Source organism: Salvia hispanica, chromosome 5 (genome assembly GCF_029641045.1).
Source record: "Salvia hispanica isolate PSC_SH4W2 chromosome 5, Shi_PSC_v1, whole genome shotgun sequence".
Lineage (NCBI taxonomy): Eukaryota > Viridiplantae > Streptophyta > Magnoliopsida > Lamiales > Lamiaceae > Salvia > Salvia hispanica.
Window position 1 is genome coordinate 19737360 of NC_142696.1, and position 141744 is coordinate 19879103.

General features: G+C 35.1%; 14 protein-coding genes, 1 long non-coding RNA gene, 1 other non-coding gene and 1 pseudogene across 19 annotated transcripts in view; 10 read left to right on the plus strand and 7 right to left on the minus strand.

Moving 5' to 3' along the window:
- LOC125186874 (uncharacterized) overlaps positions 1-8685 on the plus strand; it is a 17321-nt gene extending 8636 nt beyond the window's left edge. For both annotated transcript variants that reach the window (XM_048083352.2, XM_048083353.2), the window contains exons 12-18: positions 1-20; positions 457-1082; positions 1189-1385; positions 1627-1849; positions 3565-3684; positions 4002-4778; positions 5227-8685. The exon at positions 1-20 is cut by the window's left edge and continues 94 nt beyond it. In XM_048083352.2, coding sequence (XP_047939309.1) covers positions 1-20; positions 457-1082; positions 1189-1385; positions 1627-1849; positions 3565-3684; positions 4002-4778; positions 5227-8298 — 5035 coding nt within the window. In that variant the 3' untranslated portion in view covers positions 8299-8685. The remainder of the gene's footprint in view (positions 21-456; positions 1083-1188; positions 1386-1626; positions 1850-3564; positions 3685-4001; positions 4779-5226) is intronic.
- An 11382-nt stretch (positions 8686-20067) lies between these two features.
- On the plus strand, positions 20068-20669 carry LOC125188313 (uncharacterized). The gene has a single exon (XM_048085091.2). The coding sequence runs from the start codon at positions 20126-20128 to the stop codon at positions 20588-20590; it is 465 nt and encodes a 154-aa protein (XP_047941048.1). The 5' UTR covers positions 20068-20125; the 3' UTR covers positions 20591-20669.
- Positions 20670-24759: 4090 nt separating this feature from the next.
- GAUT9 (galacturonosyltransferase 9) lies at positions 24760-27623 on the plus strand. Its single transcript, XM_048085090.2, has 3 exons — positions 24760-25187; positions 25599-26837; positions 26938-27623. Exons 1-3 carry the CDS (start codon positions 25029-25031, stop codon positions 27211-27213), a joined length of 1674 nt encoding a protein of 557 aa, XP_047941047.1. The 5' UTR covers positions 24760-25028; the 3' UTR covers positions 27214-27623.
- Positions 27624-27909: 286 nt separating this feature from the next.
- Positions 27910-28433, minus strand: LOC125188314 (uncharacterized). The gene is made up of 2 exons (XM_048085092.2): positions 28263-28433; positions 27910-28199 (listed from the first exon to the last, which is right to left on the minus strand). Exons 1-2 carry the CDS (start codon positions 28386-28388, stop codon positions 28128-28130), a joined length of 198 nt encoding a protein of 65 aa, XP_047941049.1. The 5' UTR covers positions 28389-28433; the 3' UTR covers positions 27910-28127.
- Positions 28434-30358: 1925 nt separating this feature from the next.
- On the minus strand, positions 30359-30862 carry LOC125191329 (uncharacterized). The gene is made up of 2 exons (XM_048088868.2): positions 30700-30862; positions 30359-30623 (listed from the first exon to the last, which is right to left on the minus strand). The coding sequence occupies exons 1-2, from the start codon at positions 30823-30825 to the stop codon at positions 30552-30554; spliced, it is 198 nt and encodes a 65-aa protein (XP_047944825.1). The 5' UTR covers positions 30826-30862; the 3' UTR covers positions 30359-30551.
- A 976-nt stretch (positions 30863-31838) lies between these two features.
- LOC125191328 (uncharacterized) lies at positions 31839-35209 on the plus strand. 2 transcript variants are annotated; one of them, XM_048088867.1, is made up of 6 exons: positions 31839-31973; positions 32349-32685; positions 33085-33230; positions 33411-33687; positions 33799-34071; positions 34451-35209. In XM_048088867.1, the coding sequence occupies exons 2-6, from the start codon at positions 32377-32379 to the stop codon at positions 34925-34927; spliced, it is 1482 nt and encodes a 493-aa protein (XP_047944824.1). In that variant the 5' UTR covers positions 31839-31973; positions 32349-32376; the 3' UTR covers positions 34928-35209. The 2 variants fall into 2 exon arrangements, with proteins under 2 accessions (XP_047944824.1, XP_047944823.1); XM_048088866.2 differs by having other exon boundaries at positions 31846-31973; positions 32341-32685.
- Positions 35210-35774: 565 nt separating this feature from the next.
- On the plus strand, positions 35775-35848 carry TRNAI-AAU (transfer RNA isoleucine (anticodon AAU)). The gene has a single exon. It is a non-coding gene; the product is annotated as a tRNA-Ile (tRNA).
- Positions 35849-36858: 1010 nt separating this feature from the next.
- Positions 36859-38992, plus strand: LOC125189725 (protein trichome birefringence-like 19). The gene is made up of 3 exons (XM_048086967.2): positions 36859-37195; positions 37361-37768; positions 38122-38992. The coding sequence occupies exons 1-3, from the start codon at positions 36899-36901 to the stop codon at positions 38887-38889; spliced, it is 1473 nt and encodes a 490-aa protein (XP_047942924.1). The 5' UTR covers positions 36859-36898; the 3' UTR covers positions 38890-38992.
- A 412-nt stretch (positions 38993-39404) lies between these two features.
- Positions 39405-42392, plus strand: LOC125187421 (protein trichome birefringence-like 19). The gene is made up of 2 exons (XM_048084012.2): positions 39405-39971; positions 41624-42392. The coding sequence occupies exons 1-2, from the start codon at positions 39531-39533 to the stop codon at positions 42371-42373; spliced, it is 1191 nt and encodes a 396-aa protein (XP_047939969.1). The 5' UTR covers positions 39405-39530; the 3' UTR covers positions 42374-42392.
- Positions 42393-43333: 941 nt separating this feature from the next.
- LOC125188424 (protein trichome birefringence-like 19) lies at positions 43334-47232 on the plus strand. The gene is made up of 2 exons (XM_048085256.2): positions 43334-43860; positions 46331-47232. Exons 1-2 carry the CDS (start codon positions 43384-43386, stop codon positions 47114-47116), a joined length of 1263 nt encoding a protein of 420 aa, XP_047941213.1. The 5' UTR covers positions 43334-43383; the 3' UTR covers positions 47117-47232.
- Positions 47233-47318: 86 nt separating this feature from the next.
- Positions 47319-48470, minus strand: LOC148926418 (uncharacterized). Its single transcript, XR_016130720.1, has 3 exons — positions 48352-48470; positions 48178-48217; positions 47319-47716 (listed from the first exon to the last, which is right to left on the minus strand). It is a non-coding gene; the product is annotated as an uncharacterized LOC148926418 (long non-coding RNA).
- Positions 48471-66861: 18391 nt separating this feature from the next.
- Positions 66862-68825, minus strand: LOC125188426 (uncharacterized). The gene is made up of 6 exons (XM_048085257.2): positions 68535-68825; positions 67853-67979; positions 67644-67744; positions 67391-67516; positions 67159-67279; positions 66862-67052 (listed from the first exon to the last, which is right to left on the minus strand). The coding sequence occupies exons 1-6, from the start codon at positions 68712-68714 to the stop codon at positions 66964-66966; spliced, it is 744 nt and encodes a 247-aa protein (XP_047941214.1). The 5' UTR covers positions 68715-68825; the 3' UTR covers positions 66862-66963.
- A 1043-nt stretch (positions 68826-69868) lies between these two features.
- LOC125187475 (transmembrane ascorbate ferrireductase 2-like) lies at positions 69869-71576 on the plus strand (annotated as a pseudogene). The gene is made up of 4 exons (XR_016130455.1): positions 69869-70101; positions 70184-70232; positions 70838-71037; positions 71161-71576. The product of XR_016130455.1 is annotated as a transmembrane ascorbate ferrireductase 2-like (transcript).
- Positions 71577-72261: 685 nt separating this feature from the next.
- Positions 72262-77613, minus strand: LOC125188413 (NagB/RpiA/CoA transferase-like superfamily protein). Its single transcript, XM_048085238.2, has 7 exons — positions 77096-77613; positions 76877-77008; positions 74423-74766; positions 73456-74200; positions 73255-73351; positions 73116-73170; positions 72262-72625 (listed from the first exon to the last, which is right to left on the minus strand). The coding sequence occupies exons 1-7, from the start codon at positions 77556-77558 to the stop codon at positions 72563-72565; spliced, it is 1899 nt and encodes a 632-aa protein (XP_047941195.1). The 5' UTR covers positions 77559-77613; the 3' UTR covers positions 72262-72562.
- A 12529-nt stretch (positions 77614-90142) lies between these two features.
- LOC125186454 (cyclin-B1-2-like) lies at positions 90143-93052 on the minus strand. Its single transcript, XM_048082821.2, has 4 exons — positions 92801-93052; positions 92599-92699; positions 91111-91208; positions 90143-90439 (listed from the first exon to the last, which is right to left on the minus strand). The coding sequence occupies exons 1-4, from the start codon at positions 92918-92920 to the stop codon at positions 90339-90341; spliced, it is 420 nt and encodes a 139-aa protein (XP_047938778.1). The 5' UTR covers positions 92921-93052; the 3' UTR covers positions 90143-90338.
- A 7722-nt stretch (positions 93053-100774) lies between these two features.
- On the minus strand, positions 100775-102051 carry LOC125186174 (transcription factor DICHOTOMA-like). The gene is made up of 2 exons (XM_048082516.2): positions 101046-102051; positions 100775-100970 (listed from the first exon to the last, which is right to left on the minus strand). The coding sequence occupies exons 1-2, from the start codon at positions 101888-101890 to the stop codon at positions 100955-100957; spliced, it is 861 nt and encodes a 286-aa protein (XP_047938473.1). The 5' UTR covers positions 101891-102051; the 3' UTR covers positions 100775-100954.
- Positions 102052-124755: 22704 nt separating this feature from the next.
- LOC125190232 (calcium uniporter protein 3, mitochondrial-like) lies at positions 124756-126964 on the plus strand. Its single transcript, XM_048087477.2, has 2 exons — positions 124756-125413; positions 126254-126964. Exons 1-2 carry the CDS (start codon positions 124844-124846, stop codon positions 126716-126718), a joined length of 1035 nt encoding a protein of 344 aa, XP_047943434.1. The 5' UTR covers positions 124756-124843; the 3' UTR covers positions 126719-126964.
- The last annotated feature ends 14780 nt before the right edge of the window (positions 126965-141744 follow it).

Genomic DNA, 141744 nt, shown 5'->3' on the forward strand with positions numbered 1-141744 from the left:
TTCTTCAAGGACCACGATAGGTATATTCTAAAGCTCTTGCACGTCTTTATGCTTAAAGAAGGGAAATTATCTGGGTATGTTGATCCTCACATCACATGAAGCATTATAAAGTTGACAAATATATTTTTTGCTTTATTGGTATTCGTCATCTAAGCTCAGTGTTTTATATATTCAGAGAGTTTATAAAACACTGAGCTTAGATGACGAATACCAATAAAGCAAAAAATATATTTGTCAACTTTATAATGCTTCATGTGATGTGAGGATAACATACCCAGATAATTTAATGCTCTTAGTATTTGAGCATTATTTCAGAATGTATAATAGTTAATAATATAAAGCCAACCATACATATTTTAGACATTTGAATTAGACCTGTGAAGTGCTTTATATGTTTGCCGAACTGCCTCCTGTATATTGCAACACACCAGCATAAAACTGATAAATAGTTCTCAGATGCTGTCACGAAAGAGAAGTCCCAAGGGTATCTTTTTCGCTCGGTGCTAAAGTGCATACCCTATCTCATCGAGGAAGTCGGAAGAAGTGATAAAATCACGGAAATAATACCTCAGCATGGCATTAGCATTGATCCTGGAGTTCGTGAGGAAGCTGTGCAGGTCCTGAATCGGATTGTGAGATACCTCCCTCATCGCCGCTTTGCAGTTATGAGAGGTATGGCAAATTTCATCCTACGCCTTCCAGATGAGTTCCCCCTTCTTATTCAGACATCATTGGGACGTCTACTTGACCTCATGCGTTTTTGGAGAGCTTGCCTATTGGATGATAAGTTGGAAAATGATGGACTTGATGCAAAACCCTTGCAAAAAAACGAGGGATTAAAGAGGTCATCATTCAAATCTCAGGAGGCACTTGAGTTCCGTGCTTCAGAGATAGATGCAGTTGGTCTTATATTCTTAAGTTCTGTAGATAGTCAGATCAGGCATACTGCTTTGGAGTTGCTGCGTTGTGTCCGTGCTCTACGACATGATATTCGAGAACTTTGCTTGCAAGAACGTCCAGATCATATCTTGAAAAGTGAAGCTGAACCAATATTCATAATCGACGTTCTAGAAGAGAATGGGGTAAGTAACTGATTCTGGCTCCAGCTAGTTCTGTTGTTTAGAGTCTTTATTTTTCAATAGTGAATGTTTCATACCATGTTTAAAGTAGGAGTGCAATTTATTTCAGGATGATATTGTTCAGAGCTGCTACTGGGATTCTGGTCGTCCTTTTGACCTGAAACGTGAGTCGGATGCTGTACCTCCTGATGTAACTCTTCAGTCTATAATGTTTGAGAGTCCTGATAAATATAGATGGGCTCGATGTCTAAGTGAGATTGTCAAGTATGCCGCTGAACTCTGTCCTAGTTCTGTTCGGGAGGCAAAGTAAGTAATATCTTTATGATCAACTCTCCCAGATATGCTATCTAAGGTTTTCTCAGATTATATATGAGGACTTCCTATGAAGCAGCAAACTTAACGAATCATTACCCTAACAATACAATAAGGCCTGGAACTAAAGAATAAACAAAGCTTTGGTGGTCTATATTGCAGATAAAATGATGTAATCAATTATTCAGGTTCTCTGTGACTGTATTTAAACAGTTAGGTTTAACTTCTATTGCAGATTAGATATTATTCAGCGTCTTGCTCATATCACACCAACGGAATTGGGGGGAAAGGCTTATCAATCGCAGGACACTGACAATAAGCTGGATCAATGGCTCATGTATGCAATGTTTGCATGCTCATGCCCAATTGATAGTCGAGAAGATGGGGGTTCAGCAGCGACAAAAGAACTATTCCATCTGATTTTTCCTTCCCTCAAATCTGGCTCTGAACTACATGTAGTAAGTAATTGCTACTGCCAACAATCTTTTGAAATGTTCTTTGGATCTCAGTTCTGATATAATTTCTTCCTTCCAGTCCAGTTTATGAATATGGTGAAGCCAGTTGTAGGAAATTTGTCTTATAAATCATGGATTAGTTTCTATAACAATTTATTAATTTATTGCCAATGAAACTGACATCAGTTAGAAAAGGACACTCTGAAGTCTGAACTTTATGTGGCAATCTTCCACTCAAGGGAAAACTTGTAGTAGGATTTAAGACAACAGAAAATTTTGAATATAATTAATTTAATGCTAAGCAGATTGAGAGTGGAGAATATCAACCGTGATGTGTTCTCTTCTTATAGCTGATTAAAAAGGTCCCTGTAAGAGTCAACTTGAATGTCAAGATATATTCTGAATTTACAGCATTCCACTACGTTTTAGGGTGGGGGAAGGATGTGTGCGAGTTACAAAACTAGCATTTCATGTTGTACTCCCTCCGTTCCATGGTAGTGGAGTCATTTTGCCATTTTGGTACGTTCCATAGTAGTGGAGTCATTTCACTTTTTAGTAAAAATCAACTCATTTCTTCTCACTTACTTTTCCCTCTCTTTTACTTTATTCTCTCTACTTGTTCATCTCTCCTACTTTATTATCTTTTTATTTAATACATTACACATCTTTTTCTTAATTTCCGTGCCCGCGTGCCGGAAAGAAATGCCTCCACTACTATGGAACGGAGGGAGTATAAATTAAGGTAAAAGATAATGTTATTACATTTTGGATTGATATTTTAACACTTTTAAAGGATGTGTCGTAAAGTTGAAAACACATTTTAGAAAATTCTTTGAATTGGCGTAGATATCTTGCTTCACAAGATCTTAATGTGTGAAAAGCAAACCCACATCTAATGATAATTCTGCTGACTTGTCTAGAGCACAAGAGGCTACGGTTACTATGTGAATTTCCAAAAATCATAAAGACTTGCTTCGGTACAAGGGGAAATGTTAAATTGATAGCAGTTTCTGGATCATAATACCTCTGCTAGTACGATACCTATTCTATCTTCATACGTCTGGGGATTCTTAGGGTGATGCAAACTGCCTATTCTTTGTATTGTGAGTTATTCCACTTAATCAAGAGAAAGCCAGTACTTTTACACTAAGTTTGCTAAATTTTGCTTCCTTTGGTGTTAACTTGGCGTTTCAATGCATAGCACGATTTATTTCCTTATCTGGGTTGTCTTAGCTAGTTAACAGTTTCAAACACACTGATTTGTACCGTTGCATCCATTATGAAATAGAGGTGGTTTCTTCTACTATTTTGGCATTGTGCATGGACATGGCATCATATTAGAATAGCAAAGCATGCTGAATATTGCTAAAATAATGACTTTTGCCCTGGTTTGCAAATTTGACTTGACTTTTAAAACACATCAAATACCACTTTCTGTTCACTGTATAGCAGATTCAATATCTCTAATATTTTCAGTGATAAAATGATGCAATTTAATTTGCAAATCAACATCATTTCAAGGAAAAGTTAAATTGAATAAGTTGGGGTGTTGAATTTGCTGAAAATCAAAGTTAGTGGTATTGTTGAGCGTTGTAAAAATCATGTCAAATTTGCAAGAGAGGATAAAAGTCATGATTTTTTTAGCAACCATCGCTTAGTTAAAAGGCATGTGTAAACAATTGTATGTTAATTCATATTTACTCTCTCCGCATTTGCAGCATGGAGCCACCATGGCACTTGGTCACTCACATCTGGATATTTGCGAGATAATGTTCAGTGAGCTTGCATCATTTATAGATGAGGTGTCTATGGAAACAGAGGGAAAACCAAAGTGGAAGGTACATTTCACAATGGAACACCTAGGATTTCCCAGCCTTTTGCTCTGTGTGTGTGTGTTCTCCCTTCTCTTTATTTTAAAGTATGTGCTATGTATGCCTTGCTGCAATCTTTCTCTGTAACCAACCACTCATTTTCTAAAGAGTGTATAGTGATTACTGGTCTATTACATGAATGTTTCAAAGTAGATCTTTTTGACATTTTTGAAAGTCTTTCCTCAAACTGTCAGCAAAATCCATCAAATTCAGACACACTCTTTCTCTCTTGTCAAATATAGCACATACGTGGTTGATTTAATTTGTAATTGGTATTTATGCAGAGTCAAAAGTCTCGCCGAGAAGAACTTCGTATCCATATCTCAAACATTTATCGCACAGTTGCTGAAAAAGTATGGCCTGGCATGTTAGGCCGCAAACCTGTTTTTCGCCTTCATTACTTGAAGTTCCTTGAAGAAATAACTAGGCAGATTTTGACATCGCCTCCTGAGAATTTTCAAGAGATACAACCCCTCCGATATGCGCTTGCTTCTGTTCTGAGATTTTTGGCTCCTGAATTTGTTGATTCAAAGTCAGAAAAATTTGATATTAGGACTAGAAAGAGACTTTTTGATCTCCTCATTACCTGGGGTGATGACACAGGCAGTACCTGGAATCAGGATGGTGTTGGTGATTATCGACGTGAAGTTGAACGTTACAAGTCCAGTCAGCATTCTAGGTCAAAGGACTCAATTGACAAACTTTCATTTGATAAAGAGCTGGGTGAACAAGTTGAAGCAATACAATGGGCCTCGATGAATGCAATGGCTTCTCTGTTGTATGGACCATGCTTTGATGATAGTGCACGCAAGATGAGTGGCCGTGTTATTTCTTGGATCAATAGCCTCTTTATTGAGCCTGCACCCAGAGCGCCATTTGGATTTTCACCAGCTGATCCAAGAACTCCATCATCTTATACAAAACATACTGGAGATGTTGGGCGGGCAGCAACCGGCCGTGATAGGCATAGAGGTGCTCACCATCGGGTGTCTCTGGCGAAATTGGCCCTGAAGAACCTTCTCCTCACTAATTTAGACTTATTTCCTGCCTGCATTGATCAGGTAAACCATGAAGTCCAGTACTGCTCTAAACTATCAGTGTGCATGTTTTCCATGGGCATCCTCAAAGGAGGCTAATTTGTTTAACCATATTGTTGACAATGCAAATAGATTTGTGTTATTAAGTTGCATAACAAATGTTCCCTCTTGAACATAATGCTTGAATTACTTATGCTTATAATCATTGTATCTTCTGTGAGTTTTACTTGATGTCCATATCTTGCTCTTACTGTTAGTTAGAAGTGGCTGCCTAAATGCATCTCATATCATCATTGTAGTAGTAAGTTGACGTGGCAAAGACTTCTTCATTAGGAATATTTGAAACACATAGCACTTTCTGTATTCATGTGTCTCAGGTTGTATGCTTCCCAGATTGCGATTTCTTTCACCATTCCCAATACCTAAATTAATTTTATCTGGAAGTACTGATTAGATTGGCTATTTGGTGTAGTGTTACTATTCTGATGCTGCAATAGCTGACGGCTACTTCAGTGTCTTGGCTGAAGTCTACATGCGTCAAGAGATTCCTAAATGTGAAATTCAGAGGCTATTAAGCTTGATTCTTTACAAAGTAGTGGATCCATCTAGGCAAATTCGTGATGATGCTCTTCAAATGCTTGAAACACTCTCTGTTCGTGAATGGGCTGAGGATGGTCTTGAGGGTGCAGGTAGCTATCGAGCTGCTGTTGTCGGCAACCTTCCTGACTCTTATCAACAGTTCCAATACAAACTCTCCTGTAAACTTGCTAAAGATCATCCAGAATTGAGCCAACTTCTTTGTGAAGAGATAATGCAGAGGCAACTTGATGCAGTGGACATAATTGCACAACATCAAGTTTTGACGTGCATGGCCCCGTGGATTGAGAACCTCAATTTTTGGAAATTGAAGGACTCTGGTTGGAGCGATAGATTGCTAAAGAGTCTTTATTATGTAACATGGCGACATGGGGATCAGTTCCCTGATGAAATTGAGAAGCTATGGAGAACGATAGCTAGTAAACCTAGGAATATAAGTCCTGTTTTGGATTTCTTGATCACAAAAGGGATCGAGGATTGTGATTCAAACGCATCAGCTGAAATAAGTGGAGCATTTGCCACTTATTTCTCAGTTGCTAAGAGAGTTAGTTTATACTTAGCTCGAATTTGCCCCCAGCGCACCATTGATCACTTGGTTTACCAGTTGGCACAGAGGATGCTTGAAGATACTGTGGAGCCTCTGAGACTTGGTGCTAATAAAGGTGATGCTGGGGGAGGAATTGTCCTAGAGTTCTCTCGGGCACCTGCCTTGGCCCAAATAACCTCCACTGTGGACAGCCAGCCTCACATGTCACCTTTACTTGTCCGTGGATCTCTTGACGGACCACTAAGGAACACTAGCGGAAGCTTGAGCTGGCGAACAGCAGCTGTTGGTGGCAGAAGTGCTTCAGGTCCATTGACTCCTATGCCCCCAGAACTTGGTGTTGTTCCTGTAACTGCTGGTCGCTCTGGGCAACTTCTACCCGCATTGGTCAACATGTCTGGACCACTAATTGGGGTGCGCAGTTCAACAGGAAGTTTACGAAGTCGCCATATGTCTCGAGACAGTGGAGATTACCTCATTGATACCCCAAATTCTGGGGAAGATGGATTGCACCCAGGAATTGGAGCTCATGGTGTAAATGCTAAAGAACTTCTGTCAGCATTGCAAGGTCACCAGCAACATACATTGACACAGGCGGACATCGCATTGATTCTTTTAGCTGAAATTGCCTATGAGAATGATGAGGATTTTCGAGAGCATTTGCCACTTCTCTTTCATGTGACATTCGTCTCAATGGACAGTTCAGAGGATATTGTGTTGGAGCATTGTCAACATCTCCTTGTTAATCTGCTGTATTCACTCGCTGGTCGGCACTTAGAACTGTATGACGTTGAGCATAATGAAGGAGAGAACAAGCAACAGGTTGTCAGCCTGATCAAATATGTCCAATCAAAGAGAGGTAGCATGATGTGGGAGAATGAGGACCCCACACTTACCAGGACTGAGCTGCCAAGTGCAGCACTCTTATCTGCTCTTGTGCAGAGTATGGTGGATGCAATTTTTTTTCAAGGAGATCTTCGAGAAACATGGGGCGCAGAAGCACTTAAATGGACTATGGAATGTACATCAAGGCACCTTGCTTGCCGGTCCCACCAAATATACCGTGCATTACGACCACGCGTCACAAATGATGCATGTGTTTCTCTCCTTCGCTGCTTGCACAGATGCCTGGGAAATCCAGTACCATCAGTTTTGGGATTTGTTATGGAAATTTTGTTAACTTTGCAGGTGATGGTGGAAAATATGGAACCTGAAAAAGTAATATTGTATCCACAACTTTTCTGGGGCTGTGTTGCCATGATGCACACAGACTTCATTCATGTATATTGCCAGGTGCTAGAGCTTTTCTCTCGGGTAATTTATCGTCTGTCATTCAGGGACACAACAACAGAAAATGTGCTGCTCTCGAGCATGCCACGTGATGAGCTTGACACATCCATTTCAGATGGTCCTGAATTTCAGCGTATGGAGTCCAGGATTGTATCAGAAGTATCACCATCAAGTTCAAAGGTTCCTGCATTTGAAGGAGTGCAGCCTCTTGTGCTCAAAGGACTGATGTCCACTGTCAGCCATGGTGTTTCCATTGAAGTTCTCTCTCAAATAACAGTGCCTTCCTGTGACTCAATATTTGGTGATGCAGAAACCCGCCTCTTGATGCATATTACAGGCTTACTTCCATGGCTCTGCTTACAGCTGAGTCAGGGTGCTGCAGAACCAGCTTCACCATTGCAACAGCACTATCATAAGGCTTGCACTGTTGCAACGAACGTTGCAATATGGTGCCAGGCCAAATCATTGGATGAGTTAGCAACTGTGTTCATGGCTTACGCTTCTGGAGAGATTAAGGGTACAGAAAATCTCCTTGCCTGTGTCTCACCATTACTGTGCAATGAGTGGTTCCCTAAACACTCTGCTTTGGCTTTTGGGCATCTCCTCCGGCTTCTGGAGAAAGGACCGGTCGAGTATCAACGTGTTATACTTCTTTTGCTGAAGGCTCTGCTCCAACATACTCCTGTAGATGCGGCACAGAGTCCTCACATGTATGCGATTGTGTCCCAGCTGGTCGAGAGTACACTGTGCTGGGAAGCTCTTAGTGTTCTCGAAGCGCTCTTACAAAGCTGTAGCTCTTTACCAGGTTCCCATCCACACGATCCGGGTTCTTTTGAGAATGGATTTATGGGAATGGATGAGAAGATCCTCGCCCCTCAGACATCTTTTAAAGCTCGAAGTGGGCCTTTGCAGTTTGCTGGTGGACTAGGATTCGGAACAGGCTTGACTCCGTCTGGACAAGCCAATGCCATTGAGTCTAATACATCACAAAAAGAATTAGCATTGCAGAATACCCGTTTGATGCTAGGGCGAGTCCTTGATAGTTGCGCGCTTGGTAGGCGGAGGGATTATAGAAGGCTGGTCCCCTTCGTAACCACAATCGGGAACGTGTAGATCATTCTGCACCACACTTCCTCGGCCTGCATGTGGTTTATTGCAGTCCACTGGGGATGCTTGGGAAGGGTGAATGTAAATAGTTAATAAATTAACTATAGTTGTTGTTCCATGATGTGAGGTTGATATGTATTGTTCATAGGTAGGACTTAGGAGGTAATAAAATCTCTTGCATAAGTTTTGTGAAACTTTGTTAGTTTATGAATTCTGTGGTCTCAATTGTTGGTACATACATTCAGGTCTCAGGAATGAGATGTACATATAGATATTTGTCATGGATTATTAGGTAGCTAAGTTAGATATCATCTTAGTTTTCAATCAGTTTTTTAGTACAATTTTATCTTCCACATTATTTATAGCTGAATGTAAATTCAAATTTTGGTGTTATTTCTTGTGGTGTTTGGCTGAATTATTGGATTTTGTTTTGGGAAATTGGTCTCTAAAATCATGAACTTTGTCTAAAATTTGGTATTTCCCATGAACTTTGAAATTAGTATATAATATCACGAACTTTGCATTTTGTTTGGTATTTCCCACGGCATGTCTATTACTATATTTGACTAACTTACGAGGCTTTTTCATCATACTTCACACAATTAAATCAACGTGATTTTCAACGTAACTTTTTATCCTACATGTTATGAACTTAAAAAGTGGTTCAAAATATTATAAAACATATCACGGTTGCCTACGTTAAATAAGATTTTGATGAAAATATCTTATTTGAGTGAGTTTGGGAAATACCAAACAAAATGCAAAGTTCGTGATATTATATACCAATTTCAAAGTTTATGGGAAATATCAAATTTTAGGTAAAGTTCATGATTTTAGAGACCAATTTCCCTTTTGTTTTATAGAGTTTGCTTTTCTTCTATGACTTGATCTCTTCTCTTACGCAGCTTTGACTATTTCCCATGACCATAGAGGATTTGCTCATGTGCTCACGAGTTGTTTTCCAAGAAGAAAATCGATAGTGAAACTCATGTGATAAACATTTCTTTTAAATCTAGTATACTATATACTTGCTGTATAATTAATTACATTCAATTTGATAGTGTTTCTATGGACTAATCAACTAGTAGTAAGATTCATAATTATCAACACAAATGTTCATCAAATTTCACGGTAGTGACCAATAGCACTATCCATCATATGCAATTTGCACATTGCATTTTGTTATCTCTAGATTTATGTCTCTGTGTTTTTTTCACGTGAGATATTGTAAAAATGTTTTAAATGTTTAACTGCTATTATAGGTACACAAAAGATATCAACCTAAAGTATTGCAGATGACTTTCCAATTAAAAAAAACACTACACCTATACTAGTTAATGAGATGTTTATGTGCTCACGCTTAAAATGGATATATATTATAGTAATTTTTTCGCACCCCACCTCTGTTCTTTATTGTCTTTTAATCTTTCCCATCTTCAACCCTTTTATTGTTTTCACGAAGCAATGAAAAAAAAAATGATTGTTCCACCACATCAGTTTAATATTAGGTGAAAACCGAATTCATTCGTTCAACAAAACCTAAAAATCAACCTTGATTTACCCTTAAAAATCAAAACTGAGTGCAAACTTCATTAATAAAGTACACCAACTATCATTTTAATATCCATTCAAAATTAATTTGATAAATATATGGCACTAAGTTGTATGAATGAAAATTGAAAGGTAGGCAGTAACTAGGGCGTAAGTAGTAGGAGGTGATATGCACCCTTTTTCTTGGACATTTCTAATCTTATGATGTCTTTCCTGTTTGTTTTCACATTTGTTTTTTTCTCATGATTCTTAGGCATGTCAATTGATCATTATTTTTGGGCAAATATTTTCTTGACGCGATAAGAATAAAATCGTTTTAAGCCACGAGCTATTATGAGAAATATCTTTGGAAAGAGACATCATCTAATATTTTGAGGTTTGTACTAATTTTCAGCATACGATTTTGGAATCTCGTGTGTTCATTAATCGATTTCAGAGAAGATCAATTCCAAAATTGAGAAATATATAAACCAAATTTGTTTATACATTTGAAGAAACTCACCTCGGACTTTACTTATTAAGAAAATATTTTAGTTTCCATTTTTAGATATTTTTAAAGAAATTTTGTTTATATGCTTCCAAATTCAACACAATTGACTTAACAAAACATGCAAGCCCTGGGGTAAGTTTCTGCCAAATCCTTATCCCTAGCTAATATCTTAGTCTTAATTATCTTCTTCTAATTTAAAATCGATATAGTTTAATGATCGATCAAATTTTTTTACACAGGAACATTTAACAAACACGTCAACATTAATTTGAAAAAAAAATAAAAATTTGGGAAAAATCAACTTAAAGTTTATGTATTTAGATTAAAACAATATTCAAGAAATTAACTAGAAAATGTCATACATTCGTGTAAAGAAAAAGAATAACCATTTGTTATGCCCATTTTCTTAGGAAATAAATATAGTAGATGCCATTGATGGGTGGTGCAATTGTATTATTGCAATAATAATTTTTTACTCATTTGTACTAGCTTTCATGTCTTGGTCCACTAACAATGTCGGCTCAAAGTTGCTTGGTTTTTTAGAGAAATTGGGCACTACTTTTCTTGAGATAAAATTGGTGTTAACAAAACATTTGTTTTATTTATTTGTTGTTGGTTTGTTCCTGGTGATTGAAGATCATATGATCTGTACGTGATGGTACTGTGCCTTTCGATGCGCTGTCGATTTCTGGGAGGATATTGCAGTTTTTAGTTCTGCAAAGTGGTACTATAAAATCACCAGGAATATTTGTTTGTAATTTTGTTAGAATTGTGAAAGACTTTTATAATTGAGCTTAATAATATTGACATATTCAACCTATCAATTGGAGGTTGGAGGAGAATCATCTTAGTAACTGAGTCCAATTCATATCCCTAATACTACTACTACAACATGTTAGCCTTTCTTTATTTGGTTTTCATTTTATTTTTCTCTTTCACTTCAGAAATTATAGTGAGACTTATCAGATTCCACATACTTTTTTTAGCTAATTTGAAGGAGAAAAAAGAGTTAATAATGTTTATGGTTTATAGTTTTAGTATAGTTTCTGCCTAGTATAAGTGAAATGATAAAACCAAATAAGAAAAATATGAATATATTTAATTTAGCAATATAAAGCAAAATTCTGCCAATAAATTGAGCTTAATATTATTTTGAAAAGCACGCAAATAAATATACTCTTGTAACCAGAAACTTCATAGCTCACCTACATCGACTTTTTAATCCTTTTTATTTAAAACGTTTCAACTTTTCGACATTAATATATCTTGGTCCTTGGATACACATGAGAGATGAGACCCAATTAATTACTCATGCGAAGGATTTAAGATTATCTATAGACTACATGCATACTTCATTGAATATCGGTTTAATATTGAGTACTTTAGAATTTGTGTTATGGAAATATGGAAACCATACTTTTGAAAAAACTCAAATAAAGAAGTCAGTTTATTAAGAATATTTAGAGGTAATATTATGGAGCTGTTAGACTTAGATTATGAATACATGTTACTCGAATTAGAGGAACTACAATTGAAGGAATTGAGCCATGTTCCCAATGAAGCTCAAATCAATGTATCGTTACTGCTTAGACATTCGAGTCATATAATTTGTGTGAATATTAGTATGCATGAATTGTAACCTTAGAACGTTGTTAATCAAGGCATGGGGCCGGTTGGCCTGCTTATTTGGCAGGTTCCAATTTTAACCACCCGATTAACCGATTGTAGATTTTATAAATTCAAGAACCGGTAATACTAACAAAGTTTGAATTATACTAGTATGTTATAAAAATAAAATAAAATACAAGAGTATATAATTATAATTAATATACTATCTGTTGTGGGCAGTTCTTATAAAGAGAGATCTCAGTGGCAAGGGTTTAACGTCTCACATCAACGGTATGCCGAAGCCCCCCTCAAATACAAATTACAACTTTGTACAGTAGGAGAAATGCGATACAAGGGATTTGCTTGTTTTAAAAAACTAGAACGCAAACGTTGTGAACGGAGTGCTACAATACCCGACAACATAGGAGCTATGGTGAAATCGACTCGCTTCAATTTTACGACCTCCATCAGAAAGTACATAACATAAGGCATAATGGTGAATCTACTATGGTGTATATAGAAAAATATGGTTCTAGTTGTTTGTATTCTAAATTCCTTAATTATTTTTCAACATTTATCATAATTTGTTTATTGAATTCAGGAAAAGTGATATAGTACTCCCTCTGTTCCATAGTAGTGGAGGTATTTCTTTTCGGCACCGATTTCCTTTTTTTTTATTTTTTTTATTTTGAATTTATAAATATTCCTCTCATTTTCATCTTCTCTCCACACACATCTTCACACCCATTTCACTTTCTATCCAATTTTTCTATCCCTAAAAATTTGTGGATTTCCATTGCTATTTATGGATGATTTGTGGAATGAAGCATGAGATTCTTTGATTCAAGAGGTGCAGAGGGAAGCCGACGAGGAGGATGAGGCGGCGGCGGCTGAATTGGAGGCGGAATTGGCGGCGGCGGCGATCCCTCGTGAGATTCGTCATCGTCGGACAATCCCACGAGACCATGTTGGAGCGGCTGAGCGGCTTATGGAAGAATACTTTAGTGCTAACCCCTGTTACCTAGCTGAGATTTTCCGTTGGCGTTTCAGAATGTCGCGGCCGCTCTTCACCCATATTGTAACATCCCGGATTTTAGAACCCTAATTTTTTTGAGCCCTAGAATTTATTGTTGATGACATGGCATCGAGAATGCTTTTATTTCATGAGTTGATATGGTCGAGTTGAGTTAGGGTTTGTGTGAAAGTTTGAAAAGTTCAACTAATTCTTTTAATGATGTGGCATGTGATTTAATTATTTGTGAGTCTATGTGGCAATTTAATTGTTTATGGGTGAGTGGGAATATTAGAGAAAATTTCCATAAATACTTGTCACCCTAATTCTCATAATTTTCGAACCCTAGACCCCTTGGAGGAAGAATTTCTATTTTTCCGGAATTTATTTAATCCTTGGGATATTTATCCAAATTAAATTCCAAGAGCCAAATATTTCCTTGTTTAAAGATGGAGAAATCGAGCCCCCTTACTTTTCTAGTGATTTTCGAAAATCACTATATTTGGGAAGGAATGAATTGTTTTATTTTATTTGATTCCTTACTTGATTTCCTTCCATACCTAGAATGTAATTATTCTACCAAATCTTTCCATACTTCAAGAGATCTTGTCTTACTTTATTCTAGTCAATGTTCAAAAATTCATGCCTTATTTAAAAGGCATAGAAATCGGCCCCTACCTTGTTTCATGGAGGATTTTCCTTATTTTTATTTTGCTCCATGATATTTTATTCTATATGGAAAAATACCAAAAATAAAACCATGGCTAATTACCTAGCCTAATTTTTGAAAATTAGGAGATATTGCTATCTTCTATTTTTGTTAATTCTTCTTCCCTACTTCACAATATTATTTTATTTATTTATTTAATTGGGAGAATGAGATCTTACCAAATATTCTATTCTAATTACCTAAAGATCTTGTGGAACTCTATAAATAAGAACCAAAACCCCAACCCTAGCCCCCATATTTTCGGCCCTCTCCCTCACACACTCTCTCTCAATTTTTCTTCCACATTACTCCATTAATCCTTCATCCTTTGAGAAAAAAATTGAAGTTTAATCCAAGAACTTTGAAGAATCAAGGCTAATACTTGTTTTCTACCGATTGTTTTTCGTTAAAGAGGTATTTTTGTTTAAGAGTTATGGTTGTTCTTCTTCTACCTCTTCTTTTCTTCTTCTAACCGATTAATCGGTCTTCTTGAACCCTCATGCATCTTAGTTGAGTGAAAGAGGGATAAAAAGGGATGTGGGAACTTGTATGTGTGTGTGTGTCGTGTGTATGTGTGGTGTGAGTGTGTGTGTGCCGTGTGTGTGTGTTGATGTGTTGTGTAGTGTGTGTTTGATAGTTAAGTAACATGGTGTGATAAACATGACCTTGGTTAATTAGTAATGATGAGATAAATCGTTGGGAAGGGGGAAAAAGTAATGAGACATGCATAAGTAAAAATAGTATCGAACCTAACTTGTGATATGCGCCTATGTGATTAAAAGGTGAAACTTTGGTTGCGAAGCCGGATAACGGAAAAGCGAAACTACTTGAAAACTAAGCAATCGAGGTGGGCTTTACTCTAAAAACTCTCTTTTATTTTATCTAAATGTTGTTGGGAGATATAAGGGTGGTTTAACTGTTATGCCATACCTATGTTTGTTTTTATGTGATATCTGCTCTGCTTATACGAATTTGGGTCTGAGTATGGGCCGCAAGCCCTACCAGGCTTTGTACACGATGGGATCGAGAGCCGTCCTTGCTAGTCGGCCGGTCTCGTGGGCGAAAAGTGTGGCCACACTTTCGTCGCACCATGGAATGATTGTTAATTTATGAGAAAATGGGAGGTTATTTTGACTGGCCAGTCTATGAAAATATATTTTGTGATACTCGTGATATTCTTTTATAACTACTTAAAACTCGAGTTCACTTGGTAAGGGTGGCATAACTTATAAAATGTTTTGGCAACGAGCCCACTGAGTATTTCAAAATACTCAGCCCTGCATGTGTTTTCCCTATGTGCAGGTTGAATGACGACGAGTGGTGGCGGGTGTTGAGCAGCTTAATTAATTAATGAGGATATGTTGAACACTAAGCGTAGTTGTGTCTTCATACATAGCTATACTTTCTCTTGGTCGTTTTCCGCTGAATTTTTTATACTCTTTAGAATAGCTTTTTGGAATATTTGCATCTTGCCTTCGGTTTGAGACCTTAGTCTTTTCTGGTGATTTTGTCGTGGATACTATGTCGTACTCTTAAGGTTTTGATTCTCGTTTATGATATCTTTCTTCCTTTAATCTTCTAGGTTAAGTTGTTGCATTTAATACTCTGATATTCCTTTCATTCTTTTGGTCAATACTACTTTAATGAAACCCTAGCCTATGTTTACTTCTTTGGAGTCGGTTTTGGGTAGCAGCCGCCGCATTTATTGTACCCTAGGAGGGCGGGCTGTTACACATATAGCGACGACATTGGCGGACCGGTACGGTTGCTGCAACCTCCGGAGTGATTGCACTGGCCGGATCAGACTGTCTACTTTTCATAAATGCACCTCTGCTATAAGGCAGCTTGCCTATGCCGGACCGGCTGATATGTTCGACGAATACCTACAGATGGGTGAGACGACTAGTCTAGAGGTGCTCCGGCAGTTTTGCAAGGGCATGCGGGAAGTCTTTGGTCCGGAGTTCCTACGAAAGCCAACCTCTGATGAGTGCCAAAGACTGCTAGATATGCACGGTGCGGTGCACAGTTTCCCAGGGATGATGGGCAGCATTGATTGCATGCATTGGGAGTGGAAAAACTGTCTGGTGGCGTGGAAAGGTCAGTTCACTACTGGTTTCAAAAGCAAACATCCTTCGATGATCCTGGAAGCCGTTGCTGACTACCGTTTGCGAATCCGGCATGCGTATTTCGGTGTTGCAGGTTCGAACAACGACATCAACGTTCTGCAGTCGTCGCCTATCTTCAATGATGAGTGCCGGGGAGAGGGTCCAGAGATCAGTTTCGTAGCAAACGGCACGCAGTATCGCAGGGGATACTATTTGGCAGATGGAATATACCCTCGTTGGCCCGTATTCGTCAAGACACTTCGCCAACCGGCTGGAGCGAGGAGACAATATTTTGCGCGAAAACAAGAGGCCGCTAGGAAAGATGTTGAGCGAGCTTTTGGTGTGCTCCAAGCGCGATGGGCCATTATACGCTGCCCGGCACGAGTTTGGCACGAAGATGATGTCGCGAATATTATGTTAGCATGTATCATATTGCACAATATGATAATAGAAGATGAAGGATTTGCTGCAGAACGTTGGGCACCGGAAGATGGTGCAAGTACAAGTCACGGCGTTGCCTCCGCGCCGATACAGATGGGTGTACCACGTAGTAATGAATATCTGATCCAACGTTTCGCTGATATACGCAGGAGCACAGCACATCTCCAACTCTAGGTCGATTTGATTGAAGAGGTCTGGGCACGTAGGGGAGGCGGCGTAGCGTGAAGAACATGTGTGATTTTCCATAGATTAAATTTTCGTTGTAATTTTCCCCTTACTTTAATCCGACGAAAATTTAGTTTTCAATTTCAATTTGTTTTATTAGCCGTTTTTATCTAATTATTTTTAGTCCGATAATTTTAATTGTAATTGAATTATAATATACAACAAATAAAATAAAGTAAAGTGTGGCTAAAAAAAGTGTCCACTATTGCTGCGGAAACTTTTTTTTGTGGCCGTGAATAAATAAAAAGTGACTATGGACAAAAAACATAAAAGTGTCCAGCCAAAGTGTCCATCCTATTATGGATGCTCTAATTGCCGAAGGAAAGTGACGAATGAGTTGTGAATAATCTAAGTTTGGAACTTTTGTTACTGTATTAGCTTCTTTGTAACTTGTAGGACCTGAAAATATATTACTCCCTTCGATCACTAAAAATAATCTCATAGGTATATGACATGAATTTTAGTAAAAACTTAATAAATTAAGCTAAAAAATAATCTCATAGGTATATGACATGAATTTTAGTAAAAACTTAATAAATTAAGAGAGAATTAGAAAGAGTGGGTAAAATAGGAGAGAGAAATGGAAAAAGTAGTTAAAGTATGAGAGAGAGAAAAAAGTGGATAGATGGTAGATATAAGTTCTAAATAAGTAGGAATAATTTGAAAAAAAAATTCTATTTTTAGATGAGCCTATTGCTTGAGGAAGGACCAAAATGATAAAATGAGACTATTTTTTATAGACGGACATAGTATTTAAGTTGCTAGTTCCTTTTTTTCCTACAAAGTAGTTCCCTTCTCAAGGGCATTTTAGGCATTCATATACTCAATAGGTCTTATAACTCATCTTATAATTAAGAGTGAACTACAAAAATGGTGCATAAACTATTAGTTTACCTCGTTCATAGTCCCTGAACTTTGAAAATATCGCCAGACATCATTGGACTAACAGTTTATTTCTAAATTGATCATTTTGGCTATTTTTGATCCGAAAATGCCCTTTAGAGCATTTGGGCAATTTCGTTTTTTCACATTTTAACTATTTCAATATGATATTATTTCAATAATATACTAAATCTGATATTATTTCAAAATTATCTTCTTCTTCCATTTGCCATCATTCACTTTGTTTTTTTTTTATTTCAATATTAGATTTAATTTTATAAAATTAAATTTAAAATTTGAATTTCTAAATACCAATAAATTATTTTTAATTAAAATTATTAATTTATGCAGTATTTATTATAAAAGAGTTTTGTGTGAGTTGGCTTCATAGTTTGATTTCTATATATATAGCTATAAGACGAGAAAGAATATATAAATTATAATTTTAATTAAAATAATTTATTAATATTTAAAAATTTAAATTTTCAATTTAATTTTATTAAATTAAATCTAATATTGAAATAAATAAAAAACAAAAAGAAGGATGACAAAAGGAAGAAGAAGATAATTTTAAAATAATATCAGATTTAGTACATCATTAAAATAATATCACATTGAAACCGTTAAAAGGTGAAAAGATGAAATTGCCCAAATGCTTAAAAGAACATTTTCGGAACAAAAATAGCTAGAAGGACCAATTTCAAAATAAGTCCTTAATCTAGAGATGTTTGACGATATTTTTAAAGTCCAGAGACTATTAACGAAATGAATCCATAATCCATGAACTATTTTTGCAGTTCACTCTATAATTAATCATACATATAATTAATCATACGTAGTAGCCACTAAACTTAGATTTAATGAATCGCATTTTCTCTGAGTTTTTGTAGCCTAGCATTTACAAGATTCTCATAAATGTTCACAAACAATTGAGATACGATTTCAAGGATAGATAAGATTTGCCGACAAGGTTTGTGTCATATAGGGGTACTAGGTGCAAAATCATTTCGCCAAAGATCAAAATCATGTACATTTTGTAAACTGGTAAATTAAAATTATCTTTGAGGAAATGAAAGAAGAAATAATAGAAGAAAATTAACATAAAGTAGCAATCACCAGAAACCGACTCCATTCTTTTTATCTTTAGGGCTTAAAGAAAAAGGAAATCTTTACGTTCTAATCTATTATTTAATTACAACTTTTGAGTCCATGCAATAATAAAAATATTTATATAAAGTAGTACTCACAAAAAACTAATCAATTGTAGTGGAGTCATCCTTGAAAAATATAGTACTACTAAATAGTTCTCTAACTCAACTTGTTCAACACCCTTCATTCCATTTTACTCTTACACCCTTCATTCCATTTTACTCTTACATGCAAGTTGTATAATTAATTTTAGGTTTTCAATCATCACTTTTATTTTTCACACACTCAGTCGCTGAAAATCAAATGATAGGGTCGATTGTCTAACAACATTGAAATTATAAATATTAATTTATAATAACTTGGTTTACACAATTGATTAAAATTTTGAAATGCAAATGGGGTAGTGTTTCCCTTGCACATTATTTATATAATAAATCTTGCACGAATGGAGAAGACTCATTCGAGAATCCCTTAATTATGGACTAAAAAAGATCAAAAAAGGTGATGGAAATGAAATAAAGTCTACATAGGTAAGGTCCATACACGAAACTAGATATCGTCATTTGGTCAAAAAGATTCAACAAAGGGAGATGAGATTTGTGGGGATTCATCTTTTTTAATTTTGGCTCCTTCTCAACACCCATCAACGGCCTAAATTCACCATATCAAATGCAGTTCTTCAACTTGTATTCCATATATATAATAGCGCAACGTAGTAGAAAACGCCACAAGAAAGGTGTTAGAAATGAATCACTCACTGATCCCATCAAAAGGCCATATAAGGAGAGAAGATTATTGACATGTCTATGAAATAGTTAGAATCAACATTTAGTCGATGTTAAATAAGAAGTGGATGTACATATAATACATTAACCTATTAATTATGTAACACGCGTCAATTGGAATGAAATTACTTAGTATTGTAAAGAAGACCCAAAGTTTGTGTAACAATTTTCATGCAATACATTAATCTATTTATTTGATAACACGCGTCGATTGAAATGAAATTACTTATTATTGTCAAACCAATAGCTTTCTATAGTTGTTTTGTTCTACTTTTAGGAAAAGGGATTTTAGTCATCCTCTCCTCTAAAACTCCTCATTCCTTCACGACTCCAAACATTACTTTGGGTGACAAATAACAAATATTTTCCCCCCAACATTTAATACTTTTTCCATGGACCAATTTGCATTATTCATGCTCCCACTTGTTATAATCTCCACTTTTTTCACAGGCGATGTAAGCATATTAAAGCACCAAATAAGTTATTTCATTAAAGATAGAAATTGATTGAAATCCCATATGATACCAATACAATAATACTAGCCCTATCACGTACGTAATTTTATCATGGTAGTAATTTAGATGACTAAAAAGAGAATTTCTTTTTTTTTAAGACTCATTTTTAATATTCAAGTGTTTTTTTTTTTTTTTGGTTCCTAGAATTTTCTAATAAACCACTTATATATAGTGTGTCTTTGTGCATTTGTAATTATTAAAAATATTTACATTTACTAGTACAGTCAATCTTCATAAATTTTTATATAACGGGCCCAGACGGTCTTTTACTTTATTCCGATCCTATAAATACCCATTCATCCTCGAACTCAACAACCCAACAACTCTATAAACATAGCATTATTTTTAGAGTAAGAGCAAAATGCAAACAAACCAAATGAATGAGCTTCATTATCTCCTACAATCAAACCTATCCCAATTGGTTGACACCAACATGAACCCCCTCTACCAAGTGCAGAAATGGGGGTGTGTGAGCAGCAACTCGACGACCTCGGACGAGGCAGAGGACCAGCAGCAGATGAGCATTATAAACGAGCGGAAGCAGCGTCGGATGATCTCCAACAGGGAGTCCGCGAGGCGTTCGAGGATGCGGAAGCAGCAGCAGCTAGACGAGCTCTGGTCGCAGGTGGTTTGCCTCAGGAATGAGAACCACCAGCTGATCGAGAAGCTCAACCACGCCCTCGACACCAACGATCGCCTCCTTCACGAGAATTCGCAGCTTAAAGAGGACGCATCTGAGCTTCGACAGATGCTCGCTCACATGCACCTTAATTCTCCTCCTCCTCCTCTGCCCTCTGCATCAATATCCACTTCTCACTTTGATTGAATGCTACTATTCTTGTCTTTTTATCTGTACATTAATTATTATTGCTACTGCTTATTGAAATCCCTTCTTGTCTACAAAATAGTGATCCTGACTAAACTCAACCAACAAATTTTAAACATAGCTTCATCAAATTAACAAAGAAACATAACTCTAGTGGATCTAATTTTTAAAATTTTGAGATTCCAAAAAGCCAACTTTCTTATCTTGTTGTACAAAAAATAATTCCACAAAACAATCCAATAATTTAATTATTTCAAAAGGAATATTCAACTTTAACTTGTATAAAAAAAATTATGCTTCATGCGTCATTAATGGTTAGATTATAAAAATTATGGCCAATTTTGTCGTGCGTGAGCAGTGGCAGTCAAAGCTCCACGCGTGGTCGTGGACATGCTTTCTGTCTCGTCACAAATAAGGAATTGCTTGCCACATTTTATTTGCTGTTTTATAAAGTTTAAAAGTAAGGGGAAAAATGAAGAACAAATTGTCAACATCATACTTTGGAGGGAAAAAGTTGCTAATGAAGGAATAATCATTTAGAAAACAAAGGGGTAATCAAATTCATAGTAGTCAACATTTGGTGACAAGAACTTCAATGGAGATTTTAGACATCAACAAAGAGTCAAAGATTTATTGGAGTCTAGAAAGACCGATTAGCGTACGCTAGAGTAGCAATGCGTAGCGAAAAAATGTACATGGTCGTATGTAGGGACTAGACATGCACCTCCGAGAGCCTTACTTAGAATAATAGAGAAAAATCATCAATGCTCTGCTCAACATTCTTCTCATCACAGCTCAATTTGCACATAAAAAATATATGTAGGTGCAAGTGGATGGATACTCAGGTGGATATGTGTCAAAAGATACATACATACTTTGAGATATTGTCAAGTCATCACAATAACATATGCGGGTTTTTTTCTAAAGGCTCGAGTTACTAAATTATTTTGTGAGCTGAACTTCGATTGTGTAGTCTAAGTTTTTTCTGTAATCTATCGTATCTAAACTTTCTCATGCCAAGGGGATGGACATATCCCATAATTACCCTGAACTTCCTCTTGCCGGGAATGTGACCATAGTCCCTAGAAACTTTAACCGGCCAACCTACTTGATTACTCATAGTCCTGGTGACATTAGCTTGAGTAGGATTTGATGTGTTACCGAGAATTTTGGCATAGCCAAATAGATAGACATCACATAAAATAAATATTTATGGCATGGCAATAATCTTGAAAATGGATCCGAGTTGGGTTGGAGAGAAAAACCAATATTTCATAAATATTTAAAAGTATTTAAAACAATATTCACACTTATTGTGTTGGATATAAAGTCCACTTGGGGTGCATTAAATATTATTAACTTTTTAAGTTGCTAACTCTACTTACTCATCAAACGAGGACATTAATAGTCAACACATAGCGTAAAAAAGTATATTGAAATGTCAACAAAATTATGAGTTGACATTTTAATGTCATCGTGTTGATATTTTTAATACACTGCGTTGATGAGTTAACAAAGTTAGCGACTTAAGAAAGTTAACAATGGTCACCCCTCAAGTCCACCTAAGGTGCTTCTAATTCTTCAAATAAAAGTCTCACCCCGGGTCTAGCTTTTCTTCCATGTTCGGCCTTAAGAAAATAAATGGGAAATTAAGTTTACTAAGCTTAGAATAAGGTTCAGATACACATCTTAATTTTATGCCTCACGTGAAAGATTTCTGACATTCCATTATATTAATTAATCAAGAAATTTGATTACTTTTACTATTTCAATCTTGAGATTTTTAATTACTGAGAGATGAATAAAATCAAAAGATTTAATTTGGAAATTTAATTTCATTGGAATTAAAAGATTCTGGTAATGAATAATAAGTACTATGCCCATTGCTTAATTGAAGCCGATCCATAATTAATTTGTTCAACCCAACTAGGCAGTCCAAAGTTCATATCAGATAGGGTCCCAATCTTGAAAATAATTGGGCCAAACAAAACCACTATAAACCCATCCTCCAAACATAATTTAATCGGCCCAATTATCAGACTATTCGGGTTAATTCATAGATGAAGGTTTAAATTGACATCCCTATAGTCGGGTTAATTCATAGATGAAGGTTTAAATTGACATCCCAATTAGGGATGTCATTCCAACCCGAAACTCGTGGCTCGGCTCGAATAGCCCGATAAAATTAGTGGATTAAGGCTATAATTTTATAACTCGAATACAAAACGGGCTAAACGGGTTGGTCCGAATGGGTTGACGGGTTAAACGGGTTGGCCCGAATGGGTTACAACTTTTATATAAAAATATTAAATTTTAAGGGTTTTTTGTATTTTTGAATTTCATGTGGCACAATTATTAGTCTTCTTCATTCTATACTTTTCTACTCGATCACACATTATCACTTTTCAAGTTCTACTTCGACTCATTATTCCATCATCTCATCATCTGCCCTACTATCTTACCACCAATCAAGACAAACTTAAGAACTAACCCATCAAAATCTCAATATATTTATCATTTTAATAATGATTCATGTAAAACATGATTTTTAATCTTTATAAATAATTAATTATGAACAATGCCAAAATAATGATACGAACACAAGCTTTAGTTCAAATTGATTGATTTAATTTTGATTTATCTTTATTTATGTTGTAGTTGAATGAGATGAAAGACTTCTCTCCAATGTTAGAAAACTATGAAAAAAAAATTGAAGATTTTATATGCTTCTAAAACTAAGAAGAGAAAATATCTAAAACTGAAAATCATTTAAGAGGAAAATTTAAATACAAGATACTATTTTCGAAAGTGTTAGGCCTGAATAGCCTAATAGGTTAGCCCGAAATCCGACGGGCTAGGGTTAGTGCTAAAAATTTACGACCCGGAAAATTCATAACCCGAATAGCTCGCACCTAAATAGCCTGGCAACCCGAGTAGGTTGGCCCAAACCTCAATGGATCAGCTCGATTGACATCCCTAATCCCAATATATGTACGTGAAAAACTACAAGAGTGAACTACAAAATTGGCTTCTACGTGTGACAAGTCGAATGCTAGAGGTACCTATGTTTAAAAAAAATGCATTGTAAGCCTTTACGTATGAGTATAATATCATTTCAGACCTTTTTTTCACTATTTTGAGTCTTTTATACCCTTTTCCCCTCACCTTTAACCTAAATGTAATTCCAAGGTTGTTTTAGTCTTTTTCATTTTTATTACTATGTACTATGTTTATTTTATATTAAAATATTATTTTCATTTAATCTATAAATATTATAAATTTAATTAGATTGATAAATTAAAATAATTTATGTTTTTTATTTTAGTTAAACTAAATAGAAGATGGATTGTCGTAATATTAGGATTTATGTTCATATTTTAGTTAAACATCTTCTATTTAATTTTAATATTAACCTAATTGAGAAATTAGGATTTATTTTAGTTTAGCTAAAATATTTTACTTCTTTTTAATAGTTATCGTAAGAATGATTTATGTTTTTTATTTTAGTTTGATAAGTATTTTAATTTATCAATTTAATTAAATTTACAACATTTGTGATTAAATGAAAATAATATTTAATAAAAAATAAACATAGTACATAGTAATAAAAATAAAAAAGACTAAAACATCTTTGAAATTACATTTAAGTTAAAAGTGAGGGAAAGAGAGTATAAAAGACTCAAATAGCAAAAAAAAATATAAAATGATATTATATTCATATAGAGACTTACAATGCATTTTTTTAAATATGACTACCTCTAGCGTTCTTATCATAGCGTTCTTATCATAGAGGCAAATTTTATAGTTCAATCAAACTACAATCATGCGAAAAAGCTATAAATGGAATTGGAGATGAAATAGCTGACAAATATGTGAGGAAACTAATAAAAGCAGCATTCAGAAAAGTACATCGGTCTGATGAATTTTCTGTGGCGTTTAGTTATTTTGTTTAGGATAATTTTTTATTTCGGAGCTTTACCAGGTCTAGATGGTCTTTAGCAACTGCCATTTGTTTGTTGGTATTTTAATGGGTTGGATTAATAGCGAAAGTGTATAGGAAATAGTTATAAGATAAGATTAAATAAAAAATAATAGTATAAAATATAAAAAAAAAATATGTAATCTGATTCTCATATGGTTATATAATTTGGGAAATAGTTGAGAATTTAGATATTAATTCGAATAGAGTAGTCACCGACGCGGTGGTCGAAGCATTAACATTCTCTCTCTTCAAATCCTCACAGCTAACTCTCAGATCGGAAATCTTACTCCTCTCCTCTCTCTCTCTCTCACCCACTCAACAGAACAGCACGCACAACACATATCTGCGTGTATCTATATCCGTTCTCACACTCCAATCCACCACTAACAACTTGTCTACTGTTTCGATAAGCAGCCACCGAGTATAGGATTGGCCGGATTCGCGCACTGATTCGTGATGGCTGTGGCGGTCCGGGGCAGTCGGGTCGGATCGGGCGGCGGATCCGTCCTCCGCAGCTTTTTCAGCTACCGGATCTTCGTTTCCGCCATGTTCACTCTCCTTTTCCTCGCTACTCTCTCCGTCCTCCTCACATCTCACCCCTCACACAACGATTCGGTTAGTATTCACAATTTATGCCCTTTTTCAGTGTTGCAATGCAATAAGTATCAGTATTCTATTATTTCCGGTGTCTCATATCTGTTTTTGGTTTGGGAATTAGAGGAGATTTGTGGCAATTGACATTTATATTTATGGATGTGATGTGATTATTTGCTCGATCGATTTTAGTGTGTGTAATTTTACATATGAGTCAGAATTATTTCAAAATAATCCTACTTTATAATCCAGATGTTGGAATTTGCCGTTTGATTATTGATTGTAGCTGAATGTGTTATGTTGTGTGTTTAGATATATTTACTGCGTATGATGAACATATACCACGCTCAATTAGTTTGTTGGATATGAATCCTGTTTGGTTGAAATTGAACCTAAATCAGATGTTTCTTTGTTGAAAATTGTTGTGAGCAGGTTATGGATGCTACAGGAAATGCACATGTAAGGCGGAGTTTTCTAGCATGGCAGTCCGATCCTGTGAAGACTAGGCTCGATTTGATATATAACCAGGCAAACAATCATGTTGCATTAGTTAATGCATATGCCACCTACGCCAGAAAACTCAAACTGGAGATATCCAAGCAACTTAAGATGTTTGATGATTTGGCTCAGAATTTCTCTGACATCCAACTGAAGCAGGCTTATCGTGCTGCTCTGTTTGAATCTGATGGGCCGGTTGATGAGGATGTTTTGAGGCAGTTTGAGAAGGAGGTAAAAGATAAAGTTAAGATTGCTAGGCTAATGATTGCAGAGAATAAGGAATCATATGACAATCAGTTAAAGATTCAAAAACTGAAGGACACAATATTTGCTGTGAACGAATTGCTTTTGAAGGCCAAGAAAAATGGGGTATTTGCCAGCTTGATTGCGGCCAAATCCACCCCCAAGAGTTTACATTGTTTAGCTATGCGGCTTATGGAGGAGAGAATTGCTCATCCTGAAAAGTATGTGGATGATGAGCCTGGCCCTGAGCTTGAAGATCCTAACTTATACCACTATGCGCTGTTCTCTGACAATGTGATTGCAATCTCTGTGGTGGTAAACTCCACCCTTAAGCATGCAGAGGAGCCATGGAAACATGTATTCCATGTTGTTACTGATAGAATGAATTTTGCTGCTACTAAGGTTTGGTTTAAGATGAGGCCATTACAAGGCGGAGCTCATATTGAGATCAAGGCTGTGGATGATTTCAAGTTCTTAAATCCTTCATACGCACCTGTGCTTAAGCAGCTTCAATCTGCTAAGTTAAGGAAGTATTACTTTGAGACCAGAGCTGAGAACACCTCTACAGATGTAAACAACATGAAGTATAGAAATCCCAAGTATTTATCGATGCTCAATCACCTTCGGTTCTACTTGCCTGAACTCTACCCGAAGCTGCACAAGATTCTATTTCTGGATGATGATGTTGTAGTTCAGAAGGATTTGACTGCCTTGTGGAAAATTGATTTGGATGGGAAGGTTAATGGTGCTGTCAGCACTTGCTTTGGGTCCTTCCACCGTTATTCTGAATATTTAAACTTTTCTCATCCTCTCATCAAGCAGAAGTTTAGTCCAAGGGCTTGTGCTTGGGCTTTTGGCATGAATATTTTCGACCTTGATGCCTGGAGACAGGAGAAATGCACTGAGCAATATCATTATTGGCAGGATTTGGTAAGTTACTGTGTTTTCACCTGTTTACTTAGCTAGGTATTTTGTTGCTAATTTACTTTCCCATTAAATGGTCACTAATCATATGGTTAATGAATGTCAGAATGAGGATCGTTCGTTATGGAAGATGGGGACTCTACCAGCTGGGCTTGTTACTTTTTACTCAACAACCAAGCCTTTGGATAAAGCTTGGCATGTTCTGGGACTCGGTATCAATCCTAGTATCAGTATGGAGGAAATTGAGAAGGCTGCTGTCATCCATTTCAGTGGAGACATGAAGCCGTGGCTGGATATTGCCATGAACCTTTACAAGCATCTGTGGACAAAGTATGTTGATAATACAATGGATTTTGTGCAGATGTGCAATTTTGGCATGTAGAGACGTGCAACTACGGCCAAAGCAAACACAAGATATCAGGCATATATCATAGCTTTTCAGAACGATGATTCTACATATTGCTCTCGCCATGAAAATTTTCTGGTAGCTGCTATTTATCTTAGTTAATGTGGACGGGCCTGAAGGAAACTTGTGTTGGTGTTTTGTATACTCATAAACCTATTCTTTGTAGAGGATGGGCATAATGATTCGGAAATAGAGAAGGCTTAGCATCATTTCACCAAGGTTCTTATGCCAACTTTTAGCTATTCTCTAGTTTGGTACACTGGTGAAAATCTGCTCTTGTCTGAGGTATTGCTTTACTTTGTTACAGACTGGATTGTGATATTTCATCAACACAAGAATCATTATATTTTTGCATTCTAAGATTATAAATCAATTTTATTCTTGGATGCTTGGACTGCACTGCACTTTGCTTATGCGTAAATGGTCATATATTGTGTTTTCATATATGTGCATTTGTAAAATCTACACTCATTTTATACGATTACAACCCTCAATGAGTACATATTCATAAAAATAATCTGATTAGAAAATATTGAAATTGATGTTATAATTTGTAATTATGTAAATGAATAGCATTATATGGAGTAGTATATTCAATCAAAAATGTAACTCTGGTCTATTTACTACACTTTCTTCGTCCTAGCGGAGATTGCTCTTTCGACGACATGCGAATTTGTATAGTATTGTTTTATTTGTCAACAATTTTTTATAGTAACAAAAAATGTACTAGTAGTACTAGTATTATTTAGCTTATCATTGGAAAAACTTCATGCCTGACTCGGTCACATGTAGGACGACCCAAGCAAAGCTAGTATTAGTATTATTTAGCATATATCTAAACAAAAAGCTGAAAATCCCCCCCAAAAAAACAAAAAGTCGAAGAAAGAGGCTCAATTTTTGTTGACAGCGTCCTTGACAGCATCCACAGCACCTTGTGCTTTGGCCTGTGCCTGGCATCCAGCCTGAAACACATAGTATTATTATAAAAATTAACAATTTAATTAATCCCATAAATTAGTACGTACATTCTGAATTGATTCCTTAGCGGATTGAGCAGCGTTGCTGGCCTTGTCGATGAGCTGGTTTCCCTTTTCCTGGGCTTGGCCTTTGGCCTCGCCGGCTCTGTAGCTTGCACTCTCTGTGTTATTCATATTTTGAAATGTATGAGGAAATGAGAAGGTGTTATATATTTAAAAAGTATTTTATTGTTTGGTGGTTTGTTTGAGGGTGGTATTTATAATTTGTGAGATGGGCGCCAAACTTGTGGCACCCCATATTAATATGGCCAATGCAAGATCATTCTAACATCTGTGCTTCAATATGCGAAAATTGTGGAGCAAGGTTTTGGTTGTTTGGAGTTATATGTGATTGTGAAAGTGGGAAAACTTTATAGAATTATCATTATAAACCTATCTCTATAAAATTCGTCATTATGTGTACCGTAATAGAAGTATCATTCTAAACCTATCTCTATTTGAGTTGATCTCAGGATAAGAAAATACTATAGTAGCACTATAATTTTCTCACACGCATTACAAAGACTAAAAATAATCTATTGGATCAAAATTTGGATGACCATCCATCATTATATATTTTTAACTTTAGAAACGTTAAAGGGGAGATTAATAATTGATGTAGTTATTTAGAGAAACTTAAAATTATGGAGGATTAAGAGTTACATATTTTTTCTCTAAAACTATTCATTTTTTCTGTTTTAGTCATTTTAAAGATTCAAAAATATATTTCATCATAACATTAAATTTACCTTTTCATTTGACCTCAAGATAATAATTAAATTTATATTAACCTCAACATAATAATTAAAGGGCAGTAGACAATTGTCATTTGAACCATTAAATACAATTACTTAATCATAAACATTCGATTTTCGTATTCATCTCATTTGGTAATGCCATTTGATTGATATACTTATGCATATTTTTCCATGCATATTTTTCCATGCAAATTTTTTCATACAAAAATTATGCAATTGAATTTTCATAGAATAAAATTACTTTAGTAATTTAAACCGATTGAGATTTTTGGAACTAAATTTTTTATGAGCATTTACTGTCATTGAAAATTATATGTGCATTCACGTAATCGAAAATCTACATCATCATACTTCCTCCGTCCCAAGATAAGTGACTTGTATTCCTTTTTAACGTGTCCCACTATAAGTGACCTATTTCTATTTTTAGCAAAAAGTCATCTCTCTTACTTTATTCTCCATCTACTTTATTCTCTCTTCTCCTCTCTACTTTTCCCTCTCTCATACTTTACTCTCTCCACTCTAACTTATTTAAATACCATTCCTTAAATCCCGTGCCCAAAAAAAGTAAATCACTTATCTTGGGACGGAGGGAGTAACATAATATGATCTTATCATAACATTGCATTTACAAATTGGAAAATTTCTCGTTCTGCTAAATAAGTCAAATCGAAATTAAGTTGCTGCAAGAGTACCACCTAGCATCTCACTCTGCACAACACATTGTATTTTATTTTAAATGCATATAAATATATAATATTAAATTATTATGCATTAAAAATAGAAATTTGAAAAAATGTCAATTTTTAAAAGTAGGATATAATCCAATGCTAAAAAATGAAAGATGATAAAAGTGTGATTAAGTTCCATTAATATTCACATAAAACTTTAACATAAAATTATAAAAACTAATTTATTTCTAATGTGTTCTTCAAAATATTATTGGGAATCTAAGTACTATACTACAAATTAATATAAAAAAATAAAAGTTAAGAAAAACACAACTTGCAATATGATAAATATATGATACTATTAAAATTCATACAAATAATATACACTACATGGGTTGAAAAAATTGATATAAATTTGTAGGCGAAAATATTGGAACAATAAGTAAATACTTGGCTTGTTAACTGCATATATAGAAGTTATAGGTATTAAATTCATTAAAGTCATATTAAATTCGAAAATTGAGTGTCAAATATTAAAACATTTTAAATTAATTTTTATTTATATATTTAAAAAAGTATTAGAATTTTTTTTTACTTTCCGATAATATTTATGTTATTTTTTTTAAAACTCCCTTTTGTATAGATTTTTGAGTTTATGTGTAACACATAAATCGCGTAATAGTTTGTATATTTAAGGGCCAATAGCCCTAATTTATTTAATATATTTATTCGCTCATAATAGAGAGCAACTTCATCGCTGACTATTTATCAATGTCAGAACGAAGCCTACAAATGATTTACTAATTCAAAATCTATCTAGAAAAAAAAAAGATGAAATAAATTGCGAGAAACGCTTGATGATGGAGGCATGGTCAATTTTTGTTGACAGCATCCTTGACAGCATCCACAGCACCTTGTGCCTTGGCTTGTGCCTGACATCCAGCCTGAAACACAATTTTAATTATGATATAATTATGTAATTACAAATGAGAATTGAAGGCAATATAATTTATTTATTACATCCTGAAGGGATTCCTTAGCGGATTGAGCAGCGTTGCCGGCCTTGTCGAGGAGCTGGCTGCCCTTCTCCTGGGCTCGGCCTTTGGCCTCGCCGGCTCTGTAGCTTGCACTCTCTGTGTTATTCATATTTTCTGCTTATTATCAATTACGTACAAATTATTCTTGCTAGTGTGTTATTGTTGGTGGTTTTGTTGAGGTATATTTATAGTCTGTCAAATGTGCGATTCATGCGCCAAATCCAAGAGTCACAACCATGTTTTTCATTTTACTAAGAATGGTGTGTGAAATGTGCGGTTCAATACGCGAAATATAAGGGAGAATGGTTTCGTTATTTTTATAAATCTATATATAGGTCTACGATTGCTATAGAGAGACACCTAGTATAAATGCATCTATATATTCTACTACTATATCACATCATCGTAGACATATAGAGACGATAGCTGGAAAAACAAACTTATTAAATTGATAATTGATCCATGATTCACAAACATGTTAAGAGCAATACAAGATTTGTAGCCAAAATCATGACAAATACATCAAAGATAAATAAAACCAGTAAATCAATCAAGGTAACGTTTATTAATTCTATAGAAATTGGTAGGGGGGGAGATACGCTGAGGATATTTTGTTGATATGGTTGAATGAGCATGTGATCAAATACTAACTAGTTTTAGTAATTAATAATTAATATCAATTTTGTATGTTAAAAATATTAACATAAAATATAAATTTATCAATATTTTTGTGTTGATAAAATTTTATTTTTGTGTTGATATTTAAATTTACATGTTATTGATATAGTTATGTCCTTGTATTGGTAATTTTAATACACAGAATTGAAAGTTATTAATTATTACTATAAAGTAGTTAGCACACTAACGCAATGGTTGAATGAATCTCCAAAATACTCCCCCTGTCTCATTAAAAATGAAATGTTTCTAAAAATGAAAACAATATTCTCTCTATTTTTTCTTCTCTCTTACTTTACTCTCTTTTCATTAACTCACAAAACAACACTATATAAAATCCCGTGCCGAAAAACAAATGTTGCATATTTAATGGGACATAAAGAGTATCAAAATTGGGGTATTTTATGAGGCGTAAAGTAAGAGAATTGAAATTTATGGGGTCATAATGCAAACTAGGAAATTCTCGTTGGAATCGCATACAAACGACGCTACCTCACTCCACTCCTCCACTCCTAGTTTCTCAAATTCATATATGAAAGACTAAATCGTTTTCTGAGTTTCGAGATTTTAGATTCTTCAAAGGTACAAAACGCTATTTGCAATCACGATGATCATCGATTTACTAGTATCTCATTTGATGTAATAGTTATTGTTGTTTGTTAGTGAATTTCCGGGTGAATATGATTCTTAATTGATGTTTTCAATTGGATTTAGTTGCTTCGGTCTCGACCTTGGCACAAGTTCAATAATTTTAAAAAGTAAATTGCTCCTACATACTTGCTTGGCTATTGATTTATTTATTTGTCTTAGGTTTGCAATCTTGCTTCTTTTTCGTGGGTTTCTGTTGTTTATATCTGTAATCAAGTGCATTGCCCTAATTATACGATGATACCAGAAATTTGTATATAAAGATATAAATTTGTTTTTATTCTCCTAATCGATTGCTCAGTTGCATAGGTCGAAAACAGTGTTATAGCTTAAGGAAATGGTTAACTCTAAGGAGCCAAAGAGAAGGGTTGCTTTTATTCTAATTGATGGGGTGGGAGATGTATCACTTCCCAGATTTGGCTATAAGACTCCCTTACAAGTTGCCAATGTCCCTAATTTGGATGCAATAGCATCGGCTGGCATCAACGGTCTTATGGACCCTGTTGAAGTAGGCTTAGGTTGTGGAAGTGATACTGCACATCTTTCTCTATTGGGCTATGATCCTAGGATCTATTATCGAGGCCGAGGTGCGTTCGAGTCCATGGGCGCAGGTTTGGCAATGTCACCTGGAGATATCGCTTTTAAAGTACGTGTGTGCTACTGCTATCTTAAGTTTTTCTTTTACTGTTAACTAATATCCTGCAAAGTTTAGTTTCTTTCTCAAACTTCTGGTAGTTTTGTGTATTTATGCTTAAGTTTTTAGTACTTTTGTTTTTAGATTGGTAAATTGTCATAATTGGGATGTAATTCAAACTCTTCTTATTTCATCTCAAAAGGAAAGATACATTTTCATAGAGAAAAAGTATTTTATTGCTGCGTCTTAACAACAGCCTGCCTTGTACCAACAGTAGCCTCAGTTTCACTGACATGTTCTGTATTGATTCAATAGAATTGTTCTCTACTTACTACTCATTTTCACTTTCCTAATAATTCAGAACCATAAACAATGTAGCTGATTTTCATTGTGCCCGTCTTTTTATCTCAGTCCAACTTTGCAACTCTTGATGAAAGTACTGGTGTAGTTACCAGCAGGAGGGCAGACAGGCATTTTGAGGAAGAAGGTCCCGTTCTTTGTGCAGCGCTGGACGGACTCAAGCTGCCTTCTTTTCCTCAATACGAAGTTAGAGTCAGGTGCATGTTGTTCAAGATTTTACATATTTATGCAAACACACTCACTTTATTGAATAGTAGTAAGCCAATGTTAATGAATTGCATTCAAGTTGTGTTGTGACTTCTAAGAAGTCAGGCTTCTATGCGCTGCTAATGCTACTGTTGCCAATTACAAGTCATGTGATATTATAATCTCTATAGGTATGCCACAGAGCATAGATGTGGGGTGGTTGTTAAAGGACCAAAATTAAGTGGAAACATATCGGGAACAGACCCTTTGAAGGATAATCGCCTGCTTTTACAAGCTCAGCCTCTTGATGATTCTGATGAAGCAAAGAATACGGCTTCAGTTGTTAATGAGTTATCGAAAGAGATATCCCGAATTTTGGTTAATCATCCTGTGAATGCTAGAAGGGTTGCCGAAGGAAAGAATATAGCTAATCTTGTCCTTTTACGAGGTTGTGGGATTCGAATTGAGGTAATCTTTCATAAAAAGTTATCAGCATTCGCGTTTTTTAATCAAAAATCCATTTAGATAACTGTATATTTTACTGGTGAACTGCTTCTTAACCAAAAATGATAAATCCAGGTCCCCTCATTTGAAAAATTGCACGGTTTGTGGCCTTGTATGGTTGCTCCTACTAAAATCATTGCTGGTTTGGGTTTATCCCTTGGTATTGATATTTTAGAAGCTCCGGGAGCAACAGGGGACTACAGAACCCTGTTAACCTCAAAAGCAACTGCAATAGCCGGAGCACTCTCAGCTCCTTCTAACTCATGCCCCAATGTCTTTGTACCTGGGTCAGATGAACATAAACCCGGCAGACCTGATGGCTATGACTTTGGCTTCTTTCATATTAAGGTGGTGACACGACATTACAAATTCCCATCCATTCACTTCATCACTTATATAATTGTGCTTATCATACATGGTTCCCTCTAATATCTGTTATACTTGATTTCTAGGCTTTGATACTATGCTAGTACTGTTTTTTCTTGCATATGATAAACAAGAAAGCATTTTGTTCAGAAAACTTAACTTTTTGTGTGTGGAAAATACGTCAATGTTTTTCCCCCTCAAACTTTTGCAGCCACCTGTTAAAATCTCTGCAAGGATATTGGTTCCAAATTTTTACTTATCTGTCTCAGTTCTGCTCTTTTCTCCTCGCATTGAATCTAAATATCTGAAAGGTTCTGTTTTGTTGTCATCTGAGTATCTTCAAAAATGTTGCTGATTGCAGGCAATAGATGATGCTGGTCATGATAAAGCCAGTGTCTTCAAAGTAAAAGGCTTAGAAGCTGTTGATAAAGCTATAGGCCAACTAGCTAAGCTCCTCTGGCAAGCAGAATCAACAGGGGATTTCCAATATCACATTTGTGTCACTGGAGATCATTCTACTCCTGTTGAATATGGTGATCACAGTTTTGAACCAGTCCCATTTACCCTGTGTCGTTTGAAAGACTTCATTGGTGCTGTGGGTGGGGAATCATATCTTTCTAATATTTCCCTCGATCCCTTTCCTCTTCCAACGGTTGAGCCTGGTGATGATTTAGCACAAGCTGACAGAAGTCAAGAAGAGAAACAGGGCAAACAGGGCCAGGCTTTCAGAGGTGACAAAGTTTTCGAGTTCAATGAGATAGCAGCAGCCAGAGGAATTCTAGGGCGCTTTACTGGTAGTGAAATGATGGGGATCATAAAGGCTTTTCTTAAGCTTTAATAATAGCTCCTGTATCCATTTCTGTGTAAGTATACCTTTAACCTTGTGACAAGACCATTTATGCTAAAAAAACATTTCAGCAGGTAAGCAGTAGTTCTTCTCTAGTTTGTTCCTTGCACTTGACACATGTAATAATGGGTTTCGTTGTTCACTTTGTTTTGAAAGTGAAATAAAACATTCGTTGGAATCCTTCTCAGTGCCTTGTAACAATATCTATTGTAACAGTGCTTAGCATCTGTTTTCCAGTTGATAAATGAAACAGAAAACACCAAATCTTCTATATCTCTGCCTGCCACTCTCTACTAAGGAATTTCTCATGGTATCAGGAAGATATTGTAGAAGTGATTTTGGTCACGAATAGTAAGTAATTGATTTTCAAATAAGGTTTTGCGTGATGGTCAAAACTCAAAAGAATACTAGCACCTTTTCTTGTAACGGTGGGATCTGCCGGCTGAGGCCAAGGCCAGAAACCGTGGCGTCATCCCTAGAAGAGGATACATGGTGCCGTCTCTGTAACACAAGGCATATCAAATCAAACGGTGTGTCCTCCCTACTATTGCAACAGGATGTCGAAACAAAATGAAATAGTAGTACTAAGGCTAATTTGATGAGCAGGAAATGCAGCCTCTTCGAGCATGTCTGATGAGTTCAGAGCTTGCATTCATGAGTGTTTGTGAATATGCAAAAGTAAGTATTTGTTGTAACTTGTATGTCAAAAGTGACCTTTGCTGAGAAGAAGGGATGATGGAACACTTCATGGAACCGATCTTGGGGGTTGCAGTGGCAGGTGAGAGCCGCAGAGCTCCGGCCTTCTACTTTATTTAATTGTTCAAGTATATTTCAACAAGGCCTATTAGCTCAGTTGGTTAGAGCGTCGTGCTAATAACGCGAAGGTCGCAGGTTCGAAACCTGCATGGGCCACTTTCATTTTTGTTTTTTTTTTTTGTGTTGGTTTACTGAACTATACATTTGCATGACGTGGAATGCCACTTGATGGCGTATTATGTATACAAGTTATCTATTCCACTCACAAATGAATTATCATTGTTTTAAATACATAATCGATTTAAAACCTCCCATGTCATAGTTCGATCTTTTAGGACCACTTTCAGAGTTAGTGAGAAATACCTACAATATCCAATCAAAAATTAATACTAACTTTTTAATTGAAAACTTCTATCGGACATGTATTTCACAAACCTTTAGAATTTGCCCAGCAATTTTTTTTTTCAGAATTTTCGATACATGGCAGTTGGATATGGAAAGATCATTCAAGGGTTGTTCATTTTGCAAGATTGTATCCGTGATTAAATTTATAGTATGTTTGGTTCATAAGATTCAATCCAACAACTCAATCCTAGATGGATAATCATTGGATAATTAGTCATAGTTAATCTTCATGACTAAAATAATCTCACAACTCAATCCTAGATTGTATCTTGATATTATTTTATCTTGGAAATCGAATACCACCAACTCAGAATGATATACTATTTGTACGTATTTTAAAAATAAAATAGGCAAATATATTTGGAATCTCATGCTAACAATCATATCCTAATCCAGTCGTCTAGTCACAATATATGTAGTATAAATGACTAATGAGTATTGTGCATCTATAATCTGATCCACATTACCGTATTACCATTCTATAGATCGCGCCACATAATAGTCTACAATGAATAATTATCACATCACATATATCGGCATTAGATGATCTCAATTAAATCATCATCCATACAAATATGTACACAATGAACAACTTACTTAACAACGAAATGATGAATACCAAATATGCGAGTGAATTTTATACAATTGCTTCTTGTACAACCAACTTCAACCTATTTTCCTTGGAACCTTTCTCATTCCTGAAAACTCCCCTTTCTTTTCTCACAAAACATAAAGAGTGATTCTGTTTTTCTCTTATTCAAAATATTAAAATCAATCATCATGTCTAAATCTTAAATTGCAATGAAATTCCAGGCGTCGGAGCTTCCAGTTGGGAAGCCTGAGCCACGAAGAAAAGCATCAAGACTTACTCCATTGATTGCTCTAGTAATTGTTATAACAATTCCATTATATTATCCAGCTTTAAGAGATTCATGGAAACAATTGTACAAAACGACGTCGCCACCGTACGTGGATTCAATCACTCCGATGGAATCCCTTCCAACTGAGAACCCTTGCTCCCCCGTCTGCCACCACGATACGGCCACAGCGGTGGACAACCACCTCGCCCCCATAAGGAAAAACAATGATAAGGATAAGGTGATTGTATTCCTCTTTGAATTTGTTACTCATGCAATGGTTTCTTTAAATAGCATTTCGTTATGTTTGCAATAAAGGGAATGATAGAAAGACTTATACACTGGTTTTATTTCTCTCGATGTGAAATATTGTTAATTATTTTTATTTTCTTTCGTTTGCCAATAGGGGAGAGGAAGAAGGAAGAGAAAGAGAAAGAGAAGGCCGCAAAAGGAGGATAAGGGAGTGCAGTGGAAAAGCGCAAGCGATGATCAGAGTAGGTATCGCGGGGAGATAAGAAGGCGAGTGTCCGATGAGGATCAGTGCGACTTGTTTTCGGGCGAATGGGTGCCGAATGCGTACGGCCCGTATTACACGAACGACACGTGCAATGCAATTCAGGAGCACCAGAATTGTCTCAAGTTCGGGCGGCCCGATAGGGGTTTTTTGAAATGGAGGTGGAAGCCCGATGACTGTGAGCTGCCTCTCTTCGAGCCGCGGCAGTTTTTGCAGCTTGTTAGAGGGAAATCCTTAGCTTTTGTAGGCGATTCTGTCGCCAGGAATCATATGCAGTCTTTGATCTGTCTCTTGTCCAGAGTAAGTACTCCACTCCTTCCGTCCCCCATCAATTGGTACCGTTTGACCTGTCACGAATTTTAAGAAATGAAATAGAAAGTTAGTTAAAGTTAAAGTAAGAGGGGAAAAAAATGAATACGACTCAACTAAGTTGTCACGAATAGAGTATAAAGTAAGGGTGACAACTAATTATGGACGGACTAAAAATGAAATTGGTGACAATTAATTGGGAACTGAGGAGTGTATCTAACTATATCACGTCTGAATTATCATTTGGGACAGTTTGATAGAGTAGATAATTGATCTATTTTTGAAAATGACTTAAAAAAAAGTAAGTTGTTTTATTTATTTATCTTTCCTAAATTATTTATCAGGTTGCAAATCCGGTAGACATGTCGAAACCATTGGACCAAAACCAACGGTACGAATACAGAGAGTATGACTTCAACATCTCCATGTTTTGGTCTCCTTACCTAGTCAAAACCGAAAAAACCGATCTGAACGACGAGCGCCGCCCTTTCAAGCTCTACCTGGACGAGCCCGACCTCCACTGGACCTCCCAGATCGCCCTCTTGGACTACGTGGTCATCTCCGCAGGCCACTGGTTCTTCCGGCCCACCTACTTCCACCTCCGCGGCCGCCTCGCGGGCTGCCTATACTGCCCGGAGCCCAACGCCACCCACCTCAGCGCCTACTTCAGCTACCGCCACGCCTTCCACACAGCCTTCCGAGGCATGAACGAGGGCGGGTTCAGGGGCGTGGCGTTCCTGAGGACGTACGCGCCGTCGCACTTTGAGGGGGCGGCGTGGGACAAGGGCGGAGACTGCGTGCGGAGGCGGCCGTACAGGAGGGGCGAGGTGGAGCTGGAGGATTATGGCCTCCAGCTGTATGTGATACAGCTGGAGGAGCTGAGAGTTGCGCAGGAAGAGGGGAGGAGGAGCGGAGGGACGTTCAAGCTGTTTGATGCGACGGTGGCGATGCTGCTGCGGCCGGATGGGCATCCGAGTAGATATGGGCATTGGCCCGTGGAGAATCAGACGTTTGCGAATGACTGCGTGCATTGGTGCTTGCCTGGACCCATTGATGCTTGGAATGATTTTTTGCATCAGTTATTAAAGAGACAAGTAGATTCTAGATTATAGCACTTTGTTTTTACTTTTTCATCTTAATTGCAACATCCATTAGTACCGTGACATGCCTCAATTTGGTTAAACAATGGAATTTCTTATACCAATAATTCGATCAGTGCTCCTCTCAAAAGTTTTGAGTACATAAAAGATCACATTATCATAAACCAAAAACAACAAAACAAACTAACTCTTAAGAGAGAGAGAAGTGTGACTACCAAATCATTTTCAAGGTTGGCCCTCGAATCTCCCTTGCGCTAATTAATCTGGAAAAAGAAATTACATGTTTGTTTTCCAAGAATTTAAACAATTCAGTTTTTCACCTTTCTACAAAAATAACATTCAATCTGCAAGGTTCAAAATCTTGTATTCGAGCTTAATTTGGAGCTACTTGATTAAAGTCCAAAACATGTAATTTGTTATCCAAATTAATTAGGTGAACTTGTTCTATCACATGCCCTACTAATTATATTAATTGCTAGTACATACTGATACAAAACAAAGCTCTAATTAATTATTAGCCGAAATAGTAGAAAAGGCACTCTCATCTCTCGGTAGAAATGATTCCATTTTCCAAAACACAGCCAAACAAGCAAGGCCATAGTCTATCTATTCTTGCCAAAGACATTACTCAACTAACCCATTAGAAGCTCCAAATGGAATTTCTCCCCATTCGAAAAGCCCGAAATTTGATAAGAAGAAAGATAATTTGGATAGCAACAGCAGCAGCGATAATACTAGTGACCGCAATCTGTGTGAGCAACCCGCAATACGCCTCTCCGCCACCAAAAAGCCCATCAATGGCGCCTCCGGCACAAGAAGCCTGCGATATCTTCAGCGGGGATTGGATCCCCGACCCGGAGGCTCCGTACTACACAAACAAGACATGCTGGGCTATCCATGACCACCAGAACTGCATGAAATACGGACGCCCCGATTCTGACTTCATCAAGTGGCGGTGGAAGCCCGACGGCTGCGAATTGCCATTGTTCAACCCCTATCAGTTCCTCGATATCGTCCGGGGCAAGTCCTTGGCCTTCGTCGGAGATTCTGTTGCGAGGAACCAGATGCAGTCCATCATCTGCCTCTTGTCTCGGGTATCACACTCACATTCATCTCCTTTCTTTTTTCTTTAGTTGTATGAGTAAATATGAATATAAACCGTCCGTGTTGGCATAGTAATAGAGTGGTTCAGATTTGAGGTTAAAGGTCTTGAGTTTGGGTTTGAGTTCACTGTAACCTGATTTTTAAATTGTTGTTTGTTCTTTTTTTGCTTTTTTGAGTTTTAGTTAACCTGTCACTCCATTTGGCAGTTCAAATTTTACAAAAGAGTTAATGGAGTCAGTTTACCCTAAGGCTGACAACCATGATTTTTTGACCCCATGTAATTAAAATGGTCTCTATCATTTGACATTGGTAAATATTGGGAAATTTTTGGCCTTATTATTACAAGTTGCAATCATCCTATATTTAGCCAGCTAAGATCTATAATTTTGATGTACAAAAGTGATGTCTTTTCCAGTGTAAATGTTGCATATATTTTCGAAATAGACAAATATGGATTTTAAAATAATAAAAGGGGAATCCAATCTTGACGACATCTCCAGCTCTGCAATTGGAATTATTTATATATAGGATTCTCTTTGAACCCCATGTTTGTTTTTAAGCGTGTCCTAGCTCGTCCCGGATAATTCGTCTTAATCTTCCATTTCGGTCTGTCCCACATAATTTGTCCCATTTTACTTTTACCATTTTTGGTAGTGGACCTCATATTCCACTAACTCATTCATACTCACATTTTATTATAAAACTAATATATTAAGGTAGGACTCACATTCCACTAATTTTTTCAACTCACTTTTCATTACAATTCTTAAAATCTGTGTCCGGTCAAAGTGACCCGAATTATCCGAGACAGAGGGAGTACTAAATATTACCCTTTTATATTCAGTCCAAACTAACTACTCCTTCCTATCCACATTGAATGTCTCATGTTTGACTTGTGCGGATTTCAAGAAATTATTTGACTTTGTGAAGAAAATTGAGTGATTAAAATTAGTGAAATATGGACCCCACTTTTATATAGTACTCCATCTGTTTCATAGTAGTTGAATCATTTCCTTTTTTTTTTAAAGTTAACACATTTCTTTTCACTTATTCTACTTTTTCTTACTTTATTTTCTCTTTTATCTCTCTACATTCTTCATTTCCTACTTTGTTCTTTATTTATTTAACCCACTTAACACAATTTTTCTTAATCTTCGGGTCGAAAAGAAATGTCTTCACTACTATGAAAACAAATGGAGTATTAGTTTTATAATATAATTGTGAGTAGAATAAGTTAGTAATGTATGATTCATTTACTAAAAAGTAGTTAAAGTGAAATGAGACATTTATTGCAATCTATCCGAATAAAGAAATATGAGATATTTAATAGAGACGGCAGGGAATACTCAACTAAATTGGTGTTTTTTCTTAGTATAAAGATAATGATTCAATCTATACGGCGATTACTCAAATTTATATGTTACTAACTACTAGTAACAGTTACCACACTCCTCATTTCATTAATTTTCTTTATTATGCTTCGGCTTTTCCTTGCAATTTTTTCTAAAGTTAACTATACTCTAAAAATCAATCCAATTTTACTTGCAAATAATCAAATGAATTTACATACATATAGTCACAAAATATAGTATATATCGATATAGCAAGTCGAATATTGACAAACTGATTTTTTGACGACCAGGTTGAGTACCCGATCGACATGTCCCCTCCGACGACCGACAAGCACTGGAAGTACGTGAACTACAACTTCACAATGTCATATTTCTGGTCCCCGTTCCTCGTCCGCTCCGGCGTGAGAGACGACGTCGGGCCGACCAACATAGGCCTCTTCAACCTCTACCTCGACGAGTTGGACGAGTCGTGGACCGATCAAATCCACGGCTTCGACTACCTCATCATCAACGCCGGCCACTGGTTCAACCGCAACACCGTCTACTACGAAAGCCGCCGCGTCGTCGGCTGCCGCTACTGCCTGCTCCCAAACATCACCGACCTCCCAGCAACCTACGCCTACCGCCGGGCCTTCCGGACGGCCTTCCGCGCCCTCGAGAATTTCGCTGGCGTGACGCTCATGCGGACGTTCGCGCCAGCGCATTTCGAAGGTGGGGAGTGGAACGCCGGAGGCGACTGTGTGCGGCGACGGCCGCTGTGGAGCAACGGGACGGTGCTGGACGGGCAAACGTTGGATATGCATGCGGCCCAATTGGAGGAGTTTAGGGCCGCGATGGGGAGAGGGAATAGGGGGGTGAGAGTGATGGATGTGACCAAAATGATGTTGTTGAGGCCCGATGGCCACCCGAGTAGGTACGGGCATTGGGCCCAAGAGAAGGTGGTGTTGTACAATGACTGTGTGCATTGGTGCTTGCCCGGCCCGATTGATTCATGGGCCGATATTTTGCTTCATTTGTTGAACATGGAGGCCCGGAGATAGTATGAAGAGAATGACAAAATGCGGCCATTATCTCATTTTTTTTCCTGACATTTTGTGCATCGATGAGATAATACATCGGTAAACGCCTTTTCCGATGGATATTTGAGGTGAGGTTCACTGATGAAAAAATATGTTAGTAAAGCCTAATTTCTTTATCATGATCGACCTTATAAGATGTCCAAAAGATGATGTGGAAGACCAACAAGTTAGGCACTTAATAATCGAATTTACCCTCACTTAAATAAAATGCACAACGCAAAGGGAGTAACATCTAATTATCTATGCATAATTTGATCTTAACTAAATGCAACAAGACATACAACATCTATTAGTACCGTGACATGCTTGAAACGGAATTTCTTATAGCAATAATTCGGTGAGGGCTCCTCTCAAAAGTTTTGAGTACAAAAAAGATTACACATGATATCGCAAACCAAACAACAAAAATAAAAATAAAAACAAAAACAACAACAACAAAACAAACAAAACTCTTAAAAGAGAGAGAGGTGTGGCTACCAAATCATTTTCAAGGTTGGCCCCTCGAATCTCTCTTGCACAAAATTTACGTGTGTTGAACTAATCTGGAAATTGAAATTACATGTTTGTGCTCCACGAATTTTAACAATTAAAATTTTCTCTTTTCCACAAAAATAACCTTCGTCTATCCCAATTCATTAAAGTCCAAAACATGCAATTTGCTTTCCAATTTAATTAGTTGGACTTGTTCCATCACATGCCCTACTAATTATATTATCACATAATACAAAACTAAGCGCTAATAAATTATTAGCCGAAATAATAGAAAAAATGATGCTAACTAATTAATTATGAAAACGCACACTCATCTACGAACAATGACCTCTCGATATTATTCTATTTTCAAAAACACAACCAAACAATTACCATACTGCCCTCTATCTCACAAGTCACACACAACATATAGTTATAAACAAGGCCATCATCTATCTATCTATCTATTCTTGCCAAAGACATTTCTCAACCAACACCAAATGGATCTTCTCCCCATTCGGAAAGCTCGAAATGTGAAGAGAAGAACAAAGATAATATGGATAGCAACAGCAGCAGCCATAATAATAATACTAGTGGCCGCAATCAGTCAACACTCCTCTCCCTCTCCGCCACAAAAAACCCCATCAACGAACAATATTAATCCTCCGGCGCAAGATATCCAGATAGTCGACAGCCACGAAGAATGCGATATCTTCACCGGGGATTGGATCCCGAATCCCGAGGCTCCGTACTACACCAACAAGACGTGCTGGGCTATCCATGAGCACCAAAACTGCATGAAATACGGACGCCCCGATTCCGACTTCATCAAGTGGCGCTGGAAGCCCGACGCCTGCGATTTGCCCTTGTTCAACCCCTACCAGTTCCTCGATATCGTCCGGGACAAGTCCTTGGCCTTCGTCGGAGATTCCGTTGGGAGGAATCAGATGCAGTCCATGATATGCCTCTTGTCCCGGGTATGCTAACTCCTTTATTTTTTGCTTCAAATATTAATCAATCTTAACATACCAAAATTGTTTCTATCATTTCCCTTCCCTACACATGCACATCACTCAACACTTGTATAATTGAATAAATGAATATAGATTGTGCGTGAGTTGGTCTAGTGGTAGACTAATGAATACTAAGGTCAAAGGTCTCAGGTTCGAGTCCATCGTGATTTGTTAATAAAAAAAAATAATATAGATCTGAATACTAGACCATTCTTCCAGTACTACCTTGTCATATTATTTTAAGTAGAGCTGAAAAGAAACTATATTGTTTATTTGTGTTTTTGGCAGTTTTGAGTTTTAGGTAACCTGTTACTCGATAGTTCAAAATTTTTTAAACAAGTTAATGGGTTAGATTACCTAAGGTGGACAAACGGTGATTTTTTGACCCCATAATGGTCTCTATCATTTGATTTAGTTGGTAAATTTTGGGAAATTATTGGCATCATTATTAGAAGTTGCAATCATCCTATAATTAGCCAGCTAAGATCAATTATTTGAGGGAATTAAAGTTGAAAGGACTGTACATATATCCACTTCTTTTCAATAGTTTCGTATATCTCTCTTAACTGTTTTATTTAATACCCCTTCGAAATTAGACAAAGATAATAATGTTCTTCTTCATGGTTTACTATCGTAATATACTAGTAATATAAAAAACTTAATTAATCTAAGTAGTTAGTGATCAAAGGAATTTTTTTGTTGAATTCATTAAATAAAATATTAATAGTGATTAAAGTAATCAATAGTTGTACTTATCGAATAGTAATAGTGATCCGAAACTTATCGAATTAAAAGTAATCAATAGTTGTACTTACAATTTCATTGAGTATTAAGCTGTATATATCATCAGACATGAAACATTGTGCTGTGAAGTAGTAAGACAATTTGGTTGTGTACGGCATCATTGATGATATTTTCCATTAAAACCATATAGTATTCATTTTCTTTGTTATTTCGGGCGGATGTCTTTTCTAGTGTAAATGTTGGTTAATTTTCCCGGAATAGATAAAAATGGATTTTTAAATAATAAAAGGGAATCCAATCTTGACAACATCTCCAGCTCTGCAATGGAAATTATTTAATTGGATTTTTTTCCAGATTTTGGAGAGCAAGTTTTATTTTAAATTAAAATTCCAACTTCCGACACCCACATGAACAACTGTAGTGCTATCCCACTTTGGTGTTTTCTTCTCCAGTATATATATTTGTTTGAAAATGACACACCTGTCCCTACAATATATGTATAAGGTATATTTGTTTCAAAATCTTCTCTCTCTCTCTCAATTTTTTAAAATTTTAGATATATTATTGCTATCTTATATATCGTGTGGTCAAAATTAAATAGTGTGGTTAAAATTTAAAATAAGTAAGGACAGTATAGGTATTTAAAATTTGTAAAAATACATATTTTTATAACAATAATAATATAGAAATATAGTATGTAACTGTAAAGAGGAACAGTGCATGTGCCTTGGCGTGGTTTAATTTGTCTCGAATAGATCAAGTGTATGAAATCTATATAGGCCAAAAGAAAAGACTATAGAATATGGTGCAGCGTCACCACATTATTTTCTTGTTCCCAATATTAGTCAATATCAATCGTATTCTATCTATTGCATTCTTTGTTTTATTTTATATTTTATCTGTTAAACTCTTGCATATGAGTCCAATGCACGTAGAGATTATGATGATATGGTTTTCTTTATTTTAGTCATTGATTTTCTTCATTCTAAAAGTAATTTTTAATAATTGTTTGAATCCTTGTCAATGTGTAACTTTTTATTTACATAAACGAATCTCTCTTTTCTGCCTTTTGCTTTCTACGCATCTTCAAATTCTTGTAAATTTGGTTTTAATTGCTTCCTTTTAAATAAAATAAAGTTGGCTTTGGTCATATTAGAAAAATGAAATCCGAGTGTTAAATATTCTAATTTTATATTGGGATGACATGAACTTTGAGTTATTATTATTTAATTTGGTAGTTATGACTGTCATGGTACGTGGTGGGGTGTTTCTATTTAGTAATTTACTTAAAAATTGCCTTAAACTTCTAATTTAGTAAGTTTGTCATACAAATAGTTATTTATCTTATCAAATTAATTTTAATATTCAATTATATAGGTCTATTGGTTTAACCAGATAAAGTTACTTATCTTATCAAATTAACTTTGTGTTCAGTTATATAGGTATGTTGACCTAATAATAAAGTGATTAATATTTAAATCACAAGCCAAATATTAACAGATGAGTTATTTATCTTATCAAATTAACCTTAATGTTCAATTATATAGGTCTGTTTGCCTAACTACATGAGTTATTTATCGGATCAAATTAAATTTTTAGCGTTCAATTGTGTAAGTCTATTGACCTAATGATAAATTGATTAATATTCGAAACACACGTCAAATATTGACATGTTGACTTTGGCGATTAGGTCGAGTACCCGATCGACGTCTCTCCGACGTCGGACGAGCATTTCAAGCATTGGAAGTACGTGAGCTACAACTTTACAATGTCATATTTCTGGTCACCGTTCCTCGTCCGCTCCGCTGAGAGGGACGCCGACGGCCCGACCCACACGGGCCTCTTCAACCTCTACCTCGACGAGTACGACGAGTCGTGGACCACTCAAATCCACGACTTCGACTACCTCATCATCAACGCCGGCCACTGGTTCACCCGCACTGCCGTCTACTACGAGCGCCGCCGCATCGTCGGCTGCCGCTTCTGCCAGCTCCCCAACGTCACCGACTTCCCAACCACGTACGGCCTCCGCCGGGCCCTCCGGACGGCCTTCCGGGCCCTTGAGGATTTCAAGGGAGTGACGCTCATGCGGACGTTCGCGCCGTCGCATTTCGAGGGCGGGAATTGGAACGCCGGCGGAGACTGCGTGCGGAGGAGGCCGGTGGGGAGCAACGAGACGGTGTTGGACGGGCAGACGTTGGATATGTATATGACACAATTGGAGGAGTTTCGGGCGGCGGAGAGGAGAGGGAATAGGAGGATGAGAGTGATGGATGCGACGCAGATGATGCTGTTGAGGCCCGATGGGCACCCGAGTAGGTACGGGCATTGGCCCGATGAGAAGGTGGTGTTGTATAATGACTGTGTGCATTGGTGCTTGCCCGGCCCGATTGATTCATGGGCCGATGTTTTGCATCATATGTTGAAGATGGAGGCCCGAAGATGGTATCAGGAGAAGAAGAAGAGAATGCAGTAGTTATTGAAGTACCACTACACCTCTTTTCTTGTTGGGTGTCTTGATTGTTTTTGTTTTCGTTTCTTAGTCAAATTTGTAATGCATTGAGTTTGTCAATTACATGTAATTAAAAGGAAGTCGAGCTGATAACAAATCCGGACATAAAAGTAAACGAAATTAATTGAGAGTACGCTGTCGAATGATTTAATCTTAAAAACACCTAGTAAAAGCTACTCCCACAACTATTTATGACAAAATACTACTCCATCAAAGTGAATAAAAAATGGGGAAAACTGGGAGGGATAGTATCCCTTCTAGTAAATTCATCAGTAACTGGGAGCTTAAAGAAGGCAGGTCTTACGTGATTATTAGTTGCAATTGCTGAGTAAGTTTAGTCTAATCCAACTGCTTTTGCCCAAAACATAAACCTGTGGATGCTTTCGAATCACTAGTCGTGTTTGAGTGGCTTCACCTTAACCACCATTTCTGAGCGGTGGCCATTGGAGTGTTAAAAAATGGAGCATAGCGTTGGATCAATGGATTCGTTTTTTGCCCAATGTTAGACCATGCGCTTCTGTGGTAGCTAGCAGTGGCAGGAGCATGGTACATAAGCTTCAGTAGCTGACAAACAAAGATTTTACAAACATTGTATGAGCTTCTATTCAAATTTGATTATAAATTGTAACATTCGGCTGTCTATATGTTAACAACTTTACTCAAGCAGAAAACAAATACTAGCAGATAGTTTACTGATGTGTGGCTGTAGAATACTACTGTGGTCTCTCTTTGAGAAATATCAGCTATAGGTACCACCGACCCAAAAGCCAGTCTAAAACCTCCTAAATGAGGATGACAACATGAGAGAAATAACTTGAAGCATTATATACTATTTTCGGAAACACAAAACCATTAGAACTAGCCAACTTATGTGTTCCACCCCTGCTGCCAAAGGACCCATGGACTAGAAAAGAGAATTTAAAACAAATTATTGCAGTCATTGTTGTTAGCCGAAGTTGACTCGTAGTACTAGTAAAACAAGTTTCGAGACCCAAAACAAGATAAAATATAGAGGGGATTATCACCTGCCAGTAAATAAATGCTTGTATAATGTTGCGTTGCCACCTGAAAATAAAATTTGTGACGACGAAGAATAAATCACGGTAAGCATTGGAGTTTTATTATCATTTTCAGAGAAAAACTCTAAGCAGATATGAATTGAAGTAAATGTATGACGAAGGGAAATTAGAAGTACTGACGATAACAAAGATATAATCTGAAGGAATCCAAGCCCAATTTCAGCTTGTGAGGAGAGAATACTAAGGGTAGTTGTATTGGATTCTACCCAAATGCAAGCATCTTCCAAGTATTTCCTGTAAAAGTCCCAGCAAATAAGTTCTAAGAAACAGCCTTCCAAAATCATAAGTGTCTGATATGTTAGGTTTGGTATACTGAAAAGCATGTTTCGAGCAAGTTTCGCTCGAATAGAATCTTGCTTGTATACGTAAAACTCTATAATCCACTTTTAACCCGATTCAGTATTATTCGAGCAGTTTCAAACGAATAGAATCAGTATATTATTACATTATGTTTGCTTGTGCATTTATAAGATGTTTTATAAACATTTAAATGTATAAGAAGCAAACAAAGTCTTAAGTCTTTTGCTCAGTAGACTGGTTGTGGGCGTCGTCCACTTTAAGGTAACACAGTCGGTTCTATGCAATGTTTTGCAAAAGAAAAAGAAGAATTTCACAACCCAGATAGGCTTAGACTACCTATCGTGAAAGGTTGCAATGTCAGTCCGATTATTTCTAAGCCTTTCTGAAATAAGATGACGTTGGTGTGGTATAGCACTGAATGGATCTAACAACAAGACGTGTCTTTATGCTATCTACTGAAAGACTATGTCTTGATAAAATACTATTTCTTAATCTACATACATTAGCATTGAGCATACGGTATTGATTATGCACTACTTTGACTTATCAAATGGTGCGGGTTTTTCGCAATCCAATAATCCTGATATATTGGGTAGTGGTGATTAATATCTAGCGGTACTAGGATTGCTATTATGTTGAATCGCGCACGAGGTGAGTCTCGTTTGATAATGTCCTTAAGAGGAGCTCGAGCGAGGTTTTATTATTCGGGAAACTGGCCAGTTGGAGTTTTATTACTCTATGAATAATAAATAAGTGTTTCTTGCTAAGTCCACTCTTGGAATTAATAAGATATTAATTAATTAAGTCCATAGCAGACATTAATTAATTAATAGACATTTATATCTTAAGCGCGGAAAATAAATAATATAAATAACGGAAACCCGGATTACTTGTAATTTCGGATTTGGATGGGGAGTGTAATATTACTTTTGTAGTGGCTGCTCGTAATATTCCAATTAAAAGCTTATATTAAATTGGGGTTCAATTTAATTAGTAAAAAGCTCATTGGAGGAGCCTATATCCAAAACCTTCCATAGATCCCTGACTTGGCCCAATATGAACTTAATATAAATAGGAGAATAAAGGAAAGACAGAAACACAATTATTAGTAGAGGAAATTTTCGCCCCCCTCTCTAATTAGTAGAGGAGTTCGAAAATTCTTCAGCTCTTCTTCGTGAGGAATTTTCTATCTTCTTTATTCGAGTCATAGTATTTTGATAAGATCAGCCCACCCTGATATCGAGATACAGTTCGGAAACCAGTTAAAAGATCCGTGGTCTAGTATTGAAGATCATCACATGGAGAAGGCGCGAGCAATCGATGATTCTTTGGAGAATCAAAATCGGTAACCCTAAACCGTAAAAATCATGTTTATGATTTATATTTTCTAAGCATGAATTATTTGCGTTCTAGCATGCAATTATCTGTTTAACATGTTAATTGATTAATTGCATAATTGGTCAAATAGATCCTTATCTGATTTATTTGTTTTGTACAAGTCTTCCGCTGTGCAAGGGGCTCCTAATCCCAGCAATTGGTATCAGAGCCAATTTTTGACTCTGATTATGTGGATTAATTTCATGTTATGTGACTTGCTTGAATGCATGATGATGATGAGAGCACATTCGACGGGAATGTGCAGCCGGCGCTCGCGCCGGGGCTGCACATTGCCGAACGCGCAAGCCTTAAACATCAAAAAGTGAATTACGTATTTTTGGAGAATAATTCACGTGGGACATCACAAAGAATTTCTTTTTGTCTTCTCATAATTTGATTACATGTAATTATTATGTCTATGTAATGATTAAGCATGTTGTTTTCAAATCTATTGCAACTATGCGCACGAGAATTTATAGTCTTCCGCTGTAATCGTATTTGTTCGTGATGCATTTTTTCCTTGCAATTTGGCGTGTTGTGGTCGAGGACGACGGTCTGTGCGTTAACAGCGCCGGCGGCTACGGAAACAGCGCCAACAGCAGCGACGGCGGGCTGGCTAAGCTGTGTCGGCAGCCCAAGCTCTCGAGCTGGGCAGTTTGCACGACGCAGAACAACAGCGGTTATGGTGCGAGTGGGAGCCCTTCGTGGGCAGTTCCAGGACTCATGTTCCATCGCCTCGCAGAGCTCAACGTATAACTCTTTCCAAATTTGATTAGGATTTCCAAATCCTTGGATTCAATTTTGGAAAGAAATCAAGATTAATTTGGAAATAAGATCTGAATATATCTTTTGTGGATTTTATATATTATATTAGATTTGATTTTGTATTAAATCATGGATTAATTATAGATTTTATCCTTATTTTATGGATTTGTAGGGATTTAATTCCTAGATGAATCCTAGTTAAATTTGGATAATGGCATTCTAATTTTTTATCTATATCATTAATGTGGATTTATCCCTAGACAAATCCTAGTTGGATTTAGATAATGATAATATCATTTTATTCTTATCCTATGAGTTTATATGAATTTATTCAGAGATAAATTCTGGATGGATTTGGATAGTAATAATATACTCCCTCCGTCCCGCTTTAGGAGTCCCGGTTGATCAATTTTGGGCGTCCCGCTTTAGGAGTCCCGGTTGAGATAAATTAATAAAAAAATGCCTACAAAGTGTTAAAATTGGGTCCCAACATCCACTAAAACTAATAAAAAAGTGTTAAAAGTGGGTCCCAACATCCACTATAACATTTATTTATTGGACACTCAATTAAAAGTGGGTCCCAACATCCACTACTATATTTATTTATTACACACTCAAACACTTTTTTCTTAAAACATGTGCCCGACTCAACCGGGACTCCTAAAGCGGGACGGAGGGAGTAATATTTTATTCTTATCTTATAGATTTACATGGATTTATTCCTAGATAAATCTTGGATAGATTTAAATAATTATAATATAATATTATCTTATTCTATGGATTTATATGGATTTACTCCAAGATAAATCCTAGATGAATTAGGATAAATATTTATATTAATTTATTTTATCCTATGGATTTGAATAGATTTAATTCTATTAAGACAAATCTTAGATGGATTAAAATAAGTATTAATCCAAGTTATCTTTATCTTTTGGATTTATGTCCTAGATAGATTAGGATTTTAATGATATATAAGAAAATCCTTATTTAATTGGATTTAGATAAATTTATTTATCTAAGAAATCCTAAGTAATGTTTGATATATTCTGGATGATTCTAAATAGAATTAAGATTTGTATAAATCTTGATTTATTGGATTGTATTTTTATCTTATGGATTATGATGGAAGTGTTTCTATCTAGTAGTATCCTAGTACGATTTAAATAATGATAATCCTATATCAACGTTATCTTGAATTGTAGGATTTGATTTTATCGAACTAAAATCTAGAATAATCCTAAGTTGATTTAGATAGTTGACTCTATCTTGATAAATCTTAAATGAATTTGGATAATCATTATCCAAGATAAAACATAATTATTTAATTGATTCTCCCTTGACTAGATTAAATAATTTTCGATAATTATCCGGTGTGTTTAAATGCCATGCATTAAATGGATTTATCTGTTTATTTGGTGTTTATCTAATTTAAGTGGATTATCTGTTTTATCTGCTTATGTGATAATTATGCAAAAACCATATAAAAATATCTAAGTGATGATTACAACAAGTGCGTTGTATACGGTCTCCATCGGTTGGTTTGCAAATTTATGAAGCTAGTTTCTAATATTATCGCCACCCATCCTGTGGGGACAATAATCCTAAGAAATAGCAAGTTCATAAGGGCAGACTTCTCAAATATAAATAGTATGAACTAGAAAGTAGTTTCTAATATTATCGTCACCCATGCTGTGGGGACAATAATCCTAAGAAATTACAAGTTTCAGAAGTTCAAACAGAATTTATGAGATAGCTTGGTTTTGTTATCAACACATGAGCATTGTTATGGGAGTGTGTTGTAGAAACAAGATTTTGTAATGCTAAATCTATTGGTCGTGCTTAGGCAACATTTGGCGGCCATGCCGTGCTGCGGTCTCTGGACTATTCGTCGGTGTTGTGACCAGTAAAATTGCTAAAATTTTAATGCGTATTGACCTCTGCTTGAGGGTACAAAATTTTAATTTTACAGTTGCAAGATACATAATTGTTTTGTGGTTATTTGCGATTATGTATTGAGCATGAGTATGTGATAATAAGTTAATTTGCCAAATCTTCATAATGTCATTTAATATTTGTCTGTGATCCTTAAAGAAAGTAAACTCAAATGCCTAAATTATGTAGACCGGAAACGAAAATGGATAAGATTCTCATCGCTGAAAGCTTGGAGTTTATACTCAATGATTCATGTCCTCCATTTCCTCGACATAATTCCACGAAGAATGTTCGAGAATGCATTATGCATGTACTTGAAAAGCTCTTTGAGGAATAAGGTCAAGCTATTTTCCTTTAAGTAGCTCGACAAGTCTTGGTTAATGACGATGAAAGATGGATATCAATAGAATCTGTCAAGATGATTCGATTGGAATATCTTAGAGTGACAGAATGTTTTGATGATCTTTTGATCACTCAAATAGTTTCTGACACAAGTCATCGCCTAAAGTAATAAGAAATGACTACAAGAAGGTTTAACTGAAAAGTAGAAAATCTTCAGAATAATAGTCGTTATATTACTGTTAGATGAAAGTAACATGATAGATGACGAATTCATAAAGGCTGCATTTTTCTTAAGTCCTAGTTCATTTGAACAAAAGACTAGATATGGAAATGGGAGAGCCTGAATTGTCATCGAAGTTTGTTTAAAGCGAGAAAAGATGCTTTGTGGGTTGGATTGACCTATTTTTTTTAGAAGGACAATGACTTACATGACAATGCAACTTCTAAGTAAGAGATCTTGATCCAGTTAGGTTTTTGTTGCAGTGGGAGCTATTAATGCTCAACTATTGTTTTATGGTTGATGCTTAAGGCATCATAGTATTAAAATAATATAAGTGCGACAAGGTTAAGTATTCAACAACACATCAACTTCTTAATCATTGAATGATAAAGTATTTATAGCTCTTAGTCTTAAGGTCAAGAAAATACTTAGCAATTGTTCGAACTGATCTAGACTATCAAGATTTTAACATTTCGTTAAATAGCTTGAGAGTTTAGAAAGTCTGTTTGATGCACTATGAGTTAGAATCATTTGATTTTTCAGCAGATTCAGAATACTTATAGAAGTGCAACATAGAAAGACTGGCAAGTCACAATGGTTTACACCATAAGGAGACGAGCAAAGGGTTATGATCAGTAGTGGGAGTCTAATCTCCATTAACGGATCCAAGCATTCATCTAATGAATGGGATAGTTATGTAAGAAGGAATCTGAGTCTTTCTAAGACAAGTTTGATTAAGTGATGAGTTGTACTCATTAAAATCTTATCATTGATGGGATAAACATTAAAGAAACTACCAACATCAGTACCTTCTACAAAACACGAGTTGTGGACTAGAGCGTCTCTAGTCTAGCACATCTCAAGGTGTAATGTTGTTCCAACACGTGTTGGAAAAGTGTCTAAGAAATTGGAGTTGAGTACTGAGGCATGTTTTATGGTTTGTCCAAAATGATGTAAGGTTATAAGTTTTGTAATCTTCAAAGATATAATTCTTGTATGAAGATCAAGAGATGAACTACAAGCCTAACATCGTGATAACTCTCAAAATAAAGAGAGAGATATCGGATTTTCCACATTACCAAGAAGTCATACCATTAGAAACTTTTGCACTAATAAAATCAACTACAGTACCTAAGATTGTAAGAACCATATCGTAGTGGGAGCGTTCCACTGGAACACAACAAGTTCATGGGTCTAAGAATGTCATAAGACTCAGTCTTAGATTAACTTGAACATAATCCCCTTAACTACAATGCAATATTGGTTAATTTGGATAATCATCTTTGAAAAGGTAATAGATTCCATATTACAATCTAAGATAGACAACATGTTTTACAAGACTTGCAATACTACCTACAGGTTGTGTCAGTCAGTGGGAGCAAGTATCTTTGCAAGTGTAAATGTGGATCTCAAATGGCTAGACAATGACAATGGGTTATGTTCAAAGAGAATTATCTTCTCGCTATCGTTGTGCCAGGATTTAATCGATCATATTGTCTATTAGAACTTACATAAATTAGAATGTATGTATTATGATTGTCAAGACAGCCTTCTATAAATAGAAGTCTTGAGGAAAACATCTACTAGAACATTCTAACGGATATGTAATGAAGGGCAAAAAACGCATGATTGGAAGCTTATATAGACCTTCATGGTCTTAGGCAAGCATCTAAATCAGAGTATATGTGTTTAATCAAATTGTCAAATATTTGGAATTTGACTTGTGTCCTTATCAGTGCTATAAGCACAAGGAAGTTGAAAGTGCATTACATATGGTATTATTGGTACTCTACGATGATGAAATCTACAAAAGTTGCAAACAACTAAGATTGGCATCTGGCGTAGGAAACTGGTTGTCTGCCCAGTTTAAGATAAAGGATTTAAGAGAAACTAATTATATTCTGAGCATCTAAGTTTTTTTTTTTTTTTTTTTTTAAGATTGCTAGAAAGAATGTTGAGATTCTCTTATGAATCCTATATCTACACATTGCTTGGAACATTTTAGCATTAGAAATTCCATGAAAAGGTTTATACCTTTCAAGATGGAATTGTCTTGTCTCTAGTTTCGGAGATAGTTGTCTCATGTACGCTATAATGTGTACTAAGATTGATATTAGTTGTGCTTATGCATGACATGTGTATATCATATTAACCATGGCAAAGGACTTTGATTGAGGTAGAGAATATACCCTAGTACTTGAGAAAGGCTAGTAACTATATTCTAGTTTACCAGTCATTCATGTAATGTCCTTGGGGTTACACTGACTTAGTTTTATGACTAATCAGTGATCGAGTGAGTCATCCTCTGAATATGTGTTTACCTTAGGAGTATATTCCTAATAGCTTTAATCGTAAGTTTGAGTATGCCTATGAGTATTACATTTGGTTATGATTACTCTAGTGAAGGCTAACTCAAGGGACACACGAGCTAATAAAGCTAAGCAATCACATAGAGAGATGAAATTAATTAAAGATCAAGTACGCAGCAAAGACATTATGGTGGAAAAGATATGATCAGAGAACAACCAAGCAGATTTTTCACATAAAATACTTTTGTGGCAACATGTTCAAACATGATGTGAAATGAATGGTGGTTCGATATATCTAGTACCAATACCTGCTTTGTGTATAAGTGGGAGAGTTTTTGGCAGTGGGTATACTCGAAAGCATGTTTTGAGTATGAGTGGGAGATTGTTAGGTTTGGTATACTGAAAAGCATGTTTCGAGCAAGTTTCGCTCGAATAGAATCTTGCTTGTATACGTAAAACTCTGTAATCCACTTTTAACCCGATTCAGTATTATTCGAGCAGTTTCGCACGAATAGAATCAGTATATTATTACATTGTGTTTGCTTGTGCATATATACGATGTTTTATAAACATTTAAATGTATAAGAAGCAAACAAAGTCTAAGTCTTTTGCTCAGTAGACTGGTTGTGGGCGTCGTCCACTTTAAGGTAACACAGTCGGTTCTATGCAATGTTTTGCAAAAGAAAAAGAAGAATTTCACAACCCATATAGGCTTAGGCTACCTATCGTGAAAGGTGTTAGAGTTTGTATACTAGAAATCACGTTTCGAGTGATTGAATACTGTAAAACTCTTATTTTATTTTTCAATAAATAAAACAGATTATTTTTTTTGTCATAATGTTGTTATGTTTTACATTTAATGGATGTTAATGCATGTTTAAATGTATAAGTTAACTTAACAAAAGTCTAAGTCTTTGTTTTAGTAGACCGGTTGTGGGCGTCGTCCACTTTAAGGTAATACGGTCAGTTCTAAACAAAGAAAAAGATGAATTTCACAAACTAGATGGAATTTGACTATCCATCGAGAAAGGTTGCAATGTCAGTCCGCATATTTCTAAGCCTTACTGAAATAAGATGACATTGGTGTGGTATAGCACTGAACGGATCTAACAGCGAGACTTGCCTTAGGCTATCTACTGAAAGGCGAGGTCTTGATAAATATTTGTTTCTTAATCAATGTAGGTTAGCATTGAGCATACGGTATTGATTATGCACTGTTTTGACTTATCAAATGGTGCGGGTTTTTCGTAACCCAATTATCCTGATATATTGGGTAGTAGTGATCGATATCTAGCGGTGCTAGGATTTCTATTATGTTGAATCGTGCGCGAGCTGAGTCTCGTTTGATAATGTCCTCAAGAGTAGCGCGAAACAAGGTTTTATTATTCGGAACCTAGCTAGTTGGAGTGTGATTACTCTATGAATAATAAATAAGCGTTTCATGCTAAGTCCACTCTTGGAATTAATAAGAAGTTAATTAATTAAGTCAATAGCAGACATTAATTAATTAATGGACATTTTAATCTTAAGCACGGGAAATGAAAGATAAACGGAAACCCGGATTACTTGTAATTTCGGATTTGGATGGGGAGAGTTCAATATTACTTCTGTAGTGGCTGCTCGTAATATTCCAATTATAACTTATATTAAATTGTGGGTTCAATTTAATTAGTAAAAAGTAAATTGGATGAGCCCATATCCAAAACCTTCCATAGATCCCTGTCTGGGCCCAAAAGGAACTTAATATAAATAGGAGAATAAAAGAGACAGAAATAACACAATTTTATTTGCTAAAATTTTCGAAAATTTCAGCTCTCACAAGCTGTAGGAATTTTCGAATTCCTCTCCTATTCCAAAAAGGATTTCTTCTGTCTTCTTTATTTAAGTCCTAGTATTCTAGTAAGATCAGCCCACACTGATATTGGGATACAGTTCGGGAACCAGAGATAAGATTTGTGGTCTAGTACTCAAAGCATCACGTGGAGAAGAAGCTAGCCATCTCCAATTCTTTGGAGAATTAATTAGGTATTTTTCTGCTCCGTAGAAAAGCATGTTTTAGGTTTCAAATATTCTTAAAGCATGATTAATTCAAGTTATGAGCATGATACATGTGATAATTACGCGAATAGCTTTTGTCTAAATAATCTGCTAAATAGATCTAACTTTTATGTGATTTATTGTTTTAATCGCACCGATTCCGCTGCCAGTTCCAACAATTGGTATCAGAGCCACTCTTTGGCTCTGATTATTTGGATTTAAATTTCGCGAATTTCATGTATGCATGTCTTATTTGATTACGAAGCATGTTCTTGTGTTTTTATTATTTATGTTTTTGCATGATGAACTCAAGAACATTCGAATCATAGAACTTGAATTATTCGAACGTATGAGATGTGTGATTCGTCGGCGTTTACGCCGGGACGAATCGCACTACATGCGATCGGAGTAGGGTTGTCGAATTGAGTGGGAGCCGAGGGTCACGGGCAAGGGGCGGCGCGCCGGCGAGATTGGACTCGCGCGCGCCACCGGCCGAACCCGCAAAACCCTAGCCGGCCCCGATCAAAGCTCGACTATCGCCGACGTAAATTAGGGAGCCGAAGGACGCGATCACGCGCCGACGAGCATGGGCTCGTGCGCGTCGCCGGTCGAGACCGCGATCCTTAGCCGATAGCCTGCTACGTCGCGCGAAGGAAAACGGCGTGGTGGCTTGTCCGAGAGCTGCCGAGGCGCCAAGAATCCGACGAAACCCTAACCCTAACCCTAGAACCCTAGTCGACCCAGCCCTAACGAGGCGCAACCGAGAGCAGCAACGCCGGCAGGCGGCAGCTGCTGGAGCGCGCGAGCTCGTCGGGCAGTTGAAGATCGCCGGAAAGTCGCGGCTCCGGCTGCGTCTTCTGGCTTGACGTCGACGGAGGGAGATGCGGCGATGCCGCGGAAGGGAGGAGGAAGCAGCGCGCCATCGGCGCGAACTGCCGGCGGCTGTCGGGCGGCGAACACGCCGCTCCGGCGAGAGTCTCCGGGCGGAATCTTCAAATCTTCGTCGTGATGATTCGTGCAAACCTCGAATCGCAAGATATTGACGAAAGATTTTTTTTTAATGATTATTTAATTCATAAATTAATAGAAATCATTAAAAATAATATCATTTAATGAAATAAAATATTTTGGGAAGATTTCCCTAGATTTTAGGAATATTTGGATTATTTTCTATATCTATGAATATTTTATATCCTAGATGATATAGATAAGAATAATTTAATAGTTTCCTAAATATAATATATCTAGAATCTATAATAAGATAAGATATATGTAAGATTACATTAAATAATATAATTTAATTTTCTTCCTAATCTTGAACTTGGAAATTATATGAATTTAATTTTTCATGTCTAATTAAGATTATAAATAATGTACTTTATTTTAGATATATCTTATAGTATGACATGAATAAGAATTAAATTCTAGAACAATAATTCCTAAACTAAGATATTAAAGATAATAAAAGTTTTAATTATCCAGTCAATTAAATACCAACAGAATTTAATTAGTCTTAATCTGCCTTAAGGCTAAAGGATAATTAATTAAAACCATAACACAATATCTAAGCGATAATTATGAACTAAAAGTTTATATATGGTCTCCATCGGTTGGACTGCCAAAATTTTGTGAAGCTGATTTTCTAATATTATCGCCACCTACAGAGTAGGGACAATAATCCTACGAAAACAGTAAGTTCATAAGGGCGGACTTCTCAAATAATAAATAGAATGAACTAGAAAGTGGTTCCTAATATTATCGCCACCTACAGAGTAGGGACCATAATCCTAAGGAACTACGAGTTTCAGAGTTCAATCAGAATTTATGAGATAGCTTGGTTTTGTTATCAACACATGAACATTGTTATGGGAGTGTGTTGTAGAAATAAAATTCTGTAATGCTAAACCTGATGGTCGTGCTTAGGCAGCATTAGATATGTCGACCTCCAGAGGAGGAAGCTATTGATATGTCGGCGTTGTGACCAGTAAATTGTCAAAATTTTAATGCGTATTAACCTCCAGAGGAGGATACAATTTATTAATTTGGCTGTTGTAAGATTTTGAAAAGTTTTGTGGTTAATCTACTCAATTTCCTTACATAAGTTTATGACAAATAGTAAAATCTTCTGTTTGCAGTGCAATAAAATCCGTCAAGATGTCTTTTAATCCTCTTTCTGCCATTCTCAAAGAAAACAAACTCGAGGGCCAAAATTACATAGAATGGAAACAAAACTTGGATATCGTTCTCACAGCCGAAGAGTACAAATTTGTGCTCACTACTCCACGCCCAGCTGTGCCGGCAGCTAATGCCGCGCAAGCACTGCGAGATGCGCATAGACGGTGGCATAAGGCGAATGAGATGGCTAAGTGCTATATGTTGGCTTCTATGTCATCAGTACTCAAGCATCAGCATTCTGCCATGGAAACTGCCGCCGAGATCATGACAAATCTCGCAAATCTTTTTGGTACTCAGAATCGAACGGCTAAGTCTCAATCCTTTCGGAGTATCATGACGAAGTCCATGAAGGAAGACTCGTCTGTAAGGCAACACGTCCTCGAGATGATGAGTCACCTCAACCAGATTGAGGTTTTGGGAGGGACGATTGATCCCGAGTCCCAGGTTACTATAATCCTTCAGAGTCTTCCCCCTAGCTTCCAACAGTTCAAGCTCAATTTCGAGATGAACAAGCGGAATTACACTTTGGCAGAGCTGCTGACTGAACTTCAGTCGGCGGAGGACCTTATGGTTCAAGCTAAGGTAGCTATGCTGAGTTTGGCGCCTAATTCCTCTGGCTCTAAGCCTAGAAAAGGAAAGAAAAAGGCGCCCAACCCAGTGGCAGCTAAGAATGCTAAGGGAAAGAAGAAACAGCGGGGTGACAAGAAGCCTATTGGAAAGTGCTTCAAATGTGGAGAGAAGGGTCATTGGAAGCCAGATTGTCCTAAAAAGGGCAAGGCTACAGGTATGCACCATGCTCTAGTAGTCGAGTCATGTTTGGCTTTGACATCTACTCATACTTGGGTTATTGATACTGGAGCAACTGATCATATATGTTTTGATCCTGACTTAATGCAGGTGACAAGACGGCTACATGATCGTGAGATCGAAGTCCAGCTGGGCGACGCTACGAAAGTGGCGGCCGTTGCAGTGGGAGACGTTTATTTGCGTTTTTCTAGTGATAGATTTTTTATTTTGAAGAATGTTTTGTTGATACCTTCTTTTAGAAGAAATTTAATTTCAGTTTCTAAATTGTCTTTTGATGGATATTCGATTTCTTTTAATGACAATTGCGTTATTAAGAAAGATGGTTCTTATATCTGTCGTGGTATCATGGAAAACAATCTGTACACAATCACTTCTACACAATTTAATCAACGTAAATCAGAACTCAATGCTACATCGAAAATTTCTAAGAAAAGAAAAGAACCTTCAACTTCAATGAATGAAACGTACTTATGGCACCTTAGACTTGGTCATGCCAACGAAAGAAGGATTCATGCGATGGTTGATCAAGATCTTATTAAAGGTCTTGAGAAGGAACCGTTTTCGAAGTGTGAGTCCTGTCTCGAAGGCAAGATGACTAAGAGACCTTTTAGGTCAAAGGGGAATAGGGCCAAGGAAGTACTTGAGCTCATTCATACTGATGTGTGTGGACCAATGTCAACCGAGGCAAGGGGCGGTTTTCGATATTTCGTCACCTTTACAGATGACTACTCGAAAATCGGATACATCTATTTGATGCGCTACAAGTCTGAAACTTTTGACAAGTTCAAGGAGTTTAAGTCTAAAGTAGAGACGCATCATGGTAAGAGTATCAAATGCCTGCGATCTGATCGCGGAGGCGAATACCTAAGTGCCGAATTTTTGGACTATTTATCAGTGGCGGGAATTGAATCCCAAACGACTGCGCCAGGCACACCCCAGCAGAATGACGTGGCTGAAAGAAGGAACAGGACCTTATTGAATATGGTCCGATCGATGATGAGTTATGCACGGTTACCTGTTTCGTTTTGGGGTCACGCTTTGCTTTCAGCAAACTATCTTTTAGACAACTTACCTTCTAAATCTGTTCCTACTACCCCATATGAGTTGTGGAATGGGCGCAAGCCTAGTCTGGAACATCTCAGAGTATGGGGGTGTCCGGCTCATGTATTGGAAAAGGATCCAACTAAGCTGGAAGCTAGGACAGAGGTTTGTGTGTTTATAGGATATCCTAGAGGAACGAAAGCTTATGAATTCTATAGTCTCAGAGATCAGAAAGTGATTGTGAGCACACAAGCCACATTCTTAGAGGAAGACTATGTAATGAATCATAAGTCCAGCAGTGAGATAGCTCTTGAAGAGCTCACTCAAGTCACAACTTCCATTAACCAAGAACAATTACCTAGCGTAACAATAATTCCAGAAATTTCAACTAATACTCCAGATATTGTAGTGCCGCGCCGCAGTGGGAGGGTCTCTCATGAGCCCGATAGATACATTGGTTTGGGTGAGTGCATGGATCACTCCTCGGACAGCAATGTACCTGATCCCTGGAATTTTGCAGAGGCGTAGGCGGATGTCGATCATTGCGAATGGGTGAAAGCAATGGATTCGGAACTACAATCAATGGTAGACAAAGACGTCTACGATTTGTCTGTCCTACCCGAAGGTTGTACTGCCATTGGGAGCAAGTGGATATACAAACGTAAACGTGGACCCGATGGACGAGTTAAAGTCTTTAAGGCAAGACTAGTGGCTAAGGGGTATACCCAAAAGGAAGGCATCGATTATGATGAGACCTTCTCCCCAGTGGCCATGCTCAAATCGATCCGTATACTTTTGTCTATAGCAGCTTACATGGATTGGGAAGTATGGCAGATGGACGTTAAGACTGCGTTTTTAAACGGGAGTCTTGAGGAGACCATCTACATGGAACAACCCGAAGGCTATGTGGTAAAGGGCAAGGAACACATGGTTTGGAAGCTTAAGAAGGCCATTTATGGCCTCAAGCAAGCATCTAGATCATGGAACCAGTGTTTCGATCAAACAGTTCAAAAGTTTGGATTCGAAAAATGCCCCAATGAAAGCTGTGTGTATAAGAAGGTTGAAAAAGGAAATGTTGTGTTCTTAGTTTTATATGTAGATGACATTCTTCTAATTGGAAATAATAAAAAGATGTTGTCATCAGTGCGAACTTGGTTGTCTAGCCAATTCGAGATGAAAGATATGGGTGATGCGGGACATATTCTCAGAATCAAGGTTCTTAGGAACCGAGCTAAGAGAATGTTGTGCTTATCCCAAGAATCTTACATCGATACAGTACTTAGACGCTTTAGCATGCAAGATGCCAAGAAAGGTTTTCTACCTTTTAGACATGGCATCCATTTATCTCAAGAGATGTGTCCTAAGACAGCATCTGAGATAGCAGAGATGAGAAGAATACCATATGCCTCGGCAATTGGTAGTCTCATGTATGCTATGCTTTGTACTAGACCCGATATCTGCTTTGCTGTTGGCATGGTAGCAAGATATCAGTCTAATCCCGGCCAAGGACATTGGACTGCCGTAAAGAACATACTCAAGTACCTTAATCGGACTAAGGACTATGTTCTAGTTTACAATGCAGCCGAGCTCTGTCCTTTAGGATATACAGATTCAGATTTTCAATCTGATGTAAATTCGAGGAAATCAACTTCCGGATATGTGTTTACCTTAGGAGGTGGAGCCATAATTTGGAAGAGTGTAAAGCAGAAATGCATTGCAGACTCTACCATGGAAGCCGAATATGTGGCCGCTTCAGAGGCTGCAAAAGAGGCTGTATGGCTTAAGAACTTCCTTCTGGACTTAGGTGTGGTTGCGAATATGCCCAAGAGCATCACCATTTATTGCGATAATTCTGGTGCTGTGGCAAATTCGAGGGAACCACGGGCTCATAAGCCGAGCAAGCACATAGAGAGGAAGTATCATATCATTCGAGATATAGTGCAGAGAGGAGACATACAAGTGGTCAAGATTGAGTCAGAGAACAACCTGGCAGATCCTTTCACGAAGGCATTAGCGGTAAAGCCGTATGAAAGCCATGTTGAAGGAATGGGAGTTCGACTAATTCAAGACCTCAATCCGCTTTCAGTATAAGTGGGAGAATATTAGACGTTAGCACATTTTTTTTGTATACTCGAAAGTGTTTTGAGTATAAGTGGGAGATTGTTAGAGTTTGTATACTAGAAATCACGTTTCGAGTGATTGAATACTGTAAAACTCTTATTTTATTTTCCAATAAATAAAACAGATTATTTTTTTTTTGTCATTATGTTGTTATGTTTTACATTTAATGGATGTTAATGCATGTTTAAATGTATAAGTTAACTTAACAAAGTCTAAGTCTTTGTTTTAGTAGACCGGTTGTGGGCGTCGTCCACTTTAAGGTAATACGGTCAGTTCTAAACAAAGAAAAAGATGAATTTCACAACCTAGATGGAATTTGACTATCCATCGAGAAAGGTTGCAATGTCAGTCCGCATATTTCTAAGCCTTACTGAAATAAGATGACATTGGTGTGGTATAGCACTGAACGGATCTAACAGCGAGACTTGCCTTAGGCTATCTACTGAAAGGCGAGGTCTTGATAAATATTTGTTTCTTAATCAATGTAGGTTAGCATTGAGCATACGGTATTGATTATGCACTGCTTTGACTTATCAAATGGTGCGGATTTTTCGTAACCCAATTATCCTGATATATTGGGTAGTGGTGATCGATATCTAGCGGTGCTAGGATTGCTATTAAGTTGAATCGTGCGCGAGCTGAGTCTCGTTTGATAATGTCCTCAAGAGGAGCGCGAAACAAGGCTTTATTATTCAGAACCTAGCTAGTTGGAGTGTGATTACTCTATGAATAATAAATAAGCGTTTCATGCTAAGTCCACTCTTGGAATTAATAAGAAGTTAATTAATTAAGTCAATAGCAGACATTAATTAATTAATGGACATTTTAATCTTAAGCACGGGAAATGAAAGATAAACGGAAACCCGGATTACTTGTAATTTCGGATTTGGATGGGGAGAGTTCAATATTACTTCTGTAGTGGCTGCTCGTAATATTCCAATTATAACTTATATTAAATTGTGGGTTCAATTTAATTAGTAAAAAGTAAATTGGATGAGCTCATATCCAAAACCTTCCATAGATCCCTGTCTGGGCCCAAAAGGAACTTAATATAAATAGGAGAATAAAGGAGACAGAAATAACACAATTTTATTTGCTAAAATTTTCGAAAATTTCAGCTCTCACAAGCTGTAGGAATTTTCGAATTCCTCTCCTATTCCAAAAAGGATTTCTTCTGTCTTCTTTATTTAAGTCCTAGTATTCTAGTAAGATCAGCCCACACTGATATTGGGATACAGTTCGGGAACCAGAGAGAAGATTTGTGGTCTAGTACTCAAAGCATCACGTGGAGAAGAAGCTAGCCATCTTCAATTCTTTAGAGAATTAATTAGGTATTTTTCTGCTCCGTAGAAAAGCATGTTTTAGGTTTCAAATATTCTTAAAGCATGATTAATTCAAGTTATGAGCATGATACATGTGATAATTACGCGAATAGCTTTTGTCTAAATAATCTGCTAAATAGATCTAACTTTTATGTGATTTATTGTTTTAAACGCACCGCTTCCGCTGCCAGGTCCAACAAAAGGTTGCAATGTCATTCCGATTATTTCTAAGCCTTTCTGAAATAAGATGACGTTGGTGTGGTATAGCACTGAATGGATCTAACAGCAAGACGTGTCTTTATGCTATCTACTGAAAGACTAGGTCTTGATAAAATACTATTTCTTAATCTACGTACGTTAGCATTGAGCATACGGTATTGATTATGCACTACTTTGACTTATCAAATGGTGCGGGTTTTTCGCAACCCAATAATCCTGATATATTGGGTAGTGGTGATTAATATCTAGCGGTACTAGGATTGCTATTATGTTAAATCGCGCACGAGGTGAGTCTCGTTGATAATGTCCTCAAGAGGAGCTCGAACGAGGTTTTATTATTCGGGAAACTGGCCAGTTGGAGTTTTATTACTCTATGAATAATAAATAAGTGTTTCTTGCTAAGTCCACTCTTGGAATTAATAAGATGTTAATTAATTAAGTCCATAGCAGACATTAATTAATTAATAGACATTTATATCTTAAGCGCGGGAAATAAATAATATAAATAACGGAAACTCGGAATACTTGTAATTTCGGATTTGGATGGGGAGTGCAATATTACTTTTGTAGTGGCTGCTCGTAATATTCCAATTAAAAGCTTATATTAAATTGGGGTTCAATTTAATTAGTAAAAAACTAATTGGAGGAACACATATCCAAAACCTTCCATAGATCTCTGACTTGGCCCAATATGAACTTAATATAAATAGGAGAATAAAGGAAAGACAGAAACACAATTATTAGTAGAGGAAATTTTCGCCCCCCTCTCTAATTAGTAGAGGAGTTCGAAAATTCTTCAGCTCTTCTCCGTGAGGAATTTTCTGTCTTCTTTATTCGAGTCCTAGTATTTTGATAAGATCAGCCCACCCTGATATCGAGATACAGTTCGGGAACCAGTTAGAAGATCTGTGGTCTAGTATTGAAGATCATCACGTGGAGAAGACGCGAGCAATCGACGATTCTTTGGAGAATCAAAATCAGTAACCCTAAACCGTAAAAATCATGTTTAGGATTTATATTTTCTAAGCATGAATTATTTGCGTTCTGGCATGCAATTTTATTTGTTTAACATGTGAATTGATTAATTGCATAATCGGTCAAATAGATCCTTATCTGATTTATTTGTTTTGTACAAGTCTTCCGTTGTGCAAGGGGCTCCTAACCCCAGCATGACATGCATCAAAACTGCACCATCTCTTTCAGAGGGCACTGGGTAAACAAAAAAAAAACAACGAAAGAATATTCCATGCCATACCCTAAGATTACAGCTCAAAAGAGCAGGGGAGGGCTACCCAAGAGACTTTGAATTTATAAGGCCTTCGATAAAATCTTGTGAGTAATCCCCCCCCAAAAAAAATCCTAGTTATAGAAGCTATAAGGAAAAGAACAAATACCATCTAAAAAATAAATTTCCAAGCTTTTCTTACATTTTCCTTACCAGTTACCACTTGACCCTGTAGGCATGAACTGGACAATTCACAAGATAATTGAATCCACTAATATAATTATCATAAAGATAACAAGTACAAATGGTAATTACATGGTAATGATATCTATAAAATACGGAGGTACATAATTTACCTAAAATCACTATATTGTGCATTTTCACGTTTTGCATAAGCTATGAGATGCATGTCGAGAAGCACAAGCAAGCAAAAAAGATTTTGTGGACTATGGCCCAAAAATACATTCAAGAAAGTGATATAAATCGCATCTTATTTCATAGTTTGCAAAAACAACTGTAAGAAAAATACATGATGTCTTACCTGTACAAGGTTGATCTACTAAAGTTAAGCCTCAGGAACTTTGCAACATACTCAAGGGCCCGACAGATTATAGGAAGTAAAGCAACTGCCCAGAATTAAAGATCCGACTTATTTACATTGAAGGGAAGCATCATACATATTAATAACAAAACATAGAAAAAAACAGAGAACAAGTACTAGGTTGGACTAACATTTGAGACATGGATGAGAGCTGACGAATATAAGGCAGTAGAGTGAATACATAAAATCTTTGGATGCTAACATAGACTGGAACCACACTTGCAAAGCCTGCAAGTTCCATGCTCTAGGTTTCTGCAAAGATGGACTAATTATACGAAGCATAAAATGGTGCTCTTACAAATAATCTAGAGCATTACAGATAAGATGCCATGTTTTGGAACACGGGCTTATCTAGAACTTTACCCCATATAGTGAATACAATGAGTACAAGAGAGAACATGCAGTTCCAAAAAAGGAGAGTCGGTATGCCCGATTTGAGAGGCTCCTCGGAACAAGTGGAAAAATGGCAATGACTGCCACAACAAAGACCTGCCAGATAAAATATAAATCAACATGAAACACTAATACAATACTGCACCTCAAAACTAGCTGCAAACTCCATCAGCTTAAAGATGATGAAGTCATTCACATCTTAATACTAAGGAATCTAACATACCCAAGCATTGGCTGAAAATTGAATTGTTTGCTTATCCCAACGCAGCGATGTAGAATTGATAGGTGGAATAGTCGATGCCCCCGATGTTCTACCAGAGGACCCTAGATGATTTAGATAGATTTCAAATCAAAGAAATAAGACTGATGACACTAAATCAAAGTAAAATTTCAATCTCATCCTAGGCTAAAGGTGGCAACTTTGACTGAGACCTGAACTCCTTTGGCGAGTATCGTTGGTGCTAGCAGTTGATGATGAGGATTGTTGTGGTGAATTTGATGTCGTTCTCGACTGGGATGAGCTGCTGGTAGTCATTGCCTCGACAACTAGATCAGGATCCTGAGTGACTAAAAACATATAAATATGCTACACGGCAATAAAACACCAAGTACAACCAACAAGCCATTACATGTTGTCTCTACATATCTTATTCCCAAATGACCATAGAAAAATAAGGCTCCCCTAGCATTAACGTTGAGTGATTAGGATGCATAGATAAAAATAATCCGACCAAATCTACCATATACTCTAATGGATTGAAATTTGATTAATTCTAAACTTGTTTGACCATCTTATCATTCAAATACTCAATCCAATGCCTTAAATAAATGATAGACACGCATCAAGCTATCTTGGAAATTATGCCATCATTTATGCCAAAAATATAGTGATAATAAGAACTTTGGACTACACTCAGATGACACAAGGAAGGAAGTGGAGGACGAAAACCTGAAGCCCAACTTGATAAAAAATCGGAACTTAACAAATAAAACAGTTGGAAAAGGGCCTAAAATTTCCAAAATCCTGATTAGTGTTCAGTATAATCAACAAAGGTTGAATCGGTGGAAAATAATTAAATCCCAATAAAACCTTGCCAAGGAATAGAAATCGTACGATGTAACGCTGGTAGAACTTGCGGTTGTAGTGGTCTACGACGTCATTGCGGGAGGCCAAGTGCGGCGGAATGAGAATATTCGACCAATAATCCGCCCAGCGTGAGTCGTTGTCATAATCGTAAGCCGCCGCAGCAATCCGCTTTAACTTCTGGGTATCCTCTCCTTCCTCGCTTCCCATCTCTTCTGATTGAGATATAACCTTTTGCTCAGCTTGTGTGAAGCAGTGGAGAGATCAAGCATGCGGCTGCTAAGCTCGACGGCTATGTATCTCAATTTCCTTTGTAATTTATGAACTTTTATTTATGATTAGTATAATTATTTTTCACGACGAGTCAAAATTTAAACCGGACTACTCTATATCATATGAATCCTATTTTATAGAATTGAATGTTATTTTTTTAGTTATGTATATCATAAAAATAATAAATGAAGTGTCAATTAGTAGTTAAACAAATAGAATAATAGAATTTTATTGGGTTAGCCCTATTCGGATTGCGGACTAACTGGGTACGGAATAATAATTTTATCGGACTAAAAGTTTCCAAGTCTAACCCTCTAAATTTAGCAGATTATTTGAGTCGGCTCACGAGTTGCGGGCTACACTGACGTTTCTACTTTGAATTATGCAATTAAATGACAAATGGCAACTTCAATTAAAAAAATACTAGCCATCATGTCCAATTAAAAACTAAACGTTTCATTTTTTTAGTTGTCACATTAAAAATGAAATATTTTTTAAATTAGAAATAGCAGTATAAATTATGTTTTCTCTCTATTAGTACTTTATTCTCTCTTTTTTCACTCTCAGAACAATGTTTCATCTTTTCATTCATAGCTGAGTTATTTTCTTTAATTTTTAAAGTTTTATTATAGTTGAGTTATTTCCATATATATAATAATTAACTTAGTTAATCTTTTATATTTTATTTTCTCTGTAAATTATTATCTCTATTTTATTCATTTTTATATTTTATGTTCTCTACCTTTTATTTTTCTTTCTTACTTTTGTCCACATTATTACCTACTCACTTTAGACGTTGTATGGGAGGTGTCAAGTGCATCCAGTTAAATTAATTTCTTGATACTGGAAAGATAATAGAAAAACTTGTCATTTAGATATTCTCCTTGTACTATTAGATGTAGACACTTGATTGTCTTACATGAAAAACTGTTAACTCTTGAAATTTATTACTACTATAATTTTTATACATAAAAGTATTTCATAAATCAAATTGATATTGTAATAAGTCATTAAACCCATGTATTGCTTTGGTGAGCGAAGAATAATCCGGTCCAGTTGAGACTCGAATCGGACCAGCGGTTATGGCCGTACACCTCTACTCATCCCTAAGTTTTATAGAAAGTCAAAATCCCGATTTGGATTATTTGCATCAGAAACCTTGTTGTTTCGCTCCATCCAAATGGCGGCCCCGGTGGTACGCTTCCCGATCTTTGCGGTGGTCAGAATTCTGGGCGTCGCCCTTGCTACATTGGTATTAATATGGACCTTCCATTTCAGAGGCGGAATGGCTCTCGTCTCCGATGATAGGAACCAAATTTTTAATGTAAACTCCCTCTCTTGATTATTGTTGATACATAAATCCTGTTATTAGCTGCCTCGATTGAGTCGTGTATTTATCTGTTCAGGTTCATCCTGTAGTGCTGCTCATTGGCCTTGTGGTTCTCAATGGCGAAGGTATAAGTAATGTCTTTCAATAAATTTATCCATCATCTGTGTGTCAATCCAATTGCCTAAGCTATAGTGGATAAAATTAGAGTGAGATTGAAACATGGTTTTGATTGGGTTATAAGTCGGTGATAGTTTCTATAATTCGAGCTAACTTGCTTGCTTCAATTGAAAGGGGTAAGATTGGATTAATTCTAGTGATGAAGATAAATTCACTAAATCATGTATATTGTCAATCCTAAAGAGTAAATGCTCCCAAACGGATTGTGTTGCTGGATCCTTTTCTTATATTAAGGGCTGCATCCAATTCACTGAAATACTGTAGGATATCAGTGAGAGCAGAGTGAGTTATCGTGCGTATTTATCTCTACCTCGTAAGTTTTTGTCTTGGTCAATAAACAATAGAAACTCAGTCTGCATTTTGTATCTTGTTGCATTCCTCATGACAAAGAAGCAAGTTATAATTGAGTCCCTATTTTAGTTTCTTCTACCTAGTGTTTTGTATTTTCATTGTGAATTGGGAAAATGACTTTTTAATGTACAAAAAGAGATTTACTTATCAGTATTAGACTTTTAGAATTATGTCTTTAAGTGCTTGTCATAGATTTTTCCAGCCATGCTAGCATACAAGACGCTGCCAGGAACAAAAATTTTTAAGAAACTGGTTCATCTGTCCCTCCAATTCCTTGTCTTCCTTTTGAGCGTCATCGGAGTAGTTGTTGTGTGGAAGAATCGTATTGAGAGGGGCAAAGAAAATTTCTATAGCCTCCACTCTTGGCTGGGCCTTCTGTCGCTTTTCTTGTTTGGAATTCAGGTACTCTTAACAGATCAGTGTACTTTGATATCTGTTTTAAAGCCTTTGCTTTTGCAACTTGGCATTTAATTCAACTTTATGGTTCTGCAATCTGAGAAATTAATCATTAATTATATTTTGCAGTGGACTCTTGGGTTTTTAACCTTCTATTATCCTGGGGGATCAAGAAACGGTCGAGCTAGCTTGTTACCTTGGCATGGATATTTGGGACACTACATCTATGGTCTTTCTGTTATTACCTGCGTGACTGGTTTTCTAGGGAGGGCGACATCCCTTCAAACACATGGGACAATATCCCGCTATTCAACTGAAGCCATTCTGATAAATTCAATGGGTGTCTTAACTGTAGTTTTAGCCGGTTTTGTGATTTTTGGAGTTCAATCCCGTGTACAGAAACGGTGATAAACTCGACAGCACAGGAAAGCCGGTTTTCGATCTTTGACTTGGACTAGAGTAGCCTAGATACAATACATATCGACTGCCCTGTCTTTTTGCTGCTAAAGTCGCATTTATACATTTGCGTTATTCGGTCCGTACAATATGGCCCTGGCCATTATTGGTCCTTTTTGGACGAGGTTGTGAAGACTAAAAAGATCAATTTAATCATATGTTTAAGAGCCCAAAGATCAATTAATTCATATGCTGAGACACAAAATGATATCCAGGTTTTTTTTGAAGAAATTGGTGATTCAGTACACATTTATCATTAAGAATCTTGCCAAAAAAAATGAAAGAATTCGATTGAATTTATTTGGATTTAAGATTTTGTAGTTGCGTCGCTGGCTAACTGGCTAGACAGGATCCTAGGGATGCAAACGCATGCCAAGGAGCTAATTGTTTGTGACATAGAGTAGCAAAATCTAGAGTAACATTGGCTCTAGCCGATTGCAGCTGGTGACGAGCTACGACACTCATCACTAATGCCTCTTATAAACATTAACTCAAACACCTTGTTTACATTCCTAAATCTTCGACACAACGCGCGAGTACATGGAATTTTTGTATTTGAACATATTGTTTAGGACTTCAATCATAAAACAATGTAAAAGGCTAAAAATAGACTTTTATTACTCCGTATATATCTATATTACCCGTTTGTTAATCTCCATACATGAAGAAGCAACCATAACAAAATAATACCAACTAAGGTAAAGATGGGGGTGCTGTTATTTCTTTTAAAAATCCCAAAAATGAATATCATATGAAGCTTGATAAACCAACTAATTCAACAGAACAACCCACAAGCAATCATTCCTGGCAAAAAAATCATAACCAGTTCACTATCTGCAACTCTCACGACATATTACAGCATTCGGAAAACTGCCCGGAGAGGCGGAAGGTTCGCGCTCTTCACAGTCAAGGTCAGATCAAAAATTGATAGCAGATTTAATGGATACACAATACAGGCATATCTTTATTCCAAAACGGGGATAACTAAATTATGGTGAGACATATAAGACCACACAGGTCGACATAGCCTTTTCATCCGCTGTCCGGATTCTATCGCAACATCACTTGGATTTCACTATATCAACAAGTATTCTCTGCCGTATTCTCGGACTATAACTGGTACACTTGTCGGTGGTATCTAGAAAACATACAAAGTCAGTCAACACAACTGCTTTAACGGCCAACAAAACAAGCATAAAAATAAACATGTAGCAAACACAGTTGGACACAAACCCAGAAAAACACAAAAATATACCTCAAACAAAAAATGAAGGAAAAAGCAAAAAAAAACATGAAGTAGAGAACGGTTCAACAACAGACCCAACTCATGGCAAAATAACATGAAACGGTAATATATATATGACCCAACTCCTTTGTGTGCATCTGGAAACTCCAGCACAGCATTTGCATGAAATCTCCATTATAAATTATTTTCTTGAATATAAAATGGTGGATGTAATGCAGCGACTAAGCATTTCATCCACACTTGTTCATTTGAGCAACTTTATAATGAGCTATAATGACAGGTTTATATCTTCAGCCCAGATATATATGCAGACTCGGCATTAGATAAATATTTAAATCTGTTCCAGTTGAAGCAATACGAAATATACTTTTTCTCAACTTACCATGCCATAGTCTGTTATGATCATTGATACATAATCGGAAGGTGTTGCATCATAACTGGTAACAAAAACCAAAAATTAGCTATCAAGATAGCATTCTAGTTTCTAAAAGTAATGGGTCAAAATTAAAAACCATACTTACAGCAGGTTCAGGGGTTGTAGATTCTCGCTACTAGTCCAACCATCTAAAGAATTGATATCCTCTCTACCGGTAACCCTTGAAACCATTTCAGCGTCACCTGAAATATTACGTAGTATTAAGTGCAGAATTCGATGCAAATTACACTACCTTCTCGTATATGGACAATACACGACAACCTGATCAGAAAGTAACAGTTCATACCAAGTTCATTACAGCAAATAGAATCAAGTTGAACCCTCTCGTGAAACTTGTATGCTTCACAACATATCAGGACAGGGACACGGAACTGATGGGCAACCATAGCAACACATGCTGTGCCAACTCTTGAGTAAACAGTTCCATTTGCCAACACCGAAGATGCACCCAGAAAAACTCTTGTTACTTCATGCATGACATAAGAAACAGCGTTTATATGGGTGTATGTACAGCTAATTCCTTTCCCCACAAGCCTGCGAAGCAGCATTTTGCCTTCAAGCTTGGGACGCGAATCAACTATCACTACTCGAAACCGTTTTCCAAGTTCATGAGCATGTAAAAGTAGCATTTCAACAGCAGAAGACGATGCATATGTCAGAAGAACATCACCATCCCTAATTTTAGTTACAGCATGCTTCACAATAACGTTGTCAGCTAGAATTATCTTCTCGTTAATAAAACGATCAATATCAGAGACAAGACTGGTAATTGCTTCTGATTCAGAAAGGTTTAAGGGTAAGCTGGTAATTCGTCTCTTAAGAAACCTAATTGCATTGCCCATGCTGATTGAAAGGGGTCTACATTCTATCAGAAAGGAAACATAACAGTTTATTTTAGAAGTCAAGTCTCTGATAAGGGTTTTTTCAGGCGGTGTAGAGTAATCCTTGATTGATTCTTGGAATGCTTGTAGCATCGCAATGCACCGGGCATTTCCCCCAGATATATCCCCCGTCAGATATCGGAAACCAACCTGCCGAGTAAAAAGTTCATATTGCCGCAGCCATTATGCAAAGAGAATAAAAATTAACATTAACTTGTTTCAATACAGGAGAGGGACTTTCTTTTTAATACATGTAATGAAAACATAACAACAGATCTCATAAATCCAGTACCCATGACCCTTTAAACCGAGATTGTTCCAATCAAGACAAGAGTGTTTGAACAAGAGTAGGATATAGCACATCAAAAATACCTTGTACACAGCAGGATGAACAGGACCTAATTGGAAGAACTTCGATTCCAAATCAGTGAGCCTTGCTCCATGTTCATACTGAGGTAGATGCCTAAAGAGTTCAACTCTGTTACGGGCTTCTGCTTGTTTTACTACAGACCGCTTCTTTGCCTTCTCAACTCTGTTTTCATCATCAAACTGCATCCGTGGATGAGGGACATCTTTCTTCCTATCCTTATCTGTTTGACGGTCACCACCTTTTCTTTCAGAAGCTGCAACTGAAGAGTTGTCTTTCTTTTGTGGAGCTGGCTTTGCAGACTTCATTGCGTTGGCTGCATTGACTCCAGCAGTCTTGCTTCCTTCACCTGGAAGATGCAATTCAGTAACCCAGCATAATGGGTTTTTGTTACAAGAGAGCAGAAACTAAAGCCACAACCCAACAAAAGATAGAAGATGGCATACAAAAAATATGTGAAGAACTTAAGCAAGGCAAGAAATATGACAAGAAAAAGTTCTGCACTTCCACACCATGATCATGCATGACATATCTTAAATAGAAGGGTATATTGCAGGAGTTCTTTATATTTATATAAATGAAAGAAAAATTAATGTGCATAGATGCCAGCAGATAATGAGATAGATGAATGATGCAGTCTTGCGCATGTAATAGTACAGATTATACAACAAACTGGCTCTGATACACATCAACAGTTGAAAAGCTAGAAGTCTGTAAGTCTATCTTTAATTATTAGAAGTCTAGAAGTATTATCCTGAAATATTACAAGTTTAGAAGTCTACCTTTAAATGTTAACCTTATTTCTTTAGTATTTTGAGAGACCTATAGATTGCTTATCATTATTTATTTCAGTTCATTACATTCTGTTCCCAACAATTTGGGGCGTGGATATGGTGGTGACGTGAAACATGGATGCGCCTTAAAGCGTTAGAGAAGGCGATGGAGGAACAAGCCAACTGTTTAACAGCAACCATGGCAAATCTCGATGTACGGGCAGCCATTCTAATATAACAATTCGACATATTCATGCAACAGTTTTCTGCTTTGGGCAGCCCCCTAGATTAAGGAGTTAACATCCATTCTAAAAGTCGTGGAAACAGTGACAACTGTTACTGTGCCACCACCAGTTGGCACTCCTCCGGCAATTTCAACACCTTTGACTCTGTCCAGCCCTCCATCTCCACCCCTGATTGCAACAGTACACATGGTTCCATACGTTCCCGCTGTTTTGCCGCCACAATTACCATACCTACCTTTTCCACTGCAACGATCTTCTCCAATGCCCTTCATACAACCACCCATTGTTTTCCTTCCGGTTTCATCCGCATCAAAACAGCCACCTCCTGCTATGGTGTCTGGTCATGTAGGCTGCAATATTTTGAAAGCACATTGATGTCCGACCATGGAAGATTCGGGTTGTTTTTTGCGTCGTGACCCAGACTTGAGGACAAGGCTGTTTCAATAACGCTGCAATTGATATTAGAATACCATATGTCTATCGTTAATTATTAGAAGTCTAGAATTCTTATCTTTAAATATTAAAAGTATAGAAGTCTATCTTTAAATGTTATCTCTATTTCTTTAGTATTTTGACAGTCCTATAAATAAGTGCCTATAGGTTAGAGAGCAATGTTGAACCTTAATTTAGTTTAAGGCTGAAAATTCACTGTAGGGCCTCGTTAGAGGTTGGTTTATCATTATTTACTTCAGTTCCTTACATTCTGTTTTCCATCAACTTTCTGTTCTTACTATTCGTGCCAGCCCCCCTCGCCTCTTTTCTCTAACAGGCTCATTGTTGCAACATAAAAATGATATAACCCCTAGAAAGATCATAAAAAGCACTATGATAAGCTTTCACTCAGTCGTGATCGTGAATCAGTGAATCACAGATACATCTGAATATCTGATTGACTGATTCTCTATTTTCAAAAGAAGCTACCATTCAACATACTCTGGCCCAACCCAATCGCAAGTTTGCACTTGAATACATAAAATGGTGGTAAGAAAAATGAGACTCTCAACACTTGCAACAGCACGTTCATTGCTATTTATTTCCATAAGCATACAGTATATACATATCGAGTTATCCACAACCAACAGCATATGAATTATGGACAATAAAGTGAGGTACTTTATGTTATTTATAAGATAGAGATTGCTAAAATATCAGTTAAAAAGTTAAAGGTCAAAGTTGCTTCATAAGTCTTACTATCTTTTACAGGAATGTTCAAAGCCAAATGACATGGTACATTACTAAGAATTTACAGTAAAGATGGATACATCTAAATTATCCCTTGGTCATAAATTTAAAAACTCTAAAATTATACAGAAGTACTACAAGCTATATCCAGAATAATTAAGATTAACTTGTGTTTTGAAAGCTAATTAGAAACCCATGCAAATTGTAAATATCAATCAACTAGAAAGATTCCAACTAGAAGAAAGCACGAGATATTTACCTTTTGTAGCAGCCTTGGCAGCACGTTGTGCTTCTTGCATTGCCCGGCGTTCGGCTTTTGTCGTCTTCTCTTTCAAAGGCTTCCCTGCAGCTGCGCCCTTCTCCTTCTGCACTTCCGCATCCGCCCCTCCATCTGATCCACAATCGAATGAAGCCGATCAAAATCACAGTCAAAACAACACAAAGGAAAAAAAAAAAAAAAAAAGCCTCGAAGTTGAACCTGCAACGCCAGGTTTGGAATTAGCGTCACTAATATTCTTAGCAGCCGCCATACCGAATCCACCCGACGGCAATGAAGTAGCGAATTTCCCAGAGCTACTCTTCCGCCCCCAACGCGGAGATAGCTGATCCTCCGAGAAATCGGCGATACCAGAAGGGGTGGAGAACTCGGAAGGATTGTAGCTACCGACGGGAACCGAAGTCTCATTGGCGCGGGGAGCGCGGAGAGGGGAGAGCGGCGGGTGCGGGTGGGGGAGGTGGCGGGGGAGGTCGGTGGAGAGGTGGCGAGGAGGCGGGATCATGACGGGGGACAAGGAGTTGCCGGAGGGGGAAATGTTGGAAAGCGGCGGCGGGGAGGAGGCGGGATCTGGGGGACCGGAGAGAGAGCGGTCGGGCGGAGCGAAGAATCCGACCTGGCGGACCTTGGGGTCGCTGACGGTGCGAGGAACGCGGCGGGATTCCATGTGGGGTTAGGGTTTAGGCGGAGAAGGGATTTGGGATTGGATTTGGATGAGAGGGTAGAGAGGTAGGGTGCACTGGGTTAAGGTGGGCCACAATTGCAGGGAATTAGGTTCCTCTACGACAGCGATGCCTCTCCACTTTCGCCGTGACGCTCACGCGCAACACCTATTAATCAGCTCTCCATTCGTATCAATTTTCAGGAGGATTAATCCTACTTGATATACTTAATAATCCACTTATAACATTTTTACCATATATAAACAAATAACATTAAGAAATCACAACTTATACTTTTACCGTTATTTAATTCTTTTCATTCTATTAATTGTGGATATCTGGAATTCTATGAACAAAATTGTGTCTACTCCATAGATTATCTATCCTATCAAACATATTATAAATTTATAGTACAGTAATAAATTAGATATAGTATGATTTAATTAAAAAATATATATTTCATTAAAATATAAATATTCATACCTAAATTATAATCATTATATTTTAGATTAACTTCATGCGAAATAAGTTTAAATAATTTATTATTAATATCATAATTAATTCATTATTAATTAATATTTATCTAAAACTTAATTTAATACCCTAATATTATAGAGTAACATTTTTTAACCATATATTCATAGGGTCCTGCACCTTATTTTACCCATTTCATACTCATTTCTTAACAACCACAACTAGGGGTGTCGAAACGGGTACCCGCGGGTATCCGCACCCGACGAGTCGAGTACCCGCACCCGATTTCGGCCAAAATGGCAGTCCCGATACCCGTCCCGCATTGAGTCGGGTATAACCTGATACTCGAGTCGGGTATCCCGCACCCGACACTGCGGGTACCCGACCCGCAACATGTTTTTTTTTATCTTCTTCTTTTTATTATTTGTATACTAGTATTTTATATGATTTGCACAATATTCATACAAGGATCTGTACAACTAAGCATCTGTGCAAGTTTAGGCATAAAGTCATTAACAATTAGAATCTAAATGCTCCAAGACAATGAATCATAAAACACACATATTAATCATATGAGCCACTTAAGAAATGCTCCAAATGCTCGAGAGACTAAAATGCTCCCTAAGCATCTGTGCGACTGCATCACACACTTTAAGTTTAGGCATAAAGTCATTAACAATTAGAATCTAAAATGCTCCAAGACAATGAATCATAAAACACACATATTATTCATATGAGCCGCTTAAGAAATGCTCCAAATGCTCGAGAGACTAAAATGCTCCCTAAGTCCCAAGACAATATATCATAAAAACATGCTTAGAACCAAATTACTAATAAAAATAATTATATTCTAACTGGAGGTATCAACATTAAAAATAAAAAATTATAAAATACTTATATAAATATCGGGTATTTCGAGACTAACGGGTATACCTGGGCGGGTTTCGGGTACACCGGATACCCGCAAAACCCAAAATATGAATACCCGACCCCGCCCGGTATCCCGATTCCGTCGGGTATCGGGTCGGGTTGGGAATTACCCGTTACCCGCTACCCGTTTCGACATCCCTAACCACAACCCTATTGATATGCACAGTATGTTATGATATTTGAGGATTGGATTTATCTTAGTTTTCCTTACTTTTATCTATTTTTTAACTAAGACAGTAAAAATGGGCTAAAATAGGCGAGTTAAGAAAAATGTCCAGATATGACTAGTTTTTTCCATCATATATAGCTCATTGTCAAGTTAGTTCAGCGAGAAAAATTAAATGACTCTCAAAAGTCTAAACTAACAAAGTGACTTTAAAGCCTAAGTCACTCAATCGAGTTTGAAAAACAAAAGGACGTCGAGCGGGTGACTCGGTCAAGTGAGATTGTGCATAAAACCCACTCTGTAACGCCCTTCATAGATTAGGATAAAGTTTTTGAGGATGAAATTTCTTAAGAAGGGGAGAATTGTATGATGCACTTTGTAATAGCACTAAAAATATCTGCAAGTATACAAAGTATATCTAATACAGTTAAAGATCAGTATCAATTATCGAATGTAATGTTTCACAGTTTGGCTACCAAGTACTCGGTTTTATATACTATTTGGACACACAGAGTTTTGGGATGAAACGTTATTAAACTAAAAGGCGATTAAACAAATCACTTAAATAGACAAAGCAATTGAAATAAGAGATTGATTTGATTGGGAAAACAGATAAAACAAGATAATTTCATGGATAAGATTTCACTACTTCAATTTATTCAATACACAATTATAATATCCAAACAACGACTTCAGGTTATTAGGGCGAGTCACCTAATTACTGCAGTTGATCGAACAACGTTAATTACTAGAATTAAGGTTGTCAATCTTATCTAATAGTAATTCCAAAAAGCACAATTAGACTCTTACAAAGCCTTCACTCATAGATTTACTCTTTTTTTTTTCCAGATGTTATATATAGTGTCATGTCATCAATTTGAATCTAACACATGGATCCTCTCTCGATTCCCCCACATGCCAATAAATCAACAAGATGTGTCACTCAACTTGAAGCATTATACACAGAATTAAACGAAGTAGATATAAGTTTTGGATATCTAAAATTGGAATTAAACAAACATGAAGAGTTACTTTCCAAACCTCATATTTCAACATATTAGTTACCCATAGCGAGGTATCACAATCCATAATAAAATAAGATAATATAAAAACTATCTATAACAAAACCTAAAGGTAGAACTTGATGACTTTAGTCCTCTCTTTATTCTCTTGCTCCAATCTCCAAATCTCGAATGTAGCCTAAACACAAATAGATACAAGACCATTTTTTCCAAAATAAACTCAAAATAACGAGTGAAATAACATCCAACAACAATAAACACTTTTAACTGCCAGAATCTAGACTAAGTAAAGCAATTAAACTACGAATCTGAAATACTCACAATTGTTTGAAACCCAAATCAAATAATAACATTAACACAAATGTAACGATTGTTTAGTGATTCTAGCTATCCCCTTATAATTGTTCTTGTCTGTCTCAAGTCATCCCATTTTAATTTAATTTCAACAAAACAAATTGTTAACAATAATAAATTTTTAAATTTTTGTTAAAATTTTATTGTTTATAATTTACTGAGTTTTTGGGGTGTTACACACCCGGCCGAGTGGAGTGAAACTCACTTGTCCAAAGAATCTTACTCAGCCGAGCCACTGAATGCAACAATATGACTCCCCAAGTAAGGTTCACCGCTAGCTAGACTTGATCATTTTGTCCCATTATTTTTAGAAACGAAAATCTTATAATAACTGTATTTGCTTGAAAAATTATTATGCAAAGGGAAGATATTTAACTATAGCTTTATGTTTTAAAATACATTTTGTACTATATTTTTATTTTTTTTAAAACTAACTTTATATATATATATATATATATATATATATATATATATATAGGGATGTATTCACATCCTTACACTAAATAGTTGGAAAACACAAAACTCTTCCCACTCCATTGGATTTCTAAATCTAACGCTTAGTTTTGTGCCATGTGGATTAATTAAATGATTATTTAAATTCGAAAAGGGCACAGCCGGTAGTTCTTATTTTAGGCGGTTATTATACTTCCTTGATTTTCTCCTCCAAAATTGGTAAATATATTATATAATTGGTTTTCCATAATTAAATCTTTAATCTCTTCCATGTTTACGGTTTATTCTACCGCAGATTCTAAATTCTACAACAAATTATTGTTAGTAATTATTTTTAGTTGGAAGTATAAATTATGGTAGAAGGACCCGTTTATACGTATGAAATATATTTCCACAATTATTATATAATGGTTTTCCATAATGTACGATTTTGGTTTTGTAATGTAGGAATACCTCCTGTAATGAGGTAATAGTTTTACGTGTAGTTATATTTGTGCCGGAAGTTTATACCTTCCCCCTAGGGTTTAGTAGTCCAAGGGGCTAGGTTGTAGTACAAATTCAATGACACAACTTTGATAAAGGCCGGGAGTTAGTTCCATTCCCGTAGGGTTTTATTATCCGTAGGGCTAGAGTCTAGTTCCATATAATTCACAAATTGATTTTAATGTAAGAAAAATTGCTTTTAATGTACTTGTCAGTTTCAAAGTAAATTAGAATCGTATTACATCCCTAATGCCGGAAAGTAACACCTTTCACCTAGGGTTTAGTAGTCCAAGGGGCTCGGTTGTAGTACTAGGTTCATTGACACAACTTTCACAAAAGGGCGTGAGTTAGTCCCATTCCCGTAGGGTTAAATTATCCATAAGGCTAGGCTCTAGTTCCGTATTTGATTCTAACAAACGAAATATTGCGTTTAATGTATTTTGGTGTTGTCAAGTAATGTATACTTTGGTACATATTTTTTTGGTACATATGTTTTTTTTGAACGCTCTGATTTAATGTCTACATTATTCCATTTTTTATATACATTATTGTCTATTAGCTACTACATTATTCAACATAATGGTGACTTTATATCTGTTTTCTTTAAGAAGGAATATCAAACTATTACAGTCGCATTTGTTCACTACAAATTTAGATGTATTCATTATAGAATCAATTATGCCTCAACAATGTTTCTATTTCCCTCAATTCTGCCTCAGTAATGCATCTATTTCCCTCAAACAATGTAATTTTAATTTAAAATTAGAAATCGTTTATGTATGATTTTTTGTAGTTTTGTTACATTACTAATGGAACGAAGTTTATATTTTACCATTCCCTTATCATTTGATTAATGTACATATTTCCCTTCAAATAACGAAATATTAGGGAACACAAAAAGTGTACTGTATCTGGTTTAATATAGTAACACTATTACTCGTGAACGAAGTTTACATTAATTCTATAATAGCGTCGTGTTTAACTTAGTTCCGAAAACAAAAAGTACCAAAAGTATTACCAGTACAAGTTTTCAAAAGCGACCACATCACCAATATAAAACAACAAACCAATCTTTGGTTCCCACAAATAAAGTCTAACATTCAGGGTACTCATTTCAAATTATAATTTTGAACATACTTTTCCAGAAGCATTCACTGCGTTCACTATTTTTCAGGGCTTGAGCATCTTCCTTGGCTTCACGAACTTTGTTTGAGCATCTACGTCAGCTTCACCAACTTTGTTGCACAACTCCTCAAGTACAAGTGTTGTCCTTCTTGCTTCACCTAGGTTTTACCACATCATCGTCCTACATGACTTCAAGCATTTCTTGTCGCAGCCGGTGTGCTAATGCAATGAGCATGTCATCGTCAAAGTCATCATCAAAATCAATTGTGGTCCTCTTTGTACCTATTTAAAAACGTATACATTGATTAGTTTAAATGATACATTAACAATAAACACATTATTATATTATTAACAATATGAAACTATAATGTAACACATCAACGTGAATTAGTGTAAATATACGCAAGGCCTACTGTAACCACAGACGGCAAATAATATAACTTAACAAATGTATTACCGTAACATAGCATAGTTTAACACAATAAATAAGCTTATCAGTTTAAAATAATGTAAACATTTTCTTAAATAATGTATCAAATCCTAATGCAAGCAAATATTGTAATCTTAAGAAGCTATTATGTAACTCAACAAATGTATTAATGTAACAGAGCATACTACAACACATAATAATGTAGCAAATTAGTAGATAATAATTTTAAAAATCTTCCTAAATAATGTATCTCAACCTAATGTACAAACATATATATTGATGTAGCAAATCAGTGGAATAATGTATACAGAAATCAGAAATCAGATATAAATGCAAGATGTAACCAAATAATGTAGCATTTAGTAGATTAATGTACAAGCACAGCTAAAAAAACAAATAATGTAAGAGGCATAGTTAAATGATGTAGACGATATAGAGACATGTCAGAAGCCATGTTAATGTCGTGGAGAAAACAAGTTAATGTACCTCTTGAATGGTACAATGTAAAAATAGATCAGGTGTATAAACCAGTTAATCTACCTCTTTAAAACAAGTTAATGTACTACTTTAAACACCGCATTGTTTATGAACAAATAGATCAAATGCAAACTGTGTAGACAAGCAGATAATGCACTATATTAGTGAAATAATGTAAACAAGATTTATTACTCAGTTCCTTCTTCTTATGTATTATACATGAATAATGTAAGCCGAAGAGTTAGATGATGTAGCAGTTGTGGAGATATGTTGTTGGAAACCATTGACGGTAAACACAATGAACATTACGGGCTGGAAAAACTAGTGATTCAAACATATACAACCAAATAATCAACTATATATCGAAAAACAAAAAAAAAATGAAACCCAGAAAAAAAATTCAAATATTTACTAAAAAACACTGAAATCACAGATTCAAATATCCCAAACAACATAAACTTCCATCACCACGGAAACCCTATGTCTGTGGTTGATTTCGCGAATTAATAACCGAAACTCTGCTCAATCGACTAACCTTGTTCGCGTTCGTCTTCAAATGGGCAAAACAGTAAACCGTATGATTCAATCGACACACCAACTCGACCACATACACTTCGCGGCTTCGATTTGTAGCAACTCTTTCGGCGGCGTCTTCAATCGTTGAAGATTAGGGCTTTTGACGAGATTTGGGTGGAAGAATGGGGATGGAAGGGTTTTTTATGAGAGAGAATTTGGGGAGACACAATTGTGATTTGATGGGAGAGAGAGGGATACAAATCGACAGTTTTAATTAAATGGCGGAAATTATGGACATGCAGTTTAAAACCGATGCTTGAGTTTGTGTCTTTCCCATTTTACCCATGTAATGTAGCGAAAATATGTATTAATGTAGGACGGATGTTTTAAATCATAACCATCAAAATCATTAATCCAAGGGCTGATATTAGTGTTAAGTTTAAGACTAAGGGGGTGTAAGGACCTTAATGCACCCCTATATATATATATATATATATATATATATATATATATATATATATATATGGTTTTAATCTATGAAGACCAGATTTAAATACAGAAACGCAGAACACGGTCATACGTAGGGCATTTTTAGGTCATAGTTAGTTTATTTTTAGGTCATGCTAACAAAGCATGACCTAAAATGATCTTAACATGACATAAACCCAAATCTTATAATATGACCTAAAACTACTTAATTATGACCTTCCGTGTTTTGGGTTAATTATTGACCATTAGATCATCTAATCCTAGGACCAAGATTTGGGCTGCATTTTTGGATTTAAATGCATTCTTATTTTGATCATCTCCCTATATATATATATATATATATATATATAGGGATGTATTCAAATCCTTTTCTAATATTATATTCTATTGTTCTTTTTAATCTTGGTTTTCCATTTTAGAGATCTTATGGCCCAAAATAAAGGCTGATTTATTTACTTTTAATCCTTAAAATTCACGATAAGGGCTGATTAGTAATACATAATGGAGTTGGTTATGGTAACTCCTTGATTTTCTCCATATCATGATCCCAGCGGTTTTTTTACAGAAATAAACGATACACTCTTTTTCTTTCTCGAATCTTTCTCCCTTTTTCTCTGTTGAAGACATTCCAACGTTGAAGACAAGCGTTGTTGAAACATTCTCCGTAAACTATTATTTTTGGTTTGTCGTCGAAAACCGTTTTTGGGAGCAATCATTGATTGATTTCGTTTTCTACAAAATGGAAGAAGGTAATTAAATTTCTCCATTGTACGATTATAAAACCGATTGGCTCACTTGAATACCGATTAGTTGGAGTAATGGTTCATTGCAAATAATTTTTTGTGATCGACACAATAAGTTTTTATGATCGTTTTCGTAGTCTGTACGTGTTTGTATATTTGGCGCAAGTTTCATTTATTCCCCAAGGGTTTAGCAATGCTTGGGGGCTAGGGTGTAGTACGTAGTAATTACCACGTCTTCTCTTCAAAGTGAACGAGTTCCTCTAGGGTTTACAACTCCGCTGGGTTAGGTAGTTCTTTTTACCTATACACGTAATGGACATGTAGCATTATATAATGCCTATAATAGACTCTGTAATGAACGATTTGTGATATGTAATGCATATGTTTGCTGATGCGTTTTTTCACTCGTTTTATATAGTGTTGTATGTTTGGCGCAAGTTTCATTTATTCCCCAAGGGTTTAGCAATCCTTGGGGGCTAGGGTGTAGTATGTAGTAAGTACCCCGTCTTATCTTCAAAGTGAATGAGTTTCAGTGGATCCTCTAGGGTTTTCAATTCGGTTGGGTTAGGGAGTTCTTTTAACATATACACATACTGGACATGTAGCATTATATAATGCGTATATTAGACTCTGTAATGAACGATTTATGATACGAAATGTATATGTTTGTTGAGTCGTTTTTTCTCTCGTTTTATACAGTGTTGGTTGTACCTAAATGTTCTCCAGATTTGAAGCATGTGGTTGGTCAGAAGTTCCAATCGCTTGATTTTGGTTTCGCGTTCTACGATGTATATGCCCGCGCTGTTGGTTTTGATACGCGCAAACAAGGCATGAGGAAGACAGACGGTGTTACTACTTGGTACTCTGTCGTATGCAATAGGGAGGGCAGCAAGAAGTCGAGCGAGGGTCATGCTAGCAGCTCTGCGAGCCGCCTGATTTCAAAGAGAGAAAATGCTATAAAGAAGGCGAAAAGACCTCTTAGACAGTGTAAGGCGTGCTATGAGATGGGCCATCACGACTCTAGAAACTGTCCAATGCTTAAAGAGATGGCGAAGGAGAAAGAGCTTTGCAAGGGAAAGAGGAAATCTTGATGTTTTTTGTACCTACAAACATTGTTAGTTTTCATTTTCGGTCTAGTCTTATTAAAACCAACAATTTATGCATAATAAATGTGCATTTTTTGGACGTTAATGTGCATTATAAGTGAAGAAATTGTTCATTATTTTTTTCTAGTTGTTAACTTATCACTTTAAACGTTAAATGCATAGTAAATTTGCATTTTAAGACCGTTAATGTGCATTACAATTACAGATGTTTTCATTATTTAGTTATAGCGTTTAACTTTATATTACAAAAAATTGTATTAGCCTTGCATTATTAACCTTTTACTGTACATTATCATTCACGAATATGTACATTATTGCAAGCAACGAATAAACTTGTTGTAGATTCCATTTCTGGATCAGGTCATCAATAAGCACATTATGTTCATTATTCGATTTATTTCTCCAATTAATCCTTAACAAGCCTAGCAAGTGTTCATCAAAATCCAGTTAACTTGTTAGCCTTTTTCACATTATTAATCAGTACATTGGCATTACTTGGATCATTACATACATTATATATGCTTTAGTTATCAAGAGCTATGTATTGTTCAAAACTGGCCAACAAATAAGTCGTCTTTTCTACCTTCTAAAATGCATTATCCAAAAAAAACTACATTGTTCAAAATAATGTAAATAGCGTTTCAATGACTGCTACTCCAATCAATTCAGCCCGTACTCTTCGATCCACTTCTCGAAGACGAACTTAGGCGGTCTCTCCTTCCAAAACTCGGTGGCATATCTATGGTTGTTTGCACCTTTGGAGTTATGTGCGGATGTCAGCAGCGTAGTAGCAACCTTAATTCTGAACATTTCCAAGTCGCCTTAGCACCTTCTGGGCTAAGGCGATTGGAATCAAATCGTCAATCGCTTGGTCAAAAGCAGTTCGTCATTGTTTAGATGTTGTAGTACAGAATAGCAAACAGAGATATATACGTTTGTGTTTTGTGTAATGCATAAACCAATGGTCAGTGAAAACATAATGCCAAAAACCTAATAGAGTAATGCTCACATTCCAGCACATAATGCACGAAATTAAATGACATTCACTACACCAAACACCAGTTATGCAAACCAACCCATAGAATCTACAAATCACACGATGCACAGTCGATGCTAATATAATGCAATGAGTCAGACATATAATGTAACTAACAGTAAGTCATGCTTTTCATTTTATAATGCAATAAAGCAGACTACTAATGCAGTAATGTCCAATGTGTAATGCAACATACCAAACTAATAATGCCTAATTGAAATTAATACCAATCATAATGCACAGATTAGCCTACATAATTCACAAAACCAACAAATAATGCATCAAAACAGGGACACCAAGTATGTAACCTTCATCATCTGTTGGTTGGCTTGTGTATGTTCTGTCTCTCTTCGTCATTTGTTCTCTGTAAGACACAAAATCGACATCAGTTTCATTCTTGAATCCAAATCCACTAAACGACGCAATTTTACAGAATCGAAAACAAAAACGACCAAATCAGTAAAGGTTTGAACCCTAAAATCGACGAAGCAAAAAAAATAACTCAGAAATCAACTACACACTTCAATAATGGGAAGAACCCTAAATCAAATGCTCACAATCTCATATTTTCCAAAAGAAAACAACCACAACTTTTGTGCATTATTCGAAATCGAAGTTCAATGGACGCTAAAAACTGTGAATCGCCTACTACATTGTCTTCTAAAAGTATACAATCGACGATTAGGAGTGTTTCTAACTCAAGAAAGGGATTTTTGAAGCACACCGTTTTCGTTAGTTCCTCTTTAATCGACGACCGGCGGCACGCTCAAAACAAATCCAAAACTTTGTAGTTGTTAATCGTCGATCCATGGTGCTCTTCACAACGAAAATCGACGGTGAGTGCATTTTCGACAGTGAAACGGCGTCGGAGGGTTGAATAAATGGTGAAAATCGTCTTCTGGATTGATTTTGGTGGGAGGAAGTGGCGGCTAGGGTTTGGAAATGGGTGGGAATTGGGGGAGACGAGATTGAGTCGTGGGTTTGAGGAGTGAGACGGTTGGAATGAGAGAGAGAGAGAGTGAGTAGATGGAAGGTCTATGAAAATCCCACTGAAATCTCGCTCCTTTCGTTTTAATTCATGCTTGTTTTACAATTTTACCCATATAATGCACAGAAACAATCTAATAATGCAACACGGGATGATTTTGTGAGGCTTCATCTAATCCGTCCATCATACTAATCTAATGGTTGATATTAAGAAGGAAATAGACTCTAAGGGGGCAATAGGACCCTAATGCTCCCCTATATATATATATATATATATATATATATATATATTAAAATTTGTTCTTTTTGGAAATAAATAAGGTAAAAGCTTTTGCCTCTGCTGAAAATTCTAAAAGCGAATAGATTTAAGATCTTTCAATAAGGTAAATTTTAACCTTGAATGATTTCTAAGACTTTACATACGAGGTTTTAAAAAACACCCCTCGGTTATACTTTGCATATTTGCCTATTCGGCCATGTTTGTTTGACAGGCTAGTAAAGTTATAAAGGAAAATGATTACTAGGATTTTGATTTCTAGGATTATGATATCTGAGATTTATGATTCCTCATAAAATGATTAGGTGGAATATGATTGATGAAAATTATGATTAATGTGTTTGAAAACATGTCAGGATTTTAAAATTATAATTTTCAGTTATTGAAATAATTTGATGAATAAAAAATGCAAATATATAATGAAATATTCTTATCAACTGAAATATGTTACATTAAAATTAAAATAGAAATTAAAAATAAACAATAAATAATCTATATAATCAGCTAAACGTAACTAAAATAGCACACTTAATCAAAATAATCTTCAAATGTTTGACGGGGCATAACTGATTTTTTTATATAAAATATTCATCATAATCAAATTCGTGGCTATATAGATGATCAGAATTAATAAAATTTAGCACAAATAAAATTCATTTCTAAATAATCAAGTCCGTGTCTACAGATTACATAGATGATTAGAATTAATAAAATTTAGCATAAATAAAAGGGTTTTTGGCTTTTTAAACCAACACTTTTCCCCGAATTTCGATTTTTCCCATGAACTATGAGATTTGTTTTTAAAACCACGAACTTTCACTTCGTTAGGATTTTTCCCTGGCGGGTCAACGATGAAACCCAGGTTGTCTACATGTCAATTTTAATCTTATTTGTCACTAAATTGATTACTTGGATCCTATTTGGCATAATAATACATACAGTCACAATTATTACATAACAAATGACAACTTTTGAATAAACAAAACACAACTTTAACATTTTGAATTATGCTATTCGGGTCGGAAATGTGCTATTCGGGTCGGGTTGGGAAAATCCTAACGAAATGAAAGTTCGTGGTTTTAAAAACAAATCTCATAGTTCATGGGAAAAACCGGAATTCGGAGAAAGGTTTTGATTTAAAAAGCCAAAAACCCTAAATAAAATAGTTATGGAGTAGTGGAAGAAAAGAGATATTTGAGTAGTGGAAGAAACTGCTTTTTCAAATTACGGGAAAAACAATACCTAGGTATAGAAGAGAAAAATAATCCTTAAAATTTCTACATAACTTTTCTTGGTTTTAGGAATTAATTTCCTTTCCTTATTTTCTTATAATTTTACCAAACATAGAAATTTAATTATTAGAAATCATATTACTTTCCCCATTCTCAACAAATACAAGAATTTTACGATTGAGAATTAGATTACTTTCCCAGCATACAATCCTTGTCAAACAAGTAAGGTTAGTTTCTGAAATTTTAACTGATTTAGGATGAACTTATTAACAAGTAAGAACCAACCAAATATGGAAAGAACATGTGATACTCATACCCAATCGTGAATTCTAACAGCAGGAAAATGAGAAACGAAGAGAGTCACTTCAAGCAAGGAGAACAATGACGTCTCACAACAGAACAGTCTGTTTTGAGCCTTTTAAGTGGACAAAGAAGTATCAATACACCAAGTGAAACCCTATTCACCCTAGAAATCAATTGATGCTTCACATGAAACTGGGGCAAGGCGGTCCTTTCGACAGACCAAGACGAACTTCCATACCATGATGCAGATCAACTGGACGATATGATTCAGACTCCCTAGGATCTGAAACGTTACATGGAAGTTCAGGAATAGAGCAAGGACTGGGAAAGACAATCAGGACGGTTCATGATCACAGCATTAAATCAAAAATTTTCTCAAGACTCAACTAACACTTCACAAATCAATTTTGTATTTAAACTGCAAACAACCTGTAAAAGCACAAATGCAAGCACATACGCAGAATGCAGCAAAAATATAGTAACAGACATAACTTCAGCAGTGGGCATTGACATGTTATTCATGAGAAATAACTCAACTTAGAGCCTCATAATTTAGGGCTCCATGTATGGGTTTGAAAGAACTGATGCTTGACGTATTCTAAGTTTCCAACAATCAAGATGTTCCCTATACTATAGTGGTGTGTTGGCCTAGCGGCAGAGTGGTTAATGCCTTAGGCCAAGGGTCTCACGTTTGAATCCACCGCAGAGCAATGTTAAGATTTAATATTGCATTTACAAAAACATAGTGTTCCCTATACTGCTTTTCATAGCCAGTTGGTGTCTGAAATGATCCCAGCAGCTTATATACTTTAAAGATTTACAGATTAATGTTATAAGATTTACAGGTATCAGTTTGACCACTCACCATCCTTATCATTTAATGCCAAATTGAAGAAACGTTAAATGGAAAAAGTTTTGTATTTTGAATAGGGAACTCTTTTGGAACTTCCTTACCGTTAAGATAATCTTCAAAACCAAACTCTTCCATAGTTCCAGTAAAGGCCTCTAGACCAACAAAAGAGGAGGGTACTGCACCAGGAGGCCTTTGAAATCTGTGAAGCAAAAAGTGATTGCATTATAATATATTCGTATGGATAATTTGTGCAAGGCCAAATTGTAACAGTAATATCCGAGAGATCTTACTGCAACATATGAAAAGATTTTATGCTGCTCATAAACAAGATTTATAAATTTGAAATATTTTTTGCAAGACTAATTCAGCATATGAAACGAAAATTTCTATATCAATACATCATTATGATAAAATGAAACAAGAAAATACAAAATTTCACATTCAGGGAATGAACATGAAGAACTTATCAAATTCAAAGAAATAAAAAAATGTACCAGAACAGACCAAGAATCTAAGTGCGGGGTATATTTTTTGAGGAACACATGAGAGCTTAAACATGGCAAGAAACAATATCATTCACTTAAACAAAATAAAGCACATTGACTTTGATAGATAAAAATGAACTTGTCTGATTGCAGTTGCACACTGCTTAGCGCTTAATTGCAATAAGTTGAACTTGTCTGATTGCAGTTGCACACTTCACAGCGCATGATTGCAATAAGTTTCACACATATTCAAACTTAAGTTCATCAGATTTATTCTTAATTCAACTAATTCACCACCCAGACAATTCAGAAGGATTACCACAAAAGTAAAACTTTAAAAGACACAAGCTTAAAAACATGTTCTTAAGAAGAAACACATGAGCTGCAATTTTCCAATTGCAACCCTCAAGCAAAGAGAATTAAGATTCTAGTGATACAAACTATGACGGTATGACCAACATAACAATCCACATATCGTAGCTCTATCACTAGCATCATTATAGGTTATTAATATAATAGCTTGTTAATCCGCTCTGGGACACATTTCCACAATTCATATACATGAAAGATGATATACACAGAAAATTCTATCTGCAAAGGCAGATGCATAATGGACAAGACAAAAACTTCAGTATAGCTAGCTGAAGGGAAAAAGGAAACTGAACCAAAATGAGTTTCAGACAGCACTAGAAACCAAATACCCCTCCAGCCTTTACGGCTTACTCTTTTAACTTATAAAGAAACCCACTCATAGCAAAATTCGAGAATCCAGTTCAAGACACCATTTTTGAAAAAAATTATTACTAACTTTTAAACATTGCAGGAAAAGAAAACGACCAGGATCAAATGAACGGATACATCATAGCATAGAGAAACAGGCTGTACATATGAAAGAATGCATGATTTGAAATGTAGTACGGAAAGATAATATAGTACTTATGATTTAACCAGATTAAACGTATGAAAAGTTCGGATGAAACCCCCAATTTTCCGCCTAAATTAAAACCCTAGCTACTGAAGTTCACTACACAATACAATCAAAATTAAGAGTGAGAGCGCGTGTGTGTGGAGAGAGAAAGAGTAAAGAGCTAGAGGAGCACAAACTTGGCGAGAATCTGACGATCCATCTCCATCTTCATCGGAAATGCTGAACCGTAAGTATTCGCCAAAATTTTCTTCTTCATCTCTTCTTGCGTTTGCTTTGCCTATTCATTACCGGAAAAAAAAGGAACATCAAAAACACAAATTAAGGGGCAGAGGGAGGGGAAAGAGTGATTATGTGAGTGTAAAATTGTTGAAACATTACAGAGCGTCGGGCAGATTGAAGAGGGTGGGGTTCGATGATATCGCTCTTGACGCCGTGGATACCAAAACGCAGCAAATCATCGCCGCGGCCTTCCAGTGGAATCGTCTTCGCAGGATCCATGATTAGTGCTGTTAGTTTGTGAGTTTTTTGATCTGCCTTTGTTTGCGCAAGAAAATGGTAATCGGAATCGGAGAAACAATGAAGTAAAGAAAAATTTGAGTTATCTTTCAGCGCAAGAAAAAATATTGATGGGCATGATTATAGGCTTTACAGGCCCAAACAAACACAGGCCGATGCTACAAACTATACAAAGATTTATAGTATCCGATAAAAATCTCAACTTCAATCACCTATACGTATGCATGTCAATCGGGCCGACCCGCTCGGGTTTGGGCCAATCCATTCAGATTGTCGGGCCATTTGAGTTGTAGTTTTTTCGGGTTATAATTTTTGGGCCCTAATCCTAACCCTTCGGATTTCGGACTAATCGGGCCAAAAATATTCAAGAATGCATAATCCCAATTTTTATTTGATTAAAACTTAGAATTCATTTTCACTACTTCACATAATAAAGTAATCAAGTTACTTAATCTTTTTTAATTTGTAAACAATATAATTAATACTATAATGATATAACACAATTGTACTCCTTCCATCCCATGTTAATTTAAATGTAATAAGGAAACACAATGGATACTACTTAATTAACTCTAATATTTTAATTAAATACGATAATTCTGATTTAAAATAAAAAATAATACAAATAATTTAGAACGACCAAAAAAGGAGCGAATAACTTGGGACAGATAGAGTATAAATTAATAACAAAGTATATATTTATTAAATAATAATAATAATTTAAATATAATCTCATGACCTTTGAAAAAGAATAATTTTAAAACTAATGTATTAGAATAAATAATCATAAATTTGTTAATAAATATTATATTAAAATATTATATACATAAAATTTATGAAAGCAAGAATTAATGAAGTTATGAAAGCATGAATAATATTTAAACAAATCTTAAATTTATTTTATTTTAATTAGAAAGTGCAACCCGTCGGGCTAATCCGCAACCCTTTCGGGTTAGCCCACCTAACCCGCCGGCCCATTTGGGCTGACCCATATAGCCAGTTTTGTATTCGGGCTATAAAAATATAGCCCTAATCCTATAATATTATCCGTTACTCAGGCCAACTCGCGTGTTTCTACCCATAATAGTTCGAGTGAATTGCCATATGATTAAACTGGAATTTTCTAATTAATAAATTTTCAAATTTCATTATTTTAAATTTTTATAAATGTATATAGTACGAAAAAATTGCAATTATTTGAATTTATTATTTAAAATTTATAATAATCATTTTCACTTCTTTGTACTCTTATAATTTACTCCAAATTTAACATAAAATATTTAAATGTAAAAAATAACAAATATAAGTGTAATCCTATCCAGTAAACCATCTGAAGGGCATAGTGATGAACGCAAACAGGAGAAGGTCCATGGAAGTACATGATGCAACAGACCATCATCTCATCATGGGTTTTGACTTTTGATCCATGCAAAACTAGACTTAAATACAGAAGGCGGAACAAAATTATACGTAGAACATTTTTAGGTCATTGTTAGTTTATGTTTAGATTGTTTTAATGAAGGATGACCTAAAATTATCTAAAAATGACATCAAACCCAAATTTTATAAAATGACCTAAAACAGAATAATAATGACTTTCCGTATTTTTGGTTAATTATTGACCATTAGATCTTCTAATTCTAGGGCCAAATTTAATGTGAGCTGCATTTCTGGATTTAGATGCATTCTTGTTTGGATCGTCTCATTATCTAGTCCCAAATGTGCAAATCTAAGTGTGTTAAACCTAGCTTGATTATGGAAGTGCTGGACTTGGTGGTGCCATAACTATTTCCAAATTATCTACTACTACTCCTATCTAACCAGCTCCTAGCTAGGCGACATATAACGCCCACTGTCAGATGAATGACAGTCTAATTAGGTGAGTTAGGATTCGATCGATCCTCACGTTTGCTAAATAAAATCTGACGTTTTAAATTGAGGTAGGGCCTAGTCTTCTGATAGTTTTTTATGTAATTGCATTTGATTTGTAGGACGAACTTTCTAGTTTTCAAATTGATTGCCTATTTATTGGAGTTTAAATTTACATTTGGATTAGGAAATTTGTACCCGCTGGGAGTTTTGAGGGAATTTGAGAAATAGTTTGAGCACCTGCATATGTAAACATAATAATGTTATTTGTGATTTTGTTTTTTCAATAAAGTCACCAAATATAATATGCACTGAGTAGACTGACAAAGTGTCTAAGAAGTTAAAAGATCACAGTATATTTATAATATCAATTGCAATATTTTAGATGTGTACGATTAAAGTTGGACTGTAATCCTGTAAAACAACTTATTTTATAACTAGCTTGAAATTTAATTATTATTAGGGATGTTAGTGTAGCCCGTAATCCGTACGCTGACCCGAATAACCCTCTAAATTTATAGGATTAGGGTTAAAAATTTTCTAACCCGATAAAATCAAAACCCAATTAGCCCGCAACTCGTTAGGGCCAGGCCAGAAAATTCGATGGGCTGGCACGAAAACCCAATAAAATTTCTATTATTCTATATTGTTCAATTATAATATAGATAGCTAAAAAAATAACTTTCAATTTTATATTAAATATACAAATTATATATTGAATTTTTATTAATATAATAATTGATAAATAAATTAAAAACTTCAGATTCACAAAAAAAAATATTAAAATTTCTAAAACATGCATTAAAATTCCACAAAATATCTCAAATATTAGTATTTGATCTTGAGTTTAAGCATATATCCCAAATATATCATAATTAAATGTTTTGCATTGTATGTAAATAAATAATTCTAATCATTATTTATTGGATTGATCGCATGTTAATATTATCGCCAGCAATTCGATTAACCCGCTGGGCTAGCCCGAAACTCGAGCTTTTAGAGTTTGGGTTGAACTTTTATAACCCGATAGAAATTACAACCCGAGTAGGGTTGGCCCGAAAATCCGACGGGCTGGCCCGATTGACATATTATAGTGTTTTTCGACTTTTATTTACTTGAAAAAATAAACACTAAATAATAAAGTAACTTCATAAAAACAAATATTGTGACTTCAATTTTGCTGTATTTCACGAATTGGTATATCTTTATTGATAATAGTAGTTAAATTTGATGTCATTGACCCGTACCATAAAAAGATGAGAATTGAGGGGAATAGAGCTTGTAGTTCGTAAAACTTCAAATACAAATTAAATTATCAATAAAAGTTGCACTTTCTCCGATTAAAATCCTACGATCATGCTTGATATGACAAAATGAAATAGAGAAATAGAATACTACTAGTACTTTTACATTCATTTTATTCTTTTGCTCGGAGTATTTTTTTTTCTTAGAAATCACTACTCATTTTAGAATAATGATTCGATTCTCTATAGAGTTTCTTGGTACGATGGAGTGAAATAAGGAGAAACTGCGATGAGGATGGGAATGGGATGGGATGACAGTACTATTTCATTCTTGTGCTTGGTAAGCTCAAGAATACAAAGAGAATGAAATTGTTATTCCTGATTGATGTCATTAATATATTTGGTAACTAAGGGATGTAATCAATTGCTAACTAATTACCAATCCCAAATTGAGACCAATTTTCAACCATTAGATTAGAAGATCTCGTGGTTAATATAATGCCAAGTGTAATATATTTTTAATTTAAATAATTATTAATTAAATTAAAAGGGTATTAATGTGAAATCCTATATGTAGTAATTATAACTAACTACTTTCTCTCTCCTCAAAATCATCTCAAATCTTTAAATTTACGTAACTCTCTCAATTTAAATTATTTTTTCGCAAAAAATATATCAAATTAAAGATAATTTAATAAGGATTCCAACGAGATCTCGATGAAATTTGATATTTTTTATTTTAGTTTTCGTAAATGTTGATACCCAGATTTTTATCAACAAATACATCAAAACATCTCAATAAAACCATGTAAAAATCTCAAAAAATATGTGTTGATATTTTCTTGTACTAATGTTGATATTCTTATATCATATTGTTGATATTTGTAATACACAATGTTGATATAAAAAAATACCCACGAAAATTATCATATGATAACATAATGACGATATTACCCTTTTGTTGATATTTTGTCTACTATTTATTGAGATTTGTGAGCTTTAATCTCATCCACTCATTTTAAAATCCAAGGGTGGAGATTTAGTCTTGATTTTGGATTAGGGTGCTATAAGCATTAGAATAAGACCCACTACCAATAATATAAGAATGAAATAAAATATGAACAATTATACACTCCACACACTGCACACACTATACAAACACTTTTGACTCACTTTTATTAGCAATAAATATCACGCAAGTGCACGGGGTTACTGTAGATCACAACTTAAAACCGATGTCTCCCTCTAGTAAAGTTAATAACTCCTAAAATCTCATAAGATACAAAACTTCACACAAAAGCTCAAGTCTCTCGACTTTATTGATAAAGGTGTCAAAATCTCTTATTTCAAATTAAATAGTGCATCACTTGAATATTGTATTAAAATCCACGTGCATTCATAAGATGATCAATTAAATAAATGTAAAACAAGAAAAATTGAAATAACTATATGAACCAAGGTATATGAACCAAGGTATAGACAAATGAAATCAATTAAATATAAAAATTATTGTATCTCTGCCGTAGAACTCTATGGAAGATGACAAACATGTTCTTAATAAAAGTCAAACTACTCATGAAAGAAAACATGATAAAACCAAACTATCTACACTCTTGATCAAAGGAATCGTGATTGGAAGCTCCGTCTGCACTCGGTGGAACGTTTGGGAGGGCTACGTTCTTCAATATAATTCTTCAATCTCTAGGTTATTTCTCTCTCTGGAGTCTGGAATGTGTATATGGTGGAAAATTTAGCCTCAAAACCATGTAGTGGGTATATATAGCTAGCTAGAGCGCCAAGTTGCTCCAAGTGTGTGCAATGTGTGTAGTGTGTGTGCAATAGTTGTAGTATGTGCAGTGTGTGTAATGTGTATAGTGTGTGCAATGTAAATATATTTATTTTTCTAAAAAAAATGAAAAATATACTTTCTCACCCTTAGTCCAAAAAATTATGTCAATCAAAATCACTCCCTTGTCTCCTTATTTAGAAAAAAAGAAAAAATAGACATGACCTAGTACTCAAATGATGCAACTCTTTACCTAATCTATCATTTTAAAGTAGGGAAATTTAATTCATGCAAGTGGTTGTCCTCCTTATAAAAGTTTTGGAGTTCAATCTTAACCTTCTATTTAAAAACATTATATTTTCTTTACCCAAAAAAAAACATTATATTTTGCAGTTCGTTTTTTTTTTAAACGAGCTTCATGTAGATTTCAATAAAATTCGAACCATATTTCATTTTCAAAGAATTGGTTGAATTTCGTATAAAGCAGTTCTTACACAGTTGTACCCATTTAAAATTTATGTCCAGGAAATTGATACTGTACTTTTTTTTATTAGAGTATTAGACTAAGAGCACCTATTAACGAACTTAGTGACTATTATATGTGTTTATTTGTAAGTATCTCAAATGTTGGACAACTGATCTAACAATTTAAGATTAATGTTTTATAACCAAATGTAGTAATTGATCTTCTAGCCATTTAGTTAATGATGGATTAGAAACAAATACTACTCCCTCCGTCCCGTTTAAGATAACACGTTTTCCTTTTTAGTTTGTCCCAACTAAAATGACACATTTCCTTTTTTGGTAACTTTCTCTCTCCAATTAATACATTCAACCACTTTTTCTCACTCCTATTAAAATATTCATCTTTCTTTATCTCTCTACTTTAATCCTTACACCCACCTTCTCTCTCCAATTAAACACTTAAACCAATAACTCCTAAAATTCCATGCCGGCTAAGTAATGTGTCATTTTAGCCGGGACGGAGGGAGTATTACTTTGAGATTACTGTTTTTGTTGCAAATGAAATTTATGTGACTTTATATACAGAGAGAGTTGTTGACTTGTTTCTTTTTAAATAATACTACTTGTATAAAGGCAGTACTCTTAGAGAGTTGAGTACTGTGAATAATCTGTGGCCAATACTTTTCCCATTTGTTTCATTTATAAAATTAATTAGGGGCGACGAATCGTGCGTGTTGGGTTGTTATCTGGTCAACCTTTTATTGATATGACCCAATAAGGACAAACACGAACACGAACTGTTAAGAAAACCCCAAACCCGAACACGACCCACTATCCTCAAACCCGAACACGACACGAACCCCACACGAACCCATTAACGACACGAACCACTTTGGGTCAACACGACGTGAGAACAACACGTACACGACACGACACTATAACAATACGATCTGATAACATAGTTAGATCCTGATAACACGGTAAGAATCTGATAACTACTTCTCTTGATTAACAAAAATTACAAAACCTTGAATCTGATCATTAAGAGTTTAATTAAAAACCTAAAATCTGATTACACAATGTATCTGATGAACAATAACATCAATAGATTCATAGCAACGAAACCCAACAAAAAAATATCATTTTTATAATACTAAAAATTAATAATATTATATTATAATATTATTTTTTACGGGTAACCTGAAAACGACACGAATTTTTCGTGTCCTTAACGGGTCATAGAATTTTACGGGTAACCTTAAAAAATATCATTTTTAAAATACTAAAAATTTAATAATATTATAATATTATTTTTCGTGTCCTTAATGGGTCACCCGATAAAGATACGAACCCGATAAGCTTTGACCCAAACTCATTAATTTCGTGCGAATTCGTGTCGGATTATCATGGTGTGCCAAAAATTATCAGCCCTAAAATTAATCTTGTTTCATTAGGGTAAGTTTCTATCTCTAACGAGACAGATCATATTCTCCAGTTCACTACTAATACTTCTATCATATTTTTTCTCTTTATTCACACATTATATTAACCCTATAAACTTAAATCAAATTATAACTAGCAAATATGCTTCATCAGGCTATTGCTAAATACAAAATGAAAATAATTAGAAATTTGTTAATACTAAAAGAAAATTCAATAATTCGCAGCAAAGGCAGTCGTTTTTAATTGTAACAGAATAATACGTCACTTGTCTCTGGCAAGAATAAATTAATGTCGGATACTTTATGTTCATCCTTATGAAGAAGATACATATGTGTATTAGGCTGTAATGAAATGATAACTGGCTTAATGTGATAAACTGTGATAACTCATAAACTCAGTATATAAAAAATGTCAATACAATAACATGAGTATGTCAATTATGTCTTTGTGTTGACATTTGTATATTTAAATGTTAACACAAAGACATAGTTGACATACTCATTTCGTTGTATTGACATTTTTATTATTATATTGAGTTGACGAGTTATCACAGTTATCACATTAAGCTAGTTATCATCCTAACATGACTCGTTGCGTAAAAATTTGTACATATATACAGACAACATTGTGATAAAGCCAGCCTTTTTTGGTTGACGGCATAAGCCAATTCATCACAGTTCGAGTTAATAATTTGATTTGGACCTTTTCTTTTCTGCTCTCAAGATCCTGAAACTTATCCCAATTGCCTGTGTTTTACAAATCACTGGTCATCAAATTCAGAAATATAATGCCAAAGACAACTTCAAAATCAGTCAAAATATTTGTGTGTATTACCCAATATGTTTCGCTAAGAACCATTAGGCATAACCCTAACTATAAATATATATTTATATATGGCCAAAAAGCATGAACTTTTTTCATTAAAAGTGTAGAGCACTAACATTGACGAATAGTACACACACACACACCACAATCAACCAAATATTCAAGGCAGATTTTGTGTCCTAAACAAAAGAAGAGGTTGCAACATTCATCAATGCGATAGTAGATTAAATTGATTTTTTAAAGTCCTGACAACCATATTACATCAATGGGAGTAATTCAAGAAAATAAGGTAGCAGAAGTTGCATATATGCCAAGCTCAATATGCAAACATCTTCAACAATCAATGACCTCAACTGCTAGTGTTTCTTCTCCTTTCTTGCTTCCCTAGTTGTTTGAATTGCTGCAAAACAAAAAACAACCACAATTCAAAATTGATATATAAAAATTGACTCTTGGAAATTGATTTTGCCTTCACCTGCTGATGAACTTGTGCTGATCCAAAATGGCACAAATGCTGTCCCAATTCTCAGCCGCGGCCACGTTGTAAGGCGCCGGGACGCCATAGTTGGAGCTGGAGATGATCAGATTCTGCTGAAATATCATAGGATTCTTGACTTTCCTCTTGATCACGATGGATTCTTGAATTAGGTCTTGACTGTTTGCAGCAGCAACTTCATAGGCTGTTGGGTGGCAATGGAACCCGAGATTGATGTTGCTGCTGCTCGAAGCGATCTTGCGAAAATCGAGCTGATTGTTCATGAACTGGATGGGATTAAAATCAGAGGCTGTGTTGATACCGTTTCTAGTCTCGTTGAGCTTCTTGATACACATCTTCTCCCTCGTCCTCTCCCTCGCTCTCGCCCTCGCCTTCGCCCTCGACTCCTTCGCTGCTGCCTTCACAGAGTTATGCTTCAAATCAGCCCCGTTCTCTCCAGAATCGACCTCACACTCGGAGGAGCCAGCACCAGCCGCAGCGGCGTCTCTCTCCTTCATCACCTCGAGATCTTGGATAGCCGTCTCCGACTTTGTAAGCAGCCAATCAAGAGTTTTGCTCGGCTTGTCGAAACCTAGATTTTCTTGAAGGTCGAAGAACTTTCTAGCCACTCCAATCGACAGCCTAACCCTCCGATCCCGCGGCCCCTGCGCCGTGTCGATTTTACTGTGGCGGTCCTTCTTCGAGGCCTTGGCCGCGGCAGCAGCCGCGGCCGAGCTTTCCGCACATAGCTCTTGGTTCGCAACGGCTGCCAAGAGCATGTCGTGGAACTCGTTGCGAGGATGGGAGGAATGAGGGAAATTGAATGCATTGTTTCTATTGAACATTTTTTTTGTTGTAGGAATTGAGCAACCCTAGCTACTTTGTTACATTAGATTTTATTTGGAAACCCTTATCGTTTCAAAATGACTCTACATTTTTATCGAACGTGGAAAGATAGAGATGTGAGAAGAGATGGAAAAGGGTTTTAGTGAGTGGTCGATGCAGATAACAGTTTCAATTACTGAAAACATAGTAAAGTTGTCCGTTTCTATATTCACATCTAGAAAGCGTCTCTGTCTAAGAAGGACTTGGGGGGGTTTTCATCAGAGTGTACTCTTTTTTCCATACCCAATTTATTTTTTATTTTTTACCATTAAACAGTTAACAAACCTAAGTTACTGTTCCCATACAACACATTCTTTCATCAATCTTTAATATATCAAAATGGTGCAATTTTACTAACCATAAGTTTGCTTCTTTTAGGGGTCTCGATCATAGTCTTGTCACGAATTATATCCTCATGATCAATTTATTTCTAATGTTTTAAAATAAATTTAGAAACGTGTGGCCATCATGAAATATGAAAACTCATTGTGTGATCTGAGATTAGACAGTATATAACATGTCGGTGTTTGGTTTGAATTGCAAATAGCCTTACGCTGAAAACACATTAATTGTTCCCGAGATATAAGTCATTCATCAAAAAGTAACACCAATTCCAAACATATATATACAAAAATTATTTGCATGATTGGTTGGCCGCGTTCTCATGGTCAGCGTGATTCGATCAGACTAGCAATGTACAATTGTTTGAATAAATGTCACAGTTGTATATCTTTGTAAGTATTTTTTTACTTGGATATACTATATACTTGATTATATTGTTTGGATAATTGATTATTGTTTTGAATCAAAGTCTCAATTATTCTAAAGAAAAGCACAATTGTTTTGAATAGAGGAGTAATTCTTATGATTAAACAATTGTTATAAATAAGTGATAAATCTCATTAAGAAAGTGGAACTTGTGTGTTTTTTGTTATCTGTTTTACCAGTAGACATGACTTAATGAAATTAAGTGATAGACTGATAGTACTTGTTAATAAAAATGGTTATTTTGAATAAATTGGAGTCTCTTAAGAAAACATGTGTGAACTCTTCCTCACCATGAACTCTAATTAAAAATGGCTATATCTTAAGTGAAGTAACTGCTGTTAATATAAATGACTGTCATATGAATGAGACTGATAATGTGTTCCTAAGTAAAAATATGATACTACAGAATTTTTTTTTGTGATTTAAAGTGATAGATACAAAATAAATACTCCATCCGTTCTATAATAGTGAAGGCATTTCTTTTCGGCACGGAGGTTAAGAAAAATTGTGTTAAGTGAGTTAAGTAAAGGAAGAATAAAATAGGAAATGAAAAATGTACGGAGATGAAGAGAGAATTAAGAGAGAGTGAAGTAAGTGAGAAGAATATGTGTTGACTTTTACTAAAAAAAATTGACTCACCTACTATGAAACATACCAAAATAGCAAAATGACTCTACTACTAAGGAACGAATGGAGTAGGTACTAGTTTTAATAAAAGTAAATATGTATGTATGATACACAAATTTATTGGTTTAAGAAGAATGAATTTAAACACATGATACAATAATATATTTCTAAATGAATCTAAACAGGATATACATAGAAAGACAACTATGTAGTCACGACATAAACTATGTAGTCACGTATTCTTACAAGTATGTAGCATGGGTGCGAAGTGAGGGCATGAGGTGCCGGTGCCGTGGTGCGGGTGTTATTCAATACATATTCATGGACCCAAATTTTAGAAATTTTGGGGTACGATTCGTCAAAGCCACGTTGGTATTTTTACATATATTACATATTTATAAAGATGGAAATAAAATTCATAATTCAGATACAATACAAATATCAGTCAAAAGGAATATCTAAACCAAAATACGAGTAGTTAGAATCACTACAAAAAACTTACTACTAGTGGTATCTTTTATAAGGAAACCAAAATTGAGATGCAATCACTTGCGTTCAAAAATTTTAAAAAATAACATCAATCTAGGATGAAAAAAAATCGTAATTAAGGAAAAATTGTAGTTCCAGTTCTTTTGAGATTGAACTTTAATCCATCATATTGCAAATACTATTACAAAAGTATCCCAAAAGGTATAAAAGTGAAAATCAACCCATTTGCAAATAAACGCACACGATAGCGATATGTGTACCACAATTGATTTGAAGATTGTTTGTGCGTATATTACATTAAATTTTGTAAATAGGATTAGGGACGGGAATACGGATATTCATGGATACCCGATCCGAAAAAATAGGACATTCAAACCCGAAAATCATCTAAATATCTATCCAAAACCTGGCCCGATATATTTTCGGGTACTCTAATACCCGCCCCGGGTAACCATATCCGACGTATCGGGTACCCAAATACCCGACTCTTTACATGTGTTAATAACTAATAAAAAAATTAAAATTTTACACGTATATTAATATAAGTATAGAAATATTTAAATTGACTAATATCTTTAATGTTGCATTTATTTTTTAGTATTAAACTAAAAAAAATGGGTCATTTTTATTTTAAAGAATATGATTATATTTATGGGGATTTGTTATGCAATATGTAACTAAAATAATAAAAGTTACACGTTTAATTAAACTTAGAAGCAACCAATAATATAATCTAAAAGCTAAAATAATTAACTAAAATATAAAAACCACATGAGTTGGTTATGCAATACGTAAAACTTGAGAGTTTGGAGAAGCCGTGACCTAGAGTAAGATAGATTGACTTATTCATATAAGTTTAGAGAAAGTTAATCTAGTAAGTTGTAATTAGTAAATAAATTAGTCTAGTTCTTAAAGCCCTAAATGGCTAAACCTAATTTAAAAATTGCTTTATTTAATAAATTGGATATTAGGGCAATATCCGATACCCATTCGGATTACCCAATACCCGATTTATCTTAAATTTCAATATTTAGTCCCATACCCAATCTCATAAAATTGGATATTGGATATCCAATACCCGGCGGATATCAGGTCGGGTACGGGTAAACCCAATACTAGATATCTATATTTCCACCCCTAAATAGGATGATAAATTTCCCAAAAATAACTATAATTTGTGACAATATATTTCCACCCCTAAATAGGATGATAAATTTCCCAAAAATAACTATAATTTGTGACAATAACATTGTGTTTATAAGAAAAGAATTGCGGAAACACACATACATATTGAATGAATTAGCGTGTAGAATGAGTTAGAGCGGGCAGAGGAAAGGGCGGCCGTGAGTGGTTTGTAGGTGTGACCCTATTCCTTAATAAACTAAATAAAAGCTGTAATAATAATAATAAAATAAAATAATAATCCAGAGGTGTCAATCAATCACGACAAATTATGTAGTTAATGATGGAGGGGCCCGAGTGGGTTCGTGTCCGCATCTCCATCTCCATTTTCTGGTTAAAGAAACTCTCACAACGCTTCTTTATCTCGGTACGGCTCTTTTCTTTCTCCTTTTTCCGACGGTGCTAACCAACCAACCTCCAATGGAGTATGGACCCTCTCCCTCTCCCTCTCTCTGCACCCTACAAACCCTAATTCTCGTTTTCATGCCCTAATTCAATCCCCCTTTTCCTGAGATTGCTGCTGCTGCCTTTCCTGTTAAAGAAGGCGGGTTGAGTGGAGGTAACTCCTAAAGCCGTGGTCTGTGTCTGTATAATTTGGGTAGTTATTAATTACTTGCAACAGATATTGAAGAATGAGAATCTCTCTCTCTCTCATTGTCACTCTCACCTTTTGAGTTTGGTGGGATAAACCCTAACACAGTAAAAGGGAAGGGGAGAGACAAATCTGGTTACAGTCTTTTTCTCTAAGATGTTGATTTCTTGGTATGGATTTATGGACATTTCAAAAACCTCAATTAATCTATGGCTTTATTTGTTATTCATTTCTGCTCTAATAACATGTGTAAACCCAGTAAATGTCTGTCAACCTGTATGTCAGGTCACTCACTCCATAGATCAACTTTTAAACATAAATAATGTTTCTTTGTTTTTTTTTTTTGATGAAAACCACAAATTCTTCTTCTTCTCCTCCTCCTCCTTCTTCCTCCTCCTCCATTCTTTTCATTTCCCATTTTTTTCAAGGAAGAGGTATGTGGTACCTGGTAAGTTCCCTACTGTGGAATTACTAGGCACACCAAGACCAAGTGCTTCTTCCATTGATTAAACTGTTGAGACTTGAGAGTTTTTCCTTGCCATGTTCACTTGCTCAGTTTCATTAGTTTTAGATAACAATTCTTCACCAAAATTAGGATCTACCATTAATTATCAAATACAGTTTCATTAGTTTTAAGTTAACTTTTATTATTTCGTGGTTATTTTTACTTTATAATTAGGGTTTTGCTACTCTTCCTTTGAATTTACTTTTCAGATCTTGCAAGTTGCTAGCTATTTATTGAGTTAGAGTATTTCCAACCATTTACGCTAATTAACTCAAACCCATTTTAGTGTAAATGTCATATTTTATTTCAACCATTTACTAAACTCAAATTTAAAAGAATATTCTCTATATTATGCCTTTTTTACTCACAAAATTTGAAAAAGTTTTGGTTTTGGTTTAGTTAATACCTGTCTCATTTTAGATTTTAGCATACCATTGGAGATGGTTTTACTACTATGTAAAACTAAAATTTGAGGTAAAAGAAATTTTAAATATTGCAACTTCAAACTGAAAGAGTCATAAACTCTGATAAATCACCTATATATAGAAATTTAAAACGCTAAAACAAGACTTCCACAAATTCTCTCGTGAGAAATATATGAAGTAATACTAACAATTATTATCAAATTAATATTCGACTGTCCGTGTTGTTGGAGAAAAAAAAAACTATTGATACTGCAAGAATTGTACTGATCAGATTATTAATTATATTGCAACCGAATATTTCAACACTATATATTGTCATATGCTTTTATGAGTTTATCATTCACAGCCTCGTTTGACGATAAACAAACATTATTGTAGTTTCTGAGCCCTGTAAATGTATATCATTATAGTTGAATTTAGCTTTCTCTTTATTCAAGACGTTTCAAATGGTAGTTTCATTTGTGTATATTATTCTTTAGTCCGTATTGTTTTAAACGTCTAAATGGATTTCATTTTAAATTGCTTTTAACATAAACTGCAAAATAGTAACTACAAGTCTGAGGAGGTCAATAAACTAAGTAGTAGTAGTAATAAGTAGTTGGAGAACTCCAAGCGATGACAACGGAAAAAAAATAAAAATTCATCGCTTAATAAACGAAAAATAGTACTACTGGCTTAGAACTCGCGGTTACAGTTTTGAGGGAAGCGGAACCATAACCGGTTTGAGAGAGTATATTGGACGGTTCTGATTTTGAATTGATAATCGAAGGTTCTAGTTGTGTTCGAAAATTAGCGTTTTTTACAAGTTTTCAACAATTTTTTCATGTTTTTTCAGATTTTAACGAGTTTCCTGATTTTGGACAATATTGGGGTTGAAAGTTGATTTCCAGTTCAAAAATATTGGAACCAAAACAAGGCTCATCAAATGCAAAATTATAAAATTTCCACCATAGGTCCAAATTTTCGATTTAATGAATTTGATAATTAACTTGCTTGAATTATTTAATTATTTGGTGTGTTTCTAGGTGAGAAAAATAGTAAAAGCGGATGAAGAAAAGGAGTGCATGAAATATGTGTAGTACTCATAGAAGAATTCATAATTTCATAATATCTTTAAATGGTAATGGATGTGAGTCTAGGTTTAAAAAGAGTAACGAACGTGGCTCTATAACTCTATTCATATCGTTTACATGCAAATAAAATAGGCCCCAATCAAATAGTAAATGAGAAGAACCCAATGGACCATCCACTTTTCGCAAACTGATCGCGGCATTGTTGCTCGCTAATCTTTCTCAAATAAGAAAAAAAATCATACTGTACTATATTTTATATAAAATAAATTTATACATCATCTTATTTTTCTTTTAGAATAATAATTAGTAGTAGTACTGTAGTAGTAGTACCTAGCTACACCGAGAACTTCTGCTGCGGAACGAATCGGATTAAGTGGATAATAATAATAATAATAATAATAATAATAATAATAATAATAATAATAATAATAATAATAATAATAATAATAATAATAATAATAATAATAAGAAGAAGAAGAAGAAGAAGAAGAAGAAGAAGAAGAAGAAGAAGAAGAAGAAGAAGAAGAAGAAGAAGAAGAAGAAGAAGAAGAAGAAGGGTTTATGTAAGAACTTTATTAGCATAAATTTTATTTTGATTATATAATTTTCTTTATTAAATGATGTGTTTTTAAAAATTTGATTAATTATTAATATTAAAAAGTTCACTCTCCATAAATTTTAATTATGGAATAAAATGCGGAAAATAAAACTCAAGAACTCTTGAAGACTACATTTTGATTGATTTGAATTGTTATTTGAGATACTTTCTACATAGGTATTTATAGGACTCTAGATATAAATATACCTAGGAATTATACTCATTGAAACTCTATATTGTAAATGTTACCCACTTTCCAAAGATTGGGACTCCACACTTTCTCTTCCCAACATACTTGGGACACTTCAATTACTCTTTCCAACACTCCCCCTCAAGTTAAGTATCGAGTTTTTCGACACTTAACTTGCACGATCTTCACTTTGATAAATAGTTTATACTCGTATTTAGGAGTGCTTCAATTTTTCTGATGACAGTTTAGCTCGTGTCTAGAGCCATCTTCGGCAGTGTTAGCTCATACCATAGGAGCCATCTTCGGCAGTTTTAACTCGTGCCATTAGAAGCCATCTTCGGCAGTTTTAGCTCATGCCATAGGAGCCGTCTTCGGCAGTTTTAGCTCGTGCCATTAGGAGCCATCTTGGCAGTTTTAGCTCGTGCCATTAGGAGCCATCTTTGGCAGTTTTAGCTCATGCCATTAGGAGCCATTCTGACAGTTTTGACTCATGTCGAGGAGTTCACTCGTCTTTGGACTGAATTTAATTTGCAGTCCAAAGCATCATTTTGGAAGGCCATTGTTGGCCCATTCCGGCTCAAACTATGAGCCCATTTTTTTCATTTTTTTTTGTTTGAGCCCAATAATACTAGCCCAAATAAATCTTCCTTACAGACCGACAACTTCAAAACAAGCGCTGCCTCCTTTCGCCTTCTGCAGCGGCTCTCCTTCATTTCCAACTCTGATAACTTACTTCTTCATCGGCCGTCGCTTCTCCTGCCATTGTGCTCCCCCTATCTCCGGCAATCTAGCTATTCCAAGTGGCCTCTTCATGGATTCTCACCATTATCTTCTCGGCTACTAGATCGACTGGCCATCGTCCCTTTTCCAAAAAAAATTCCATCTTCAACCCGTCAGCAGGCAGCAACCTCTCTGGTCCACCGTCCGACCACCGTGAGCTCTTCATGATGACCTCTGTCTTCTCCCGTCGGCTCACTCTGCTCTATCGTCGAACCTTAGGCTCTGCAGATTTCTCGACGGCATCTGCTTGGTGCCGGTGCCGATCCCGCTCTATTCCCGGCAATCTTCCAGGCCTCTCATAGGCTGCCCTATTCTCCCTATCAGATGAAGGACTCCATTTTAGGGTCTTTCCTGTCTGCTTCTTTTCTGGCAACACCAGTATACTTTCTTGACACAACTCAATTTGGTGATGAGTTTTTCGGTCAGATATTTCCTCTCCTCCGGTAGGGTACTTCATTTCCCCCTCTGCCGGATAACTGCTTCCGTATTTTCTTCTCTTATGGAGGTGGAGACTCATCTCTTCCATAACTGCTCCTCTGTAGTCTTCTACTCCGTCTGTGGCGGCTCCTCCATTTGGCAACACTTTTCCGACAGCCAAGTTTACAGCCTAGTTGAAGGCGTAGCCTTCAGTCATCTCTCCTCCTTCTGATTTCTCCGGTTAACTGGCCATCGATGTGTGAGTTGCAATGCAGTAGCTTTCTCGCCCTCTCACCGGCGGGCATCTTTGACTTCTCCGCCAACATACATTTGGGGAGGGATTGTTCGGTCGGCTACTTCTTCTCCCCCTCGGCCGGACAAACCGAGGACCCCTCCTCTGTTTTCTTCTCTTGACAGCGGCTGGGCGGCACCGCTCTATCTCTATCGGCACCATTGATCTCTTGGTTGAGTTGCTCTCGACAGCCTTGGCTCTTCTTTCGGTGGTACACACTGTCCTGCTCTCTCTCGGCATTCTTCTAGGCACGATGAATCGTTTAGCAGTGTTTGTCGTCTCTCCCTCGCCGGACGATTCATCGAATTCTCTTCTTCCATTTTTTGTGTTTGTAAGATTGTGAAAGATGCTACTCTGCGGCCTTTTTGACAGCATCGGTTCTTTCCTCTGCTATGGCTGTCCGACGACTTCACTTTCGGAGTCTTCTTGCCTTCCTCTCTTAGATCTCTCTTGCTCGCTTCCACCTCCAGATCGATGCTCACACCGGTGACCAATCGACCCCTACTTCCTAGTTCTCCGTCGGCTCTATCGCCGCTTGCTGCTGCTGACAATGAGTTGGTGTCGTGCTGCATTCACTCAGCCTTCTCTGTTTTGAAAGGGGAGACTTGGCTCATGCTGTGGCTTTGAAGTTGAGTAGAGAGTGGCTGAAAAAATTAATTTCTTCGGTGGACAGAAGGCTTGAATTCTGGTGATATTTTTTTTTTTTTTAACAAACTAACAAAGGATTGTTGGTGAAGAACATTCTATTGTGTAGAATTTCAGCCTCTTGCTAAATGCAGGCCTCCTCATTTGATTGATTTTTTTTTTTTGTTTTTTTTTGCTATAGAGACAGATCAATCCATATGGAGGATCGAACCTGCTCTGATACCATATTGAAAAATAAAATGCGGAAAATAAAACTCAAGAACTCTTGAAGACTACATTTTGATTGATTTGAATTGTTATTTGAGATACTTTCTACATAGGTATTTATAGGACTCTAGATATAAATATACCTAGGAATTATACTCATTGAAACTCTATATTGTAAATGTTACCCACTTTCCAAAGATTGGGACTCCACACTTTCTCTTCCCAACATACTTGGGACACTTCAATTACTCTTTCCAACACTAGGAGTATAAATTAATACTCATGTCTAAATTTTAAGTGGTGAACATTGAATGATTTCAGAAAAAATCTATCGTTAGAGGAAAAAAAAATTCCAAAAGTTTGGGAAAATGTTATAAATCTCAAAGTTCGGGTAAAATGCTTGAAAGTTTGTGTATTTCCAGACAAATTGCCCTTCTCACATGACGTCATTTAATCTCGCTATTTTTTCCATGTTGGCAGTTTTGACAATCACGTCAGTTTAAAGAAAAAAAATATGTTCTGGGAAAAAAAAATCACCACATAGTAGGTACTAATATACCAAGTGTACTTCGTATTAGCTTTAAATTGATCAAAATTGACTGTTGAGGAAAAATTCAAAATTCATGGATTTAGAAGTTTATGAGAAATCAAAAAAAAAAATGGAAGTTAAATGTAATTACAAGTAAATAACCCTAGTATTTTCAAATTCGAACTTTAGATATGGTTGGATAAAAATTGAAAAGCTAGTTTAGGACATGTAGGTGATTAACCAAGGTCTTAACAAAAGTGAGGATAAAAAGATTGGGCTATAAAGGAGCAAACAGGATTGAATCTGCTCAATGAAAGTCAGCTTCAACAACACAAAGACTGACCTTGATTTTCTAGATGGTCTAATCAGGCGCACAAGTGAAATAGGAAACGGCAGAGGCTTTGCTCTTGTGATTTTGCATACTTTTTATTTGCGATGAAGACTCTTTGATGTAAATGAATCAAGTTTGAATAAGGAGTATTTTCTTAAGTAGAGTATTAGCACTAAATCACAGCATCTTCAATGCATCCATTTAGCTATTTGGATGTTGTTGGTTGATCCTCTTTCGACTCGATCAAGATTCTTGATTTTATTCTCATATACACATCCCACTTTTCTGCTTTACCTTTCTGTTATAAATAGATTTAATTATATTGATTTTAAATCTCTAGCTATTTATTGTTGACGTATCACATGGGCTTTTGGGCCTTAATTCAAACTTATTGGGCTAGCACTCCATCATTGTATTTCTGACATTTGAATATTAAGTACATGTCAAACATCGGTATTTTATCCCAAGTGTTCATAACAGATCTCGGAAGAAAAATCCCAAGTGTTCATAACAGATCTCGGAAGAAAAACTATGGTGACGTTCGGTTGTAATGACTAATAATCATAAGACTATCCATCTAGGATTAAGTTGTTGGATTATTTTAGTTGGAGGGGGAAGCTATGACTAATTATCACGAGACTATCCATCTAGGATTAAGTTGAGGGGGTTAATCTTATGAACCAAACATGATACATATTTAATCATGAGATTTAGTCTTGTCAACTGAACACCCCCTATGTTGTCTGTTTGGGTTGAATAAGATTTTTTTGTTTCTAAGTTAAGGCTTAATGTCCAATTATTAAGTTCATTAAATTTAATTCTTTGACATGGTAAGTTTGGCGTTTGTTGCTTCCAATTTTGATAATTGGGCGACTAAGACTATCTCCAACAGTACTGCAAAACCTAAAATGCAGTAGAATAATACCTCCAATAGTACTGCAAAACCAATCCTATTATAGGTTTTTGAAGAAAAGATACATATCTTTAGGTTTGCACTAAAAGTATACCAAAAACACTTTTTATAGTTTGAGTTATTGTATTCAAGTCCAAATCAATTCATATTTATCATAATAGAAGAAGAGAAGGAAGAGAAATTAAAATACAGCGGCGAAAAAGAAGAAGATATGAATTAACCTAATCTAATCTTATTAATATTTGATTTAGTTATTAAATAATGGGCTGGCCCAAATTAATATTATATTATTCAATATAATTGGAAAAAAATAATCTATTACTACTGTTTACTAAGAATGAGCCGTCACTTTATTAAACCGCCAATTTTAATAACGGTACAAATAAAACCTATGGAAACTATTAATTTATTAGTTAGTAATTAAATACTATACGTACATTACTATATTCAAATCAAATATGCTATCATAACAAAAAAATAGTTAAACATAAGTACTTAATAAAAAACGATGCATAATATAGAAATTTTATAATAGAGAAACATAACCCCAAATAAATAAAATCAAAACAGAAGACTGATAATTAAATTAAATTTTTAAATGAATTTTAATTTGAGTTTTAGTTACTTTACGTTTACGTTGTAATATTCTTTATAGTATTTTTATTATATTTAAATTTTCTAAATTTTGTAATTTATTATTTAATGAATAATAGATTTCATATTTAGTTATATTAATTAATAAATCTTATATTATACTATTATTTAATTTATGATATTGATAAAGTGTCATAAGGTTAGTGTGTAATTTAGATAAAATATATAGGTGTTATTGAAAAGTATAAAAAATTAGTGGGTGAGGAATATTCTTTTAGGTTTGAGTTTAGTGTAAATGGTTGGAGCAAAATCAATATTTAGTGTGAGATTTACACTAAAATAGGTTTGAGTCTAGTGGAATGGTTGGAGATGCTCTAAATGGCCAATTGCAATCTTTAACTAGTATTCCCTCGGTCCCACTTTAGAAGTTCCAGTTTATCATTTTAAGTGTCTCACTTTACAGGAGTCTCGATTGGAATATTTCATAAATGGTAATATGCCTCACATTCAACTAATCTTTCAATTTTTCACTCACATTTTATTATAAAACTAATATATAAAAGTAAGACCCACGATTCACTATTTTTTTTCACAACCTTTCTTTTACATTTTTAAAACTCGTACCAAATTTAAATAGGACCCCTAAAGTGGGACGGAGGGAGTAATACTTTTCCTTTTCCACTTGTTTTCTATCTGCACAGATGAAAAATATTTTACTTTCTCCCAAACATTTTATATTCTTTATTTCTTTCTTTGCACTTCTATCTATTTTTTTCAATACTATAATTCAAAAAAACTCTTTTAACTCTCAGTTCCTAAGATTGCACCTTTTTAGAACTCCTGGGGATGTATCATTTGCCACAGAAATTATGTTTTAATATTGTTTTAAAAAAAGTAATGTTATTTGCAGATGTTGCTTGCTGCTTTTGCATGTGCAATTTGATTAGTAATAGATTTATTACATGAGCAACATTGAGGACAAAGAGTTAATATTTGGAAAAGAATTAGATGAGATTTTGTGAAAAATGGTTCATGCTGATGTATCTGATTTCCGTAATTCATCAATTTAATCATGATAATTTGAATTTGCTTTATGTTCATATTTTTTAACGGTACTATATTTATTGTGTATTAAACAATTAAGTAATTTGCTGAAAATTGATAAGTTCTAGTGTCATATATATTGTGTTTGTTTTGAGGATGTTTTTGCTTTTAAATTCCTAATAACCGTCGTATTCTGATTTTGAATACCAAATTACCAAGCTTTAATCTCTACCTATAAATTATTAAATATTTATTCAGATTTTGCAATTAATAAAAATTTTAGTTTTAATATGAATTATAATTATCAATTTTTTTTATTTTATTTTTAGTATAAGAGTACGATATTGTTTCACAACATAAAACGTGACATCATATGATATGTCATGACAACTAACCAGCTATGTTAACATCAAAATCTTGATTGGTTTTAATATCTATAAACAATCAACGGATTGATAAGTTTTAGAAGAGTTAAAGTGTTGACATGAATTTTTAGAAGAGTTAAAAGAGTTGACATGGAAAACCAGAATTTGACTAAATTTACAGTAAAATTAATTTTTTCAGGTTTGTACTATATGAATTGTTGTTTGTTTGTGGGTTGGTGGAGAACGATTTTGGTTAAATTTGTTGTTTATCTATGCCAACTTATTAATTTGCTACTCATCTGAGCCACATATGTGATTTGTACTACAGTACTAGTAGTATTAATGTTTTCAGGTTTGTACATTTATCTTTTTAATACGAGTGAACTATAAAAATGGTCTCTGGACTTTAAAAATATCACCAGCAGTCCCTGGACTAAGGATTAATATAAAAAATGATCATTTTGCACTGTTTTGAGATGAAAAATGCCCTTTTGAGGGGTTTGGGCAATTTAGTCTTTTTACACTTTTAACATTTTAAATCTGATATTATTTTAGTTATGTACTAAATCTGATATTATTTCAAAATTATCATTCTTCTTCCCTTTTATCATTCTTCACTTTGTTTCTTTATTTCAATATTAGATTTCATTTATAAAATTAAATTTTAAATTTTGATTTTTAAATATCAATAAAAATTTTTAATTAAAACTATTAATTCATTGACACTATAAATATTGATTAAAACTATTAATTTTTGTTATTTAATACTAATATTCAGCTGAATTGAAGAAGTAAAAAATAATAATATTAATCATGATAGAAAAATAAGAGCTATTCTATTTAGCCTCCGTTCGGTTGTTATAATTGCTTGTGATAGAATATTATGAAGTTGACTAAATATTTTATATAGGAGTATTTTTGTTGAAATCTAGTAATTTTGATTGTTTTCAAATTAATATACGAAAATTATATTAGTCTTACATTAGATGCATATTTATTTCAGAATAAATCGTGTTATATGATATTTATGATTAAAGCTATTAAATATTGATTAAAACTAAGGCGTTGTCATATCTTATTGATTAAATATTAGACACTATCAAATATTTATTATGCTATTACTTTTTGTTATTTAATAATTTTTATAATTAAAAAAATTTATTGATATTTAAAAACTGAAATTTAAAATTTAATTTTGTAAAATCAAATCAAATATTGAAATGAAGAAACAAAGTGAAAGATGACAAAAGGGAAGAAGAATGATAATTTTGAAATAATATCAAATTTAGTACGTAACTGAAATAATATCAGATTTAAAATGCTAAAAGTGTAAAAAAAACCAAATTGCCCAAATCCTCCAAAACCCATCAAAATGGCATTTTCATCTCGAAACAGTGCAAAAAGACCGTTTTTTATATCAACCCTTAGTCCAGGGACTGCTGGTGATATTTTTAAAGTTCAAAGACCATTTATGAGATAACCCCATAGTCCAGGGACCATTTTTGTAGTTCAATGTGTTAATATTGTACTCCCTCCGTTCCATAGTAATAGGGGCATTTTTCCATTTCCGTCCGTTCCATAGTAATAGAGTCATTTCCATTTTTAGTAAAAGTCAACACATTTTTCCACACCTACTTTACTCTCTCTTACTTTTTTCTCTCTTCATCTCTCTACCTTTTTTCATTTTCCACTTTATTCTCTCTTTATTTAACTCACCTAACACAATTTTTCTTAACCTCCGTGCCGAAAAGTTTTGCCTCCATTACTATGGAACGGAGGGAGTACGATCGTGGGTGGATATGCTTGCCTGATACTCCCTCCGTCCCATTGAAGATTACCCACTTTCCTTTTTGGTTTGTCCCAACCAAGATGACCCATTACTTAAAATGGAAACACTTTTATCTCTACTTTATTCCTTCTCTCTTACTCTACTCTCTCCTCTTAATACACAAAAATTAACTGTATAAAATCCCGTGCCGCCCAAGGAAGGGGTCATCTTCCTTGGGACGGAGGGAGTAATTCATTAAATAAGTAGTTAATTAATCAATCAAAGTTAGCCGTATGTCTAGCTGATTAATTAACTAATTTATTATTTATCATTTTATCATTATTATTAGTTAATTACTCTTTAATTTATCATTATATAATTAATTAGTTAAATAATTTCGCTTACCTTAGTATTAATTACTTACTATTTAATTTATCTTAATTATTATAACAAATTAATTTGTTTCAAGTTCAATCAATATAGTTTTATTATTTATAAGGGATTTTTTTTTATCTGTAAGGTAATTTAATCCATCAATTAAACACATTCCTTATTTTTATTTTATTTTATTTTATTTTATATGGAGTATATAATCCATCAACCCGATTTTGAAGGGGAAAAAATCCCACCTACACACGATCCCTGGTGCATATACGTCCGATACCTATGCGAGTACCCAAACTTTCATGATTTAATTTTTTTAAAAATCTATTTCACAATGTTTCTCTATGCATGCAAACATTAATCACTAATGATTCAATATGTTTGAATGAGAATAAAACAATATTCCATACACGATTGAAGTCGTTGTGAGTTTGGACTACTTTGGACTTGAAATGCATGATCTTGTTCGATCTAGATTTTCCATAAAAACAAACTAAAAAGGTGATCATATGATGAAGTAAGAACATTAGACTAGGTTTCAAGTGCTATCTAACATCTGCAGGTAAAATAGATAGCGATATTTGTTGGAGAACATGGTCAAACTGGAAATTGCCATTTGAATCAATAGAACAGTAAACATTGGGAAGAAAGATGAAGTGTTTCATGTATTAATTCATTCAACTTGACGGTTGATTCCATTGTAGTGTCACTATATATACTATGCTAGAGAAGAGTCTAGAATCAATTCAAACCCTAGCATGACTATGAGACAAACTAGCTACAAGATAAATTACTTTAACTGAAAACTTAAAGCAAATCAGTTCCAAGTATACTAGGTGCCACGAGCTCTCTCCAGCTGTAAATCAAGATACTCCAGTCAAGCTTCCTTTCCAGATCGGATTCACTAATTCAGGACTTGTGACCTTGCATGCTTCTGCATGATTCTTCTTCAGCTCCAACACATGATTAGTTGCAAGCTCTTTATTCTTCATCACTTCATTCTTTGAGCTTGAGTTGATCTCGTTAACACTTCCCCTCAATTCAAGCGTGGATGAGGGACAAATGCTCATTTTGTTTCGAAGACGCGAGAAGAATTGGTATCCCAACGGTTTGGTTAGAACATCAGCAATTTGATCTGTTGTAAGAACATATCTTAGTTCCAATCTCTTTTCTTTAACTTTGTCCCTCACAAAGTGAAGATCAAGCTCAATGTGTTTAGTTCTCGCATGGAGAACTGGATTACTTGCCGAGGCTATGGTACTCATATTATCAATCCACACTATGGGAATTCCTAAGAGTTCAACTCCCAATTCATCAAGAAGAGAAGTTATCCAGGTTACTTCACACACAGCTTGTGCCAAGCTTCTATATCCGGCTTCCGTACTGGATCTTGACACAACGGATTGTTTTTTTGAACACCAAGATATCAGATTCTTACCAAAATAAACACAGTAACCACTCATTGATCTTCTATCATCCATGTCAGCAGCCCAATCCGAGTCAGAGAAGGCAATTAACTTGAATTCAGATTTCTGCACATGAAGGCCATAGTCCACTGTACCAGCTAAATACCTCAATATTCTTTTTACGACTTTCCAATGTGTATCAAGTGGTGAAGCCATAAATTGACTTACCTTATTCACACAAAAACTAATTTCTGGCCGAGTTATAGTAGCATACTGCAAAGCTCCAACCGTGCTTCTGTAAAGTTTTCCATCCAAGAAAGGATCTCCTTCACCCTTAGAGAGCTTGAAGTTAGATAGCATTGGAGTGGGAAATGGTTTAGAGTCGAGCATTTTGACCCTTTAGCTCTATGATGTAGGACCCTTGGCTCAAGTGAAGGCCTTGAGCTGTATAAGCAACCTCAACTCCAAGAAAGTGCTTCACTTCCCCTAGATCTTTTAAGGAAAACTTATCACTAAGTTGAGAGATAACAGTCCTGATAGCAGATGGAGAGGATCCAGTGATGAGCATATCATCAACATAAATAAGTAGATATGTGATCTCTTTGCCACAGATTCTGTAAAAGAGAGATGTATCTGCTTTTGACTGAGAAAAACCAAGAGCCAAGAGAGTTGACTGTATAGTGAGAAACCAGGACCTTGAAGCTTGCTTCAAGCCATATAGAGACTTGTTAAGTTTACAAACAAGAGTTGGATCACCTTGCTCAAATCCAACCGGTTGCCTCATGTAAATTTCTTCCTCCAAGTCACCGTGCAAAAATGCGTTGTTAACATCTAAGTGAGTTATCTTCCAACCAGCTGAAATAGCTATAGTTAAGATCAAACGAATGGTTGTAGGTTTAACAACCTGGACTGAATGTTTCAGTAAAATCAAAGCCAGGCTCTTGTGAAAATCCTTGAGCAACAAGTCTTGCCTTGTGCTTAGCTATGCTACCATCAGCATGCTTTTTGATCTTGAATACCCAAGTATTCCTTATGAGATTCTTGCCGGGTGGAAGCCGAGTTAGAATCCAAGTTTTATTTCTCAGTAGAGCTAGGAATTCTGCAAGCATGGCCGCTTTCCAAATAGGGATCAAAAGAGCTTCTAGAGCAGATCTTGGAATACAGTTAAGGGTGATGATGAATGTTTTTGGCTTAAAAATCCCTGCTTTGCTTCTGGTTACCATTTGATAACGTGGTTTGGCATTATGATTGGGATCAGTTGCTGGATCAAGAGGAGAGGAACATGAAGATGGATGCTCAGAGGGTGATTCATTTGCTGGTGATGACTCAGAGGGTGAATCATTTGCTGGTGAGGAATTAGGAGTGATAGGGAAGGTAGGTGAGTGATTAGCATGTATATTTGGAGATATATCAGGAGGTAGTGGTGTAGGGGTCGGAGATGTGCTTGAGTGAGAAGAAACAGTTTGTAGAGAAGTCTCTGAAGGGACATGAGTAAGTCGAGGAGAGGCTGCTGGTGGGGGTGGGGGTGCTGATGCAAATGAGGGAGTAGGAATTGGATTTAAGGTTGGAACCTTGAATGGAAAAACATTTTCATCAAAGATTACATCTCTTGTGACTATAACTTTGCCAGAGGGAAGTAACACCTTGAAACCTTTGTGAGAGGAGCTAAATCCAAGAAAAGTAGAGGGACATGATCTAAAATCAAGTTTATGTTTATTGTAGGGCCTGGTGTAGGGGTAACAGAGACATCCAAATGTCTTGGGATCAAAGTAATTGGGTTTGCATCTAAAAAGAACTTCAAAGGGAGAGAGAGAGTTTAAGATAGGAGTAGGCAAACGATTTATAATGAAAGTGGCAGTGACAAAAGCATCATCCCAAAAACGTTTAGCAAGACCAGATTGAGCTAACAATGCCAAGCCCATTTCCACTACATGTCTATGCTTCCTCTCGGCGAGGCCATTTTGCTGAGGAGTGTAGGGGCATGACACTCTGTGGATAATTCCAGATTCAAGAAGAAACTTAGATAGCCCTTGAAATTCTCCTCCCCAATCACTTTGCAAGATTTTAATCTTGGCATTCAATTAATTTTCTGCCATCACTTTGAATTGCTTAAAGACACGCTCAACTTCTCCTTTTGTTTTCAACAAATACAACCAAGTGAATCTGCTAGCATGATCAATAAAGCTTACATAATATTTAAATCCATTTCTTGATGTAATGGGGGAGGGACCCCATACATCACTATGTATAAGCTCAAGAAAATTAGAGTGTTTAGTAATGGAATCCATACATGGTAATCTGTGGCTTTTAGAAACTGAGCAAGGAAGGCAAAGATTGTTTTCTTTAATAGAGTCAAAAGAAATATTACAGTGATTGAGAGCCTTCTTTACTACATCATTAGCACAGTGACCAAAGCGTTTGTGCCATAGATCTAAGCTAAAAGTTGAACTAGAAGTGGAAAAAGCTGAATGAGAAACAGAACTAGACAATGATGAACTTAAGACAGGAACACTGCTTTTGTTCTTATTTTGCGGGGCTGAATAAGCTTGGGAAGTTCTTGAAGTCTTGGATCTTGAGGGTGATTTATGGAGAAAGAAGTGATAGAGACCAGCATCAAGGGTGCCCTTGAGAATGATTTCCTTGGTAACCTGATCTCTCACAAAACAAAAGCAAGGATCGAACTCAAAATAAACATTATTATCTTTGGCAAACTGAGATATACTTAGCAAGTTTTTTGATATTTGAGGGACATGGAGAAGATTATGTAAGAACAAAGATCTAGATGTAGGAACAGAAGTTGGCTTGAAAATAGAATTACCAATATGTGCTATATGAATTCCATTACCATCACCGAAATGTAGAAGCTTACCTCCATTGTATTCTGTGGCCACATTCAGATTGGAGAAGTCATTTGATATATGGTTTGTTGCTCCAGAATCAGGATACCAAGAAGAGATGGAAGATCCATCTGCTACAAACTCAGAAGGGGCAAGCTGTGAAGGCTGCTGAGTTCTGGTGTGAGCTATGTTGGCAGTAGGACCATTTGGAAAAGATTGTTGGTTTTGAGCTCTCATTTGAGGTGGATTGTCATACCTATACCAACATTTGTCAGCTGAATGGTTTGTTTTTGGCATAGTTGACAAATAAGTTTGTTTCCACCAGATCTGCCACCACCTATTGCTCCTCTGCCCCCTCTTCCCCTGAAGTTGGATGATCTGCCTCCACCATAATTTCTGTAGCTGTAGGTTTTGGCCCCATCATCTCGGTAGTTAGAGTCTCTCTTCTGATTCATTGACTGAGCAAGGTTAGCAGAAGGAAGAGAACCATCAGAATTTATTGTGCTTGAGTTTTCTGTTTCAAGCACAGATTCAAAACTAAGCAGAATGGAGGATGCTTCTTGAATGGAGCAAGCTTCTGCTCTTGAAGTAATTGCCACTCTCATTGGGTGATAGTCAGGACCCAAACCAGATAAAATATGCATAATATGGTCATCTTGCATCACTTTGCAACCTGCTGCTCCAAGAAGATCACAATAATTTTTAACCTTATTTAGGTAAGCCCTCATGGAGAGTCCATCCTTCTTGACCGTTTGGAGTTGCAGTTTGTATTGCATAATTTTGGCTCTTGACTGACTGGAAAAATTTGCTTCCAATGCTTCCCAGATGTCTCTGCTCGAGCTAAGGCCAACAACTATCACCATGGTGCTTTCAGATAGAGAGGATTGCAACCAATGGGATAAACGTTGGTCTTGCATATTCCAGCTAGAAAATGCTGGGGGTTATCATTCGAGGGGGAGGGTTTTGTTCCCCAGTTAGATACCCCTCCAAACCATATCCTCGCACAGCGGACAGCACATGTTGCTTCCATATGAGGTAATTATCATCGGACAGCTTAATGGACATAGGGTGATTAGGGAATATTTGTAGTGATGAAGCATTGAATCTTGTGACATCTGATGTGTCGCTTTCAACCATTGGAAAGAGATAATGATGGGAGTAGAAAAGGTTAAGAATTGAAAGAGTAAGGATAGGAAGAAGAGCCTAGGATCAGAGCCTAGGCTCTGATACCATGTTGGAGAACATGGTCAAACTGGAAATTGCCATTTGAATCAATAGAACAGTAAACATTGGGAAGAAAGATGAAGTGTTTCATGTATTAATTCATTCAACTTGACGGCTGATTCCATTGTAGTGTCACTATATATACTATGCTAGATAAGAGTCTAGAATCAATTCAAACCCTAGCATGACTATGAGACAAACTAGCTACAAGACAAATTACTTTAACTGAAAACTTAAAGCAAATCAGTTCCAAGTATACTAGGTGCCACGAGCTCTCTCCTGTAAATCAAGATACTCCAGTCAAGCTTCCTTTCCGGATCGGATTCACTAATTCAGGACTTGTGACCTTGCATGCTTCTGCATGATTCTTCTTCAGCTCCAACACATGATTAGTTGCAAGTTCTTTATTCTTCATCACTTCATTCTTTGAGCTTGAGTTGATCTCGTTAACAATATTGAACCTGTGGTTGAGAAGCAATGAAAAACAGATATGAGTTGATAACTTTATTCTTCTAGCGTCATTGTTGTACGAGAATTTGGTGAATGATGCTCAAGAGTTGTCTTGTGTTAGAATGACAATATGATTCTACTCCTTCAGTTTATAAAAAATAGTACTCCCTCCGTCCCATGCTACTCGTACTTTTCATTTTAGGCCGTAAATTTAAGATTGATTTTTTTGTGTAATTAAATTAGAATTTTAAGTGTAATGAGACGTCACTTAATAAAGGACCTCTTAACTTAAACTAACATATTAATTAAATGCATTAATTCTAACTTAAACTATAAAAAATTTAAGGAGTTTGTGACGTGTCGAAAAGTAAAAGTGCAAGTAACATGGGACGGAGGGAGTTTATATTTGTGGGGTCGATACGAGTTTTAATTCAAAATTGTCGTTGCTCTTCTGTGAAAAAATCGATTATTATCGGAGAATGAAAACAAGGTTATGTGAAGACTAATTTGTAACTAGGTTTTCTTATCATCTTATGGAATACATAATGATATATAAAGTAGTAGATTATTAAATTTGCATAAATGGAAAAGATTGTGTAGCATTTTAACTATTATACGGAATAAACTACTTAAGAAGATTGAATTAAAATTAAATAATAGAAAGTAGAAAGCTTAGTGCTAAATTTGAAATAGATCAAAGTTTAGTACTGTAACTAATACTCCTAATATAGTACTGTATGATACAAGCTCTATAATTTAGTAAATTTATAAAATTAATCCAAAAGAAAGTGATAAAAGTGGGTAAAGAAGGAGAAAAAATGATATAAGGTGATCAGTAATTAGGATAAACTTTTATTTTTTAGCGTGTGACTAATTTTGGTGGATGGATAAAAATGTAAACGGGGAAATATTTTTTTATGACAGAAGTTATAGTTGGAATCTCATTTTGCTCAGCAAAATGGTGAAACTAAAATTTAAATATGCTAAGATAAGCAAAGAATGAATGAGTCAAAATGAAATTAAAATCCTCCTACCCTTAAAAATTTTATTAGGATAATTTGTATTTCCTTAATTAAAATGGTTTATTGATATTTAAAATTCTAAATTTTAAATTTTATTTTTTAAAATTAAAATCTAATATTGAAATAAAAAACAAAGTGAAGGATGACAAAGGGAAGAAGAATATAATTTTGAAATAATATCAGATTTAATACATCTTGAAATAATATCATATTGAAATAGTTAAAATTTGAAAAGAGAAAATCACCCAAATACTCAAAAGGGCATTTTCAGAACAAAAATAGCTAAAATGGTCAATTTCGAAATAAATCCTTAATCCAGGGATATCTGATGATATTTTTAAAATCCAGTGCAAACCCATGGTATCTTCCATAACAAAAAAAATCACATGTTTGGTACTTAGGATTATTTTTGTCACCGGATACCAAAAACAATATAACATAAAGATCAGGTACCATTTATATGGCAAAGTAAAAAATAGTTACTAATTTATAAAACTAATCCAAAAGATGTATTAAAAGTGGGTAAAATAGGAGAAATAATGATATAAGGTGATCAATAATTAGGATAAACTTTCATTTATGCTAGCACGTGATTAACTTTTGCGGATGGATAGAAATGAAAATGTAGAAATATTTTTTTTATGACGGAGTATATTTTTTAGTTGAACCTCATTTTATGCGCTGATAGGAAAATGGTGAAACTAAATTTAGGAAAATTGTGAAACTAAATTTAAGATTAGCAAAGAATGAACGAGTCAAATTGAAAGTATAATACAAGATAAGTACTTTAAGAAATATTAGAATAATTTGTAGTATTTCCTCGGATATACACAATAATACAAGATAAGTACCTAATTACACTATTCGATCCTAACCCCGATCTGATTTGTTCGGTTTCGCGATGTTGGCTGTCACCAACTTGTCACTGCCATCAAAATACTACCCAATCTTAATTTACAGCCCTTTATTTTATTAGAAAAAATGGAAATTTTATTTGTACAAATATTCATGAATGGATGAAAAATGAATAGTGTTGGTTACGTTTTTGCCCCTTATTAAGAAAAGAAGAGAAAAATATTGTTTTTTTTTTTTTTTTTTTTTTCCCCGTTTGGTTGGCGGAAAAGATGGGCCTATAAATAGCAGCTGTTCAACAAGTCATAACATCTCTCCAAACCAAACGCAAATTCAATCAAACCTAAAAAGGCATCTCTCTCTCTCTCTCTCTAGAATTATTGCTTTCGTATTCGAATTCATCAATGGCGTTCAACAGAATGATCCCTCAGCGCCTCCTCAGCATGTCCAGGATGACGAACCCCGCCCTCACAAATTGCCGCACTTCCTTACCGCGCACCGCCGTCAAATCTGCCGCGCTCAGCCATCAGACGTCGCCCAATAATATCGCCCCTGATCCCGGAGATGACGGTATATTCCGCCGATATCTCCACCGCCAATCGGCAGCGGCTCCTTCCGCCGCAGTCCGATACCTTCCTTCCGGCGAGAAGCTGCTGGAGAAGCTCCGCGAGATGGACATTGCCAGGGACAGGATCAGGCTCGACGGCCTGCGGCGGCCGGAGGCGGTGGAGGAGTCGCCTGAGGAGAGTATGACGGTGATTGACGCGAGGAAAATTCTCAGGCTGTCGCAGCTCGAAATGGTGAAGGAGAAATTGAGGCGGATGGAGAAGGATTGCGTCTCGTATCCGGAATTTCTGGAGATTTGTGCCAAGCAGTGCCTGAGTCCGGAATTAGGGCACGAATTCGCGAAAATACTCGATGAATCGGGGAGTGTGATTGTCCTCGGAAACGTCGTGTTCCTCAAGCCTGGGCAGGTTGGCGCTCTCTCTCTATCAATTTCTCTCTAATTTGTTTCAATACCTACATATTAATTGAGGATGGATTGTGGTAAATTATGAGTTTATCATAGACTAGAGCATTACGATTAGACCAGAAGTCGAAATATTCTGGTAATTGGATCTGATTCTCTTTTAATTATTTACCCTAAGTTTTGATCTTGAGACTACCGAGAACTAATTAGCTCTTTTTCGTTGTGCGCTGGTTTTCCATGTCTTCTTCCACAGGAAATCGAAACAATGTTTTCGTACCAAACAAGGTGGTGACTTTTATTAGAGAGTGGATCTCTGATCATGGAAGAAAATGTTCTTAAGAGCATCACCCCCTCTTGAAAACAAAATCTTGGCTTTCGCCAGAATTATAAAAAAAGGGAAAACAACATAAATCTTTAGATGGATAAGTTTGTGTGACAGATAATTGAGGGATTGGTTTTTTCATTGCGTGAGGAGTCTTGATTTGATAATTTTGGTGGAGTAAAGGGAAGGGGATTGAAAAGGACTTCCCATTATTGTGGAGGAGTTTTGGTTTTTTATTCATTGTGTTTCTCTTCTTGAATTATTACTAGTCCTTTTCAAGAAACTAAAACTCTAGAAGATTAGGAGAGGTGGTTTGGGTGGTGTGTAGTGTATATATTCCCTAATCTTTTGTTACAGTCAAATTGATTTGATGCCAAAATTGTTGTTCAAAAACAGGGGAGATTTGATGGGAGTTAAAGTGACATTATGTTAAATCTTGTGTTTGATTCAAAGACAAAGCTAAATTTAAAGAATCATTAGTAGTAAAACAAATGTTGTTTGTACAATTGTGTTTTGACACAGGTGGTGAAAGCAATCCAAGGATTAATGCCACTACCCCCAAAACCAGAGGATCCAAGAATGAAGGAGCTGGAAGAACTGGAGAAGCAGAAGGCTGTGATTGACAGGCAAGCAGAGGCCTATGTTCGTCGCGAGCTATGGGTCGGATTAGGGTACCTCGTTGTACAGACAGCGGCCTTCATGAGGCTAACGTTCTGGGAACTGTCGTGGGATGTGATGGAGCCAATTTGTTTCTATGTAACATCGATGTATTTCATGGGAGGCTATGCCTTCTTTCTGAGAACGTCCAAAGAGCCCTCATTCGAGGGGTTCTTCCAGAGCAGGTTTGACGCCAAGCAGAAGCGTCTCTTCAAGGCGCTGCATTTTGATATGGAGAGGTATGATGAGCTGAAGAGAGCTTGCCATCCACTGCAGTCAAGGGAAACTGCTGCTGCTCTTTCCTTTGCTTCTCCAACTCATAGTGCTTGATCATCTTGTTTGAAATCCAAAGAAGATGAGATCAGATACAAATGCTTTAAATCAAAATATACCAAAACAAATTTTACTTTTTTTATTACTATGTAGCAGGCCCTTTAACAGATTGTTAAGATGTGTTTTACTGCCGTCCTATGTAACCATGGGTTTGTAGATTAGATTCATTATATTTGTAGGAAATTAAGTAATCGATTAACTGAAATCTTCTTTCATTATCAATAAAAATTATTACTAGTATCATATAGTACTAGATTTTAATAGAGTACAGGTTATTGAATTTAAATTCTATTGAATATGAGATTACTACATATTCTAGTACTACTACATTAAATTTTTTTTTTGAAAAGGACGCAATTCTCGTTACAGACTCTAAATGATGACAGTTCTTAGGCCACCCACAACAGTCATTCCTTATTTTTTTTTTATTTTCCCTCAACTTAATTATAAGTCTCACTATTCCATTTCTTTAATCTAAAAATATGATTAGTAAAACACTTCACTAATAAAATTTCATTAAATAAAATATTGCATTACATATTCCTAAATATAAAAAATTACTACATGATTAAATTCGCGGCATATCAAATGAGACATGAGAAGCTCAATTGTTTATGTGTCACTCACTGTGATCACGTTACACGAGAAGTGTTGGCCGTTATAGCAACAAACAACATTCTCATTAAAACATTTGTGGAGTTTGGGGAGTCACATGGTTTGGGCCGTCTTGTCCTTGCCTCTAGTCATACTTGAATTGTGAATACAAATGAAAATTTTAAAAAGGAACATGAGTGATAAATGGAGTAGTTTTTTGGTGTGAAAAAATCTACGTGATGAATGAGGTATTTATAGATGATTTTAGGATGCAGTGACGTTTAAAAAATAAAAAAATATAAATAAAAGGGGAAAAAACGACAATAAAATGAATATTTGGAAAAATGAAAAAAAAAATTCAATTTTTTGTTGATTGTTTAGAAAATATTAAAATAGTCGAAACAGACGCACACTCGCAGAGCAGCTAGTGGGCATCGCCGTCGCCCAAGAAAGCGCCCTGTGGGCGAGGGGCGTGCGTCCGGTCAGTAGAGGTACAACCCCTCCTTGCAAGGGACGAACACTAGGATGAGATGGCTGCAATGGATGTCCCTTACCATCCCGTTCTGTTGGGACATGCTGGTAAGGGACAACGTTGCGGATACTCTTATTATTACAATTACAAGTGAGTTCTGTAAAATTGATTGGTTGTTGTTCCTAGTAAGTAAATTTAATTTAAATCTTAAGATTCATAGGTAAATTGTCAAACTATTCATTTATTCTAACTTTGCAATTAAGGTAGATATTGGTTCTAATATAGCTTATGAAAAACTTAATTAAACAAATAAAATAATTTAATTAGCTTAAAATATGACACTTTATAGGTCGAAGTTCGATAGTCTTATAAGCAAGCCAGCCAACAAACTATGTTAGCATCGTCATGTGCAAAACTAAAACAAATTAATAGTTTTGATAGTAAAAATTAGACACATCAATGGTTTAATGTTGTTAAAGATGTAACTGCCCCTTCTTTTTTTAGTAATGTTAGGAGTTGACACATGTTGTGAAGTAGTGCTATAAGAGTGTGATTGTCTATAATAAACGGGTGTAGTAATGTGCGAATGTCGTTTCTTTGTTGTGTAAAATTCTTAGTGGTTTTCCTAATCAGATATTAATGCGAGAATGATACGCTCGTTGAGTTGTGTTGTCCAAACATTAATATGTATACACAAGTTATAGTTCAAGTGGATATCAATTAGACAACTATCTATTTATAAAATATTTCTGTATCTACAAATGAGAATGCACCAAGTGCATTACACATCAAGTCTACTGTATTTATAAAGACGAGTTAGAATTGTGGAAGCTACTACATCTTTTAGAAGAAAGAGACTCGAGAAAAGATAGAGGTGGAATTTTGAAAAGGAGTTTACACGCCAGACTCTAGTGGTATTTTTAAAAAAAAATATTGAAAGAGAGGATTCTTTTACTTTGATAATATTGTACAATTATGGACGTTCAAGCCATAATATTATACTAGTAACCTTTAAATTAACTATGCATCATAATAGTTCAACCATAATAGTAATTCATTCAAATTATATGAATAAGAAATAAAACTAACTAAATAAAACAATATAATTATGTGTTGTTTTGTTTCTAATCAAGTTCATAAGGTATGAAAACATTAATTAGAATTTAGGTATATACATCGGGAATCACTAATTCGTGCATCCGGAGAAGATATGTAGAGCCTAATAAATGTACTTTTAAATGATGTGGTGGAAGTTAAATGTATCGAAGATGTGGATCAGCACTAATCACAAAAGATATTTATGGTTAATCATACATTTGAAATGAATAAATAGCCACCCATTCAAAAAATTATTGTAGTCCATGTCACAACACCTCACACCTAAATCATGGGAGAAAAAGAATCAGGTTTCAATCATATTATGAACTAAGCATTTAAAAATAACGATGAAACAAAAAAAATTGTCAGGATGCGACAGCATATTCCATTCTGCTGATGTTTCTAATTTTGTCATGGTTTTCAATTATTTTTAAAAAAAAAAATGGAATTAGCTCTCGCATCCTATTGCACCGCACCATATATGGCCTTGCAAATTTTTTATATTTATTAAAGAGTGAACTACAAAAATGATCCCTGGACTATGGGTTTATCTCGTCCATAGTCCCTAGACTTTAAAAATATCCCAGTAGTCCTTGGACTAAGAGTTTATCTCGAAATTGGTTCTTATGGCTTTTTTTGGTACGAAAATACCCTTTGATATTATTTTGCGGGGTTTCGAGAATTTGGTCTTTTTACACTTTTACATTTTAAATCTGATATTATCTTAGTTATGTACCAACTTTGATATTATTTCAAAATTATCATTCTTCTTCCATTTTGTTATCCTTCACTGAATTTGTTTTTTATTTATTTCAATATTAGATTTAATTTTATAAAATTAAATTTAATATTTAGATTTTAAATATCAATAAATTTTTTTAATAAAAATTATTAATTCATGGACACTATAAATATTGATTAAAACTATTAATTTTTGTTATTTAATATAATATTCAATTGAATTGAAGAAGTACAGAAAAATAATATTAATCATGATGGAAAAATAAGAATTATTCTATTTAGCCTCCGTTCGGTTGTTATAATTGCTTGTGATTAAATATTATGAAGTTGACTAAAAATTTGATCCTACTAAAAATTTTATATAGGAGTATTTTTGTTGAAATTTTCTAGTAAATTTTGATTGTTTTCAAATTAATAAACGAAAATTATATTAGTCTTACATTAGATGCATATTTATTTCAGAATAAATTGTGTTATATAATCTATTTATGATTAAAGCTACTGTATTAAATATTGATTAAAACTAAGGCGTTGTCATACCTTATTGATTACATAGTACTATACACTATCAAATATTGATTATAACTATTAATTTTTGCTATTTAATAATTTTTATAAAATTTATTGATATTTAAAAATTAAAATTTAAAATTTTATAAAATTAAATCTAATATTGAAATAAAGAAACAAAGTGAAGGATGACAAAAGGGAAAAAGGATGATAAATTTGAAATAATATCAAAGTTAGTACATAGCTGAAATAATATCAGATTTAAAATGTTAAAAGAGTAAAAAGACCAAATTGCCCAAACCCCCCAAAATAATATCAAAAGGTATTTTCGTACCAAAAAAGCCAAAAGGACCAATTTCGAGATAAACCCTTAGTCTAGGGACTACTGACGATATTTTTAAAGTCCAGGGACTATGTGCGAGATAAACCCATAATCCAGGGACCATTTTTGTAGTTCACTCTTTATTAAAAGACATTTTATATAATATAATAAAAAATATTTATAATTTAGGCCCTACTATCAAAGAGTAATTCACGCATTCATACCTTCTATCATTAGTATATCCTTAATCCCTTTTAGGAAGATTATAAGCTGTGAATTAGTTTGATTATTATTTTACGATAAAACCACCAATTTACAGTGTTCGAAGTTGTGAATCAGTATAATAAAACACAAATAGTTCACAATTAAGAATATTTATAATTATGAGTTAAAGAAAAAAAAAAAATGAATCAGAGTTTAGTATATTTATAATTGTTATTTACGTAACAAAATCACTCATTCCTAACCATAGTTATGAGTAGTTTTGTAATTGTACAGAAATTTTGTTTATTTTAGATTTTGTATTTTGGTGAGTAATTTTTGCTTTTATATGTGATAATGAATATTTTATGTATTTACTCTTAAAATTATTACTATGTACTATTACTGAAATTTATTACATCTGAAAAATACAAAGAATGATTCCTAATAAAAAATTAGATAATTAAGAAAAAATGATTGGTCTAAATGTCTCCTGCATTTCCACCGTCCATATAAAAACAAAAAATGCCAGTGGAATCATATAAACAAATAACATAAATTAGTCACAATTCGGCAAAAAATTCTAAACAACCGGGTCAAAAAATTGAAAAATAGAAAACTTAGCCATATAAAAATTATACGACTACGCATTTTAAAATATGTTAACAATAAATTATTTCACTCTTATAATTAGCAAAAGAGATGTCGGTGTTGAAAAATATTATAGTACTATTAATTTTTAGATTTAAAAATTATACTGCTATGATTTGACCACGTGGCAGCAGATTTTAATGAAATTTAAAGAAGACAGTAAATACTGTATGTCATTTAATCTAAATGATGTTATCGTCTACAGTTGAACTTTCAGTTTTTTGCACCAAATTTAGCCTTCAATATCTCAGTTAATAGTTAATACAGCTAACTAATGTGCTTAATCCTGAGTTGGCCTATTGGTGAATCGAATAGTTCATGATGATTTAAAAAAGAACGATTTCTGAGTCCAGTCAAATATATATTGAACATAAAATTTGCTACTTTAATTTGTCTTTTATCTGCAATTTGAATCTTATTATATTAATAATGGAGTTTACCAAGTTGTGATTGTGATCGAAAAATGAATAGACATGTCTGTAGACTATAGTATGTGGTCATCCTCCACTAGTTACGATTGAAATTTACTGCATTTTTTACTTTTTTAATCAGTGAAGAAACGAAGTTTTCTCCATTTTTATTTCATTTTTTTGTCGATCAATATGTGTATCATTAGCTGATTAGCTAAATAGTTTTGCAGAAATTATTTTGAAAAATCAGAAATTCCGACTCTTACGTCTTCATCATTCAACTCAATTACTTAATTCTGATCCCTAGAAATAGACTTTAGAAACAATACAAATTTTAATGAGATACTATTTGCAAAATATGAGAGAGATAATAAAACACCATATTAATTCAAAGCGATATATCAACTAGCTAGAAAATTGGTGGCTCAAATTCATTGACCCTCAAATTAAAAATTAGTATTTCACTTGCTTCATTATATCTTCTTTCTTCTACACCATAGGATTAACAATGGCGGACATGATGGACTCAAATAGACGGTGGTGATGAAAGGGAAAAAACAAAAAACAAGTAAACGAAAAGTAAATGACGGCAATATATATTGATCAATTCTACAATTTCTATTTTACTACTTCGACAATAATATAAATGAAAATTAATTTCTGTTGACAGTTACTTTTAGAGATCGTGCTTGTTGTTATCAATGCTCCCTCCAAAAAATAATAACCACATTTGATTGGTGTAGATTATAAGTAATGTTAAGTAATATAGTACTAGATAAAAAAAAATTTATTGGAACGTAAGGTTCATTTAAAATGAAAAAAGTACTAATATTATTTTGTGGAATATGCGAAATGAAAATATAGACATTATTTTCATGGACGAATATAATTCCATAATAGTTTTCTACATGTATTTATTGAAATGCAAATTCGACTGTTCATATTTTAGTTGGAGATGGTGCTACTTATAGAATGTTGTAATTTAAACATTATCTTCATTTGCTTTGGGGATTGTGTTGTTGGCATAATTTAAATAATTTATTAAGCACCAATTAGTCATGAAAAGTGGGTCACCGACTGAGCATCACTATTCCAATTTGTTGGGCCCAGTTTCGAAGCTTCATAGCATCACGCTATCAACTCCCCATATTTTAGGCGTTTAAAATAAAACAAATCGAGTGAAGCATTGAAATCGTTTGAAATGAATATTATTTGTTAGTAGGTCTATATGAATAATTTAAAAGTTTTAAAGTGGCTACATTCAGTTACTAAAATTCACGGGATGCCAAATTTCATTCAGTAATAATTTGTTCAAGTACTAGGCAAAACAAGATCGAAATACTCTCCAACAATAACTTTTTACGTATAAGGGTAATTTAATCATAACTGATCAGTGATTCCTCGAGTGGCAGCTAATCTTTTTTTGGGTAAAATTCTAGAAGTAGGCCAATTTTGAAAATATAAGCATTTTAAGCATAGGATTTTGTTTCATATCACAATTCTAATAGTATATGTTTAAATTTCGTTGGGCCGATGTGGAATGTAATAAAGTATTCACTAAAATATGTATAAATGGGCCCAAAGAGCCTATAACCTTCTACATAGTGTTTCGCAGCCTTGTAAACCATACATTGAAATCTATTTAAGAATAAACTCTCTAATTATGACAGCAAGCCAAAGCATAAAACAGACTGCGTTGATGAATGATGTACAACCACTAATCCACTCTTATGACATTTGACTATTTCGAAGCATCAATTATAATTTGATTTGTATTCACAATATTGGACAAACAAGTGTTATACGAATCAAATACTAAGAACGTAGGATATAGACAGTTTCTAACTTTTGAGTGCTTTCGTAATCCAAAATAAATTGAAGGCAAAAAAAGAAAAGTTATCGCAAATGGCCAATTAAAACACATTTGTTTTATAGAAACTTACGATGATATTCTATAAGACTAGTAATGTATGGGGTGGTAAAGATGATACAAAATTATAGTTATAATGATACTCTCTTCGTCCCAAGATAAGCGAAGTATTTATTTTGGATACGGGATTTAAAGAATTGATACTTAAACAGTTAAATTATGAGAGAAGAAAAAGTAGAGAAGTAAAGAGAAAATAAAGTAAGATAGATGATTTTTTGCTAAAAAGATAAATGACTCACTTATAGTGGGACATCCCAAAAAGGAATATGACTCGCTTATCTTAGGATGAAGGGATAAAAACAGGACACTTTGTGAATGTCACGGATTTTAATGTAGAATTGATAAAGTAAGAGAGAAGAGAAAAAAGTAGTAAGAGATAAGGGGAAAAGTAAGAGAGAAGTATTGTTAGTGGAATGTAAGGTCCATATTATTAGTAAGAGAAAAGAGAAAAACGTAAGAGAGAAGTAGTGTTAGGGGAATATAAAGTCCGTATTATTTGAACGTGCCCTATTTTTTGTGGACAACAAAAAATGGCAAATGTGCCCTTTTTTCATGGACAGAGGGAGTATGAATAATAATAATAATAATAACAATAATAATAATAGTAATAATAATAATAATATATGGGAGTGATGATGATATTGTATAGGGACAACTTTTAACTTTAGGACTGGGCTACAGTAATAGTGTAAAATCCCTGAAACATGCATCACCTTGTATAATTATACATTATATTTTTTCATGACATATTATATTATTGTTTGTATCATAGATATTTGGAATGACTATTATAGAAGATAATAGTGTATGTTATAAAAATATCTTTGAAGTAAATATACTACAAACAAAATATTGTTTACTATATATGCACATAGAAAGAAAGAGATCAAATAATTAAATGTATCCAAAGTTTTGCATGTAAGGCCGCATAGCATTTGGTAGTATACATGTGTAAAATAATATATGTAAATATAATTATAGTAAATGCATGAGAAATTTAAAGATAAGAATTAGAGATGTAAGCCGTGTGCCTAGATGAGCATGTCATCTCCTTGTCGTAAAAAATTAAGAGAATAAATTTAGGATAAGGAGTGTACGTGTAAATCAAAGAACCGAAGTTATCTTTTCATTCATAAAACTTAATGAATAAATATTCATATGTCGGCTGAACCGACTTTAAATACATAAATATATACTACTGTTCCTAAGCTTCACAGATAGGGAGTTTATTCCTCAGTAGGAAAAATGAGAAGGGTTTTCGAAGAAAAAACGAAGAGGGAGAGAAGGAACAATTAAATTATAAACTCAAATTTCATTTTAGAGATAGGCGGTGCAAAAGAAATATTTGTGGATACAAAAAAAATGAGGAGCAGTGGCGGATCCATTTTAGAACAAGGGAGTACATTTGTATCCCAAAATAAAATACTAATACTATGTATTGTGATGAATTTGCAATATGGCCTTTGTCGTCTAGTGGTTCTGCTATCAGTTTCATCTGAGTTTCTGAGTTCGAAACTTGGCGCATATTTTGATTTCTTTACCTTTCTTGTTCAGTTTTATTCTTGTTTTATTCTTACATTTAAAAGTTCCACCGTATATCATATAGTATTACTTATTTTAATTATTTGTTGTTTTAATTTTGTTAATCCAATTTGTTTACTTATTTCATGTTTTCTGTACCTTTCTTGTTTAGTTTTATTCTTACATATAAAAGTTCTACCGTATATCATATAGTATTACTTATTTCAATTATTTTTTGTTTTAGTTTTGTTAATCCAATTTGTTTACTTATTTCATGTTTTATTTTATTTAGAGAATTAAAAGTTCTGTAGCCTTTTACTTCTTTTCTATTAGAATAATGAATTTACTTTTGTTGTTTACTTTTATTCAAACAATTGAAAGAATAGATGTATTATCTTTTTTATTTGTTAAAACAATTGAAAAAAATAAATTTATATACTTCTTGATCAAATTCTCAAATAATAAAAAGTTTTACTTTAAACCTATTTTATCTATTTTGCAGCAATTATGTGAAAATCTATATAAAACATTTACAACTCATAAAAATATGTATAATTTTTAAAAAATAATTGACATTTTGCTTAAAGTATTTATATCTACAAGGTTTTATTCTAAAAACTGTCTATTAAAAAATATTTAAAAGTTTACTCAAATGTTTCATGTGAAAAAAAATTAATTTATTTCCAAATTATATAATTATATCTATATAAGACATTTGTATTTAAGAGAACAAAAATAATTGTTTGGATTTTTAAACTCTGAGAACTATTTTTCGTACCCCCGAATAAAAAATCCTGCATACGCCACTGATGAGGAGCACGTGAATTCGACGGATCAAGGATTGTAGAATGCGAAGAGGAATTTGGAATTTAGTTAGACTCACTATCATAATCAGGTGTGTATAAATCACACTTATAATTTTATGGAGTGCATGTTATGTGATTATTTGCTATGTATTTGATTAAAGTAAAAAAATTGGAATGTATGGTAGAATGTGATATGAATATATGATTGGTGTAATGGATATATTTTATATTGTATAGGAATTGTTTGGTGGAATATGATATGAATATGCAATTGATAGAGTTGATAAGTTTTTTTATGATATTATTGAAAGTACATGAATCATATGATTAAAGAGAATCTGTGACGGTCTTGCCTGGATCTGAAATCAAGTGGACATATTGGGACCTTCGGGTAAATCATAATGGGGCCTACGGGTCAATTACAATGGGACCTTCGGGTCAATCACAATGGGACCTACTGGTCAATCATATTAGGACCTTCGGGTCAATCATAATGGGACCTACGGGTCAATCATGTTGGGACCTTCGGGTCAATCACAATGGGACATTCAGGTCAATCATATTGGGACCTACGGGTCAATCATATTGGCATATTGTAAATCCCGGGCAGATACCAGGCTTGATTGTCACAGAATAATAAACTAGACAGAGATGCATATGCATATGGATCTGAAATTGCTTATGATATTTGCTATCATTTACATGTGCGGGTTTAAAATATTTGTAAATAAACATAGTAAATGATGGATTTTGTAATTATAGTATTTGGATGGTGATGTAATTTATACTATGTAATTTCTTTACTTATTTATCTATTATAAGCATATACGTCAGAGTGGTTGGGGTGTAACAAGTAGTATGTAAATGTCTCAGATTTACTCACATGAATTAGATACTATAGATTTTTCAGAGACACTTGTCTAGTGTTCATTAATAATTATATATGTGTTGACTTGTATGTTTAGGTGCGTTAGGTGGGACATACATTAATGTCCGAGTTCCATTGGCTGACAAGCCAAAATATCGAACTAGGAAAGGGCAAATAGCTACAGATACCTTGGCTGCATGCATAAAGGACATGCGTTTTGTGTGGGTTTGTCGAATTGGGTACCCGCGGATACCCGATCCCGAAATTTCCAAAATTCAATACCCGATACCCGACCCGAATTTGATTTCGGATACCCGGATACTCGACTCGGGTATCCAGTCCCGATTGTGTTTTTTGATTTTTGATTTTTGGAAATTTACTACAAACTTTTAGAATTTATTTATTATTATTTAATTCAAATTTAATGCAAAGCTGAAGTAGTATTCAAGAGAAAACTACAAACTTTTAGAAATACAAAATTCTTGTAGTAGTTCAAATTTAAGAGGAAATAACTACAAACTTTTAGAAATACAAAATTCTTATAGTAGTTCCAATTTAAAAGGAAATAGCTACAAACTTTTTAAAAATACAAAATTCGTAAGTTAAACATATTAACATCTTTCATCCACCCACAATTAGTCAATAACCATCAAAATTCAGAAGTTCGAACATCTATCCCTTATAAACATCACAATTCAATAATTCCTAAGAATCAACATCTAATAATAACATCATCAAAGATTCAACATTTAAACTATCACAAGTCAATGGAATTAAAATGTAATTAAAAAAATGAAATTATATCTTACTAGCTAACTTTTAAGTATTAATTAAAATATAGTTAAAAAATTAAATTACATTTAATTATAATAAAAACATAATTTATTAATTTTAGAAAACAAATCGGATAATTCGGGTGTACCCGATTGGATATCAGGTAACCCGATACCGAATAATCCAAAATTCTCACTACCCGAACCCGATCCGGTATCCGAAAAATCGGATTTCGGGTATCCAATTATCTGACGTTTTCGTGTTTGGATAGTGGGTATCCAATATTTGATATCCATTTTGACAGGCCTAGTTTTGTGTATTTTTACTGGGTTGGGAGGGGTCAGCGGGTGATGCACGTATCTTACGAGATGCAGTTTCTCGTCCATATGGTATCAAAGTCCTAAAAGGTAATCCATGTGTCTGTCGTCTAGGCTAATAGTCTGTTGTAGAATGTTTATCTATAAATTCCTTGAACGTAAATCATAACAACAATGAATTATGCACTTGTAGGTAATTATTATTTGTGTGACAACGGGTATGCAAATAGTGAAGGTTTTTTGACACCCTACAAAGGAGTTCAATATCATTAGCAGGAATGGAGTCCAGACACTGAGAGGCCCAAGAAACCTCGTGAAATGTTTAATATGCAACATGCGAGTGCAAGGAACATAATTGAACGGACATTTACGGTTCTTAAGATGCGTTGGGGTATTCTACGTAGCGCATCTTATTATCCAATCTAATCACAAACTATGTTGATAATGGCTTGTTTCTGTTACATAATTACATAAGGGGGGAGATGACAGTTGATCTAATTGAACAGTTAGTTGAAAATAACATTGTTGACAATGACATTTTTGCTGAGCAAGATGATACTGAATATGTAGAATTTATTGATCCTACAATTGATTGGAATAATAAACGGGATCAAATGGCAGCTGACATGTGGATGCGTGTGAGTATCATATGTTATTGAACAATTTAAGTCATATTATATACTTGCATACTATCAGCATTTCTCTAAGTTTGGTTATGTATACACATGTGGATGTTAACACTTGTGATTCTTTGTGATCAGGATGAAAGGCCATGACATTGTCGACCATGGGTCCGCACCACAATGTCATTGTGGGAATGGGAAGATTGTTAGCTGTAGAGGAAAGTTTGCCAAAAACCCTAGTCGATTTTACTACAAATGTCCAGTTAACGGGAAGCATTCTCAATCTTTCATATGGTGCGATGAATACCAAAACTACACTTCAACATCCGAAGTCCAAAATTTTATGCGTCAAGCATCAACGACGAGAGAGAAGCCCTCATCTGAAGCAATATCAAGCGTTCCCACCCGGTCACTCACTTTATCAGAATTTGAGACATGTGTCGTTGTAGTTTTCATGAGCATGGTTCTTGTGCTTCTTGGTGTAATTATTGGTAAACTATTGTAGGCTTGTAGGCATTCCACTGTGCTATTGTCAAACTATGCACATCTTTAATGTTGGGGCTTACACTATGGACCTCTTTTTGCTACCCTCTTAATTATTTATCATTTATATTAAGTTGTAATTTTTGTCTTAGTTTTTTTATTTGTCTTCATGTGTGTTTAGAAAAGCTGATTTGGTCAAGCATTATCATGCTTTTATTGCCTTACCAGGTGGTTATGGAACTTTGGAAGAATTGCTTGATGTTATGACATGGGGTCAACTGGGAGACATAGCTGTTGGACTACTCTTGAGATTATGATCTTGTGAGGTGAACATTCCAGATCATTTGTCAAAAGAGCTAACTTGGGATTTTTGTAAAATCGTTTTTATTAACTCCATATAGTGACACATATAATCCCATTTATGTAATACTAAATGTGCTTGAGAGAAAAGCTTTGATTTGCAAGCTGTAACTACTGAATTGCATTATGCAATTTCTTGTTGTCATCTATATATTGTGGATATCACTTCATCTTGGTAAAATAATAAAAAAATGAAGATAATAAAAAAAATTAATAAAAAAAGATATGACATTTCCAATTTACATTTCAGTATAGATTATTTTTTAAACGTACTCCGTATCTTGGTAAAATAAGCAGAAGATATAGTGGAAGGCAAAACTTGGAATATTTAAATGTTTTCAATTCACATTTGAGTATCTGTATTTAGTGGACAACAAATCTATGTAAAACGCGAAGAGATATTATAAAAACACATCATTTAAAAAATTAACAAAATATAGCTACGAACAACATCCACAACAACATGTTTTGCCTTAACATATTATATGATCCCCATCCACCATTGCACATAATCTTGGAATGAAAATTACAACACATTAAAACAAGCTACTACACTATTGTTTCATAAGAAACGACTTGTTATATCCTCTTTTAGCTTCACGTGAAAGTAGTTGTGTACATCCTTGAGTACTACTAAAACTTTGGTGATACAAATTGTTAAGTCATGTAGCAGCTTTGCTCCATGAATCTAGGAAATGAATTACTGATCAGCAGCCTTATTCCAATTACATAGTTTGAGTTGTTCATCTAGGATTGGAGCAACAACCTTCTAATAATATAGTATTCTTTCCTCACACTACTAAAACTTTAGTGATATGAATTGTTAAGTCATGAAGCAGCTTTGCTCCATAAAACTAGGAAATGAAGTACTGAATCAACAGCCTTATTCTAAATACACATTTTAAGCTTTTTCACCTAGGATTGGAGCAACAGCCTTCCAATAACATAGTATTCAGAAATCACATGCTTGCTTGGAGACAAAAAAACGTAACAGTCTAATAATGCAACTATATCCACATTGAATATTATTTCCTACTCACTTGTGTTCATTTATAAATATGAATATCATTCCTTCACACCATAAACCAAAAATGGCTTCCAAACCCAAATCTCAAGATGGATATCTTTATCATGGGATATGGACAGCTGAGCTAGACAATCTGATTGTTAGTAGTATTCTAAGAGAGAAGCAATTGCATCAGTTCGCGGGCTTCGTCTTCCCACCAGAGTTCTTGTATGATGCCGAAGCCACAATTAAGGAGGAGACAGACACTCGTGTTAATAGGGATGACGTCTATAACCGGTTGCATTTCCCGGAGCACCGCCACCAAACCTTCAAATCATTGGTCGAGCATCCGAATACACGCTTCGAGCCCTCGTCGAACTAGATTTTTGCATCTGGAAAAACTTGGATGGCCTTATTTTTATTTTAATTTTTTGTTATGATGTATTGATAATATGTTCTATGTAATCATAAAATTTTAGAATTTTTTGTGATTAGAAAATGCATTTGCTGGAGCATATACAAACAATGGAGAACTAGAGTTCAAGATGCTCGAAATGCTGTTTAGTGGTGAGTTCAATGTAAGAGAGAACGATATCGAAACTATTGTGCTCTCGGAAAACATCATTGATCTCAATCCGGATGTTGATGAGGGCCAAGGTGAAAAGCATGTAAGTGGATATAAGCAAAAGAGCCCGCTACTACCACGCAAGCTGTTCGATGAGAGTTCACACTCCCGAGATCGTGAGTCATCAAATTTCGAGGAGATTCGAGCGCACGCGCATGATCGTAGTGGAAATTTCAATTACCACGGCTTTGACAACGCCCCAACGAAAACGGTAGACTCTTCAAACAGTAGCTCTTGTGCATCGTCATCGCCAACTTTATGGTGGCACCGATCATAATCGTGAGGTGAAATGCCCAATGAACAACACAATCATGAATCTTATCTAATGTAATGTAAGCTTAGGATTGCCACTTGGCAAATAAGTCGTGTCTTGCGACATGGTTGTCGTTGTCTTATGCACGTTGTGAGTGTAAACTCATGTGTAGTTCCTAGAACTAGTTCAATTCCGAAAGTTGCCTTATGCAACATGTTATGTAACTTTGTTTGTGAAATAAACACGAGTTTCAGAAAATATGGCCTATTGTAGTCCATTATAGTCGCTAATAGTTTGTTTTAAAAGAAAAGTTGTATGTATCAGAAGCATGACTTTGTCGTTTCTCATTAATTGGCTTCAACTCACCTTTTTTTTTATAAGTCATCCATGCTCTTAACATAAAGTAAGCATTAAAACACTTAAATCTTTCTGTTGATTAAAAAAGCATTAAAATATGG

Coding starts and splice junctions, on each gene's coding strand:
- LOC125188313 (XM_048085091.2), top strand. CDS start 20,126: ATGCAAACAAACCAAATGAATGAGCTTCATTATCTCCTACAATCAAAC.
- GAUT9 (XM_048085090.2), top strand. CDS start 25,029: ATGGCTGTGGCGGTCCGGGGCAGTCGGGTCGGATCGGGCGGCGGATCC. Junction 25,188..25,598: donor ACCCCTCACACAACGATTCG/GTTAGTATTCAC, acceptor TGTTGTGAGCAG/GTTATGGATGCTACAGGAAA. Junction 26,838..26,937: donor ATCATTATTGGCAGGATTTG/GTAAGTTACTGT, acceptor AATGAATGTCAG/AATGAGGATCGTTCGTTATG.
- LOC125188314 (XM_048085092.2), bottom strand. CDS start 28,388: ATGAATAACACAGAGAGTGCAAGCTACAGAGCCGGCGAGGCCAAAGGC. Junction 28,200..28,262: donor CTAAGGAATCAATTCAGAAT/GTACGTACTAAT, acceptor TATGTGTTTCAG/GCTGGATGCCAGGCACAGGC.
- LOC125191329 (XM_048088868.2), bottom strand. CDS start 30,825: ATGAATAACACAGAGAGTGCAAGCTACAGAGCCGGCGAGGCCAAAGGC. Junction 30,624..30,699: donor CTAAGGAATCCCTTCAGGAT/GTAATAAATAAA, acceptor ATTGTGTTTCAG/GCTGGATGTCAGGCACAAGC.
- LOC125191328 (XM_048088867.1), top strand. CDS start 32,377: ATGGTTAACTCTAAGGAGCCAAAGAGAAGGGTTGCTTTTATTCTAATT. Junction 33,688..33,798: donor GTTGTGGGATTCGAATTGAG/GTAATCTTTCAT, acceptor TGATAAATCCAG/GTCCCCTCATTTGAAAAATT. Junction 34,072..34,450: donor TTGGCTTCTTTCATATTAAG/GTGGTGACACGA, acceptor TGCTGATTGCAG/GCAATAGATGATGCTGGTCA.
- LOC125189725 (XM_048086967.2), top strand. CDS start 36,899: ATGAAATTCCAGGCGTCGGAGCTTCCAGTTGGGAAGCCTGAGCCACGA. Junction 37,196..37,360: donor AAAACAATGATAAGGATAAG/GTGATTGTATTC, acceptor GTTTGCCAATAG/GGGAGAGGAAGAAGGAAGAG. Junction 37,769..38,121: donor TGATCTGTCTCTTGTCCAGA/GTAAGTACTCCA, acceptor ATTATTTATCAG/GTTGCAAATCCGGTAGACAT.
- LOC125187421 (XM_048084012.2), top strand. CDS start 39,531: ATGGAATTTCTCCCCATTCGAAAAGCCCGAAATTTGATAAGAAGAAAG. Junction 39,972..41,623: donor TCATCTGCCTCTTGTCTCGG/GTATCACACTCA, acceptor TTTGACGACCAG/GTTGAGTACCCGATCGACAT.
- LOC125188424 (XM_048085256.2), top strand. CDS start 43,384: ATGGATCTTCTCCCCATTCGGAAAGCTCGAAATGTGAAGAGAAGAACA. Junction 43,861..46,330: donor TGATATGCCTCTTGTCCCGG/GTATGCTAACTC, acceptor TTTGGCGATTAG/GTCGAGTACCCGATCGACGT.
- LOC125188426 (XM_048085257.2), bottom strand. CDS start 68,714: ATGGGAAGCGAGGAAGGAGAGGATACCCAGAAGTTAAAGCGGATTGCT. Junction 67,980..68,534: donor AGTTCTACCAGCGTTACATC/GTACGATTTCTA, acceptor TTAGTCACTCAG/GATCCTGATCTAGTTGTCGA. Junction 67,745..67,852: donor TACTCGCCAAAGGAGTTCAG/GTCTCAGTCAAA, acceptor TAAATCATCTAG/GGTCCTCTGGTAGAACATCG.
- LOC125188413 (XM_048085238.2), bottom strand. CDS start 77,558: ATGGAATCCCGCCGCGTTCCTCGCACCGTCAGCGACCCCAAGGTCCGC. Junction 74,767..76,876: donor TGCCAAGGCTGCTACAAAAG/GTAAATATCTCG, acceptor TGCATCTTCCAG/GTGAAGGAAGCAAGACTGCT. Junction 72,626..73,115: donor TCATAACAGACTATGGCATG/GTAAGTTGAGAA, acceptor TATGTTTTCTAG/ATACCACCGACAAGTGTACC.
- LOC125186454 (XM_048082821.2), bottom strand. CDS start 92,920: ATGGATCCTGCGAAGACGATTCCACTGGAAGGCCGCGGCGATGATTTG. Junction 92,700..92,800: donor TTCAATCTGCCCGACGCTCT/GTAATGTTTCAA, acceptor GGTAATGAATAG/GCAAAGCAAACGCAAGAAGA. Junction 90,440..91,110: donor TTTTGAAGATTATCTTAACG/GTAAGGAAGTTC, acceptor GTAACGTTTCAG/ATCCTAGGGAGTCTGAATCA.
- LOC125186174 (XM_048082516.2), bottom strand. CDS start 101,890: ATGTTCAATAGAAACAATGCATTCAATTTCCCTCATTCCTCCCATCCT.
- LOC125190232 (XM_048087477.2), top strand. CDS start 124,844: ATGGCGTTCAACAGAATGATCCCTCAGCGCCTCCTCAGCATGTCCAGG. Junction 125,414..126,253: donor TGTTCCTCAAGCCTGGGCAG/GTTGGCGCTCTC, acceptor GTTTTGACACAG/GTGGTGAAAGCAATCCAAGG.